This window comes from Vanellus vanellus (assembly GCF_965231255.1).
Source record: "Vanellus vanellus genome assembly, chromosome: 6".
Taxonomy (NCBI): Eukaryota; Metazoa; Chordata; class Aves; order Charadriiformes; family Charadriidae; genus Vanellus; species Vanellus vanellus.
Window position 1 is genome coordinate 45,128,223 of NC_138911.1, and position 121,896 is coordinate 45,250,118.

The following is a 121,896-nucleotide window of genomic DNA, read 5'->3' on the forward strand; positions in this document are numbered from 1 at the left end:
TACCCCCATGACTACCGGATAATCTTAATCTAAAATCATGACCTCACCCATAGTCCTTGTCTTTATTTTGGGGCTTTGAGTAACCTGGTCTAGTGGAAGGTGTCCCTGGCCGTGACAGGGATGTTGGAACTAGATGATCTTTAAGGTCCCTTCCAACTCAAACCATTTTATGATTCTATGATTTTGAGCACCAGCAGTGCCAAAGGTAAAATAGTCAATTACCAGAGTCTTGTGCTAAAACTGTGCTAATTCCTCATCAGCAGAATTTGAACCCTTCACTGCTCCAGCTTCCCAAAAGAGTAGGTATCTAGTTTTACTGCAACATGGTTTCATATTCATGATTTCTGACACAGTACCACATACATACCAAGGTCATGACTCTGTTTCACCATCCCCATTAGCAACATTAGCATCCTCGCCACATTATGATATCTGGACTTCAGGGAACTGCTTTGCCTCCCAACTCTCTTTCCTCTGGGGATTTTTTTTTTTTTTTTTTTGGTTGCTGCACCGGTTGGATGCAAGCTAGAAAAGAAGACTAGAAAACAAAACCAAAGTCGTTGTAGAGATTGCTAGAACCTGAAAGCTTGAAGGAACTGAACATCACTGCTCCCCAGCACTTAAAAACAGGGAACAAATGCTCCATTTGTGTGATTGCAGAGCAGCTACAAGCACACAGGTAGCAGACCAGGTGGCCTGAGCAACATGGGAGGGCAGATGGAGGCCTGCCAAGGCACTATGCAATGCAGGCAAACATTAGCATGCAATAATAAATCACAAGACGTAGTTAACAGCTGCTTCTAAGCAACACAGTATGGCATCAGTTACCACATTATGAGTGAATTGCCCAGTGCAGACAAGACTTTTTTATTCAAAACAATTCAGTAGAGGATAAATTCCATTGTGTAGAAAAGCCCTTAGACTAGAGGTAGCAAGCCAAAGCCGGACAACTCTGAATCTCACCCTGAAATTTTTAGTGGTTATTCTACAACCTTTTGACATTCAGCACATATTCTTTTTGAACTTTAGAGGTGGTAAAGAAATATCTTTTTTATGTCACAACCTGACAGCTGTGCAGGTACAAGGATGAGTCATAGAAACATTATTCCAAAATTTTAGGTTTCCATCTGAGTATCACAAGCTTGACCCTCCACAGCCTCACATACTGTAATCATTTACACGGGTATTCAACTAAATGCTACCGAATACTACTGAATACTCTCTTCCCATACAGATGTGAGTAACTGAATGGGCAGGAGGCAGAGAAGAATCAGACCCCTGTACACTTGAATGGCCTGTGTTAGAGAACACATTCAGAACTGTTTCTGCTTTCACAAGATATTTAGGATTTCATTTCATTTCAAGATCCATTCCATGAGAGCCTAAAATCTGAATGTAATTATTGATGCTGTACAGCCATCTAAAATTTAAGAACAACAGTGTTCCAAAGAGTAGGTGTCAGTCATTCTTTCACCTAAGCTCTTAAAGAAGCAGTAATTAACACCATGTTGGCCCATATAAATCCCAAAAGCATGTCTTGTAAGAACACCAGAACTTTTACTTCAGACCTTAAATTACCTTAAGAGACCTTAAAAGATAAACACCCCTTGCAGTGCTTATCTTTTAAACACAGGCTGCCCAGAACACAAGAGCAACACAGTAACTGCTGAAACCACAGGAACAGATGTATGCACATTTGCACCTTAACCTATTCTTCAGTAGTGGGACAAATTCAGTTCAGCTGTCGATTATGCAGCTGGCCAGATCACATTTAATACTTATTATTACATAACTAAGAATATGCACAGGAGAGAATAACTCTGAGACATATAAAGCATTCGATCTTAATGCTAATCCAGAAGGTGGGTGGGTTGCAAGCTAGTTCTGCACTAGCAGCAGAATGCAATATTTCTCTGCTTTTTTTTTTTTCTTCTTTTTCAGCTTCCATAACCTTAACTGTTTATTTCAATTTGCAGTTCTGACCCAAGCCATGTCCCCTAAGGTCACATGAAGTAAACTGCCAGGTAGGCAAAAAAGGACAGTCAGATTTTAGCCAAACATTTGCCTAATGAAGTGAGATTACCCAGAGTTGTGCTTTACATTATGCCTTTCAAACACAGAGTAGCTATTCCATGTAGAGACCCATCAGAAAGAGAACAGCTGCCTTCTGAAAAAACAGAGAAGCTTCCTCCAGCGTCTACTTATTACTAACAACCCTCAATTGCTGCTTCTTGACTGTCACTCAAAACCCTACATTTCTAGTATTTGGTTTTGGTTCTACTAAAAATTCAGTTCAAAGAGCTCTGGCTATCCCACAGACTACAATGTGGTGTAGGGATCTGAGCAAGCTTGAAGTGAGAAAGTCTGAGTATGAGAATCTGCCCCGATATGGCCACAGGATGCACAGCAGAGGATAATTTATCCTGCTTCCGAGAAAAGTAAATTACCCATGGTAAGCTGTGTGCTGCTGCAGCAAGATTTCTACTAATACCCAAGTTACCTCATTTAAAGCTAGGGTGGGCATCAAGAAACAATACTGAAAGCTGCAGTGTCTCAGACTCAGCTGCTTTTTCCTAGGATGGATTATATATCACCAGTATTTAATTGCCATAGGAAAACACAAAGGCAGAAGCAAGCTTCTATCATTGAGTATTCAAATCCTTAACAATTCTGTGGCATACTCAAGCCAGGTCACTCCAAGAACTCACATGCGATGAACTGAAATTCTGTTGTTGAGCTGTTAAATACAAAACAGTTGTTAAACATCAAAACTGCAAGCAGGCTTCAACACTGCTGTCCTCTTGGGGAAGAAAATAATGACACTACTTAATGAATTTACTTCATCTTTAAGGATTGAAATCTCCTTCTAAAGTCTTCCCGCCTCAATGTGACACTTAAAAAGTCAAAGGACTTTCACCAAACACTTTTTCAATTGCGTAGCCTTACGATCTTACATTCAGTAACTGAGGAAAGTAATATTCATGTAAATACATACATCCATATGCATATATTTATATCTATCACATACACACACATATAAAATGGAAGAGACTGCAGTTGCATCCATAAAGGGCAATTGCTGCAGAAGTCTGTGACAAATGCTGCAAATGGCATGAAGGCAACCATACTAAAAAGTGAGCAACTAGCTGCATATTGATGCCAGAATTCAAGAATACCTTTGTACAAAGGTGGGTTTTGTTTCATTTTGGTTTTTTTAGAAACACAAAGTTCTCTTGTCAGTGTGCTAAGATCTTGCAAGGTCTACTATGCATTAGAAAGGATATGTTCTCAAACACTAAACACCCACATTGCCAACTACAAGACATTTTTCAGAAGATAGTGTCATCCTCACTGAAGAAAATGCCAGTAACTTACATTTTGGGGACATTAATACTGTAAGACATTATGCAAGATACTGTAATATTTGCATCTGATATTGTTTGGAAGGTCTTCAGAAACTGAGTGGGATTTTCAGAAGTGAATACAGTTTGCTCAACTCTGCTCTCTCCAAATGAAATTAATTATACCACTGGCTTTATTCAAAGCAGAACTAAATGGATGTTAAGGCTTCTTGAAAATCCTTTAGAGCTTTTCTTGAATAAAAAATTTACCATAATTTTGACATTTGTTGCTGGCAATGTAGATTGTAAGAATCCCCACACTCATTTCATTACTTCATAGCCTGAAATACTCAGAAAAACAGACTCCTGTTTTTGCTGTTCTCATAGGGTAAGACAAATGTAGGCTTAATTTATTTTTCCACAAATGTTGCATCTCCACTGGTTTGATGACTGCAATAATCAGGTAAGAGTTAACCAAGGAGGTGTATCAGCTCGAGTTGCTTTTGGAGCGTTGGAGCAAAAAGCCACTAGATGAAGAGGGGCTGTAATGATGCAGCAAATGGAGGTTATAAGTTCTTTAATGCTTTCCTACAGCTTCTTCTTCAAGGAGATTAAAGGCATGGAGAAAAACTCCTGAACAGGAAGTCTTAGGCAGAAACTTTAAACAGAACTTGGAAACAGTTGAAAAGGCACAGCATGGAAAAGAGATAGTCTGCAGAGAAGCAGATTGTAACTGGGCAGCAAGGACCTGCCTAAGCTTGCAAAGAATAGCCAAATTTAGATAAGACTGTGTGTGTCTAAGAATTTGTTATTTTAATCTTTTTGCTTGCAAAAATCCTAGGGAAAAACAAATCATATGCTGCTCTGTGCAAGCAGTTCCCTGTGACTGTACACGGTGGTTCACGGCAGCTCCAGCAGCAGGAACTAGAGCTATTGCTCCAACCAGTCAAAAGCAGATCAAGCAGGTCAGGGACAAAGGGGGTCAGTCACAGAAACCCATCAAGAATAAAAGGCGTGCCTAGGCCTGATACTAACTGGACATACTCGGAGAAGAGAAGAAAGGTAGTTTTACCTGATCTGCTTTACTGCTTTACCGAAAGGCACGCCCACCATGGGAACCTTCATGGGGCAGCAGAGGTTAATTACATTTCATCTTTCTAATCTTTCATTTCATGCAGTATTTTACCTTTCGGATGATTCCTTATGAGAGTTCTCTTCCACAAAGTAAATCCCTCTTTTGCTCTTAAATGAAGGACCATTATTTCTAGTCAACCAGGATAATAGATTTTTCTTACTGTCTGTTCTTCACCTAGGCAATGGCCTGCCGTTACAGAAAGCTCCAACAGCAATGTTCTTTGTCCCTGTTTTGAAGCCACCAATATCCAGACCAAAAATAAACACAGTGGGACTGGAAACCAAAGCAACTATCCCACAGGTGGCACCTCCCTGGTGGAAGCTCCCATCACCCTACACTAAGCACTCCTTCCAGTTATGTAGCCGGCTGCTAGGGATGAAACACAAAATGATAGCCTTGGAAAGCTGGGGTCTCTTAGTCATTTGAAGTGTTTATGGTCACTACCTGGAATTTCACACAGCAGTGGAAGGCAACGAAGAACACTGAACCGTTTGCACTCTTGTCTCCCTTTCTGTCAATCACATGTTTGGATGGATAACTTGACAGTGCCAAGTATCTTTTTACAAGCAGGAGTTGTGCGTGTCGATCATTGGTGGGAATGAGGCAAGTTGTAATGTCTTCAGTTCAAGATCATTATCTTTGGAATATTTGAGAAGGGAATTCAGGCCAGTGAGTAACACAGCTAATGCAAGGCAGGCAAATCCAAGAGATGTTATGTCTTATTGCCATACCCATGCAACTGAATTAACAGAACTTGAGAGGGACTGAAAAACAGCTAGTAAAGACACAAACAAGGAAGATGTCCATAGTCCAAAGGACTAATTAAGGTCTTCTCTGGTTAACAAGAGAATGACATGAAGATAGGGAAATATACAAATATAGCATTTAAAGATATGTTATATATATTCATAGCACGAACAATTGCTTCTAGTGCATACTACTACATTAAAAAAAAAGGCAAAATATCATTGTATACTATAAGGAAACAACACCTTGGATTCATGCTGCTGGAACCTGTTGCTGCTGTGTGGTCACCAATGTATGAAATGTGACTTTTACTCTCTCCCATACTGTCTGTAGGAGTCCTCCCTGAGAGGACAAATAGCAGCTGGAGTCCTTGCAGTGCCGGAACTGGTCACTGGAACAAAGCAGTCAGCAAGGGACAAATCCCAGCAGGAGCCACCAGAAAAGAGGAATGCTTCATGCTGTGGTGTGGTCAGCCATGGCCTGCAAGCCACCTCCACTGGCAGTTACTGAAGCGCTGGTTGGTGGGAACGAAGGAAAACAGACCAGCAGCCTAAAGAACCCCCCTGGAGGGAGACAGGAAGGAATACTCTGCAGTTTTTCAAAAGCAGGTCTATTCCTATAATAGCAGGTGGACTGCAACAAAGAGGTATATGCCAATCTACAACATTTACCTTTTGCATTTTCCACAAATTGTTTGGGGTTTCTAAAAATTAGTTTATCAGTCTGGATTTCTTCCTGTATAAATATGAAAAGCTTAAGGGAAAGGAGAAGATGATCAGAATGTATTTATTTAAATGAATATGTAAGTAAGAAAAAATGCAAACTATTGCCTGAAATCCTTTTTCTTAAATTAAAAAAGCTCCCAAGATGTAAAACCATCTAACAATATTTTAATCTTAGCCTGGAAGGATAGTGCCCTCTGGTGATTAAAAATGTCCTGTTATTTGAAAGTATGAAGTTACTTTCTTGGGTTTTTTCTTACGACGCTTCTAAGCAGCTGCACCAGACTACTCAATTTCCAAAGCTGTTTTTGAAATATGCTTAATTAAGAAGCTTTTATTTGTAGCAAATATATCTGGTTATGCGTGATTGCAAAAATGTAACAAATTGACATTTTCTTACCTGATGCAAATAGCTGTTGATGGATTCTGCTGCTCTGCACATTCTCAGTATTCATTATGATTCATACAAACTTTATAGAAGCAAGAGTTACATACTTTATGGTTGTGCCTTTGAGAATAAACAGAGATCTAACATTCAGTCATTGACCGTCTCCAGTTCCCAATAAGTTCATCTAGTTAACCACAGGAAAGAAAATAAGGATAATATGTTCATATTTGATCCTATTTACAAAAAAATGATTCTACAACCATTATGTGTTCTACTGAAAATCGCTACTTCACTCAAGTACAAGTAAATAAGTAAATTTGAGTGGGGGAAAAAAAAAAGAAAAAAGAGTAAATATTCACAAATTGAGGAATCTTGCCCAAGAACTACTGAAAAAATGAACTGTGAAAAGGACCAAGATATTGATTATATTACCATGTCACAATACTAAGTGGTATTACTCAGAGATGCACCTCGTCAATAAGTATGTAGAATATAACAAAATATTGTGCAATTACCATATTCTTCATCTCACCTCATATCATAGTTTATTGTTCTCTAAAATATCTAGCTTGCTTCAAAGAATGCTGCTACAAGTCTACATCCCTGAGACTGGAAGAAAAAAAAAAGAGGGGGGTGAGGACATTGAGAGGTGAATTCCTTCAGACAGAGGGACAGATACCTTAACTAGAAGTAGACAGCATCAGAGGGTACGATAATGCGTATTTCTGACAAAAATCAACAGATGCAACAGAAACACTCATTTTACTCACCCATGACAAAGGAGTACAGGGGCCAAAAGGAAGACAGCAGCAGGGACCTGTCTCAGTTTCTCGCTGTAGAGGTCCCTGCAGTTACCTGCCATCCCCTGGATCGCTACATTTTATTTTCAAGTTATGGCAATATTAGAAAAACATTTGCTAACTGGGATATATTTAATATCTTTGCTAGGTTGCAGGGGGAAGTTTAGCAGAATCCTGGTTGAAATTTACATATTAGCCTTTTCTGCCAAGATGACAAGATTTTGTGGCCAGTTTTTGTTTTACTAGCAATCAACATATTTATAAATATTAACAAAACTTATGTAACCTTTTCCTAAGACTGAAGAGTAAAAATGTTAGCGAAAGAATGCACAAGGGGAAAGAAGCTAACGAGATTCTGCACACTGAGTTGGTATCTTCAGTTTATGAAGATATTGGAGGGGGAGACTAATTCGTAACATTGAGGCTCCCAGATCCTACTGCCACAGGAGCATCCACTGAGAACGCTGGTAAGGAAAACACCTTCTGAACTCCTTATACTAAGAAGCAGCAGCAGTTAAGACACAATTATGTGAATGCTGATGTGAACCTGCCTGCGCTCATGAGGAGGGAAGTTGAGAGATGGAGAAATCCCATAGTCTGTGCCAGATATGACATTTCTAATCACTAGCCATGTCTCACACTGAATTTTTCCAGGCATTCAAGACTGCAATTCCTTAGAGGTTTTTTTGTTAATGTTTTTCCATAGCTGTGTGCCCAGAACAAGAATCCTCCTCGAGGAGGAGATTAAAGTGGGCTAATTCTGCCTTGGAAAAGGGTGGAAGCGTGACAGTGAATAACAGGAAAGCCCTGGAGAGCTGAAGCACGCTGCCGTGGCAATTGGAGGAAGCATTATCCACCTTCCCACACGTTGCAGAAACAGCAGCAGCTGTCCTTAGACTGTTCAAAGGCTACACACTGCCTATACCAGATATTTTTGCTACCCCACACGGTCTAGTGACCCAGACAACTCCCTGTGCTTATACTATATCACTGCTGCTTTTTATGCAGCAGCATGCGTCATCTATGATAATAATAATGCAGTAAGTTGTCTAGAATGCCCCTAAAAACAGGGTACATTTAAGTAGTTTCCCTCACAGCAACACTTGAGAAATAAAGAACAGCAAATGACCATTGAAATGAAAGAAGGTTCAGTTTCATTTCTCTTTTCCAAGACAGGCCAATCCAAGATAGGCCTATCCAAATATCTGAGCAGAAGAACCTCACAGTATGTATCTGTACTACTGCCTTTTAACAGATCTATGTTTTACAACAGATTTCGTTTTGAGAATTTGAAGACAGGGATAGTAAGAAAGCTGATTTTATCTGAATCTACACTAGTGAACAAGTTTAAAGTAGCATTCATGTTCTATTTAGAGTTTATACAAAATTAAATTCTTATTAGTGAGTTAGATAGCTTTCTGTATACTGCCTTTCAACATTTAAGCAGTAATTATGTGGGGGAAGAGTACATTAAACGTAGTTTAAAAGTTGCAAATTAAGTTGCCAAGAGAAATGTTTTTGTTCTCCCCAGAGCAGAAAATTATTTAAGTGAAATTTGCTTGCGTTTAACTAGCACTTCTTAAAAGTGATCTTTGTGAAGCAAAACCTAGCTCTGCAAACTAGTCCACATTTCCCACTTAGATATTTGTACTTATTTTCTAACAAAAATAGTTGGGTCAGATGATTATAATGCTGAGCAGTCAGGATCATAATGTTAAAAGCTTTAGCTATGCATTTCAATTTTCTGTGAGCATTTGACATTATCAAAACCTGTCAATGTTAAAAATATCAAGTATAAATTACTGTCTTTCTCATTTATATAGCAGCAAGAGCAGGAAAGAAAAGTATTTGAAATTAAAATCAAATCAGCAAGATCATGTAATATGCTGCAGGGCTACCTTAAAGCTTTTCATGTTGCCCACCAGTTATTTTGCTCTAGAGGGAGTTGCTAGGTGCACTGTGCTTCTGAAACTATGACATTTGCTTGCATGTGCAGGTCTTCATTTTGGAATAGTTTGGGCAAGTGGAACAGCAGCCATTGCCAGCAGCAAGCTAGCTACTCCTAGGAAAAGCAACCATCTTCAACCTTCCTCCCCCATTCCCAGCAGTAGAAACAAACAAGCTCGGTGTGACTCATATCCTTGCTCCCCTTTCCACAGCAAGAGTTAGGGTTAGATCAAGCTTCAGCCTTCACATAAGACAATTCCATTTTGATATAGTTCTATAAAGTCATCCACTGACCAACTCCCTTCTCCAGTTTCCAATTATTCATTGGCCCTTGTATATGCTTAACAGTTAATAGTAGAAAAGCTATCAACTCAAAAAGAAGAGCAGCTCCCCAGAATTAAGACTTAAGAGTGAAAGAGAGAACAAAGCTCACGTACCTTCATCCCACAATGCAGACAACAAATGTAATCAAGTTATTAGAACTTCAAGTAGCATCACTGTATATTTTTTGAAGGAATTCCTTGAAATAAGGCTTTTATGGGGAAAAAAGAGTGCTGTCAGTAAATAGCTGAGGGTACCAATAAAGAATGTTTATATAGACAAGCTTCATTATATATGAACTAAGTTTTTGCAAGATTCAAAAAAAAAAAGAGCAGAGGAGTACAGTACTTGAAGCAGTCAAAGAAGTTTGCTTTGAAAGAGGTACATCACTGGCAGGGTTGCTTTTAGTTATTATTGTTTTATGTGTTGTATCATTATCATTATCATCATCATCATTATTATTATTCCACTCAGAATAACATATGAATGCCTTTCACCATCTTTAGGAATCCAAATCCACAGAAATAATGGGGAGAGTTGCCTCTGATTTCACCTATCATAAGAAATACGCCATGAGAAGTTGTAAGGTCTGCTTAAGTACTAAGCTTCCAATTTACAAGATAGAATAAAGTACAAAGGAGTCTGATAATACGTCAGTTGTCAGTTAAAACATGGAACTTCTAAAAATAGAGGGGGAAAAGATAATAACAGGTTGAAATATTTAAAAGACTGTAATGTATTTGTGTTCTTATATATTTTTATTATCTATCACTGATCCTACAAAACATATGTATGAAGGGGATATTGATTTTTTTTCCTCCCATTGAAATCCATTTATAGAATAGCTCCATTTCTTTTTATATTTGGTACACTATTTAATATTCTTAGTTCAACCCCTGTGATTTACTGTGCCTCAGCATATCAAAGATTTTAGTAATGTAGGACACACTCATTTGGACATTAATGAGACTATTCCTGGGAAAACTGAAGGTTGGAAAGTATCACAGAATTATAGTCTGTCTAATGTGTTGGTTTAAAAACTGTTACTAACTGCTACATAGTGTGACTCACTAGCAAAGCAGATCAACCAAGAACTTTCTTCTAAAATAGTTGTTTTGTTGATTTGAAGTGAGAGGATGGGATAGGAACTGCAGTCAAATTGTAACAAAATATTCCTCTGGGGTAGTCTCTAAAGGTGCTAATAATAATTCTGGAAGATCGAGAAGTTTTGAAATATTTATAAGCTCTACTTTTGAAAGCATAGCTGATGCCTCAAACTTTTAGCAGACTCTAAATAACACCTGTCAACTCAACGACAATAGAGCAGAAAATGCCACTGGTATAATACACAGTACTAGAGGTGGGCAGAACAGCCTCCAGAACACCACAGAGGAGAATCAAGTGAGCAAGATTTCTATCCTAAGCAGAAACTGCATGCATGAAGAGGACACCTAGAGATCTATGCCTAAAGTACAGCTAAATAAAAACAGTAAATAAGCAGGTTCCACAAGAAGGAGACATAATTGAGTGTAACTAATTTTTAGGTGCTCTCTGAATATTCTGGTAATTCCTTTCTGTTTTGTTTGACCTTTATGAGTTTTGTTTGGTTTGGTCTCCAAAGAGAACAAGTGTTGCAAGAACCAGCACTGCAAAGTCTCCCAAATGGTCCCAGAGGAGGGCATTACATTGTGTGGCCCAGAAGGAGAACAAGACACAGGATGGAGGACAGGAGTAAAGTAAGGAATTATATTAGATGAAATTGTCAGGGTACCCAACAACTCGGGACAGAGTTGGGACAGCATGATGCGGGAGCAGCAAAAGAAGTATGAACTACTTGGAAAGGAGGAAAAAAATTATTTTTAATTATAACTAATTAGTAACACAATTAACATTTTTCTCCACAAATGAAGAAGATGCTTGTCAGCAGCTTTTGGATTAACTTTCTTCTTTGTCACTACGAGACTTGTTTTCTTTTTCCAATGCCTAGCGTACAACTCACTTTAGCCCTCTGTTTCAATTTTCAAATCTGTAGAATCAAAAGGAGGAAATTTCACTTCCTCCATCACACAAAGTGTTGAAAGGCATTTAGATAGCGAATGTTATTAACCCAGTATGCTTAATCTGTAGATTACCACCAGCAATCTGTCCAATGCCTCACTACCTTGCACTGCGCCCTGGATCAGAACGACTGCGTACCATCATCATTCCAGTCTGGAGGTTTTCCATGCCAGTTTTGCGTGGTTGAGTAAACATGCTTGAGGGTAACAACATGTTCAGTTGTTGAGGTTTTATTAAACTTCACCTTGGTTTGCATATCTAGCATCAACATTAAGTCACTTATATCTATGTGGGTTTTTAAATATCATTGAAGATTATCAGCTCTTTATATTGGACAATTTTACTAAGTTTAGCTAGAGTGCTGTGCAGTTTGCATGTACTGCTATAACCATTGCTATAATACTACTCAACATTAGTTTCAAATATACTGTTTAAGGGATATCACATAAGCAAAACTAATTACTCATTATTTTACAGTAATACATGAATTTTATGTCAAATAAAGCAGAAAACATTAAACATTTTCAAAGGCTAAATAATGCCCCAAGCAATGCTGTAGAAAATATAACTATGAATAATTTAAATTTTAATTAATGTTTAATTATTTCTGCCAGTGAAACAGCAAGAAACTTATGCCAGCCTCTCTTTCTTCCCTGAAACTGTTTCATAATAGACTACCAATATTTACAGATTTGCTTGTCATAAAAAGAACATATGAGCACTGATTTAATTGCTGAGAGACAGTATGTTCACATATGCTCTGGACCAATTCTGAGCTGTTTTTCAACAGAGACTATTACCATCAGTTTTCCATAGCATCCACACACACAAAATACCAAAGTCTGCTCGACAAGGCCAATGGAAATTTTCTGCTACAAAGAGGCCTCACATTCACTTAAGCTCCCATAGTTTCTCTAACCAGCTCAGAGTTCATTTCTCTGTTCACATTTCTCCTTTGAACTCATCTGAAATGCCCCATAGGTAAGAGGAATAGAAATGCCACTGACAAGGCTGCAGCAGAACCTGGGTGGCTGCCAGGAAGCTCTCGCAGGAAGGGGAGAAGGCCACAGGCCAGCACAGTGTGAAGTTAATTGATAGCTCAGAAACACAGCTCTCGTCACAGACAGGGGAGCAGACAGGTTTCTACCTACCTCAGCAGACTGGAAATAGAAGAGAGGAAGGAAACAAAGCCTTCTACAACTATGTAGAAGGCTACAACAGCTCTCCTGCTGTCCTCTTTCAGCAGTCTGAGAAGTCAGGGATTTAAGTTCCCAAGTTAATCACAGCTGGGAAAAGAGCAACAGAAAAGCACATGAACAGCCACTATGAAGCACTGCATGTGTTGACACAAGAGAAACTGCTCCACGCTACCTAATGTGCCATCAGATTGTTTCTCCTGGATGTGTTAGATAATAATACACAGCATAAAAGCAAGAGAATGAGACTGAGCATCTTCACACATTAGATGAGCCACAATTTATTTTTTGATGAGGAAAAACAACTCTTAAGAAGTGTTACATATTTTCATTGATTATTTTTCATATCCCTTTCTCCTCTGCGAAAGCTAGCGAGAATTTTATTGCTTCCAATTCCATTCCTTCTTCAGCTTGACAACAGCTTTCACTACCAGATACTCTTTTTAAGATGTTATTTCTACTTTGCACTGCAAATGTCACTAAACAGAAGAAAACCTAAGTATGTTCTTGTAGACCTTACTTGTCTTTACAGCACTAATTGAGACTGTAGGCATAGAACCAGCAGAAAAACAGATTAATTTTATTGAAAAAAATGTTGCTATATTCTTGCAAATATCAGAACTCTCTCTCCATAAATGAATCTCAGTGGCTGTGCAGAAAGACACAGATTACCAAGAAAGTATCAGAAATGAGCTCTCTGCATGGAGATGTGCAAAGTCATTGCTCATCTCCTGCATTCATAGCTGCTCAGCAGACACCTAGCCTGGGGCACTAGGCTGCTATTCTTCAGCTGTAGGAAGCCTGTGCAGAGGCGACCTGCTACTGAAACAGCCAAAAAGCACATTTCAGACCTAGCCACACTAGTTCTGCCTGGTCACCTGTATTTGCTTGCTTCAATCCTGTCCCTCCCTCTTGCTACCCTGTATGCAGTTTGCTTCCTTACACCCTGTACACCAGCCCCAGCCCCCCCCCCCCCCATCAGACTTTGGCACAGAAGACCACTTACCTTGTGAGTAACATAGTTTTGTATTATGTGTTTTATGAATGAGCAAATACCCTCCCTCCACTTTCAGGAAATTAATTTGATGCTTTTGTGTCACAGCCTCCCTCTTGCTCTGTCATATCAGGATGGTCTGACCTCAGCAGCAGTATCTGGCTATGTCCAGGATTCAGGGGAACCAAGAAAGTATGCTATGATGCCCAGCCTTAGCAGCAACTACTCCTTGCCTCTGTGACAAGCAAAGGTACCTGCCTGTATTTGCTAAGACCTGATGCAAAACCCAGCTTCCTGAAGCTGTCAGAAGTATTAGAGTGCAGGTAGCTTTCCTTCCCTCCTTCCTGATTCCAAAGCCTGTTTTCCACCCCTCCCCAACAGCCTAGATCTGTAAAAAGAGCAAGCAGGGTCATTCAGTGGTTTGGGCACCCTTTGCTCTAGCAAGAGATGTTTCCCCATCTCTTCTCTAAAGAAAGGAGAGAGACCAGATGGATGTCCTCCCCAACCCATCTGCACTGCATGTCTGGGTGTAACAGTTCCAAGATGAAGGAGGTTCAAGTTTCTTCTCTCCCACCACCCACATGCTTTCCTGAAATGTAAATTTCCCCATGGATTTGGGCTCAAAGAATAGGGACATAGTGCAAATTTAGGTTTGTAAGCACAAAAGGTACAAACTTCCTAGCATATAGCTCAAGTTTTCAGGAAGTATTTGATTGATGCACACATAAAGGTACATGCAGATAGGCTTTGCGTATTTTCTAAGATATTTCTGCTGTTTCCTTACAGGATAAAGCACACAAGAATGCAGATCATTAAGAAATACACTACCTAGCTATAACGTCCTCCCATTCTGCTCACCTTAACCTGGAAGATGCAATGGCATCTGTGACAATAATATTTAGAAAGACAGAATTCCCTTCTCTTGCTAGATTTATGAACTAGGATGGGGTTTGCTTGTTTTTTTTTTTTTTTCCCTTCGATCTTCCTTCATTTTCTTTCACCTCAATTCATTAAGTGGAGGAGATTAACTGAATCACCAAGAGCCACCTCTGACCATTATCTTCCAGGAGGCAGAGTCTGTAAGAACACAGCAAGTTGAGTGATATCTTCTTGGTTCCCAAGCCAGAGATTGTGGCATTGTGTTTAATAGAATTTGAGAAATCTTTCTAATGTTAATTTGTACAATTCTTTTTGCCTGTCTTCATTTCCAGAGTCCTGTGGAAAATCTTGCTGAGATATCATATGTAAAAATTCTACTTCGCTGTTGTTCATTTAAACCAGCTGCTGGACAGTCCTTATACTCAGCAGTGGATGGTTATTGCTTATACATCTTCACAACATTCCGAATTTTATGTCCCTTTTCTGTATCTACCTCCTCTCTTTTCCACACTGAAGACCTCTATGCTGTTTAAACTTTTCTTATGAGAAGAGGGGATTTGAACTGTGTGGTGGATGAGATGCAGTTTTAGAAAACAGCATAATGATAACCTGAGATTTTCTGTTTGTGTATTTCCTAGCATTCCCTAGTACTTTTATTGTTATTATTGTTTTGATATCATGAAGCCCTGAACTTAGTTTTCATAGTATAGAGAACAGTGGTGCCAAGATCTTTCCTGGGTAATAACAGATAGCTGAAAGCTCCTGACCCATGCACAGAAAGCGATGATAACACAAAACCTGAGACTTTTGAGAGTCATCTTTCATCTGAGTGCTTTGAAAATTTTGTGTCATTGATAAGTTTTGCTACATCACTGCTCAGCTTCCAGGATTATATGTGAGCACAAAGAAATGATTATGTCCATGCACTGATCTTTCCTAGACTCTACTTGTATTCTCCTCTACATTGTTAAACATGTCTCTTTATTTCTCCCTTTTCCTTTCTTTGTTAATTTCTTTCTTTAAGGATCTTAAATAATCTAAAGTTACCATAGGACAAAAGGGAAAGTTTCCTCGCAGATTAAAATCTGGCTAAGAAACAGGCAAAGGAGTGGTGATGTTGGGACGGACACGACACTGAACATCAAGTTGCAGCAATCCAATTTCTTTATTTAACAAGCAGTGCTTTTTTATATCCTTTTACCCGGGTGCTTATCTATGCATATATTCTAGCATTCTACTTTTGCCCAATATGCTCTCACATCACACACCAGCCAGCTAATACAATTGTTGATCACAAGCTGTTCATGCTCTGGTCAAAGCCAGGATGTTTATCAACCCTTATCTTTTTACTTAGCTCTTCTCAGGACTCCCCAGTCTCTTCAAGGGTACACTGATATCTGCTCAAGGTCAGTGTTAAACCCGCATTCTGATCCCTCAGACCAGCCAAGGTTTCCCACAAAGGAGGACTGGAATAAATGGCTTGAGCCTTCTGTGGCAAGTAGCTGGATGTCTTCCAAGTATTGGGCTTTCAGCAGTTTGCTTTCTTAGTTCTAGCCCGTCCCTCAAAAGCTTGCCCAAACGCTTCAATCCACCCAAACCTTCTGCTATGCTTCCTTCCTTATTCTTTCTGTAAACTCTCTTTAAGTGCCTCATCTGTTAATTTTCTCTGATTTTTCTCCTAGCTGCTGACATTTTTCTACTCTTTTTGTCTTTTTCCTCTCCTCCTGGAATGCAGAGCAGTCATTTCCTTTGCATTTCCATTACCAGTCACAATGGAATAATCATCAAGACTTCAATTATCTCTACTGCCCTGCCTGAAGAGTACACACTAGCCATTGCTAGTCAGGGGGAAACATATTCACAGTACAGCAATTTCCGTAGCAACAACAACGTTCATAGGAGTACAGTTTCCTTTACTTTTATGTTTAAAAAAATTGTTTACTTCTACCTAACCCTATTATGTCATTCTCTGCCATTGATCTTTTTAGGAATCACTGGAGTGTAACAATAAGTAATTTGGAGTATCTGTTCAACTCAAAACTGAAAATCCTAAAAGAGACATGGAAAGAAAGTTGCCTTCTGTGGCACACTAACATTAAATTTCTGCTTCAAAGCAAAAAGGAATATAACAGAAAGGATAATTTGTAGCAGTCAATAATATTCAACCAGAACATATCAAGACCGCTATAAAGGTCTCAGGAAGCCCTGAAGCAGTTCATTAATAATACAATTTTTGGGTTGGAATAGAATAACAACATTTTACTTGGAATATTCTTCTCAAATTTGCAATTCATGAGACACTAAACACCTTGACTGACACCACACGCTTCTAATTCTTGTGTGTTTGTTCCCGTCTGGGTATTGCAGAGATGGTAACTTCTAGAAAATCTTGACTCAGGGTTTCCAACTGAAGGTCCTGTTTTCAATTCTAGGAGTCTGGACTAAAATTTTCTGTACCAAGTGTGTGCCTTGGAATAACATATAGAAATTTTTGGTTAAAACCATTCCTTCATTCTGAGAATGAACTAGTAAAGAAAAAGTAGTGCCCCATTTAACTTGAATGCTTTCCTCCCTTTTGCTGGAAAAAGTGCTAGCCAATGCTGTGAAGAAATAAATCTGTCCAGAAGATGTTCCTCTGGTTTACAGTTATACATTTTGCCATAATTTGCCAAGCACACAACTCTCATGCATCGGCATGTGCCATCTTCACAGAGCAAAATTCCATCTCTTTGAAGGAAGTAAACCTCTCGAAAATGGGAGACCTGTACTTTACATGCAGCTTGTATTCCAATTACTATGAGTTGTGGTGTCTAGCATGAAAAATAAGATAAAATAAACCTTCTTATGGCTGGTAACCAGGTTTTAGAAGGGTACATATGACCAGTTTGATTAAATCTGTTTTAAATTAAGAACTATGAATGATATAAGCAAGAGAAATAGAATTGAGAAAAATATGGAGATATGATGAAACAGGGGTACTGTCTTTGCTCAATTATACTGCCACTGGACCAGGCCAACAATTTGTGGATCAGGGATTTCCTATACCAGAGATGGTTTCTGTGCATTTTGTAACTCTACAGATTCATCTTCCAATAATTTGTCTCATATCTCCTTAAAAAACAATGTGTCCTTGAACGCCTCCATGTCCACATGAAAAATAACAGCTATTCCAGCAAGTTTTCCATTCTAGACACGTGTCCAAGACTCTGGATGCAGTTCAAAGTCTCCAGTACAGTAATGTATGATACATTTTCTTTTAATTGCTTGCAGTCTAGGAAAACACAAGGCCAGTATGTCAGCAGAACACTAAGACTGTAACACCAAAAAAAAACAGATCTCAAAAAATGCTAGGATTCATATTTTCAATGCAACAAAGTTCATTGCCTCCTACATCCACACATTGCTCTTTTAAATCTAAGTTCACTACAAATGATGAATCACAATAAATATGTTATGGTTGTGTCCACAGAATTTCTCTTTCTTTTTTTGTTTTTTAAGCAGAAACTGAAAAACACACACCAGATACTCTAAGTGTGCTCACAAAGAGATAAATTGGTTCTATGGTTAAAGTAGTTCAACTCCTGAAGCGTCTATCCCTGTGTCATGGTTTAACCCCAGCCAGCAACTAGGACCACACAGCCGCTCGCTCCCTCCCCCAACAGCGGAATCCGGAAAAGAATCAGAAGAGTAAAAGCAAGAAAAGCCATGGGTTGAGATAAAGACAGTTTAATAGGTAAAGCCAAAGCTGTGCACACAAGCAAAGCAAACCAAGGAATTCATTCACTACTTCTCATTGGCAGGCAAGCGTTCAGCTAACTCCAGGAAAGCAGGGCTCCATCACATGTAATGGTTACTTGGGAAGACAAAACGCCATCACTCCAAACATCCTCCCCTTCCTTCTTCTTCCCCCAGCCTTATATACTTAGCATGATGTCACGTGGTATGGAATATCCTTTAGGTCAGTTGGGGTCAGCTGTCCCGGCTGTGTCTCCTCCCAACTTTTTGTGCACTCCCAGCCTACTCACTGGCAGGGCGGCGTGAGTAGCAGAAAAGGTCTTGACTGCTTAGTGACAACCAAAAACATTAGTGTAATATCAACAGTATTCCCATTCCAAACCCAAAACATAGCACTATACCAGCTGCTAGTAAGAAAGTCAACTCCATCCCAGCTGAAACCCTGACACCCTGCCTCTGCCACAGATAATCCAGGCAAACCTTAAGCTGCTGAAGTCAAAGTACTCTGCCCCATTTTCTAAGTGCCTAATTTCAGACATATATATGGAAATTTTCAGAAGAACTGTGTGCTCCAAACTGAAGTTAATAGAATATGTGTTATCACATGTCATGCACATTAGGGAGCCTGAGGCAAAGTAAGTCCTGCGTGTCTCACGCTGGGTATCTCTGTTAACGGATATTAGATTGTGACCAAAATCTCCTATGAAAGTTTAAAAAAAGGAAAAAATCTAGAGTATTCACAACACTGAAGATTTTCCTGAAATTATTGATTGTCAACAGAAATAAAAATCTTGCTGCAGGTTTACATAAAAATTTTGTTTCATTTCTGGTTCATTGTGTATCACTCAGCTCCTTTGGAACTTCCATCCTGGGTGTTTGCCTAATCATACTGGCAACTCTTGAGTGAACAAATACTGTCCCTGGTGCAGTCTCACTTATCATGCACTGCAGGAAATTTACTGCTGCTACAAAATTGCCATAGACTTTGATGGAAACCAGAATAAGTGCATATAGGCTAGGATGTTCACATGTATTGAACATGGTAAGGATATACAGAATGGACTTTGATTATTTTTTTTCTAGAGGGCCTTTCAAATGGAAGGCTAAGAATTCACTGATGAATTCATTATTCCATTTACTGTAATAAACAGATGTTCTCTGTCTCACAAGAATTAGATCACTCCCTTTGTGGTGCTAAAAACTTTATCTTTAAAACCTTTTCTAGGTATGATATTATTTAACCTAGATGAAAATGCAAGAAAAGACTATTAAAATCACCCATTACACAAAAAAAATTTCAAGACCACTCCTTGCAGGAGAGAGAGATGGGGAAACACAATAAATAAGCTCTACAGTAGCCAAGCTAAAAGGAAAGCAGGTCAATATAATCAACCAAAGGCAAAAGACAGCATTTAGACTACAAGCAAATGTGTTAAGTCTAAAAGTTGTAGTACTTAGGAAGAATAGTGTGTCTAGCTAAGTACATAAAGGAAAAAAAAAAAAACACCACAGAATAAAGAAAAAGTAACTACATAATTTTAATTATTTTTTTTTCTTTTTTTATTTAGGATAAACACTTTGGCCATATGGAACATACAATGTCTCATATTACTATGAGAAAGCAGAAAGGGATAAAAAAAGTTAAAATTTAATTGCAAGACCTAGAAAAGTATATCCTTTCAGAGAATGAAAAATATCCTTTCAGATTAAGTAATTAGCTTTTCTTTACTTTTCTTTGGAACAAGTTTTGTGATGATTTTTCTTTAAACACATCAAAATAAACCTGGAATAACGTTTGCACTGTTGACTTTTGAAAGTACTCTGACAAAAGACATACTCATGTTAAAGACAGCAACAGAAATTTAATAGTCATTACACTTAGATTGAAGTCCTGATTGAAATACGTCACCCCTGGGCTCAATCTCCCTCAACTCCAGTTCATACATTCCTTTGCTTATCAGCAGGAAGTCCTGTGAATGTAGATATAATCAACTTCTATAAGAAAAATTAAAATTGATCCTTTCTATGCAAGAAGGCAGGAACCACCCCAACGAGCCTAAAAGACTGCTTTCTTTATTTAATCTGACTAGCACCAAGTGTGCCACGTGTAAGCACACAACAATAAATCCATTTAAACAACCACACTTTTAAGAGACTTCTGTCTCATATGATACAATATCACCATCAGTTGCTATGATAAAAAGTCTTTTTCCTTATTAACTTTTTCATGTATACCTCATTATTTCTTGATGCTGATTACTCAGTGAAAGAGTTGGATTCTATTTTAGGCTATGGAAAAGGTCACAGACAAAAGGGAACTTGAGTCTCTGTTTGCTATTTTAAAAGAAAACTACCACACTAGTGTTAATATTTGCTTTCACTTACAGCAGGTACGCTTTGGTTATCTGAATAGCAAATCATGGTGGGCAGTGTGAATGAAAAAGTACTGAGAAGTTATTGATCTCAGAAGAAGGATGTAGACATGTAATGATTGATTTTTTTCAACAGAAACTTCTGAAATATTTGGGGGTTTGTTGTTATTTTTAAAAGCTATTGAAAGACTTATCAGCTATCCACTGCAGAAAAGGGAAATGGCATTTTCTTGTACCCAGTATCCAGAGAAGTAAAATAAGTAATCAGAACATGCAAGTTAAAAGAAAAGGGTACTATAATAACTGAATCTGAATGCAAAGTATACAATGAGTATAAACAAACCATTTCTTTCAATAAAAAATTACATAGGCACAGGAAAAGAATGACTTCTGGGTTTGGTCAGCTGGTTGATTACTTTTGGTGGGGGGAGTGAAAACATTGTGAGCAGAATTTTGGCTGCAATTTCACAATTGGCCTTAATTCACCAGACAGTCATTTTTAAATGCAAATATTACCACTGCTTTCAGGAGACGGTGCCAAACCAGGTTTTCTGACAGATAATAAAGGTCAGGATTTGAGGTTTGCTGCCTGGACCCATTTATAACACTTACTATGACTGTTCAAATAACCAGTGCATTTTATATTGTGAAAAATGATTTGTTGAGAGGCAATATTTCACAGCTTGCAGAATTGTTTGTCATTTACATATGAGAGTTTGCACAGACTGTAGAGAGGGCTCAGGCAGGTCAGGATCTTCCAAATTAGGCACTAACAGACACAAGTGTTACTTATATCACCTTCTCTGCCTTGACACCTGTCTTAGTCACCAGAATTGAAGAGCACAATATATCCCTTCCATCACGAGACTATCTCTTCCCCCAAAACCACTCATTCTTTTCCCATCTTGCCCATCTCAGCTGCAAGTGGGAGCCAACAGAGAACTGAAGCACAGGAAGACCAAGACTTTCCCTGCCTCGTTACCTAACTTAACCACTGCAATGTGTACAACCTAAACTTGCTGAATGGTAGATGAGTGGTGAAGTTCAGGATAAGAACCACCACCCATACCTTCTACAGAAAGGCTATAAGCATAATGAAGAGTGTGCTGAAGGAATATTCAAAGGACCATACTAAAAAATGCTATTGTGCTCCAGCTAGCAGCAGAATGGCAGGAAATTGCTTCTTAGAAAAGTTGATACAGGATGGTATTTTCTCCCACACAGCTTTGATGCCCGTATGCCAGTGCTGTATATTTGACAGTAGCCTGCTTCAGCCTCTGCATCTGTGAGAGCCAGGGCATGACACAGTATTTAAGACAGCATTTCCTTAGTATTTTAAACTATTATCTAAGGTTTCATAGAAGCTATGGTATTAAAATATGATTCAGATAGTAATTAGTTCTTGTCCAGCCTAAGAATGCAGTTAAACTGAAGACACTTACATAAAAACGGAATCCTAATGCATATGAGATTCTGCCTTTGGATGCATTGCCTAAACACAGACATCCTGGAAATGATGCTTCACACATCCCAACACATCAGGAATGCTAAGCTTGTGAGGTCTAAAGATTGCAAGCCATGGTCTCCTGATGGGATTTATGTAGGTGCTATTTTGTTTTCTTTAAACTAAATTAACTTCTTTGTTGCTTTTTTAAACTTTTAAATATCTGTAAATGACAGCTTGGTTGAGCTGTTCACTGCAGATTGATTTATTCAGTCCAACTACTTTTCTTATGTTATATGAAAGGCTATTCACAAGTTCAATTTTACTGGATGATTGATCTAAAAATACACCTGCCTCTCATTTTACAAACTGAATGAACAGATAAACAACATAATTCACTTTCACAAAGGTTCTATCTTTAAGAAAATTGTACAGTTTGGTCCACAGAATCAGTAAATTAAGTTGTACTAAGTGATTAAAAAGCACATCAATTTTTTTGAACTGTGCAGAGACTGAGAACATAGAAGGCAGTTAACAAAAGTTTCAGACCAGAACTACCAACCAGGGAGCAACATGACATGGGGTGGTAGAGGAAAATTAGAGGAGGTCAGGGTTGTGTCAGAGGCTTCTTACAGTCACTCATTTGGTTAGAATAGTTTCTCTGTATTACTTATGAGTGCCTCTGATTTCACCTTGAACAGGGGACATTTTCTGTAACCTGCCCAGAATGCCTTTGCCCACAGGTTTGCACCCTGTTTCATTGCCTCATGGCTTCCCCCAGAAGCACATCAACAAAACGTATCCTACCCACTCAGCAGAGCACTCTGGGGAGCAGGGCATGGATGAGGAGAAAGCATCCATGCCCAGAGAGAGCAAATAAAGTGGTGGTCACCATGTCCTCTCGAACAGGAACTCAGAAGAAAACCAAAGTTTCTGTACTGCCCCTTACTTTCTCCATTCCTGTCAACATATATATTTTGAATTGGCTGCTTTCACAAGGCATCATTTTCACTATACTCATACTCATGTAGGCAAAATATGCAGGACAGAACCACAGAGAGGAAGAAGCAGCAAGTACAAAAGGAGAAACCTCTTCAAGCATTTGTCAGTGTCTTTGCTTCATTTACCATTATAACAATGAAAGAGTTCCTATTGAGCCAGTGTAAGCATCTCTGGTTTGAAACATTTCAGAATGATCTAGTAGGTCAGGGCTAAGAATAATCTATATCCGAGATCCATAGTACAATAGCTTATACAATTTTGCTTCTTTTAATAGCTCACAATACTTTTCATCATCTAACATTTTTCTTCAGCCTATGAATAGTTCCAAAACAAATTTCAGCTTCCTTAGTGTAGCACTGCTTTTGTTATTGCTTTCATTTCGATATTCTCCCTTGCAGTAAGATCCCATCACAAAGATTATATAGCCATTCGTATTTTCAGTAGGGATAAACAATCACTGAACAAATCCCAAACCATCTTACTGTCTTAGGGCTGAGCAAAGGAGTTTTCACATGTTTGCAAGACACAAGTTCTTGGCTTGGAATTACTGACCCTGAGAAAGTTCCTATCATGTCATCTTTTCCTGCTTACTAAATTCACTGTTCATTTCCAATCAACATGTTCCATATCAAACTAGTCACACTCGAGAGAGATTAATTCTACAGGCATGTGTTCAATCTCAGTAATTTCAATTACTTTCATGCATCGTAAACAACTTTGGCCTGTTCTTTATGTTACTGAAAAAAAGAAAAAAAATCTCAGAATTCCACTATCCTTCCAGGAGACAAAAAAAAAGTAAAAGAAGAAAAAAAAGAAAGAAAAAAAAATGCTGAAAAGTACCATTCCTGCCAGTTGCTAGAACATGATATTTCAGTCCTTCTTCTTGCTGACATTATGTGGACCACCCAGGTAAACATTTTGTAAAGGGTTAATGGTAAAGAAGTATCCCAGAAGCCTAAAATTTTATGTGTACAAGCTTCTCCGAGAATGACACATGAAATAGCACATGGAAAATGCAGGAGACAGACCTCTTATCTTTGACCACCTTCTGGTACAAATTACTGCTTACTGCAGTGTCAAAACATTGTCATTGTACCACCATAGGAAAGAAATAGTGTGGTGAATATATAAAGAACAATTTAAGCTTGTTTCTTCTACTAGCTGAAACGATTGCTTCCCTTACATATTTCAAAAAGAAATTATATAGGTTGCAGCAAAGGCAGCAGTTTCCTATGCACAAATCCTGAAACTGGTCAGAATCCCTATTTAATATTACAGTTGTATGTTCTGAGTCACAGGAAGCTCAGGTTCACAGGTTCAGGCTCACAGCTATTTATGAAGTTCAAAACAGAAGCCAAGTCTTCCCACTCTCAGCCCAGAGCTTGCCCTGCTAGTATAGTGTGTTCACAGGTGTGTACTGGAAAAAGGGTTCCAATCATGAGCACTGTCTGACTCAAGTAAGATACTTCGGACACCTGCAGTTTTGCTGAGCACCTCTTGCTTTCTCAACCAAGGTTCTTCAAAGAATCATAGAATCATTTAGTCTGGAAAAGACCTTAAGGTCATCAAGTCCAACTATAAACGTAACACTGCCAAGTCCACCACTAAAGCATGTCCTTAAGCACCACATCTACACATCTTAAATACCTCCAGGGATGGTGGCTCAACCACTTCCCTGGGCAGCCTGTTCCAGTGTTTGATAACCATTTGAGTGAAGATTTTTTTCTTAATATCCAACCTAAACATTCTCTGGTTCAGATCTGGAAGGGAGAATGGCAACATGACACAGCTAGCAGCAATAGTTTTACAAAGTGGTAAGAAAACTAAATGTATTAAATATGTGGTAAGTTAGAAAACTAAACATATTAAATACAAATCTAAAGAAGAACTAAGCTGATATTTTGATTATCCAATGGTGTGCAGACATAGGAAAAAAATAATCTTTAAAAACTGAGTTTTCGCCTCTAGGTTTATTCTGTATTTACAGTTTCCTTTAAAAAAGCTTCTTACAGGGGATGCTATTTATAAACTAGCATGAATATAAACAAGAGATTATTTAGGAGGCTCTATCATACTGCTGTAGTATTTTATCTTTCTAAACAATCTATCATAAATCATTCTTCAAAATGGAAGTCTTCCTCAGAGTAAAAGTAGTGACCAAGGATTACTGCTTATTTTCAAAGGCTGTTGGAAGGTCTGAACCTGAGGACAAAATCATGCAACCTGGTACCTGCATTGCAAGCCAGCTTTCCAGCCCCTTTTATGGCCTTCATCTTTCGGCACAGTCAATATATTTAGACATTCAAATTGTTGTTGCAGTGTAATTTGTATGTGTCGACTTTCTTGTTCTCTGTGACATTTGCTTTTCCTTTCCTTTATATATTCTTCCTCTGTCATCCTAAGGCCTCCTTTTCCACTGCTGTCTCTTTCACTGTGTCATTGTACCGGAGCACCCAGCCAAACCGGTTTCAGAGCACAGTAAGTGAGATGCAGGGAGTTGTCATCCGACAGCTTCATCTCCGCCTTGCCTTGTCTATGCAGAGATAACTTGGGGGGAGCTGCAAAACAGCTCAGCCCGGGGTTATCTCAAGATTGCATATAAGAACTGAAACCAAACGGCCCTTAGCAAACAAAATGCCCTGAGTAGCATCCCACCACTATTCCCGTGACTTTGAGCGCTAGACATCACAAATTGGCAACAGAGACTTAGCTATCACACCACCAGAGGTAAATATCCCAGAAAGTGTAATCCACTTAGGCATAATCCTGCACCCTCACAGAATCAGGAAATATAAACTGCAGGGTTTGGGGAGAAAAATGGGGAATCCTCCAATGATACAGCTGGCCTGTAGGAGATCCGTCCCCCGACTGTCCAGGACACTGTACAGCGTAACTCCCCAGGGATTGAGTGACCTTACCTGAGAGGGTAAGTGACTAAGAAACATATGTACGGTATATTGCGTGCTATTAAGTTTGTGATTGGTGCACTCTTTTAAGGTATTAATATCTAACGTGCTTGTGGTTTGTGTTGTTAATTGTCGGGATCATTTGTAGCTTGCAATAGTGTATCCCGCTAATTTCTTTTAAACTGCAATAGTGTAATCGCCATTGTACACATAGAACTTGCAATAGTGACATGTTGGACCTGTGAGTGAAGTCCAAATAAATTGTTAATTTGAACCTCTCAGTGAAGTCCTTTTTCCTGTTTCGTCACACCCATAAAAACACTTTTTTATGCGACTCATTGATTTTAATTTTTTCCAGGTAGGAACTGCATACTCCTATTTTATATAAGAAATTCACCACAAAACAGATTCCTGAACACATTTTCTGCTGATGGCACCAGATCCTCCTTTGTCCTAATTTCTTCTTTCAATATAGCTGAAAATTTGGCCCTTTATTCATATTTTCCTCTGAGATAATACATTTACATCAACATTTCATGATGTAGTTGACTTGAATTTTAGGTATCATTTGTTTAGGTTTGTCACAGTGGGTATCACAGCTTATTTCATGTCTGGAGAATGAAGTGACAGATCTGCTAGAAGTCAATAATGGTTTCTGTTTATGCCTCCAGAATAACAAGGGGAGATATTGAAATAGTAGAACTGCAAGCAAAGCAGTTTTTCTGAGCAAATACACACAATTATTTTAACCCATCCGATCCAAGCAGCTGATAAAAGCAGCAAAGATATATGGGTTGATTTTACTTAAGATAAGACATTCATAATGGAGTCTAGTATCTTTATTTACAAGGAACATACAAAATCCTGTTTCCTCGGTGTGGGAGGAATCAAAAGGAAACAAGAAGTCTTTTCTCACATCTTCAGCTTTTTTGCATTAGTCAATACGTAATCCTCAACATGGAAGCCCAAAATTTCTCTCAGAGTTTCTGAATTCTGTAGGTGTATTTTAAATTTTCTCCTTTCCTTTTTTAATCCATCTGATGCTTACCCACACTTTCTTACAACTCTACAGCAAAGTGCCAGTGCCTTCACCTATACAGTCCCACTTTCTGAATGGTCTTGACCATACCACAACTGAGCAGTGACACATAAGTTGGAACTTGCTTCTGTTTAATGAAAAATGGGGTTTTCCCACCATCCTAGGCAAGAGACAGCATTTGCACGCGCCAACTTCAACATCTTTTGCCCAAAACAAACAAACAGAAACCAACAACGATTTGGAGCTTCTACATTAGATTTACAAGTGAGGATAACAAAGCTCTTTAGACTTGGCATGCAACAGTGCAAGTACAGGAAGATAAATTCAGCTGCATCCTCTGCCAGTTACTCTAGCAACAAACTCGTGATTTAGCCATCATTAGTCCATCAGCATAGGAAAGCTAATATTGTCTTACTGCTTGCATTGCAGTAGTAGCATGGGCCATTAGTTGTCACCATGAAGTAATGGGAACATAGCTGCCACACATACTCACTGAAAGAACCATAAAAATATTTTGTAAGGTTGGCTAAAAGGACCATTTATGATCTTGATTCAAGGACTACAAGATTGATGTTTAGAAGTACGTGTTAGCCAAATGCAATATTCTAGAACCATAACCCAACTTTTTTAAAAAAATGCATATACTGTGTTTGGTACCACCAAGTTTCTTGCTGTTGTAAGCTATTAAAGACCTATGTAAAAAAATACCTTGAAGTCACTTGAAAAATATTTATGGTTTCCTGTATTATTGCAACCATTAGCAAAACACATGTAAATCCATTTATCAGCTCTAGAGCAGTAGTGGATGTTTTACTCATTAAACTGCAAGTCAAATATTTGCCAGTTGTTAAAGTACAGCTCCTTGACGTTCACCAATGCCATCTAGGACTCCCTAGTCCTCTTCTACCCAACCATTAGGTACTGAGAACACATAAGATCAAGTGTTTCCAATGTATGACCTGGAGTTTAGGGAAAACATATGACAACAGGCTAACCCTTAGGCTATTTGAGATAAGATTACTGGCAAGCACTCTTTCCACCTAAAAAAGCAGATTTAATTATTTTTTTAAGCAATGCTCCATTTAAGAAAAAATAGCTCACATGCAATCTGAGTGGGTTCGGGAGATATCAGTTCAAACCAATATCAAGTCAAAATACCCTGTTTCAATGATAAAATCTTACATTCAGTTTTCCTCCCAGTTATTAATCTTTTGGAAGAAAATCTAAATCAATTTCAGGGAGACCTGAGAACAGAATGATACTAGTTAGTATATCCTGTAGCTGTTCAACCTTGCAAACTAGTTCTTCCCTGAAAGGAAATCAGAATGACATGACTTGCCATAATGCAGCTAACTACTTGACAGATGAGTCATCATGTCATAAGAACGAAGTAGTCCAAGTCATGCATTTACTAATCTTTCCAGAGTTAGAGAAGCAACAAGACTGTGCAAGAAAAATCTGGAGGTAAAGTAACAAATCAAAACTCTCCTAGAATATTTGTTCCTTAAATACCGAACACTATCACATATATGACACAGTTTCAGAAGTCCTGTTGCTTTCAGTTCCCATTCCAATTTTGTGCAATTTATTGTAAACTTCTCTGGCTTACCACATATTTTTCATCATGGCCCTCTTTGTACAACTTTGGAAATATGCAGTCTCATTAGTTAGAGGTCATCAAGCTTTGTTCCCTCTTTCATATCTATACAAGTTTGGTTTTATTTTTTATTTTTTAAAAAACAACTATTTCTCCCCCAAGTGACAGAAAATTGATCTAAAATACAGGCACTCAAAAAAAAGTTGCAGGGAATCCAGACTAGAGAAATAATGATTCCCTAGTTACATAGTTTCTGACTTATTCAGCAGGATTTCCAAATTTTTCACAGGCCCCTGGGCAATGAAAGCTTATGTTATGAATTATGCTATGAATCTAAGGCATGATCTTACAGACTACTTACTTTCCTATTCGTCATACTGGAAAAAAATCTGGCCGCATACAGCTACAGTAATATTTCACCACCACACACACAAACACACAACCACAGCTAACTACTAACTGAAAGAAAAAGATTGGGAAGTCAAGTGGGATACAGACCAATTGTAGGTTGGCCTAAGCAGTCAGCCTTTTGGTACTCAGGCTAGGGAACAGACACGTTCCCGCCATGTTTTTAGAACGTTTCTCTCTTAGGTAACAAATACATCATGTTCATTGCCTATTTGAATTTCTACCTAGGAAATATTGGCAGTGAAATCAGAACTCACTTGTTCCCAAGAAGGTTGTATGAGAACTACTAGAAACCCTTCAGCTTATTAAACATTCTTGTACCAATAACTTCTTTTAACATCGGTTGTAAGCCAAAACCCTCAGAGTGCCTCATTGAGTTGCTTCTGCTTCATTGCACTTTTGTTTATAATACAAGGCTGTATTTTCAAGTTGCAACTGCGTCTAGAAACTCCATACAAACTAAAAGAAAACAAAGCAACACGGAACACTGATTTATTATTTTTTTCTTTCTTTTTAAAGTCACCAGATTTCATGGGGGAATAATTTAGAGAAAAACACTGCAATTTCATAGAAGTTCTAGAAAAGATGCAAAACAAGACTCAAAATAACACATTTCTGCTATGAAGCCTCCTATATATTTTGTAGTATTTGTGACTGAATTTCTACAGACCAAAAGCCAAATCACACCTGCGAGAAGATGACACTCCCATTAACAGTGCAGACCAAATTTTCCTGTCTCTTCCACTTCATATTTATTGATATTTTACCGAATCCCTTCTGGGTATGGCAAGTGTTTCTTTATAGAAAGAAATAAATACAAGCAGCACTCCCAAAAAATCTAATCAAAGCCTGTGTTACTCAACACAGGGTTATATTTTCAACAACCACACAGCATTTCTTCTGCAAGGTAGCAGACCTGCTTGCTACTTCATAGATGAGATAAAAGCCTTAGGAGTTGTGGATCATTTCTGATGGCCTATCTTTGCAAAGGACTTTGTGCAGGTCTCTTTCAGCAGCAGACTTAGAGAGTCCTAAAGAAACCCATAGGACAAGCTCTTGTGCAGGACTGCAGCCTGCCCCTAGTGTTTTGTTGTCACCCTGGCACAGTTCTGGCATACAGGAACTAGTGGTCCCCAGTACAATGCACAGACACAACTGGGAGCTGGCATATCTATGCCACTAGGTTTGGCTTCCTCCCATCCTCTAATCCTATCCCAAATAGCTTTGCACCCTAAAGCATACCTGCATGTCCTCGTACCAGTCCCAGGTTTTCATGCTACAAAGGCATGCATCATTTCAGAGGCTTGAACACAGCACTTTTGCCCTGGATTACATTTTAGTGGCAGAGAGGCTCTGCATGGGGCTTGCAAGAGATTTATGGCAAGTATGATATCATCCAAATACGTCTACACTGTGGTACTTGGCCTCAGCTCCCTAGGACAGTTCCTCGCTCCATTTCCCCTGCAACAGGCATAGGCTTAGATTTCTTCAGCCTTGCAACAGGAAGGCAAGCAAGTCAGTAAGATTTGCCCCTCTTTCAGAGATGCTGCCCTCATTCCCCACACCGGTTTTCACCTACACCAACATAGATGAAGGATGACAGATTGCATGTTCTGTTGTCACTCATATTTCCTCCTGTTTCATCTATGTTGTGAACTTCTTTGTCAGGTCTCAGGTGAACTTTGGCAGTTTTGCACTGACCAATGCAATTGCCTTTACTACTGTTATCATATCACAGAATGGTCGGGGTTGGAAGGGACCTCTGGAGATCATCTAGTCCAACCCCCCTGCCAGAGCAGGGTCACCTACAGCAAGTTACACAGGATGGCGTCCAGGTGGGTTTTGAATGTCTCCAGAGTGGGAGACTATACAACCTCTCTGGGCAGCCTGTTCCAGTGCTCTGCCACCCTCAAGGTAAAGAAGTTCTTCCTCATGTTAAGACGGAACTGCCTATATTCAAGTTTGTGCCTGTTACCTCTTGTTCTATCACTGGGCACCACTGAAAAAAGACCAGTCCCATCCTCCTGGCACCCACCCTTTAAGCATTTATAAGCATTAATAAGTTCCCCCCTCAGTCTTCTTTTCTCTAGACTAAAAAGACCCAAGTCCCTCAGTCTTTCCTCGTAAGAGAGATATTCTAATCCCCTAATCTTCTTCATAGCCTTTTGCTGGACCCTCTCCAGCAGTTCCCTGTCCCTTCTTGAACTGGGGAGCCCAGAACTAGACACAATACTCCAGATGCAGCCTCACCAGGGCAGAATAGAGGGGGAGGATGACCTCCCTCAACTTGCTGGCCACAATTCTTGATGCACCCCAGGATGCCATTAGTCTTCTTGGCCACCAGGGCACATTGCTGGCTCATGGTCATCCTGTTGTCCACCAGGACTCCCAGATCCCTTTCCACAGAGCTTGTCTCCAGGAGGTCAGCCCCCAACCTGTACTGATGCAGGGGGTTATTCCTCCCAAGATGCAGTACCCTACACTTGCCCTTGTTGAATTTCATAAGGTTCGTCTCCACCCAACTCTCCAGCCTGTCCACATCATGCTGAATGGTGGCACAGCCTTCCAGCGTGTCAGCCACTCCTCCCAGTTTTGTGTCATCAGCAAACTTGCTGATGGTACGCTCTATCCCTTCTTCCAGGACATTGATGAATATATTGAACAGGACTGGACCTAGTACTGATCCCTGAGGGACACCACTCATTACTGACCTCCAACTAGACTCTGCACCACTAACCACAATCCTCTGAGCTCTGTCTGCCAGCCACTGTTCAATCCACTGCACTGTCCATTCATCTAACCCACACTTCCTAAGCTTGCCTGTGAGGATGATGTGGGAGACAGCATCAAAAGCCTTGCTGGAGTCAAGGTAAACAACATCCACTGCCCTCCCCTCATCCATCCATCCAGTCACACTATCATAGAAGGCTATCAGATTAGTCAGACGTGACTTCCCCTTGGTGAATCCGTGTTGACTACTTCTGATAACCTTCTTTTCTTCCAGATGTTTTGAGATGACACACAGAACAAGCTGTTCCATCATCTTTCCAGGGATGGAGGTAAGGCTGACCGGCCTGTAGTTTCCTGGGCCATCCTTCTGGACCTTTTTGAAGACCAGAGTGACATTGGCTTTCCTCCAGTCCTCAGGCACCTCAGTTGTTCTCCAGGACCTTTCAAAGATGGTGGAGAGTGGCCCAGCAATGACCTCTGCCAACCTCAGCACTCTCGTGTGCATTCCATCAGGCCCCATGGACTTGTGGATATCCAGTTTACCTATCTGATCTCTAACTTGCTCCTCATCAACCAAGGGGAAGTCTTGCTTCCTCCAGACTTTCTCTGTTACCTGCAAAGTCTGGGACTCCCGAGGGCTGGCCCGAGCAGTGAGACTATTCATCCCCTAAAGGAACAAACACATATGTTTGTTTTGTTCTTTTCTCCTTCAATTGGGTTTTTAGCTGTTGAAGCACTCCTAAAACCACATATAACAAACTGAGTTAATTTACTAAAAGCCTTAAGGCACAATCTCAGTATACATAAGAAATCTGCCTATAAGAAAACAGATTCACCACCTGCAAAACACACAAAAACACTGCCAAAACAAAAGGATCTATTGCATCAAAGAAAAAACATAGTGAGCTCCAGTTACATGCTTCTACTGAGATTAAGCACAGCCACTGGCCAGCTGATACTTAAAATGCCAGCATGGAAAGTGCATGAAAGGTTAGACTACTTCCTCCTTTTAATAGGACTTTTAAATAGAAATGGTTTCCTTTTTCCTCCAACCAGTAGCTGAAAACTTTCTGTCCTAAAAAAAAAGGGGAGAAAAAAATCCCAAACACTCATAGAAAAGAAAACCTGCCATCCATCTTCAAAAAACATAAATAAAGCTTACAACTTAAAATTTAGCTAAAAACCATTTCAGTGTTAGCTTAGAAAAGAAGCCTCTGACATGCTCTGCTCCACCTAGCACCAGCTAATGATGTAAGGTTTCCTGGCTCCAGACAGCTATCTCTGACTGGTCACAGTGGAACTGGGGAAGATGTACTCACTCCACCTCTTATAGCACATCTGACTGAACCAGCCACAGCTTGGCATTACCGGGGCAATGACTAAATTTACACAAATGAATATTGATTTTATTCACTTTTTCACAACTCCACTCAAGGGCTTGTTTCCCTAGGTTCTGCCAAGTACACAGCTCTGCTTTCAACATTATATATAATATAATTATTATATATATATATTTCAACATTATATATATATATAAGTTTTATAACACTATGCCGTAATAATAGAGGTTCTTAACACTGATCACTGTAAAAAGGCAGAAAGAATAATGTGCTACTAAATGCCAGAAGGAGAGGAATAGGGATGCACAGAAAACATGAAACAACCCATTTTACTGGAAAGTGCAGAGGGCAGCTGGTAAGGGGAGCAAATGCCAAACCTGCCTTGCGCCTCAGAAACTCCACCTTCAGAGCTCCCCAGCAGCAGCACGGGCTCACCACTGCCGCGACAGGCAGAGCAGGTAAGCCTACATGGTTGCTGTTACACAGTGCGACACAAACACGCAATTACATTTCTACTAGTGCTTTGACAGAATAGACCTGCCTGCTTCCGACACAATCTGCACAGTGCACAGTCATTGTCAAATGCTTACACAACATTATCAGTCTAGTTACTAACAGAAAGGTCATTTCTGTTTAAGAAAGATAAAGCCAAAGCTGGGTTTTAAGCATAAGTGAAGGGGAACAAAGAAACAAATATACCTTTTCTCTTCCTAAAACCAAGCAGGAAAATAGCAGACGTTTGTAACAGCATGATTTATAGATCACTTTTCCTTGCTTTTCTCGGGGGAAGATCAGAAGTAGCCACAAATAGGTTTATAGACAGACTAACCCATTTAAATGTTAAATTGCAATCCAATCTGGCAAGAGCTAGAACATTAGTGTCTGGCTTTCCTATCTCTTGACACCCCACACAGCAAAATGTTTGAATTATAATAAAATTGCTTTTCTGCTGGTAATGGGGAAGGGAATTTGGGCGGGGATTTTTTCCTCTAACTCGACGCTAAGGTTTTCCATGGGCCTGGGCAGCCCTGAGGAATTAAGTTTTCAGCAATTTGGCTCTTCCCTTTCCTCAAAGATTTCCGCCATAATTTTTCTAATCAAAAAGACTTGGATCAGCAAGTTTCATCATTCACCTTGCTTTGCTTGGCAGTCAGACTCCAATTCAGAAAGCCTCCAGGAATTAAGGTAGGTGTGTCTGATCAAGAGATGCTTACAATGAATGGGAGACCATTCAAAAGGTCTCTTATGTGTGGTTCATAATATCTCATAATACTTGTTTTTCAGGTAGTTCATACCCTCAGTTGCTTCTATGGGTCAAACATTTTAAACAGGCCCAGTCCTCCGTAATGGACCAAAGCATGTGGCTTTGCAACAGGTGACAAAGCACAAAGCTCATCACTCCAAGAGAGTATACAGGATATTAGCAAAGAACATAGGGACATAAGTTACAACTCCCTGGATAAACTGTGGAACTTTGTGTCATTAAAACACTCCATTGCATCTACCTGAAGTCAATTATAAAAATATAACTTCAGGTTTTCTAGACAAGAAACATAAGTATTTCAGTGAAAGTGTCAATGAAAATTCCTTTACAACTCCTCCCTGTACTTCATTTAAAAATTCTCATCTAGCCAGTAGAGGTCACGGATGATAGACTGGATGCGTTACCTGGGAGGCTGCAGCTTTCAGCATTGGCTTTCTTACTCATCTGTGGTGAAGCCTAAAATGCAGATCTACACAAGACTAATATTTAGACCAGCAGTCATGAATCTTGGCAATGACATATGCAGATAAAAATTGTAAATTATAATGAATAACGAGTAGAGCATGTAAGCAAAAATACATGTCACTATGAAGCCAAGAACTTCAGCACATTCTTGAATAGTTTGCTTAAGCAGTTTTATCAGATGATCTTTGCTGCTGTTGAGGGATGTATTAAGCCAGCAATAAGTGGGTGCCCATTTAGATTTGATTAAGAACATGCTAACTGGCAGGCAGAAGATATACTCGTTCAACAAGTCTTAAAACACTCTCCAATTGCTTTTCCATCCCAACACCACCTGCATCAAGATGGGATAAGTAGTTTATTAAATATACCACGACCCTCATTTCCTTATCAGTTCTCATAGCGTTTCCTATTCAATTTTCCTCCTGTGGCTCTGAAAGTTTAAGCATTCCTCCCCACTGTCCTGCTCGCCATTTTGCCTGCTGTCACCTGTCTAACAGGAAATCTGTCACCCATGGAGATTATTCTGCTATCAAGTCCCTTACTGGCACTTCCCTCCTCCCCTAAAAACAATAACATATGGATATATTGCATCGATACTTTGCAGCTACCTTGAAAAATCACTCTTAAAGAGAGGTTATGCATAAAGGTAAATAAAAATGCTTTAGAGTATGGGTAATGTAGTTTCAAAAGTTTTATATGAATGGACAGAAAAATGAAACATTTCCATCTTCCTTTCCTTCAGTCCAGTTCAAGAGGTTTGTCTCTTCTTGTGCCAGCTACTTTAAAAGCTACTTTGAAGTTAAACCTGCACATAGAGACTATTTCCACTCTTTTTCCACTTCCCCCTCACTACTCACTGCTCCCACTTTACATAGCTGAGTGCAAACATCTCCCATCCTGGCAGGAAATAAAATCCGTAACTGTCCTGAAGGTTACTAAGCTAGAAATAAACTGTTTACACTTTGTGTGGTTATGTGAGTGAAATAAACATAGAATTCCATTTTCCATCTCAAAATGGCAAAACAGACATGCATGAAATTAGTGCTGCCTGGTTTTCATTGCTCTTAAGGGAAGCTACACAGTGGTAAACAAATACTCGGGGGTAAACATATTTCAAGTGACTGATGCCAAGTCACCATGAAAACTGTGATTATCTTTATTGCTTTGTAAACATATTTACTGTAACCACATGTCAAAGATGTTGAGAGAACTAATTCTAATAGAAGACGAGAGGGTAAGAATAAAAAGGTCTTTTTCCTTCTTAATGGGATGTACTGGAACTGAGGGGGTTGGCGGGGTGGCACAGGAAGAAACCAGTCATGCAGGTAAGCAGGGCCAACTGGCCTCCTTTGATGAGGTGAATAAGGAAGCACTAGTTTAAAAACTCAAGGTGAACAACAAAACATCTACAAATATGTTGAAGGTGCTGGTGGAGCTGCCAAGTCTGACCTCACCACCTGGAAGTCTTCCAGCTTCTGAATCAGTCCAGAGAGGTCTGCCCAGAAACTTCCTAAAGAGCAGTCAACCATCAAAACCACACACATACCAGTTATATCAAAGATAGCATAGCTGCTAGACTTGCTCTTTAGAAAGTTGTGTAATACTTTGTGTTTGTATTCATTGAAAACTGATGGAAAAACTATGTACCTTTTTTATTATTTAACCTTAATTTATTATTTAATTTTATTTATTGATTTTATTAAGTGGTATATTTATTTATACCACTCCCTTATATCTGAAATCAATTTATTAAAATAAAAGTCAACAGAATATTTATAAGCATCAGAAAACACTTCCAAGCATAAAAATAGTATTTCTATTTAATTCCTTGTGAATATGTCCTTAACCAATGCCAGACAAAACACACCATTGTGTTAGCCAAAAGGAAATTAATTGGAGAATTAAAATCCTTCCTATTACCAGAATGCAAGTCATTCCAATTTACATAGTTTGTAAATTAATTTACAGAGATACATCATCACTTACAACACCAATCTACTTGACAAAATAGCTTTGCTAGTGCTGAGCCTGTCACTGAGCCATCTCCCAACCACTGTAATTAGCTCCCAGTCAAACGTACTAGCTTCCATTCAACATCATCCTTTAGAAATGTATGACTCTGCATACTTTGTGACTAGAAGTACAGTCCCATTTCTAAGGATACAAAGAAGAGCTGATAGGAAGAGGGAAAAGAGTGAAAAGAACATTATTAAAGCAGTTCAGTCAATGTAGTAAACTTAAGACCTAATCTATTAGATCTCAGTCTGATCAGCACACAGGGAAGATCACTGACTTTTTTTCCTGCGGGAACTTGCAAGTGGGCAACTACTGTACAAGACACATCTTGTCTGGTAATATTCTTTTATTGCCATCATCTAAGAAAAAAAAGAGATCTCTCCATGTGAGGGAAGCTGTTCAGGCTACCAAAATGGTCAGAAATCTGTCATGCATAAGCTAACTAGAAGGAAAAAAAAACACAGTAAATTTTACAGGGACTTTGCTGAAGGCTGAAAGAGTTACAAGAGCAGAAATAATTTACTGTTATTTATTTTAACAAGATTGTCCCAGATCTAGATGCATTTTTATAATGGAAGTTTCATAATACTGCATTTACATGAAAATTTTACTCTGTCATTAATATTTCCTATCTTTGCTGCAGTTTATCATAGGATTAGCTAATAAACAGGTCTGCTTCACTCACTAAAGCTTTACACTGAAAACTTTACAGAACAGCTTATATGGCTGAGCTGTGGTCATGAATTATTTAGTGTTACTATTGTAAGCATATTCAGAACTTATTTGAATATATTGTCATAGCCTGAAATTTGGTGTAAGATTTGGGAGTCACACACAATTATCTATTCATATGCCATGTCACTGAAAACCCTTTGTGGTTGCTGAACAGTAATAAAAATGTTAAATAGCAAATGAACCAAGCCTAGGTAGGAAAAGAGCTGAGGCTGGTGAGCTTAAGAAAAGCAGGCTACATTTGAACACAGTAATTGCAGCTCTTCATTTTATCAGCATTAGTGAAACTCTTGCATAATAGACTGAGAACAGGTCTTCAGGAACACAGCAGCAACACATAGTGGTCCTGGAGGATTTGTTGGTATGAATAACACACATTTTACCTCATCTTACCTTCTGTCTGACACCTAGTGAAAGGGAGAGCCCAGGCTGAATCCCAGCATGTTAAGAAATTATAGGATTATTTTAACTAGCTCCAGAGGATGGCATTCCAGTTCAGGATCCTTGCCCACAGTGTACAATAACAAACCTGGACTGTCACCCATATCCTGGAAAAATAATCTGGAAAGATTAAGTTAGCGTGCTGAAAATCAAAAGATATTTGCATAGAAAATCTGTTACTCTTAGAGGTAATTTAAAACCCCATATGTTTGAAAAACCATTTCACGTCCACCGAGTCTGTTATTGTACAGCTGTATTTGTAATAAGTGTTTTTAAAGAAACAAAATGTTTTAACATTGGTGTGTTCTGGAAGCCAACTTTTTTATTTCATCCATTTTCTGTTCAAGGCCTTATGCTTCTCCAAGCATCAAAAAATCCCTCCAGAACTACTGAGTTATTTGGAACTATAATATTTTTTTCCTTATCAGAAATGCCTATACAGGTATGACACAATATTTTCAGGGTCTAAGAGGAGTTTGAAGATTTCACACATGCCCAGTGCCACACTATGAGACAGTTTAAAACATCATTTTATATATGGAGAACTCCTAAATCTAAGCAATCATTGCATAACTAAGCTTGTGAGACAGCTCACTGAAACAAGCCCAACAACACTGGGTAGGCAATGCACACACTGGGTCATTTTGCTACTGTAGTCAGGATGGCGGTCACCTGATCATAAATCAAATTGCAGGCAGATCAAAAGTTTCTTAAAACAAATTTGACAATACAACTAAAAAGAAAAAAAAAAGCTTAAAATAAGTGTAAAGTTTGAGGCCTGATACAGCTAAATTGTTATCACAAAATCTATTACTAGGACCTAGCAAAACTGAACTGGTTGGGCCACAGCACTTTTATGGCCTAGGCACAAGCTACAGACCTGTTTTGAGAGCAGACGAGCTAACTGCATACCTTTACTCAGTTTTTAATCAACACAGTGATGTCAATTGAGATACATCCCCAACTGCAGTGGACATACTCTAGACTGTACCATTTCAAGTAGTGGTGGAATTTAGTCCATTCACCAAACAAAGTCAGCAGGCAACCTTAGTTACTGTGGGTCTGAGGAGAGTAACGTAAAATATGTCAGTAGTAATCCTATGAAAGCATTGTATTTGAAGGGGAAGCCCTACAGAGAATGACATTCAGCTTTGGTTTTGTGCATTTGAAGATCATTACTGTATTGCCATACGTGTCAGGCCAGAGTATTGAAGTGTCACCCCTTCCCCTCAACATGTTGGGGAGCATCCACTTGGGATTAGAGCATCTTCCTCTTGACATTAAAACCTCCTCAACATGTTGGGGAGCATCCACTTGGGATTAGAGCATCTTCCTCTTGACATTAAAACCACAGTGCTGGGAAAAACAGAGTTTACTTCCCCAACAGTTTGGTTTGGTTTTACTTCTACAAGACACCACCACTGAGAGACCCAAAGAGACTGAGGAAGATTTCTCTCCTCTTGTCATGTCAAGCATACAGAGCATGCAGTCATAACAGGGATTCCTCAAGGAAGATTACTTGGGAGCAGTTGCCACTTAGTGCTGGCAATTTTTTCCTGGCCTGCTCTCATACACTATCCTGCCCTCAAGTCAGGGAATATCTGCAGTGGCACAGATAAAACCTTCCCCACAGCATATCACACCATACTGTACTCAGAGGAATTTCCCAAGGACTGGTCTGCACGACCAAGCCAGAGGCAACTTGCACAAAACATGTATGGTGGATTTCTAACCACAGCTGAGATATCGGACTCTTCATTAAATATAAAAGATTATCAGTTACCAAAAAAAAAAAAAAAGATTAGCAGTTACAGTTTAGCAAAAAATTACACTCTAATTAAACAATTTCTGTTTCTGTTGTCATCAGCGGCATCTGCTACTCGGTATTCTGCTCTTTGGTTGATAAGTAATATTGTTTCACTTCCACACCATTTTTACTCGCAGCCTTTTGAATCATATTTAAGAGCACTCCAGATTTTTTGAAAGCTCCATGAATTCCCAAAGGTCCTATTTCATCACAAGAGCCTCAGCAGCAGTAAGCATATAGAACGGACAGGTGCCTACAAATCTGGCACAGGAATCACAGTATAAGTCTAAGGTGCATTTATTGCTTTTGTAATAGGAGTTGGTCCCCAGAGCATATTCTAAGCATTTGGACCTGAACAATATACTACAAGGATCCCTGTTTGCCAGGATCTTGTGAAAAAATGAAGGGTTTTAAAGCATTCATTTTTTTCCATGTGTCTGTGATTCCATGTACCCCAGGCTAAAGATGTCTTCAAACAATAATAAGTAGGTGTCTAGATGGGATTCACTTGCGCACTTGAAAAGCACATTCAAAATAAAGCTATTTTTAGAAGTGTGTCAATTTCTAGAGAAAGATGCCTAGCTGAAGTTTCTACCTCAGAACTCTTAACTGGAAGATTTAGTGATGAAAAGTATTTCTGCATATAGACAACTTGTAGGCCAAGAAGAACATTCAAGAACATCCCTGTCAAATCCTGTTCCCAATAAATATATTTGAATTTACATGCTCATTTATAAGTTGGGGAATCAGCTCACATTAGTATCCAGTTGCCTCCACACCACTTTGTGCTTAAGGTAGAGAAGGAATTGGAGCTTCTTCCTCATACCTTTCCTGGTGAGCATGCAAGATTTGAGACTCTCTGTAGAGTAGAGTGTCCTCCTGAGTGGAGCGAATGCCAATGACACTTCAGTTAAAGTGTTGAAAGTTTCCAACATAAACTTGAATCAATATTATTTGAAATTAAAACCTGTGCCCATTTCCAGACACTCACTGGTATTTTACCAGCAGATGTCAAATGGGAGATACAATACAATCAGGAACATGCAGAGTGACACCTGAACCCACCTAAGTTCACCTAAATGTTGCAATGAAGAAGCAGCAATATTGTCTTCAGCACAGGCTGTGTATGCCTGTGCTTTTCTTACCACTCACTTAAACAACACAGATCCAAGATGTACATCTCCAGTGACTTAAATTGATCTGTATGGAAGTTCTATTGTAAAAACATGATAAAATAAGAAACACAAGATTTTAATGAGTGAGAAAAAAAGCCACAGCTCAGGAGAATTCTTTCCTTTTGACCAGAACATACTACCTATCCCTGAAAACATAGAGTGAATTAAATAGCATCAACAACAAAAAAAATGCTTAACTGGATATCAGGATACAGTGGTTCACTGAGTCAAAACCTTTTGGTAAGAAAAACATGCCCTTTTTTTTGTTCAGTGGTTACAAGGCATCAGGTCCATACTCAGATCCCTTTAAAGGCCTGCAGAATGAGAGGGACTGTAACACAGGAACGCATCACTGACCATCTCATGCTACAGACGGTTAGTTTCAAGAACCTTTTGTAGCTCAGTTCATTATTGAAGCTAGGTTTGATTCACTGTGAGAGTTGATGGCCTTTTTCAGAGCACAGTCCACATAGGATCAAAAAGTCTCACCTGAAGAAAGAGAAGCAGGAACTACTCCCTGTATGTATTCATCGGTTTGCAGGACAAGGAAGCAGACTGCCTTTGCAGAGGATATCAACATCATCAAAAACCAACATTTTTAATACAGCAAACACCAGTTGTTTGCTCCCTCTTAAAGAAGGGAGACAATCCCTTCCCCAGGCAATTAGACCTCTAGGCTTTCTCAGCCTCGGATGGCACTTATAATATGGTTATATGTATAGATTGTAAGACACTATGGAATTCATTAATAAGTTGTGCCACAAAGATATTGTGAGAGGAAACATCCACACTGGGTGTTAAAAAAGTCAATACTGCTGACAATTTGAGGTGCAAGGGCTGTTTAAATCTTGCTTGAAGAAGATTTCAGCTGGGATAAAACTTCCAAAAACCTTCGAAACAGAAAAGGAAGGGAAGGGAGAGGGGAGGTTGGGGAGTGCAGGAGGGACAAGAATTTCCCTAACCACCAAAGTCCAGATTTGCAGTTTGGACATCAGAGGCTCAACCTGACATTTCAGCCTGTTCTTTGAGAAGTTTGCTTGAAGTGCAACAAGACTGAAAAAGGTTCACCAATGCTAACTGGGCTGTACACTGGCATGAGCAAAGAAGCGCAAGTCTGAGTCTGTCCCCAAAGAATCTTCTGTGCCTCTATCAGTGCCACAATTGGGGACAGTTACCCCATACACCCCACACGGTGAGTTTATCCCCTAATTTGGGCTATTTCCTGAACTCACATATATATCAACAAACTCAAGAGCTGCAGAGCAATTGTAACTTAGGGTATATAGAATACATTAAAACAATGGCCCTTGTTGGCATTAAAGAGCACTAGACTGTGAAGAGTAGCAGCAGTTTAGAAGTTTAAAAAAGCCAGACAAACTCTAGCATCCAAGACATTTTAAGCCAACATCTGTTCTCTGCCCACTCACTCCATCTTCAAACTTTGTAGCTAATAAAGTGCCTTTCATCTCAGCCCCTTCTGAGGTATCCCACAATCATGAAGTTACAAAACAAGAAGACATCTAATACGATTAGTTGCAAACGTTAAAATAGTTTCCTGATTCTGAGCACTGAAGCTGTTTAAACTGGCAAGCCTCCCAGCTTGCCTGGATAGATGAAGGATTTTGACTCACATTTCCCATATATTCATGCGTATTTCCCCAAGTTCACAGGCAGTTTTGTTCTCTAGCTACCTCAGCCTCACTCCTTGTTGCAGTACTTCAGTTGTGAAACCATAGCTTTTGTTGTCTTTGATTCTGGAGGGGGAAAAAAATCCATTGTACTCAAATTCTGCAGAGCCTTATGAATTTTTTCCACCTTCCTGCATGTCTACAACATGTGTATTGGACCAACGGTTGCGGGATTTTTGTAACTTTCAAGTAGCATCTAAGGTAAATAATGAGAAAAAAGTGTATTTTCCCACATTGATGCTAAAAAGAGAGCATTGGTTGATCTTGTCTTGGGATGCCTCTTCAACAACAGCAGCAAGAAGATTTTGCACTAGCTCTACTTGATTTGATAGACTACTGGAATTCTTAGTGGCAAAATATAAATTGAAAGGGCTTGATATATAGCAACAGATTAGTATAGGAGATCCAGGCTCATGGTGATCTGAGCTGCAGCGTTACATAAGACTTTCCATGGTGCTACATGGCATAACAACAACATTGACAGTGAGGTAGGGTTTAGGGTACACTTGGTCAGATGAAATTGCAGATCAACCTGCTTACGAGCAATGGTATTTCAAGCACAGCTATGGTGCACATAGCATCCACAGCTAAAGGCTCTGTAGCAACCACAAAGCTAAAGGCTCAGTGCTCACTTTAATTTTGCCAGCTGTGTTCTTTAATGACACACGAAATCTTCAAATTCAACATAAGATCACATCAGTGTAAAGAGGCAGTATGTACTTAAAGATTTATTTTTTTTAATGTATGAGAAGCTGACAACATATCAATTTGCAAACAGTAGTAATAACATCCACAGTCCAAGAAGAAACAATGGAACAACTATTTGAAAATAGAAAGTAGAGCCTACATCTACTGATTTTGTATCTTCAAGCTTCCTCACTTCAGATAATTGACTTGATGTACCAATAGCTTTTCATCTTGTGTAAGCTGTGCCTGACCGTTGACAAACGCTTAACCTCCCGAATCCAGTAGGATTTGTAGTACTTCACTACTTCCGTAAATAGATCTCTTAGCATGTTTCCAAAAATGCCCAAAGAAACCCACTATATATTACCATCATTATTATTATTATTCAAAGCTCTCTTTATTTGACAAGCTACCTCTCCTTTCCAGTTCCTCCACGCAAGCTGATTGCTTGAAGCTTCTTATCACATTTTGCTATTTGCTAAAAGCCCCTCCATGCATTTTAAATGGATAGAAGTTGAAAGAGGTGCTGTCTCTTACCCTTAGTAGTTAATTGGATGCCCTCAGGGAGTCTAAAACACAGATTTTAAAGGAGGATAAATGTGCCTGAGCTGCCAGAGATGGTCTGAGCAGACATACAGCAAGACTCTGACTACAGCATTTGAAATTACACCACAAGTAGCTACTACATTCTTTTGACTCATTGTGCAAAGGTGCAAGGAGAAGCCACTACAGTTAGTTCTCTTATATTCCTGAAGTGGTCAGCTACTCAAGAAAGCCAAAGTCAACTTCACTGTTCAATCTCCAAGTAATGAAAGAGGATTTGGGGTCATTGCATCTCTTGCTAATGTCAGCAAGCACAAGATTTTGCTCTTTACTTCGCTGTCTTTTTGTTGTCTGTTTTTAGCATCACACCTATTACCAAGGGTATCTTTTTCCAGAAAGCTTTTAAACAACTAACTTTGTGCAAATAGATTACAAACCCCTTTAGTTAGTTCATACGAACAGGCCATTTGTTTGAGGTAATACTAACACAGTAACTAAGTTATCACATCATCAAAAAGAAAAGTGTCACTGTCTAGTTTACAATCTTTTTTAATATCCTATAAAAAAAATCCTGATAAAAACATACACATTGAAAATTATAATGGTGAGAATATTACTTTTGTATTCTTATAAGTCATTTACTATCATTTTAAAAGTACTATGAAAGACAACCTAGCTGTATAGCTACCACCTTGCTTTTTTACATTTCATTTATGGTAACTTTCACAATTTTTTTATTTCATGACTTAATGGAAAAGTGTCTATGACAGGTTCTTTCAGCTTAGTATACTCAGTCAATAGTCTCTGAATAAATTAGGCACAAATCATTACTAACAGAGGATCAAAGCAACACATTTATGAACTATCTTGAAAGTTGCTTATTAAACTGTTAATAAAGATTCAGTCTGAGAAGTCACCATGAAAAATACTTGTGTAATGTGACTAAGAAAATTAAATCACAGGTTTATACACCTACCTTATGTTTATAAATGATGTAATCTTTCTTAAAAAATTTTATGTGAAGAGACCTATTTGTTTTGTTTCAGACTAAGAATCTCAGTTATCCACCTATATTTTTATCCAGTTGTGCCATGAGACTGATCACCTCAGGATATTACAGCCTGTGAACTACAGCCATTAGTAGAGGCTCTTGCCCAGTGCATGCTGAAAGTATTGAAACCCAAAGGCCTCACTGCAGGTAGCATCCACTCTCACCTTCCATTAACTGCAAAAGAACCCAGCATATCCTTGAGAAGTTAGTATCCTGAAGGCTTTCAGTGGCAGACATTGTGATCTGAAGAAAGATTTTAAAATATTTTCCTTCCCTAACCATTATTTAAAGATGAGATTATAAATCTATCCTAATCTGAAAATAAAGTGGCATAGCAAGAGCCATATTCCCCAGAAACAATGTATCTGCAGAATAGTCATACTGAAACTGAACATAGCCAGAAAATCAGTAGTGACCCAGAATTAAACTGAGGCACTGAACTTTTTACGCTACAGGGGAATGAGTTTCCATATCAGTATGTCAAACTGGACTGCTTGCAACCTTTCAACTGGGTCACAGGAGCATAAAGACAGAACAATTCTCTTGAGGTGCCAGACTAACATTCACGAGATGAGAACACCATGTATGGTGATGCTGTGACTTGACATAGACTCCTAGTTAAGCCTGTTAACCTCTTAGTATCACTATCTATAAAAGAAGTATAGCACTTCCTAGAGTCAGAAGAAAGTTCCAAAATTTTAATCAATTTTTGTAATACCTTCAAATGTTGACATTTTCTTTATTTTCTGTTCACTGTCCACCTAGATCATAACTGGAAGCTGTAGCCTGACTACTTCTTTTGGCTGGGTTTTGAACCACTGAGACAGCTCAGGAGTCTCCTCTTTGTCTTTCTACTGTCATTTAGTGACTAAGACAGAAATTCCCAAAGCACTATAACTAAGTGGCATTTGCAAGTGAAAACAGAACAGCAAACACAGAAGTACTGAACCATAACAGCACCTAATCTCCTATTTTAGGTGTCTATTCTCCCAGTTCTTTCACTAATCTTACAGTTCTGTAACTTCGTTTAACTCAGAAGAATTCCTCAGGTGAAAATGGTGACAGTGCAATCTAGTACTTGGTCTCTTGCAAATAGTTGTTTCTGTGAGCATTCAGCTATGTAGAGAGAAGTAGAAACTACTCAGAAAACAAATGTAATTTTTCCTAATATCTCTACCCTTTCACAATTTTATTAAACTTCACCTAAATTTACAGCTTTTGCTGTCCAAGCACGGGATTACTGCATTACAAAAATGACTGGGCTACTGCCATTTTGCATAATGTAGTGGGAAAAATGAAATGTAAATTAAGCCTTTATATAATCAGCTTTTGTCCTAATCAAATTTAGGGTGGTTTTTTTTTCCTTATGCAACAGCTTTTATTACACAAAATAACAGTGCAATAACAGTGACACATTTAAAAAAGGTTTGTGATGGGTTTTAGCACATGTATTTACTGGGGGGGAGGGAAGAGAAGATTAATGCAACACAGAGACCAACATTGTAAGCCCTAGTGATCTCTTGTTTAAGCATATAAAATACTTCTACCTACAAGCAGGTAAAGGAATTGATTTAATAAATATATCATACACATTTTAAAGATTTAGACCGTTTCAACTCATAGTGGTAAAACAACAACAAAAAATCCATCCCTTGAGCAGTTATTCCAGTGTGAGAGTGCTTTACAACATTCTACAACTTGAATCTGGACAGAAAAACCCATTTCATTAAAAAAAGAAAAACAGCACAAGGACACCACTTTTGAAGTTAACATTTACTCCTTACTAGAGCAAAAACTGGGTCATTAGAGCATTAAGAGATCCCCAATGACAATATAGTACCCTTGGTTATTCAGCTAGTCTTAATTAAAGGATTGGTGTAGCTCCCTAAATCAGAAACTCTACTCAAAGTTTATCCTTCAACAAAGAACATTCACTAGCACTTTCTCCTGAAATATTTCTGACCAACTTGTGACTACACAACCAACAAACTGCAGGGCTGTAGTCCTTTAACCATTTCAGTAAAGCACTGTACCACAACAACAAATAAATATCTACATTACGCCCAGAGATTACAATGTCAATCTACCAAGATATTCAGCATCTACAAGCCAAGAGTTCTCAAGGTAACACCCTTTGGCCTGTTAGGAAATAACAACTCAAACTCATATAAACTTTTTCCAGCTCTTCCTGGAAAAAACAGTTCCACATCTTGTCAGATCACAAAAACAAGTCTGCTGCCTGCTTTGCCCAACACAAATTTGCAGAATTTTGCTGAAAATTTACCTGCACAGTGCTGCCCAACAAAGCTGACAATGTCTCCAAGGGTTCTCCAGCTACTGCTGCCTCTGGTGCTCACACACCTGGAAAAACAAAGGGAATAATGCATCACTGCATGGACCATGTGGCCCCAATCAATTCAACTGCTTGAAGGAAGAAAGGTAATCAAGGAGCAAATTACCAGTTGCCCTGACCCATCTGTATGTGAGACCTTGTGGGTTTTCAGTTACTTCTATCTTCTACCATGAAAGAGTGTGGAGGCAACATAACATCATTTACCTTTATTACTTTTTTTACCACCTCTATTTCCAGTTCATAGCCTGCTTAGAGCAGTAGCTCTAGGCAGGCAAGAGGTCTGTAACCCTAGAAGCTTTTATCTGTTTTTTATATGTTTTGTCCCATTTATTTCAAAAGCATCTTAATTCCTGTCTTTAATGACTGGTGAGAACCTTAGATAATGGCAATTCAGACCTCCATTGGATGACTCTGCTTTTTATTTAATTTAAAGAAAAGTCAGGTCAGGCCATGTTCCCAAAGCCATATACTCAATACACAAGGAAATAGATGGTTTTGACTTTAATCAGCATTGCACTTCAAACACACTGTCACCTAATCCCCTTTGAGGATGCAGTCACACTGAATAAGGGAGCCACACTGAATGAAGAGCAATGCTGCATGAAAACCTGCTGTACTGCTTCAGGCCACAGTTGTGAGGTATTTTAGACTAGTACAAAAACTACAAAGAAGTTAGACTACCAGTACTTTAGAAAGCATGAAATTCTCTCCAAATTGCTTCCTTCCTTCTCGGGTTATAGGATAACATCCAACGCTGCCCTTATTTCCAGCAAATAACAAATCGAGTGCTCTTTTCTGAGCTCTGCAATAAAAAAATCGCAGTGAAGAGCGGAGTGGGGTTCTGCCCAGTGCTCAGGTGAGTAATGGTGGCGGCAGCATAAGAGCGGGACCGTACACAGACCTTGCAGATGGGCTTTCTATCCTCTCCCTCGCTGTGAAGCCACAGGGCAGCTTCAAATAAAACCTTCTCTCAGGTCTTGCCAGTACATTTAGGGGAGTCTGCATTCACCAGAAATGCACAGCCATCCCATGTTTCCTCACGCGTTGGGCGTCCCTCGTGTCACCACACCTGCGGCACCTGAAGCCCAGGCAGACTCTTTCTTTGGTGACTGCACGCTCGGGAGAAAATGGCCCCTCCAGCACCTCATCAGTGAGGAGCCCTGTATCTGGAGAGGGACCTGGCATTTAGCCCCTGTCACAGCACCACAAATAGCTTTCCAACAGGGAGGGGCATCTTTGCATTTGCAGTATCCACCCGTGGAGCCCAAGACTCGGCCTCACAGCAGGAGCAGGACTCAGCACACACCGGACACAGGGTGTGCTGCAGGACTGGGATTTCCTGCATTTCCTGAGAGACTGAAGAAGCCAAATACCTCCGTTTCTGCCAGGATGCCCCCAAAAAACGCTTCTTCCACCTGAAACTGAAGGTAGAGGAGCCTCACAGGAGGTCTGTGGCCAGGCCACACGTGGGGCAGGCGGCAGCAGTGGCTGGCCTGGGGTGGAGCATGGGGGATGGGGCACGAGTGAGGGGGACGAAGGCCAGAGGGCAACCACTGCAGGGCCAGTGCCTCAGAAGGCAGCTGCCCACAGGGATGTTGGTGCACAAAGGCCCAAGCTGGGAGACCAAACACAGCGGCCACGATGGCAGCAAGCTGGTTGCAGCAACCACGGCCTGATCCTGGTGAACAAAAATCCTCTAACGGCTCCACTGCCCACTCAACCTAGCAGGCAGGCCAGTAGCAAATGGCAGGGTTTCTAAAATTCACAATCTTTTTCTTTTTTTTTTTTGTTAAAAACACACTAAATCTCCAGTTGTCTGTCACTGAATTTGCCCTTATTTGATGCAGAAAAGTTCTTGCAATTGCCTTGAAAATTCCATTCACCATAAGCTTGCAGAAGGCAAGCCTTCTCTGACAAATGAAGCTTTACTAGGGAACAACAACATATAAAGAGCTTGATTTCAAACTGAGCTCTTGATGCAATACGATAAACAGAAATGAGGTATTATACAAAGCAAATGTCTTACTGCCTGTTCCCACGGCTTTGTTGGTTGTTCACAGTTCACTCCCTCTAACAGATGTTTCATGCTGTACGTCAAGCCTAAGCCCCTACATCCACAGTCACAGCTCATGAAATTAGCTAATTCAATCACACAGCGAGAACTGCTGCTTCACGACTGCAGGAACTTCTGCTGTCTAACCTTTGTGTGCAATCGCTGCTTGGGAAGTGAAATTGAATCCTACCCTCACCGAAGTCATCATTGGATGATGCTGTAGTAGAAGGTACTTTTACATTGCCTGGTTTGGGGTTTTTTTATTGCATCATTTTCTCTGTTTTGAATGATCCCTTAAAAAAAAAACAAGCAAGCAACTTTCCCATCTATTTCCTGTCACCCCAGAGCAAAGAGTCAACATATTCTTACTACTAGTAATGAATCTGAAAATTAATTCGGTGGTCACAAGTTACCACTACCACCTTCTTCATACTGATTTTTTTCACTGCAGAGCCCACTTTCTCCATTACTCTTATGGTATGGAACAAGTCTTGCGTTCACACTACTCAGCAGACAGAGTTCCCAGTTAGTGTACCTCAAGTATTTTGTTCAAAGAGAAAAGCATAGTTTTATCAAAAGCTGAGCCCACCAAAAGTCATGCCCATATGCAACATGCATAGAAATACTACAAGTATGCATGAGTGATCTGAATAAAGTCTAAAAATAATAAAAAGATAGATGTCCTAACAAAATACCTCTAGTTCTAGTTAAAGGCTGGCCTGATTTTGTATACAACCAGGAATTTCAATAGAAGGCCCAATTGGCAAAGCAAGGAGCTGTTCATTAATTAAATGCAAAAAGAAAACATACAAGGAGCAGAAACAAGGACAGTTAACAAGGGAGGAGCATGAAATCATTGCTTAAGGATGGTATCAGGCAAGACAGAGCCCAGTTGAAGCTCAAGCTGCTGAGGGGCATAAAGGGTAAGAGCAAAACAATTCTGTAAGCATGCTTGTAGCAAACAGATTCAGAGGAAATGTGAAGTCGTGGTTGAATGGGGGAGACAACCTGGTGGCAGACAATCTAGTGAAGGTTGAAATACTCTATGATTTTTTTGCCTCAGTCTTCAAAAAGTTCCCTGACCTCCATGCACACCTGCACAGTGCAAAGGAGGAAACACAAAAGTAGGAGAGTTAAGGACTATTTAGAGAAACTGGGTGTATTCATGTCTACTGGGATAGATGGGACCCACAGAAGGATAGTGAAAAAGCTGGATGATGTGACTGTGAAGCTACATCACCTTCAGAACATGTGATGATCCAGGGAGGTCCATGGAAAGGGGCTAAATATTATAGTAGTCTTTAAGAAGGGTGCAGTGGAAGGTCTGAGCAACTAAATGCTGGTCAGCTTCAACTCAGCCCCTAGAAAGACCGTGCAGCCCATCTCCTTAGGATCCATTTCCAAACAAACGAAGGGCAAGAAAGGTATGAGGAAAACTGTGGATTTACAAAGGGCAGATCAGCCCTGACCAATCTGATTGCTTTCTCTAATGAAATGACTTGCTGTGTGAGCAGGCACACATGAGAAGGGAGGAGCTACGAGAGGGAGGAGCAGTGAATATGATGTACAGCCCTCAGTGACTCCACACATCAAAGCCACCAGTTTTATAGTTCTGAAAACTTCTCCCACAATGCCTACTAGTCACAAGTACCTTTCCTCAGCTGCAAAGACACATGTGGCTGCTCCAGCCTTCCAAGATCATTTTCTTCTCTTTCCTGACACTTGGACCTCCTAGCTCACATTTGCACATTTCAGCTGTTTCGCTGTTTCACATCATGGGACTTCTCCCAGCTGAGTGTTCTGCAGAGCTGCTTAACTCGTTGGTACAACACCCAGGACAGTGATTAGGTGTGATGATCCTCTTGTTCTGTGAACTAATAATCCCTTGCATATTCTGGGGGAGGTTCCCAATTCGTAAGTGAACCTGGATTTATCAGAAGTGTTTATTCAACACAAAAAATCCTAACTTAACAAGCTCTCTTCCAGACATTTTATACAGCCAAGATAATTGTCTTCTTACATTAGTTCCAGTTGGGTGAATGTTTTGGGAGGTCTTTGTCCAGCCACATAGATACAACATATCTTATTTCCTTTAGTCAACCACACCCTGCTTTTCTCTTTTCACAGATTAAAAAAAAAAAAAAAATGCATGCAAATCAGTACCTGTGTATTTAGTTTCTGCTTATTTTGTATTCTTTTTCGAAGACGAGGATCAAAAGATGATCATTCTGCTGTATTCCCTATGTTCATATTTTGCCTTACTAGTTCATCTTTTTAAAAGAAGATGCTTTGTTACACTTAGGGGAGTTTCAGCTTATTCCATTAAAACATTTTAAATCCGTTCTTTGTAGCTCTTCTTTCTACATTATTTCTTAAAACATCAAAAATGTTTATGACCGGTTGTTTACTTTAGAGGGTTGTCATTATTTTTATCATAAAAGTTTATACTTAAAAAAGAAAGAAATAAAATATTGCTGTGTTTTTCTAAGTGAAGGTGAATTTAACTCAAATTCTACACTGATTGGGCCCACATTTATACGGATGTAAAAGAGGAATAATCAAAGACGTCTGATTACACCAGTAACTAGCATAATTGGAACAAGAATCAGGCCAGAAGCCTTATGCATCTACTGCCCTCTCGAGGTTTGTCAAAGGTATTAAATTAAAATACTCCACTCACTGGGAAGCTATGAATCCATGCCACTATTTTCTCTGTAGCTGGCCTGCTCCTGCAATCCTACAAAAACACGGAATTGCAGCCAAAACATGGCAGGACTTGTCTGTTAGCATTAAGTACTGATATTCGTCTCAGAAGATAACATCTTCCTCTAACCAAAGCTCTGATCCTACAGGGGATTAGCATGCACGTTCGATCCACACACCGCAAAGTAACCACTTATTCCATTGGGATCGAATTTGCAAAAGCAAATTATTCCATTTCTCTGTGAGACTGGAGGCAGAAGCTGTAAAAGTATTCTCTGCTGCTTGTAAGGACATAGGAACTGTCAATCGCAATGGGCAACACAGTATTTCAAATAATACATATTTTAAATATATATTTCTATTAGCAAATAAGACTGTTGTGTCTAAGATTAACATGTTGCAGAAATCTGACTAAAACAGATGTCCTATTTATTCTGTTCAACTTAATTCCAAGTTATTTCAAGATCTGCTTAGAGCGGCATTACGTCATATATTACCAAATATATCATCTCAAAAAATAAATCCAGACTTATTTATACACATTACTTAACTAAGACAAAGGATATTTTTCATTCAGATGCAACTGGCCTACTATAAGGACCTGTCACTTCATGGATTTCAGATACTCAGACACAAGGAACAATTTAATTTTTTGTTTAATCTGCATTCAGTCTACTGATTAAGATGGATCTAGCCTCGGAAACTGTTCTGACCACATTATCTTTTCAATTAAAATCACCTCTCCGAAAAAAAGTCTGCATGTTTATACATGTAGTTTTGCACAGTGCCACAAAGACAGAGGCTGACACGGGGAGCAGAGAGCTCTCAGTCCATCTCCTGCAGCTTATGGGACAATTTCCATTTGGACTACAATTATGCTGGATAACAAGTAGGCTGTGCAAGGACCTGTCTTTAAATTTGTACATTTTCAACTCCTTTTTAAGTCAAAAAGAGCCATCTAGACAAGGTCCTGGGCAACCAGCTCTAGGTGGCCCTGCTTGAACAGGGGGGTTGGACAAGATGACCTCCAGAAGACCCTTCCAACCTCAACCTTGCTGTGATTCTGTGAAAAGTGACATATACAATAATGGGATTCGCTATCTTGCAGTCTTGGTAGATCACCTGCAATTACCCAATCCGTCTCATTTTCTACAGCTATCTATCAAGGTTGTATTCTTGCTTTCTCAAGGAAAATTCATTCATACCCCTTAGCCAGAAAGAGGTTATTAGGTTATTAAGTCACTTAAACAATTACTTCAGTCTGGGAGGTGCAGCCATCAGTTCGTGTATCTGTGCTCAAAAGCATTCTGTCAACGTGCGACTAACACATCTGCGAAGTACAAAGTAAAGCAATTTCAGTTATTCCCAAAGGAAAGGAAGTAACAGCAGAACATTTATGCACTAAAATTTCAACAGAACCATCTTTTTTCGTTTTAGTCACCCAAATTATAAAAATAGCGATCATAGTGTACTTGTCTCAATTTACCTTTGATGGGCCAAAAATCAGAAAATGGGATTGAGTAAAGATCCGTTTGCCATGACCGTACTGGACAACCTGTTCTGCAAAGGCTGCGGCAGCCTGCTCCTCCAACCATCCACTGCACAACTTTGCTTCTGGGGCATTTTTGCCTTCCTTGGAAATAGCCACTAACCACCACTTGCTCTAGGATGCCAAACAGGTGCTTATAATCAAATGAAAGCTCCAGGGTGTCTTGCTAGTCTTGCTTTGGGGTTGAGTTACCTTCCTGTTTGGAAGCTGGTAAGGATTTTTCTGCTCCGATTAGGTTGGCAGGGACTACCAAGTTACTGCATTTCACGTGGCCAACTTCCTCCTGTCACCTGGGCATTTCACTTAAAACACTTAGCTACTGCAGAGAACCCCAGACATTGTCATATGCTTTTTATCTTTGCTGCTTTTTTTCTCCCATGACACAGCGCAAATTTCATGTTGCATTTTTGTGAGAAAAGTATTAGTTCTGCAATAGGTGCTAAAATATCTTTGGTGGCTGACACCTCATTCACAGAGGAAACAGCTCAAAGTAGACCCGCCTGAGCAAAGTGTCTGTTACACAAGTACAGTTGGGGAGGATTAGCTCTGATGGCAATCTCTCCTTCCAGACCTGTCTTTACTCCAGTGAAAAAACACTCTATCTTCTGCAAACAGTTTTAGCTTCAAAGAGTCTGTGATAAAATCTTCATTTTCTAAAGGACAAAATATACATTCTGTTAAGGTCTGTAACAAGTTAGCTCTCCAATTTTCTGCTTTTACAGGGACAAAAGTGGAATACAGTTCCATTGTTTGGTTCAGTGGCATCATTTAAAGTGTGCCATCTCCATTTACCTCCTCCCACTGCAGGGGAGCAGGAGCAAGTCCGAAATGAGAAGGTCTGTCCTCTCATGCTGCAGCGCTGATCATGCCACAGTGCTAGATCCATCTGGGCTATTCTTCCCCTCAGTGCAGCGTGTAAATACCTGGAGCGGGAGGACAGATTACAGCAACTTGTATAGGAGGGTCACATTTTGATCCTAACTAGACTGGCGGCATTGCTTGAAACCACGAGCTCCTCAGCAACTAATAGTCCCAGCTTGGCCCTCTGCCTGCCGGCCCGGCTGGCTGTCAGTGCCCCTCTTTACAGCCTGCCTTCCACTTCTGCTCTTGGACAAACAGGTCAGCAGCTGGGCTTCCATGCAGACAGCACCTATGGTAACAAGAAGAGATCCGAGAGGCTCATTCACTGCTCTTTTAGCTGTTTCATGGCACATCAAAAAGATGCAGCAAGTAGTATTTCGCCCACCTATAAGCCCCGTAAGTTTTCTGGAAAAATTCAGTACAAGTCCTTCTAAAAAGCAGTGCTAACATAAATATACTTGCTCCAGGATGAATAAAGATCAGCAGTGCTCCAAAGCACTTACAAGTCTACTCGATTAGCCAGGTGTGACATGTCTGCAGATTAGGATAGCTCAGTTTAAGCTGTTCACGTTTCAATTAGTAATTCGAGTCGCCCTGTAATGCTGACTTCTCTAGCAGGAAAAATAAAAAATCCCTCTCCCATGAGAGCACTCTCTTCGGGTTATACCAGGATAGGGTCCTACAAAGTCCATACCAATTCAGAGCCAAACTTCAAACATGTCTGTGCTACTACAGAAAACAGTGAAATATGTCCCAGCCCCCAGTATGCAGCTGAAAAGGAACTCCCTGTTGAATCAGAAGAAAATAAAAATTACAGTAGAAATGTAATCTCCTCTTCTTTGGTACTTTACTAATTATATTGGCTACTTCATAACAATCTAGTATCACACAGACTTTTCTGGGTCTACACCTAGCTTCAATTTTTCACACGTGGCTATGCTCCCTTGCTAAACTGTTATTAATATCCCTTTAAAAGCAACACAGTTCCATGTGCTATCTATAGAGTACAAACTGTGACCCATGAGTCACTGCCGTCTCTCCTGAGGTTGAAAGGTCGGCAACCACACAGAGGTGAGTTCTAACCAAGAAGGAAGTGCCCAGTCAGGCACCTCAGAGGCTATCCCTACATTATTTCCACCTCACCTCAACAAGCATTATTGATTCCAAATTACCCTGATAGCATAATTTATATGCATGCTTTGAAAGTGGCTAATTCCCTGAGTAGTTGGCTGTTCCAAATATTCGGGAAAAGAGAAAATTACAGGGCTGCCATGCCTGGACTTCGTGAGACGCGGGTTCTTTTTCTAATAAGGTACATTGGTCTTTGGGCACATTGGTCTTTGGTCTTTTCTCTAGCCAGAGAAACACCCCCTGAATGTGCACAGTTCCATTAAGCTGACCGTAGACCATGACACAACACATGCATTTCTGCCCGAAAAGGGCAAAGGACAGCCTATTGCTCGTTCCACACACATTAGCTTCCAAGCAAACTCACACCCCACTTCATGGCAAGTGTACCACACAGCGGGATACTTTCAGGCAGGTGTAGAATAGGATGGAAAGAAACACGCGATGGACAATCTGCAGGTGTTGGGGACAGCCTCCATTGTTTAAGTGTGCAATGATTATTTTGCTTCATTTTTGCCAAAAATCAATTTATGGACGTTAATTTAATTGTTTGTCTTTTAACGTCGCAGTCCTTTCTTCAGACAAAAGCTTACACTATTAGGCACAATCTGTTATCTTAAAACAAGATTTTACATTAAATTCAGAGCAGAGCAACAGCTTCATTAATTTTTCCATCTGTTCTGTTCAGGCTTGTTGGCTTTCATGTAACATTTAACTTTTGTATGAACCCAAAATGCCAAAAGCTAAACTGAGTTCAATTCTATTGTGCTTCACCATCTCACAGGGGGATAATATAGTTGTTGGCCTCAGATTTGGCAGAAGAACAGGATGGGCTCCTGGTCACAGGAAAAGAGGGAATATTGGGAAATGCTATTTTCCAAACACACCACTGAGTGCTGGAGGCAGCCACGGGACCACTCGTCGACGTCATAGTCTCACAGCCCAAGCTATGAGGTTTTAGGAATTTGACAGTATTTGTATTTCTAGGCAAATCCGCACGCCTTTAAGCAATTTAACTTCAACTTTTGCTTGAGCTTGTTAAATCTGTGTCTAAACCTGGTACCCTGTGAGTTATCCCATCCAAGCAGCAGACAACAGTCTAAAGCTAACAATCCACTACCTTTTCCCAAGCAAGAGGAAAGCAAATTATTGACAGTTGGTATAAATTAAAAAAAAAAAAAAAAAAAAAACCAACAACAACAAAAAAAACAGAAAAGATGAAATAAATAGAGTAGCTAAAAAAATCCTGAAGTCTCCAAACAAGGAAAACCTGAAGCTGTAATATAACATGGATTCAATTACTGTGAAGTATTTCCAAAGGTTCTGAATGCACCAACTGTGCCACTCCCAGACCTGTGAAGTGGGGGGAGAGGAGAGGCCAAGCCACGGCACTTACCACAGCAGCTCACAGCCAGCACAAAACCAAAGGGCAGAGGCTTGCTGTCCTCGCCAGTGAAAGAGCAGAGCGCTGCCAGAGGATGTTCCAGCCTTCTTTCCAGAATACTGACATTTCTGTGGGGATGGCAAGGAGTCTGGGTTTGAGGTTCAATCAGAAACACTTAGAGCTTTGAGGTTTTGATCTCTATAAATATGGAAACGTCATCCACGTTCTGGATGATGGTTTCTATTGCTCTAAATGGCTCATTACAAATAGATCTTATACACAGTTTCCTGAATGGAGGGCAGCTCTCATGCTTACAAAGTCCAGCAAACTTTTACCTAATCTTTAATGTGCTAGCAGTAAGAGCTCTGTGCTGTGGGCTGGTCTAAACACATGAATGGCACGTGAACATAACAAATGGATCTTAAGTACAGGACTTAAGGCAACAAAAAGAGAAGAAAAATTCAGATGCTTGTGTAGCACAGACCTCCTGAAAAGCTGTCCAGAGAAAAAGGCAGCAGGCTCGAAATAAGCGCCTTGGAGACCAGGCACTATGCAAGAACTGCCTATCACAATGGGCTTTTCTATATGATGTCCAAATACGGGCAACAGGAACATCTAAGAACATGAACGGCTGTTACATTGCTACGAGCCTCCATCTGATTTCATGATCCTGGCAAAGCATTAACTTGATTCACACATGTTGTGCTCTGAGACAAATGTACTTCCCAGATGGCAATGCCTCAGGCACATACGTGTCCAGTGAGGAAGTTCATATCAAAAACAGATTTTGTACTGTTCTAAAACTCACAGCCTGCCTGACAAAGCAGACAAAGCAGCAACCAACTGCTTGCTCCCCTACCTCTGACTGCTCATGGATAATTTTCAGTCTTCGACTTCCCAGTCCTTAACAGAACAGTCAGCAACTGTTTTATCCCTTGTCCTGCAGAAAGCTACTTCTTCCAAGTCTAAGGCCTTGTGTTTTCCACAAGGAGACTTGACCAACTCTTCCTCTGATTTCCGTGTCCAGCCAAAACCAAATATTTAAAGAAATCATTGCAAAGCCTGTTATCATAGTTAAATAGGTCAACCCTCATGGTAAGACAGATGCGTGTCATGTATATTGCAGAGATCAGTAGCATCTCTTCACCAAGACACCTAGTAATACAGACGCTAGCAAGGACAGCAGAGAGCAGCAATTTATCTTTTTTAAACCACTTTCTCCTGTAGCGCAACCCTATAACATCGTATTTTGATTTTAAATATTGATCAATTCTCAGACATACCAAATGCTTACTTCCCCTGGTGTACGTAGCTCATCTGACCTATGTAAATGGACAAGAGGTATTAGATCAAGTAGATGAATGAGACATTAACAAGTTGCCGGGTCTGGATGGCCTTTACCCAGGAGTTCCGACAGAAGTGAAACATCGAAGGACAGAGGTGCCAGTGATGTGTGTAACGATCATTACAGACAGACACTGTGCCAGGTAACTGGCAGACTGCTGCCCATGTCACTCTCATCCACAAAAAGGGCTGTTGGGGGAATCCTGCAAGTTAGAGACTGATGAGTCTGGGAAGATGGCAGTGGCTATAAAAAAGAGCAAGACTTACAAGCCTGTGGGTAGACATGGGGTTTTGGGAGTGAGTCACCATGCTTCCTATGAAGGAAAATCCTGTCTCACTAACCTCAGAGTCTTTGGAAGAGGTGAACAAGCAGGAGGATAAAGGTAATACATCAGACACATTTGCATTTTCAAAAAGTCTTTGACATTCTTAAATACTTGAAGTTACAAAAGGAGCTAATGTTGCCACATGTGATGGTGTGTTCCCCTCTCGCTCCCCAACCTGACCTTTACCTCCCATAATCCCGCTCAAGCAATAACCACCAGTGGCAGTGGTAATGGATGCCTTGGGTCTTGATGGCCACATCCAGCTCAAAGTGGATTTGGGGGAGACAGATAACAACGCAATAGCCACAGGATAATTTGAGCAATGCACCCACCTAACAACAGTGCTGGTGAATGTCCCACTCAAGCCAAATCTGGGAGAAACTAACATCTGTTGTCAGTATGGAAAGATGACTTATCCCAAAAATAGCAAACAGCCCAAGTGCCTTCTGAGCTCTCCTGCACAGCAGCAGGCTGCATACCAGGATGTCCCCTTGAGTAGGGATGCCTCTTCAGGTTACGTCTGTCGCAGAGATTCCTTGCTGCAACAGATCCTCAGTAAGAGACTAATAGCTTACTAAACTTCGTAAGCTTCACTTCGATTGTATCTTAGATTCATTGTGCACATATACACCTTTAGACATAAACCGTTGACCGAGTCCGGGACTAGAATTGGATCCAGCCACACCTGAACTTCTCTGAGCAGGAGTTTAGAAAGCAATGGGGTCCTCTCTGAACCTCGTGACTCAGCAGGAGTGTCTCCCCAACACATCTGACTTACCCTGTCCTCTATGCAGTAAATAACCAAGTGCACCTTGCCATCAAATCCTGCTGAACCACTGCCGAATTTACTATCAAACTTGTTATTGATATAAAACAGCTATTAAACACATATTGCTGCTTCTCTCTTATGAGTGAAGGGCATCACTCCATCTGCAATGCCAAGAGAATGGATAAAAACCTATTACAGGTGAAAGCTGGCTGAAGGGTAGGAGGGAAAGCACAAAAAAATCCATCCATTATCAAGACTTGGTGATAAATTGATTTATTCGTCGAACGGTATTTAACTGCCAAATAAACTGGACATATGTAGTGTTACGAGAAATTTTTTTAAGCTATTTATTAGCTAAAACAAACAGTCAAGAGGGCTACTGAATTTTTATCTCCTAAACTGCCAGCTGTGTTAACAATTCAGTATCTCTGGAAGTTAAACAAGTCTGATACCAATTATGACATGAATAGAAGTGGTGAAGTTATTCTAAATTTTACCATTACTACCTTAATTTCCACATTTCATTTTGAGCACAATAAACACAAAAAGTGAGAGAAAAACATGTATTTTATTTGTATTGAGGCAAAAGGAGCTCATCTTGTTTACATCAAAGAAATGGAGAGCAACTGTTTTAATCAAGATTTTGAGAATTTACAGAAAACAAAAAACCACTCATGTTTATCACATCAGTATATGATCAAATTTCCTATGTCAAAACTCTCTCTCTCTTCAACTTGGCACAACGTTTTATTGCCCATTTCACATCTTTACTTTTCAAAATGTTGTATAGCCTATGTAAACATCTGGTTTATGTGTAAACTTTAACAAGTAAATGGGAAAGCCTACTAATTTATCCACCACAAAAAAAATCAAGTATAAACTAAATATCAAATTAATTACATCATATTCTACATAACACTGTTTCAACACGAGCTAAAGCCTGTTGAATTCATAACAAAAAGGATGCAGAAACAAAAAGCAGATGTGCAGTGTCATGCATTAGTGTAATAACATTATAAGGCAATAAAAAAAAAGTATTTTTTTTTTTTAAAAGTATACACGCCAAGACAAAAATCAAGGCTGTGCTCTTAGTCAGTTCATTTTGGTAGTGTAGTATTTCCTAGCTCAAGCTAAAAGTGTCAACTTTTGAGCATATTCCTCTGTTACTGTGTTTGATAATAGACACTTGTGTCAAAAATGCAACATTTGGATTTAAATTTTGTGCAATAACAGATTTTTAATTTTTCAGTTCAGATTCTTTATGTGGAAATAAAGAAAAACTTTGTTCCCAAAGAATCAAGTAGGGTAAGTGGGAAGAAATAATTGAAATTAAATACGCCTAAAATGAACAATACATAAACAGTAATATCTATCTCTGCAGGAAAGAAAAGTTCGGCAGCCTAAGTCAAAAGACTGAGTTAATACTATTTTTATCCACTTTTTGTTGTTGCTTTGTTCACTTTGTGCTCAAATTGAGTAAGCAAAGGTAGTCATATGGCAGTCTCGAAAGCCCGACATCACCAAAGATTTCCTTTATTGTTCACCATGCCTTTGTAGTGCAGTGCAGAATCAACCTCAACCATTTAAAAAGGAAAGTGAAATCACATCTCAAAGTTGTTACAAATGATCTCAAAGTAATTGTAGTATCACAGTAATCAAAATGACTCTTCTTTTTCCTCTAATTATAACTTAATTTAATCTACTACCTGTAATTTTTGAAAACTGCAGTTCACATTTGCTGATAACAAAAGCTTTTCTTTGAAAACAACACTGCTTTACATCTAGTCAGGCAGCTTGTGCATATCAGAGCATTCTGTCAAGAGAGACATGGAAAAGGGTAAAGGAGAAAAAGCTGAAATATGGCTACAGCTTATCTGTGCCTTTAATGCACTGTAGAATTTCAGGCAGCACTAGAGACAGCAAGTTTCTTCAGATGATCCATAAATACTTGCAAGCTGACATCATCAGTAAGAATGGGTGCTCCAGACTCCTATAAAATAAATGCAAACAAGAAGCACTGATTATACTCATTGTGAAGAAAAAGCATTTTGAGGCACAATATGTTCCATTAAACAAACACTTTATAAATTTAGAAAGACCTTAGCAGCTTACCATTGCTGAAATCCTCCAACAAAAAAACAGCAGACTGTACATTTACATAAATTTTCATATGTTTACATAAATTCGGGCACAAACCACACTCTTCCATATTAACGCACCCAGCAGTGAGCTGCAGTATAGCAAGATATTTACATCAACTATACAAAACTCAAGAGTTTTTGAGAGCTGCCAAATACTAATTTACAAATAATTAAAAGTAAATAAAACTGTCACGCTGGTTCCTGTATCACTCCTATCTCAGTGGAGCTGACAAAGGTGAGAGAAACAGAAACATGCAAGTGGCACAACTACAAATCAGTATCTATCACTGGAGCTTCGACATATCAAAATGGCAAAAGGAGGAAACAAATCCATTAAGGGTCTGATTTGACACCGAGAGAAGGTGAGCTAGCTTTCTCAAGGCAAGCTGAGCCAATTCTCTCCTACAGCTCTGTGCCACCTCAGAGAAACACCAAAAACAACATCTGAAGGTCATGCCACTGCAAAATCAGATCACAAAGATTAAAAAAACCTTTTTAAGTGTATTTCTGCAATTTGCTTTTTGACCTCAGAAGTAATTTTCAGAAATCCAAGAAGTTCAAAATGGTCATTTTTTAATTACTATTTTTAAACAAATTTAGAGTCTAAATGAAACAGCAGTTGGCAACTCTGCAAATGTTACATAGTAACTCTCACAAGCCCTTTGAAACCAATCTGCCATTACTTCCGTTTACAGATGTAGGAAGAATTCCTATAAATCTCAACAATTCAACCTTTTAAAGTACTAAGCTCCCATATTTCCAAATGAAATCAGAGCTGTGTGAACTCTTACAATATCTCCAAAACACAGTCATGAAAGTCTTAAGGAGGATGCTTAGAACTGGTGACCCTTTTTGAGAACTGGCCAAAACCAGTTCTCAGTTAATGATGAAGGGACAAATCCAGGAGCAGTAGGAGTTCTTAGATCACTACAAAAAACTTGATGCAACACACGGCCACTCTCAGAGAAGCCTGAGCTCTCTTATTTAAGAAGCCACAAGGGAATTACAAGAACTTTAATTCCAGGGCAGGATATGATTTGCCAACTTGTGTCTTACGCATGGAAGGACAGCACATCATCCTCTAGTAAATAAACTATCAAAGGAACTGATAGACTCCCTAAGAAAAGAGATCCCTCATGATGTCTGCTACTGGTAATCCAGGGTAATTAAAACCAATACACCGACTCGATTTGTGAAGCTGAACACCTCATCCAACGCATACACACAGGCAGCTGCTGTCACCACTGCTACCACCAAGAGCAGTAGCTTTACTCTGAAGACTGGGAACCCTACACTCTAGTAGGTAAAGTAGCAGAGTATTTTATTTGCTGGGGAATAAAGTGAAAACCAGCAAGGTCACAATGTACAAGTCTGAAAAGTACTTGAGAACTAGCTTTGATTTTTCACAGACCACCTTAAGTTTTGTCTTCTGTTCATTCAAAATTTTGATCTAAGGCATAAAATGAGAATTTAAATTTAATTAACAGTGATTTGGTGACAGCTAGCTGGGCATTTGGTAAGATTCGTGCCACTGACCTCTTTTTTCATTTCAAATCGTAAATTCCCCATAGTTACCAAGACAAAAAGATTTAAAAAAAAAAAGATTAAAATAAAGGCATTCTCAAGTAAGCGTCATATCCAATGTAATCTGAAATTTTCAACTGCATCTTCAAAGACTAACCAACATAATAGAGCTGCATGAAAAGTTTACCATTATATGGTATAGAAAACATTTTCAGAAAATAAGGCACCCACTTGCTAAAGTTTAAAAAAATCTTTACTTATACTAAAAAGCAGACTAGTCAATTCATCAGCTCCTGAAACATGGTTTTCGTGGTGTATGGGTGCCCTCTTCAGGTCAATGTGGACTAACAAATTTTTCTGTAGACTTTCAGTTATGCACAAAATAAAATTACGTAAAACAATCCAGGAAGCTCATGCGAAAAACAAGAGCAAAACCAGTTCAGTTTAAAATTTTCTCCCAACAGTTACATTTTTCATTTCATAATTTGTACTTGGTTCAACTTTGTTCACAAAAATGCCTGCAAACACACGAGAGTATTATGTTGAGCACACACACTGCAATGCCACTGGGGAAATTAACACTTATTTTCTTATGTTACCCTAGAACTGAATTCTTTTCACCATTAAAAGGGAAAGCTGTCTTTTCTAAGATGTATCAGAGAGTCTCACTTGTCCAGCACAAGCAATTTTCTTAGAGATCAGTTCAAGAATTGTTTTGCTTTTGCATTTACATTTGGAATACTGTTTCATTTGTTCACTAATTAAATAAGAGGAAACAGTTGTCCTGTACTGTTGGAAACGCCAAAATTTCTCAAATGTCCAGGTAATGTTTAGATAAAAACGAAACCTTTCAAACTACAGGATTTTTGTGTATGTTGTGGAGAAAACATGATGAAGAGGCATACTGACAGATTGCCAGCTAGGTTATTGACTTTAGAGGCAAGAGAGCTGTGTTCAAATTGTGCTGTCCATGACTCAGAACAAAGTTTTCAAGTATTTTCACTCTGGATCTCAGTGCTCTTCCTTGCCAGAAGTTTCATTAGAACCAATATGCCTGTGTGAAAACGTACCTTGATACAACTTAACCGACAAAAATCACTGCCATAAAAGTGCTTACAGAGCTCTCTCACTCATGACTTGAACACTGGATGCCCTTTAGCAAAGTACTCTAAAAGTGCAGTTAAAGTGTAGCTTCAACTGTCTCATGTAATTACATTTTCATGAAAAAAAATGACAGTCCACTAGCATTTACCCACAGCAGTGTTTCTCTTCCCACTATAAAAGCTGTAGACAGGAAATTATCCATGACCCAGCAATGTGCCCTTGTTGCCAAAAAGGCCAATGGAATCCTGGGCTGCATAGGGAAGAGTGTGGCCAGTAGGTCGAAGGAGGTCATTCTCCCCCTCTACTCTGCACTGGTGAGGCCACAACTGGAATACTGTGTCCAGTTTTGGGCTCCTCAGTTCAAGAGGGACAGGGAACTGCTGGAGCGAGTCCAGCAAAGGGCAACTAAGATGATTAAGAGATTGGAGCATCTCCCTTATGAGGAAAGGCTGAGGGAGCTGGGACTCTCTAGCCTGGAGAAGAGAAGGCTGAGGGGAGACCTTATTAATACTTATAGGTATCTAAAGGGTGGGTTGCAGGAGGATGGAGCCAGGCTCTTTTCAATGGTTCCCAGTGACAGGACAAGGGGCAATGGGCACAAGTTAAAACATAGGAAGTTCCATTCAAATACATGGAAAAAACTTTACGGTGCGGGTGACAGAGCACTGGCACAGGCTGCCCAGGGAGGTTGTGGAGTGCCCTTCTCTGGAGATTTTCAAGACCCGCCTGGATGCAGTGCTGAGTAATGTGCTCTAGGCAATCCTGCTTTAGCAGGGGCGTTGGACTAGATGATCTCTAGAGGTCCCTTCCAACTCTGAAACTCCGTGATTCCATGAATTTGGAAGGAGAACACGGAACTGCGATGCAATGTTCAAGAATACAAGCTGCTCCATAAAGTTTAACTTTTGAACTCTTACGTAACTTCCTTCCTAAAGGCAGGATTTGAAAAGCTGATTCCTGGTCACCTGGGCCACAAAAATTCTGGAAAACAGCAGGATACTGGTACTGATGTACTTTTCAGTTCTTGCTTATCGCTAACTTCAAAATTTATCTCCCCTACTGCCAAAAGGTCCCATAGTTTTTATGTGTGGTAAGCGCTCTCATTCAGAGGAACTTGAAGGTATCTGTCTAAGAAAGATGGCTAGACATGAAAGCAACCTAACAGAAGCTTAAACCAGATCATTTTTGTCTGAAGAAATGAAATCCATTTTTCTTAACTTTTGCAATTTTGGTGGCACCTAGGCCAAAACTGCATTTCTTTTTCAGTTTAAAAACTCGGCATTGTTACTAATATGTACACAATCTGTCACTTGACTTCCGAAATAGAGAAAAAGAACATAAAATCATGCATACAAGTTTCATCAGCAGATTCACACTTACCTGTCCCCATGCATACATATTGTTATGAGTCTGAGAGGGATTTACTTTTGAAAGCAGGAAACGAGCCTTTAGAAAACAAAACACAGGCAATAAATTAATCTTCTTGAATAGAATTTTCCTGTACTCAGAAAAAATTACATGCATATGAAATATACCATTTCTATTATTTGGAGATAAAAACATGCACAGGTACCTATTCAGAAGAGCAAGTAGCACCTCCATAAATAAAGCCTCTGCCTGGATTCTATAGCTATAACACAGAACTGCTAACAACTCTTCAATGCAGCAGAAAGTAAGCTTTTGTCTTTTTCTAAGCACTAACAAAGCAAATATTAATACTTTATTGATACTCACACATTTAAAAGAATACTTCTGGTATTGGTCCAGAGACCCTGACAAGTACTATCTTTTTTGTCTTAAACACCTCACGCAAGCAGTCTGAGAATCCAAGTCAGTACAGTAAAAACAGTAATAAAGAATAGGATTCACAAATTAGGCCAAAGGTACTATTAAACATCTGGCTCTGTAAAAGCCTTAAAAAAAAAAAAAAATCAAAAATTTCACTTGCAACTTACATACATTTTAGCACAGAAATGCATGTTTACTACAAAAAAAAAAAAAAAAAAAAATCTCGTGACGTTACTAATGCATCCCTTTCTAGATTATATATTTTACCATACCTGGCTTCCTCCATGCTCTGTATCAATGTATCTGGGCATTGGAAATCTGGAATGGAGAATTTCTTGGGCATCATCTATTGGAGCTTGTAGCAAGTGATGAAAGTTTTCATACTCCGGCATATCTTGATATCCTGATTTACGCCACTGAGCTATGGTCTGGGGATAGGAGGAAGAAAGAAGTTTAGAACTGATTCACCCATCTTTCTTAGAGGATACACAGGGCTTTGCAGAGGACAATGTGACATTGCTGGCCTCTTTTCTATTACTCACCCCTTTCTGCCCTACAGTATGCAAGTTAATTTTTAAAAGCCAAGATGTGCAAGTAACATGCCACTTAGATTTATTTTTTTCATAACTCTAAGAATTTGTGGTCCTTCTGCATTTCCTTTTTTTGTCATCCTTTGTATGCTAAATGTTTCGTTCATGAGGTCAAGGATACTATTTAAAGTTCTCTAATATGCACGTCTATAACACTTATGAAATATTTACACTGATCTTTACATTTCAGGGCCTGTAGCGCAGCCTCCTCACCTCCTAGCATCGAAGCTGGCTGCTCAAGGTCAGCTCACTGATACGGGCTATTGTTAGGAAAGAGGTGGAGGGAGTCTCAGTAGGTGTCCCCTCATCCTTTGCGTGGCAGCTGTTCTAAGCTGAGGCTCATTCCTGGCTCCTGCCTGAGCTCCACTGCAGCTGTGCCTGAACCTGGCCATGTATCCACTCGTCTGGACCCCCACCCACGGACTTGGCTACCCGGCTAGAACTCAGACTCGCCTCATCCCCGTTGACTTGTGCGATCATCTGGACGGGAGGGTGAACCTGGATACTGTCTGTAACCTTCTCTGGTTGCCTTGCTCAGGTAGTGTGGGGCCAGGTCCTCACTGGTGAGGCCTCTGCCTGCCTTCCAATCATGCGTTAAAGTTTAGTAATTATTTTAAACAGTGCAGCTATGAGGACATGATACAGAACAGTATTTCTCAAACTCTCAGCTGGGAACCATTTACAGCTGCAAAGCAGGAGAAAGCAGCAGCTCAATTCCTCCAAGGCAGCAGAGCACTAGCAAGTCACAAGCATTTATATTTACATTACTAGCAAACGTCTATCTACTCAACTGCCAGGAGCAGTTTCATTCCTCCAGGACAGTGCAGATTAAGAGTGACTACAAAACTCGGTGTTCTGACTCCCTATCCCTGAAGAACTAACTTAGAGGTCTAAAATAAATGAGTAAAAAGCACTCACAAGTTGGAAAAATACCGATCTAAAACAAATAATCTGCATGTTGAAGCTTATTCATCTTAAACCCATCATAACAAACAGCACCGAAACATCAAGTAACGTCAGGTATCTGTGTATAGGCATGTTAGGTTACCAAACTACAAACATGAGTTAGGAGTCGCGTATCAGCCATACAGGTAAGGGGGCAAGCACTGGAGTGCTTTAGAACCAGGGCTTGACTTTCATAATGTAGCACTCCTACAGAAAAAAAGAGTATTTATGTAAGAAATGACAAATCTTACCTCTCCATGATAAATAAGGATCTGGAAAAAGGTGTCCATAAGGAGAATGCGATCTGGTAAAATGCTGCTGCTATCCAGAAGAACAGGCTAAGGTTTAAAAATAAATAAAAAATTACCAACTGATGCAGAATTGAGCAATCAGATGGCATTACCAGCTTTTTGAATCCATCACTAAATCTTAGGAACTTTTTCAATCACTTACTAAAGCTCCATATTTACTCGTTTTCATGTTATACATCTGTGACCCACACAATCTCATTCTAAAGTTATCCAGCCTGACTCTGAATACATAACTTCATGAAAGTAATAAAAATTGTATTCAAGAGCTGAAATCTCTTTCATTATTATGCACTTTTCTAGTCTTTCAAGTACCTCTTTATTTACATATACAATGCCATTAACTTGAATGATATTTCAGTGTATAAAGATTCAGTAGTTATTAAAGTATAAGAATTGGGGGTGGTGGGTTGTTTGGGTTTTTTTAGTCTTGTCCTTGCAGCTACTATTACTGTGCATATATATCCACCAATACTGTGTACAGTAAATACTCAGGATTTATGAAAACTAATGCAATACTTACGGTTTTAATTCACCTTTTTAAGGGCAGTGACACTATACTGGCACTATATGATTTAATTGAATCAGTACCATATGATTTAATTGGACCAATCTTATTAGTGGTACCAAAAATATTAACTATTCCAAGAACCAAAAAAAAAAATGTATTATTCATTCCACACTGAGGTGTCAGCTCCCGCTTGATCGTGCTTCACCCATGCACGCATCACCCATGTGACTAATTGTTATTCATACATGGGAGAATGATTCTACACCTGTGACCAGCTCTTCACAAACCACCTCATTACATTAATTTAAACTCCAATATCAAAAGTCTTTTTTTTTAATCACCATGACATAGTCTAAGAAAAAAAAAAAAAAAACAACACTAACAAAAGTTAGAATTCCAACCTGCCAAGATCCTTGCCTACTATTTTTGTTTTCACTGTCTTACCATTTCCTCACTCTCTCTTATCTATCAGACTACTTTTGTTGTCTCCTGTCTTACGCTTCTTTCACAAGGCTCTTGGAACATCATGGTTTTATTTCAGGTTTATATAGAATATGCCATGATAAGGTCAGCTGTAAGGTTCTGGACCAAATAATGGTAAACACATCAAAATAGAAGATTTGCATGAAGGTGTTAAGATAGAGGGGAATTTTGTACATTTCAAAAACACCCCAACTTTTCTTTCAAACTCTACAGAAGAAGTAGATTTTGAAATAAAAACATTTTTGTTGTTTACATTCTGGCACCACAAAAACAAAAGCAAAACTCCTATAGCTCTCAAAAACTAACAAAAAAATTACCACTCTTCAGTTTAAAACATCATCTCTTCACAAACTGACATTTGTTCTCAAGACGGTGCTACATCAGAATTCTGATATGCATTGTTCATAGTATGTTCTAGATTAAGTTAATATTATTTCTCATGCAATAAATTTTAAAACAACACATTTTATAACATGTAACCATGAGGACAACAATCATCTCTCTCTCAAAACCTACTATTTTAACCTACTATTATGTCATACATAATGATACCTCTGGAGGTCCATTGAAAGAGTAGGCATAAAGAATTGGCTGAACCATGATAAGCGACTGCGTTAGATCTTGACGCATGAAATGATGGCGATAGTATGAGCTCTCATCTGGGCTGTTATTAAAAACTTGTAAGAAAGGAGATCTTCTCAAGTGAAACATAAACTGCAAAACAAAAACCATTCATTTGAACTCTTACAGATAAAAAGGAGAGTTGTACAAGGAGAGAAATGTTTTCCACAAACTACAGGAGAAAATGCCACAACAAAATTGAGTTCCAAGTCCTTTAATTTCTAACTTGTACATGCACCTTTGCCAGTTTTTATATACTCTCATGAGTAAGACGGAGATTAGAATGGATAAACCTACAAATCAGCTCTGAATTTAGAGAAAAGTTTAATATTTCTTCTTCTCCAGTACTAACTGATAAATAGTATGAGTGAATATTGCCAAACCCTTCCTTTAACTCTAAGTTCTACTGTTCCTGTGAGGGAGGCTGCTGTGCTTGAACACACAAGGTAAGTTACAGCACACGAACAGAAAAAAGAACATTAACCACAGCAAAGCTGAACTTCATCAGTAAAATGGAAAAAGCAATTCCTTTCATTGCTGAATCACTCTCTCCACAACACTTAATACCTTTGGATAGATTGGTAGGTAACTCAAACAGAAATATCATGGAAGTCTATGAAGAGTCCAAAAGCAACATATCAGAGTGGAAGAATTTATCAGAATGGATTATTAGCAAATAACCTATTCAAAGTTTAATATAGTCAAGCTCAAGTTCAACAGTGAAGCGTTTCTTTTCAGGTCAGTATGATAAGTCTTACAGGAAAGAAACAACAAAGCAAAACTATATCTTTTCTCATGTTTTCTGAATTTCTTCATTAAAACTGCCCTTAAAAAAAAACACTATCATTATCTGAATTACAAAATCAGGTAATATGAGGGCTCTGTTATAGGAGAAACAAAACATACACACCATTAGAGGAAGTTTAGCTGCAAGGACAGAGGGCAAAAAGTGACACAGCAGCACAGACAACAGAAGTGATTTGCCTAATGTCATGTGTCAGACAGGAGCTGGGAGTCTTTTCATTCTGGTATCCAGTGTAATGCCATATTTCACTCTGTGCTACAGTGCCTCTTCCCTCACTACGCATTCTCTCTTTATCCCTTACAGACACTCCTTCCTTCTACTCACCTGTGGGTAAAGTGAAAAGGTTTCTGAAAATCTGAAAGAGCTTGGATCATCCTTGTGATATTCTCCAAATTTCTGGCACTGGAATAAAAGAAAAAAATATCTAAATCAAGAAACGTACTTGTTTGGTCACTGTACATTCATTTGTTTTAACAGACACATGATCTGAGGTGCTTACAGCTTTGTAAGCAGAGAACTAGCAAAAACACTGATGTAATTTCTTTTCTTAGCATGCAGTGATTTCTTTGCGTATCACGCTACAATGGCTTTTTGTTTTTTTCCACTAAAACCACTAAGCAGAGTTAGATGATTAAACAGTACTGGAGAACATGTTTAAAATTAAATTATTAATAACTACTTACAAGTAAGAAGTAAAAACAAACAGAAAACTGAACTTTTCAAAATAAAGAAATTCCATTTAGTTTTCTGGATACTTTGACTTTTTTTTTTTGCTAAAAATATTTAATCTACAATATCATTACAGGCAGCAGAAAGTAGAGAAAGCTTTGATTTCTGCTAATCTCATGCTAGAATTTCTCTTAATTGCTGGCAATTACCAACTGCTGAGGACTGAGGAAACAAACGAACTAAAAACGTACCTGCTCTTTTTTTCCATTTAAAATAGAAAATCTTAGTTAATTCTGCATGCCCCACTTGTGGAAATTAAACATTCAGTTCATTTTTTGTTTTGTTTTATTTTTAAAGAAACAATCACTGAACACTAGTCATTTTGGAATGATATGTCTGGAGACAAGAAATCAGTCTGATTCTTTCAATATAGTCCTTTTTACCAGTCGTATAAGTTGTCTGTCGAGCCACCTAAGCACATCAGGCCCCTCTTCTGTCTCTGCCCTATACACTGCCAATCTAGCCATGAGAATCGCAGCAGCTTCCTGGTCAAAAGATGCAGCAATGTTTTGAATCTGCGTCTGTGCATCTGCCCAGCTGCAAAAGAAAAATACAAGTATTTTCTTTCACTGCAATGCAAAGATGTCCAACCTCAAAATAGCCCTTCAAAACAAAGGCAAAGAAAGCAATGTTAGCAGTTGAACAAACTCAGGCTGGAGCTTCAGAAAATCTACTGGGTATAAATGAGCAGTCTCTCAGTTAACTATTCGTTGATTAGAAGTGTCCCTTATTTGTACAGGTGCCATGCAACCAGTGAAAGGAATTATAATGCCACTTATAAAATAGTTGTTATATTAAAAATATATTAATTATGAAAGGTAAGTTACAGAAAACACTGTCCATGAAACTAATCACACATTCCCGCACTAGCAGTTTTTTTCTGCACCTTGTTTGCTCTTTTCAATTTACAAGGTGAACTATTAATCTGTCCTTTTACCAGTCGCCAAGATTTTACTAATATAACTAAAGTTAGTTAACAAGATACTCATATCAACAGTAAGGGCAATGGTTTTTTTTTGATAAACTGAATCTTCCATCTAATTAACCAATCAATAGTTTCCTTCAGCTTAAAGGAAATGTCGCTGGACACAGAAAAATGCATAATATTAAACATCACTTTCTGAAATTGTGACGTAAATTGAATCAAAGGAAGCTGCAGGTAAAGGTTAAACATTGAAGAACAAGTATTTACACCCCCCTGAACTGCAGCCAGCACTCTCAACTTAAGTTATGAAGTGCCATTCCCTAAGCCTGACCATCTCCTCAGTTTAGGCCATAAAATTTCACTCAAAGCTTCCTCTTGTTCTAAAATCACTTGGGTTACTTCAAAGCATTCCCATAACGTCATTACGCAGCCACTGCAACCTCTCAGAGACGGAGCAGCCCACAGAACAAGAGAGGCAACTGTCTCAAAAGGTATGATTGTGCCTTTACCACCTGTGGCACTGCATATCCCAGAATAACAGACTGGTTAAAAATATCTAACAATTAAAAGGCAAATAGCTACCCTGCTTTTTCAAACACATTTCATCACAAGTAAACATACTTTCTGGCAACTGTGGTCACTCTGATACGTCTCTGTCCACTGGAATGCTGGTACTGAGTCACAAACTGGATTGCACCACGTCCTCCTTGAGGAATGGGAGCATTGTGCTAAGTACAGGAGGAAAACAAAATTAAATGGAGGCGAATCTCAAGATTTTACAATATAATTTCAAAATGTGTAAACAAATTACTAGAAAATTATAAAGTTCTTAGCAATAGGCAGCTCGAGTTATATAAATGCATTGTCTGGTGCTTTTATGACGTTAAGTCCCTTTACTAAACATGGCTAAGAAACCCGGAGACTGTTAAGGGATGTTAGGAGCAGTTGCTGCCTCCACCAGATACCCTTGAAGCAAACAATGCTCTCTCCTTCCACATACCCTTACAGAGACAATATTTCCAAAGGGGCTGTGCTACAATTGCCCATTTAATTAGATTCTACTTGAACTTCACGTGATTCACTAGAATTACACGCAACAGAACCAATACTACTCTAAAATGTTGACTAATTAAATCCCAGAAAGCACCACTGAAATGTAAAGATTGGCATCCTGCTGTAAATTGAAATTTCAAAACTCTGGTCAGTAGAAATACAGGTTTATATGCTGCTAACAAGGTATGTAATCGCAAAAGAGAAAGACAGTTGAAATCAACTATTACACACCATGACCAGGCCAGTTTTAGAGCTAGTAATAAAATGAGACCAAAATAAATATGCAAGAAGTAAAATGAAAAATGGCTAAGGTAAGTTCAAGTTTTCAAACCTTTGCATGGTTATAAAGTATGCAATACAGCATATTAAATATATAGAAACTACAGTCAACTCACATAGTACCTGAGCTTCAAATATTTGGTAGAAGGGAAAGTACTAGAAGGAAGTAACACATTTGCTTGTCATGTTTTTATCCTCTTTCCTAGTATGCCTCAGGGAGCCAGGAAACCAGGCTATATGCCCCTGAGGTGTTGCAATGAAGCCAATCTTTACTTGCAAACACTGATCAATTAAAGCATAAAATAAAATGTTAACATTATGGAGTAATTACCTTGTAACTAAAACACCAGAAAATACTGAAAAGCACTTTTAAATATATAAATTACAGTATTTTCATATATTGCAACTGAAATACATTTTAATAAGTAGCACTGAAAAGAAAAATTGGATTTAGATTATGAACTCTATTCAAAAATTTATAGAGCTGTCTGGTTCTTATTATCATATTCAAGAAGAAGATGAGCTCATCATTCAGCTGTTAGTGTCCATCTCTAAACTGGCAACACAAAATGGCAACATCATTTGTATCCCTGCTATCGTGCTTGAGGGAACCACACAAATGCATTGGCTTCAGCAGTCACATAAAATAAACTTACTGTGTTTAGTAGACAAATATTTATTACCTGGTTGACCACCTCAAAGTACAGTGCAAGTGTTGTAGTAGGATTAAGTCCACAAATCTTCCACTGACAAGTACCTCCTGTTCCAATCTCCTGTATAAAGATTTTATAATACTTTTACAAACCAGAGGTATTGCTTTCCTTTGTGAAGTACGACATCTGGCCAATATAGGTAACTGTTCACGACTACTCTGTCACAAGTTTTCTCCCTGCTCACTCTGTCAGATTCTCAAACACTCTTGCAAAACAACTGCAGTGTTGGATGCAGAAATAAAAAAAAAAAAAAACAAACAAAAAGGAAATGGCTGCAAAAGACTAAAACATTAGAAAGACAAGGAGATGGCATTAGAAAAATGGAAAAAGCAAACCAGAAACAGGAAAAAGTACGAGACTTTGTTTAAACAGTTCCAATAGAAGAGGTCAGAAACACACATAAGCGTGAAATGGAACAGCACACCAGTAAGACTTCAAGTAGACAGCTTACACAGTATATAGTTACGTAGTCTCTAATAACTAACCAGGTAACTGTATATAGATAGTGACATATTTCAAGCGACAATTCCTTTTTGTCATCCAAACAACATAAATACCCAGTGAAACCAATTAAAATAACTAGTCAACCATAATGAACCCAGTGAAACCAAACAAAACAATGAAGGAAAAACACGCTGGCAATACTGTCACTGTGCTTGTGTTCACTGTTAAAAGCATTATGGCTAGATTAGCTGTCCGGTTACCACTTGCAACGAGCTGCATGCATCTACCTTTTATTCACGTTTTACATCAAAAATTTTAATTCAGACCATTTCAATGAAAAGGGTTTTGGAATAGAAATTAATCAGGATATAATTGCAAGGCAAGAGACAAATTCACAATAAAATTTTCTATTACCTTCTATGATTAAAATACATATCTTAAATAAGGTGATGTACTCTTAAAACCCCCGAAACCAGTTACATGTTATCATAATATATGCAATCATTCAGGTGAGGAAATAAGAAAACCTGTACCAGACCACTAAGTAGTAAAATGCTGATTATATTGAGACTTTTAGTTCACAAAGATGCAATCATAACTATAAGGAAAATTTAGGCATGAAAAATGCTTGATTAAAACAAGCCATTTGTTAGCACTTTTTTTTTTGTCATACTGGAAAGTGCTCTATTACGCAGACTGTTAGGAACAAGAGTGAGACTTTTCAAATGTAAGACATTTTGGTCACTTGTAGGAATTGTTTTTGATTAGTAATCAAATGCAAAATTAAACTGTAATAATAATCTTTGATAAGAAAGTAAGTGATGATTTAAGTCTGATGTAAATTTAAAGGAGTTATTTCAGAAGTCTGTAATAGTTGGATATTCTAATCAATTAATTAAACATGCATTTGGTGAAACGGCTATACAAAGGGGAAGATGGGGTCAAGACAAAATGGGATGTTCTCATGGTCTTGTGTCCTCCTGTCCTCTCAGTGTTTCTAAACAAAGTATTTTCATGGTTCTCTGTTCAGATAAACAGACATAGCTCCGAGTTTAACAATAAAGCATGCTAAGTCACCTTCTTGCTTTCTGCTTTGCCAGCATATAACTTCTCTAATAATTTTTAAGCAACCACCCAGCAAACAAACCTAACCAAGCAACAATAGATCTGCATGGTCTAATACAACTTGAGTCTAATCTAGCAGTGAACAGGAGCTTATCCAAAAAACAGCCCTTATGTGTGTTTAATTTAAAATTGGTAGAAAAGTAAACACTCTCTATTCCATTTATGGAAAAATTCCAGCCTCTCTTCAAATTCAGAAATCCTAAATCCTGTTTTTTTCATTCATTTTCAGCAAAGTTAACTTACATTTTCTGAGACACAAGGTCCTTTAGAGTTGAGAGAGACACAGGGTCCAATTGCTCCAGAAATCTTTACTTCTCTTGAAGTCTTCATATTTAGAAGAAAGACAAATTAATATGCCACACTAAGAAGAACTCAGTCTTATTTTATCATTAGTTAATGAAAACCTTAATTCAAATCAGGCTCTTGATACCTTTAGGAAAGGTTATACATATAATAATGCTTGATTCATTCAGAGAAACTTTTCATGTGCTTGCTTTCTACACTTAATTACAAATATTTGCTGTACCAATTATGTTCATGCTGTTGTTTCAGATGTACTAAATTAAAACACGAAAAGTCACTGTTATTTATAAACATGGGAGCCTAGAAAGTATACTGCATAATGTCTATTTTCTAGCAAAGTAATTAAAATATTCTCTAAATGAGATTAAAACTGACTGGTAAGATAAATTCAGTGCGGGGTATGTACAGGTTTATACTCCCTATCTCCTAAACATATTTAGCTAAAAGCAATATTAAGTTATTTACATTCTTCCAATGTCATTTTGAAGTTATTTGTACATTCCTCTAGAACTGGGGCTCCCTTTTCCTATTTTCCAGGATCCTCCAACAAAATTCACAAGAACATGAACGTGAAAAAAAGAGGGTTCAATTATTTGTCCTGGTAGTATAAACTTAAACAGAATTTTAGTAAACAAGAAAATAGCCCCATATTCTTCTACAAGGCAGGACTGTAATACTTTGCAAGAAACATCATGGAAGACCAGACCTGAACCTACAGCCCATTTGGTTCTAAGTTTGCCACAAGAGTGGAGGTGAAAATGAACATTGTTTAAGTGCCAGAGTGGATTCTGATAAGGACGGAAAACAAAAGGAAACCTGTTGTGGACTGTGGAGAGAACCTGGACCTAAAACCAAGAAACACTCACTACTGATACCAAAAACTATGCATACAACATCGTGAATTTCTACCAGAGACATTAATTTTAGTTCAGTCTCTTTTTTAACTGTCACTGAATGCAGGGTAAGGAATTAACATTATACCTAACTTAAATTTACATAATCACAAAACTGTAAGAATACAGCTAGGCAGTAACAGCTATGTCCAAGCCAACCTTGAACACAACTGCTTAGCATGTTCCCAAAAATTCCTTAAAGGGCAGAGATTCTGCAGGTCTTTGCCATCCTATTCCAGTGTTTTGCTAACATGTTGCATTTTTTCTTACCTTTATTTCTAATGTGCCACCAAATCCCATTTTAAATTGTCCTTGCATATCTTTTGTGAATACTCTCTGAAAGGTTTGTTTGAATAAAGATGTATTGAAAGAGTCTCCCATTACCATGTAGCCTCTAGACAACAACAACAAAAAGAACAAAGAAAACTCTCAAGTTAAAACAGCTTACTTATTATGCAATAATTTAGCACATGGGATTTATACAGCTTATTTCTATTAAAGGCTAAAACTAGTAACAGTTCATGGTGAGGCACATTTTTGACTTCTTAAAATGGACTATCATTAAATTCATGTTTTGCTACAACATTACGGATGAATCTTGTAAGTGAGCTTCTTTCCCAGTCAGCATCTTAAGGTCACTGTGATTATAATGTATAACAAAATCTTTCACTGGGAAAATATTATACTGGACTTCAACACCACAAATGTCTCAGAACCATGTCAAGCAAAGTCAGGTAACTACTTCTCATATTCAGTATTCCAAACCTACTACCATGCTGGTTTATTTTGAGTAGTTGACTCGTTATTTCAGGCTTAAATCTGTGCTCAAGAAGCACGATTTGTTTTTATGCTTAGCAATATTCTGTAGATGTAACTGCAACAGTTGCCACTTATCATGAATTCATTACTGCATTTAGGAAATAGTAATGGGAGATATTATTGTTATTCATCCATAAATATTAATTAAAGCATATTACTAAAATATGTTAATAGGTCAAACATTACACCTGAAAGAAATTATATAAGTTTTCAGGTGGATACTTGAAGACAGAAGACGATAAAGACAGGCAGAATCAGAAATCCCTCCCTGTATGTATAATGTAACCAAAAAGAAAATAGGAACATCTGTAAGAGAAATGGATAAACTATACACTAAGGCTAGTTTTGCTGGAAGAGCAGAAACAGGGTAAGGTGAGTCACAAGAGCGAAGAGAAAGAGCAAAATCACACTGTAGTATACAGAAAGATACAACTTGATTTAATGCAGGAAAGGGATAGGAATCAAACGTGCTTATAAATAAACTTAAAGATCCTTAAAATGCTTATAAATAAACTTTAAGATCCTAAGCAGTGGAAACTCCCATGCTAAGGCTATACAAACACACCTCTGAAAAGAAGCAACCCAGCAGTGACTCGCATGGCCAAGCTGGCCTGAAACTCAGCAGCCGCATCTCTCATCCTTCTCTGTACGCCTAGATATGTAGCATGTGCTCAGGATCCTCTAACATATAAAGGTGTTGACGGACAACTAAGAAGGCCCGCTACCCACAGATACACCAGTTACTAAACTGATAAGCAAAGATGCTTCATTTCATTTTACCTGCAGTTGGTAGTGCTACAGCTAACAACAAGAAGCAAGAAAAAAAATGAGGTTGGCAAAAGAATCCAGACCGAATACAGAATTCTAACCTACAAATCAAATGGTAGGTAAAGCAGGTGGCTATACAAGCAAAGATGAAATATTGTATGTGTAGAAGAGACTTTCAGAAAGAGAAAGAAAAATAACAGACAGTCTTTGAAAAAAAAATATGGAGGATTTACAAAATTAATGAGGTACTAACACACAAGCAAGAGTCAAAAGTTATCCCAGGCTATAGATCTGCATAAGAGGAAGGGTGAGGGTGTCATCAACAATGACAGAGAATAGGGGAGCAATTTCATGAGAAAGACTAGAACTTGCTTTGACCCTGATAAAATGAACTGATGGCAAGACAAGCTGGAGGGAATACAAGATCATGCCTGAAATGTACAACTGGACAGAGGGAGCAAAAATCAGGAGCAACAGATGTACCTGATAGTCACCTACAACAGCAGTTGAAACTATGAACAATAATATATAGAAGAAGGGCACAAACAAGACAGAAGGAATAACAGAGGGTTTTGTACCCCTCTGGAGAGGACGAAAAAGGAGGATGACAGGTCCTTATCTACTGAAACCTGCAGCTTACATATACACACACTGAAAAATAGCAAGAGTACATAGGATAAATTGCCTGTTTAAGAGACATTAATGTTATTTAAGCCACGAGCAGATCATATTAAAAATAAAAAACAACAGTGAATCCCCTTCTGATTAAACCCACAGTTACGGAGACAAATTTGGAAGAGGCTGAGAAATTCTGAAATTCTGGTACAAATGCAACCATCACAGTGGTTTTGTAGGGTTTTGGGGGTTTGTTGTTTTTGCCTTTTTTTTTTTTAAAGTAGCGTAATGTTTTTTGTAAGTTCTTCCTGTTAAACAATTTTTAAAAAGAAAAGAAGAAAACCCTGCACCTTCATATACTACTTAAAAATGAATAGGCACATACCCAGTGTAGTTGGGACAACACTTCATCTCCAGAAGACCAGTCTGATCCAACGCACATGCATATATGTCAATAACATGACCATTTGTCGCAGCCCGATTAGCCAGGGCTTCAAAATGCTAAATCAAAGATGAGAAAACAGTTCATAGCAATTTATGACGTGAACTCTCCTCATCTTCATATTAAATCCTAAACTCCCAAAATTTTTCTAACACATTATCAGACTTTATTCACATCATATTCTAAAACAAGCTAAAAGAATATTTTTTCCTGAAGTTAAAATTAAAACTGGAATTTTCAACACCTGTAGGTTTTTTCTGACCAGCTGAGAACCTGACTCACACTAAACAGACCAATGGTTGCTATGTAAACTAGAAAATTATCTCCTCTTTTAAATTTTGCATTAAGTATTAGATCCAACACACAGAATTGAATTTGTCTACAGCGACAGGCACCTGAAATTGAGATAATTATTTAAGGTCCCATTATTATCAGTTAAGATGAATTCAACAGGTTTTGGAGGCAGTTCACCTGCCCAAATGTACATTTAGGATGAAACGAACTATGCCTAAACCCTACTGCCTAACCTTCCCCCAACTACAAAGACAGTTTTGAGCAGCCATCTTGGAAGCAGACACCCTTAGTCTAGATATATCATTTAATCACAGGAATCTTCTCAGACTTAAACCAGGGAAACACTACAAAGCACTTTGGCTAGCTTTGCATTCAAGTCCTAACTCAATACACTGAAATTTCCAAAGAAATTCCTGAAGCCATACCGCTATTCTGAGACAGGTAAACAAAACCACACTATTCCCACCCCCTTACACATTTGCTACTACGAACAGTACTTTACAGTGCCAGGCAATGTAAATGTTTACTTACTGGTAAGATACCTAAAATATCACTCATGATCATCTCTTACCTTAGTACCCTTTTTAACATATTTAGCATTGTCCTTTTCAATGTCATGCCATGATCTTATAGGTAATTTCAATTCATCCCCTACAACCATGCCAGGTCCTTGTGTAGCTGGTCCCCCAATGAACATCATTATACGTGCACCAGTATTAGGAAAAGTGCACTGCAGGAAATAAAAGACAAATAAAACCATCAGGTTTTTCTACAAATTGAAGACAAGAAATAGCTATGCAGGTATTTATCACATCGATAGGATTCTAACAATAATTGTACTTTTTCCCTCTGAAAACTTATTTCCACTGTTAATTCAAATTTTGCCTCATATAAAATGTGTAACACCTACAATTACTCTATGTATGTCAGGAACGATATCCATCCGAATCACCATACAAATTTAATATGCATCAATTACTAAGGTTTTTACACATTGATTGTGGCAGCTTTTTCTGCAACAAAATGATCTATTTACATATTAGCACAACTGTAGTTAAAGCTATTACCTCGAGGAGCCCTACAGCTATAGAAAGAGCCACTCCAGAAGAACGCAAGGGTCGTTTTCCTTGTGGAACGGGCCAAGGATCCCGTTGCAGTTCACCCAAAAGATCAGTAAGATTCATATCAATTTTCTGCACTGGTTGCAAAAATCTGTAAACAAATTAGATTTTTATTTAACAATCTGAATCTAATTTTATCAGTTGCTCACGAGAAATATATTAGACATATCTTAGCAATTTCAAATTCTAGATTCTAGTCTGGATTCAGAGCAGTATCTGTCTCACCAAGATCACACGGTTTGGGATTACTACATACACAGCACACTCAGCTTAAGAAGTTCAGCAAAGCTCTAGTAAAACAAAAACTTGTTAACTTAGAGATAGCACCACTACCCAGAAAAAACTCTACCTAGTCAAAAGAACACAGCAGATGATGACAGATGAATCTCAAAAAGAAACCCAAGTTTCACTACTTCAGTGAAAATCAAAGATCAGAAGAGGCATTAACGTATAAATTTTCCACGCTCTCCACTGTAGGCCATCTATAAATGCAGAAGGCAGAGACTACAAAACTGTGTTTCTTTTTTATCATTTCATCAATTTCTTCTATGTCACAGTGGGATACACAGGAGAACCAACCATCAACCCACAATTTCCAAACAAGAGACAGAAGGGGAGGGGGAGAGTAGTGGAACAGGGAGAAAAAGGGAAGGCAAAACTGGATATCCACATAAAAAAGGGGCGCTAAAGCAGCCATTAACATTTTCCAGCGTACCAACCAACAGAAGCATCATCATTTACATATCTATAATGTGTCTACATAATGTTGTCTGAAAACATTTCCAAAGCATTATCCAGATGATTTTACTATCACCCATTAACTTTCTTCCCAGTACAAACCGTAGGAAAGAAACAGGCTATAACCATTAGTCTCCCAGTAAATTTATGCCTGATCAAAAGGTTCCACTGTCAATTGTTTTCATTGTCATAAAAAATTAAGTTTTCCAGTAAATCAGTGTAGTCAAGGTATACTTTTTAAACATTTTAAGTACTTTACCTGTTAGAAGGTGGTGGCTGCTGCACTTGAGGACCCCGACCGACTTGTGAAACAGCTACTTTTGTAAGCCCTAGCATTTCCTGTAGTCAAATACACAAGATTTTATTACAAAATTTGTTTAGAGACTATTTGAATTTCTTCATCACCCTGATGATTTTTGCTCACTTTTGTGCATTACCTGCAGCTGTTTTGCAGATAGGTCCTTTGTTCCTCTGAAGACATAACTTTTGGAAATTCCTTCACAGCCAAGCTCATGAACTTGCACCATTCGGCCAAAGGTAATGAGACCTACTAACGCAGTTGGTGGCAGGAGACTAAGTGACATTTGCATGGATTCCTTCAGAGCTTGCAAGTCTTCATCTTCCATGCACGTATCCACAACATAAAGAAATATCAAAGGCATCTGAGGACCACGCTTTAAGAAACACAAATATAATCACATGAAAAACAAATCTTGCAATATTTACAGGATCAAAAATAAAAAATAAAGAACATTTTACAAAAGTTTTAATCATACCAATAATGTCAATGTTCCATCTAACTTACCTCCCTCTCAAGTAGTAATCCGTATCTGGGGCTAAACAGGAATGAGACCCCTACCATAATGAACTCTGCACAAAAATGAAATGCTTACTACAGAAGAAAAACAAATCCTTTCAGGATGTCGTGAAAGTTTTGAAGCATGTGTCAATTATATAAATCTTTTAATATATAACGAGGTTTTATTGCTCCAAGTGAATGCAATAGTCAAAGCTATTCACCATTATAAAATATTCCAACCTGATAACACGCTGCAGCATTTCACCCCATAATTTTACTCTAGAGATCATCAGTTCTTTTTATTCTTTCTAAACTAAATTTTCTGTACTGTGAGCAAAAATCCCCTTCACTTTGCATTACAAGAGTTGGTAAGGAGAGATTGTGTTCAGTCTTCACTCTCCAGTTTCCGTTATGTGAATACCTTGCTGAAGTCTTACAAATTTTAATCCCCAAAAATGGAATTTAGAGATTACAAATTTGCAATTGCAGATGTTTGCAATTTTGGGTTGTAGGTCCATTTTTTATTTCTATTCAAGTAACTTCTATCCTAAAAAAGGATGAATATTAAAATTCAAACACCAGAACTGAATATGTATTGGCTGTTTTCTCTAGACCAGCTATCCCTAAAACTAACTCACAATCATTCAATTACAAACTTAAACTCAAATGATTAATGACAGATGAATCAACAGTCAGCCAAATCTGAACTGAAATCGTTTAAGCAAGCAACAGCAGTAAGTGGACCCCAGCACAAACACATTAAATTCCTGGTAAAGAAACAGATGTAACAAAAATATTGCCTTTAGAAGAGACCTCTCTTTTTTCTTTCTTTTTAAAAACAACAACAACAACAAAAAAATTCTTGTTAGCCATCTTTGTGTTCTTACAAAAAGTTATGTTTTCCATTTCCAATTGTTTATATACATGTTCAATCTACTAAAAAGCACATATAGACTCACAGTCATTAAAATGCAGCGAAGAAATAAAATTGAAATTATTTCTGTATACTGCAAGGTTATAGGTGTTAAAGATTTTATTTAATGATTTTACCTGTACTACATATTCAATGCTGGAGAATTGAGGTAAAAGTTCGGCTGGCTGATTCATTTCAGATATGCCGGCATACGTAGGAGGAAACTGCAAATAAAAAACACAGAAATTAAGTATAAACAAAAGATTATAACTTTAACAAAACGAAACCATACGTATGGACTACCTTCCTCTGCAGCAGATGCTCACTATTGCTGTCATGAAAAAAATCTCAATGCAACCTCTGAAGATACAGCTGCACACTCATGCTCTTGCTGTCAATTTCAGTTCAAAACTACAACTTTAAAAATGCAGATTTTCACTTTTACCTTATAAAAAAGATTTTCTGTCTCCTGAATGTTTCATTTTCTTACCTGATTTCTCTGATAACAAAAGTTGCAAGCCCAGAGTTTTGCTCGATAATCCACTTGGCTATAAAAATACAATAAGACAAGTTTATATATAGCATGAACAATTATTTTCCCACCACTGGCCCTAGAATAAGTTTCTTTTAATTTTTAAAAAAAAACATTGACTTTGAAAAAGCTTCCTCCTAATATACTGTCTTCTAAATACCCATGTTAAAAATTCAAAATAAGTGTAGTCTTACACAGATACATCAGGCAAATTACTGTCTTTAGAGAGGAAGAATGGTCTTCAAGGAAAAGCAGCTAATGAAAAATTTAAGAATACAGACTCAGCACCTTTATTAGAGACTTTCTGCATGGTTTTAAGCAAATCATTTTAACTCTCCCTATCTTTGCGTTTTTCTCCTTTCTCAGGTTATACCTATTAGATGTCAGTCTGGGACTATCCTGAATATACATTATGCCCTAAAAAAAAACAGGTTCTAACTTAACAACTCACTCTCTAGTGAAAATAACATTTCCTTCAATTGATGAGCCTACCTCCTTTTATCGACATTTTTATTAGTATTCATATAGTTAGAACAGAAAAATCCAACTTGTACCTTCATGCCACACAGATGTCTTACAAAGCCCTACTCACATCTTAAGGGAAAGTAAACTTTACATGTTTTCAACGTACATTCCTTGCTATCACATCTTCTCCTGTCTACAAGGACAAAAGTCTTTCTAAAATATAGTTAAATCTTTGGATAAATCCCAGCATGCTGTAAACACAACACAGCTCTACTGAGATCAAATGACCTATACCAATTTCAGGGGCTGCAGACTATCTAGCCTGATACACTATGCCACACAGGCTTCAAAAGGTCCCCCCAAACTGAGTCTCTAATCACACCTTGTAAAAAAAATTAAAATCCAGTCATGATTTGCATGCATGAGACAGGAAAAATGTACACAGTTCACTGTAATGTCAGGGATCTGTCTGACCCTTTACGGCTTTGTCTTTCCATTATTTTTCTTCCAGCCCTCAATAAACGATAATGCTTCTGAAAAGGTTAGCTTCCACCAAGTCTGACTGCCAGTATAATCAGCCACTGCATCTGTTTAACACTGAAACACAATTTTGCATCTGCTTTGAAATCATCTTTTCTCCCAAGCAGGGACAAGTTGTTCACAAAACTGAGTGAGTTCTACAGGATCCTTGACATCATGTCTAGTCTCTCACTATCTTTCCTGTGCCTATCAAACCTTAGAAATGGTTCCATTTCTTTTCCATACTAACGTGATTGGAAATGACATATGAAACACTTCCTCTGCTTCCAACCTAAACTTATCCATGAGTAGCTCACGATTGTTTGTTTGTCCTTGTGCCAATATCACCCTTTAGCTTAAACAACTTTCACCCTCTCTCATGCCTACTTCTGATGTATCTATCTATCTACCCACCTATCAATCACATCTTTCAGTTTCCGTTTTGGTAAACTAAACCAGCTAACCTGCTTTGATTTACAAATGGACTAAGGTCAGTAATAAATATAGTTTATTTTACTTAGAAATTAAACTATACCAGGGCCCAGTAGTTAAAAAGATATAGCATAGTAACTTCTTACCCTAGTTATTTTCTAGAGGCAAAATGCAGGAGTATACTAACTCACAAGGTGTGTAGTTCCAGAAAAATAACATACCTAATCATTAATTAAGTACGTTGTAAAGACTAGTTAAACGGAAGTTATGTTTTAAGTATATATGTTACATATGAAAGTCTATGTGCAGAAACTTGTAAGATCTAGAAGTCTGAGCTGTATACTCATGTGAGAAGTACTTGAAATTCCACACACCAGATCTTTTGCAGTTTCACTGGCACTATCCTAAAGATTGTATGGAAAAACATTGGCATAACATATGTATTAGGTTTACCATAAAGGATTCAGAACAGCTCGACATGTGGTCCTGCTGCACAGAACTGGCTCATACTGAATAGGAGGCAAGTCTGGCCGTTCTTTCAGTGGCGTGAAGAGGGCAGCCACTGGGACTACCATTCTTGTGGCTTCAAGACGACTTGAAGGCCAAACATTCCAGCTGAATCTAACTCCATCTCTGTCCTCATTCTGCTGGATAAATTCCAGGAAGGTTGTCATGGTCAACTTCTCTGTTTATCACTATAATAAAGAGAGAACCATTAGCAGAACCTTGAAGGGCAAACATTTTTAACCACAAAATATTAAATGTACTTAATGACAGTCACACATTCAAATACTGTAACTGAGTTACAATCAATAAACACTGAGTAGAGCTTCTAAAATCCTAAAAGCAACGCACACAATTACAAGGTGAAACAGAAAGAAATTTAAGACTCCTAGGATGCAGCAACCTCTTCAAAATAACAAATATTCAACATGGTGCAAGTTAAATACATAGTGTTAAAACAGTCAATCTTTTGATCACTTCTTGACTCAAGCAACAAACTTGGGCAAGAAATGCTGTAATAAAGCATTAAGTCTAGGGTAGGTCAGAGTAGACATGCAGCACAATAACACACTACAAAAAAATACATGCTGCTTTAAGGCCTTTCACTAATGCACTTAATTATTCATTCTGCTCATCATTCAAGAATTCTTGCAAACTGTTTAATCCTCCAATTTCTTTAAGAATCAAATAGCAAAAAGTATTTCTAAGTGTAATCGGTTTATGTTTTCTGCTGTGTCAAATTTTGTAAGAATTTTGTAGCCACGATTAACCATTTTCAGTAACTCATCATGTTGTCTATATGCAAATACCAAGGAATAACACCACTATGTTCCACAAGAGTACATTCCTACAGCAATGCTAGGAAATAACTTTAAGAGATACATGTGTCGTATTCCACTACATTATATATCAAGATGCATCTTTCAACAATTGTTTAAACTCAAATTTACCATTTGGGCACTGACCTAAAGCTTTCAAAATCTTCAATTACTCACAAGCAGGAGGAGCACTGGGGAAAAGAGACACACCTGAAAAGCTCAACAGGAGCCTTGTGAACATCTGGGAAAGACAGCAAGAAGTGCCCACCCCACACACCCCCCCCCCCCAAAAAAAAAACCAACTCAGCTATATCTACACTGTCCCCAAATACCTGCTGTATGCTTCCTAATACATTTTATAATACATAATTTATATAGGTTTTTACAGCAATTAGGATATCTAAATTCCCACTGCCTCATAATTAAGAACTTACTGTAAAAGTCTAATTGAATTACCTAAGAGGTAGCCTGGGAAAATATTCCTAGGTCTCATTTTAGACTATACTAAGTTAATGGACAGCTTTAGACATACAGGGATCCCCCTGAATTGAGATTTAAATCAGCAATTCTCACAAACACCCTGATGACCCTCTAGCCCAGCAATTACACATGCTACCAAAAACTCCTGGAAAACTCTCCACTTCTAAAGACCTAGCTCTCCGTACTAAAATTATAATGACATTGCACCTTTAGTTTATATGATAGTTAAAAACTTCTCAAGTTTTTAATTACAATTTAACCTAATAGTTTCATTCTAATGCTGACTTCTAACAAAACAGACTAACAACATCCATAAACAAAGAGAAGCCCCACATTTCACAGTCAATACCATGAGGAAATAATCAACTGTCAGCATGTGATGAAAGCTACAAAAAGCCATCTAAAAATTGTTCCTATAAAACACAGACTGACAGGAGGAGAACTTAACTCTATAGAGTACTCTACTCCTAAGTTTTCCACAGGTGCAATCACTATCACTTATCTCCACATTGTAATAGAAATACTATGATAATTAGTCTGCCAACATGTTAATGGGCATGCTATCTACGTGTCATGGCAATTGCAACACAGGAAGCCACATGGGACTTTGGGCAAAAGAGCACTTCCACCATTGCTTTTACTCAAGTTGTTGCAAGGCCATCGGGCTGAACAAGGCCATTGGGCAGCGAACAAAAACGAGCAAATGCAAGGAGAGAGAATATCTGAAAATCATAATTAGTACAGAGAAATCAGAGGCAGGAGACAATTCAGCTAAGAGAGGAAAGAACAGACTGGTATCTGAAAAGGATCTAGAATTTAAGACATTTCTCTCCTAACACATCAAAATCCATGTGTTTTGTGCAAAAGGTGAAGGAACATTATCCCTGAAAAATGGGGTATTGACACAACCACCTGCATGAGGCAACAATCTCAGTTATAACCACAAATGGAATAATCGCTCCTTTTAAAGTTATCTCCTCAGAAAACACAGAAAAGAGCAACTTAAAGGCCATTTCAGCCATTCCATAGGCATCTGCTACGAAGTCCACCAATGCCATCTCCACATACTGCAACATGAACTCCCACTTTCTGTACTGGACTTCAAAGTCTTTTCTCCACATTTTACTTTAGTTACACTTGAGATGGTTTTACATGGATATTATTTTTACTGCTCAGTTACTGCTCCACAAAGACCAATGTACAAACACCAGTGTGCAGTGACTACTGAAGTGCATATACATACATAAAAGGTTTGTTGGATTTATTGAGTTAAATACTGTTCCTTTCTATTGAGGTATGTATTTCCTATTCAGGAGGCAGAACCTGCTAATAATCAAATTTCCCTCCATCTTTTCTTACACCCTTTCATTTGTTTCCAAGAGCCAGTAATGCTTACATTTTTCATTATACATCAAATGTGAAACTCGTGGCCTGACAAGTTACATTCAGTTTCAATAGCTCTGTCATAGCTATCCAGGCACATTTTCTGGGATAGGTGTGAAGATGTATTATGTTGGACCAGAACAGGAAACCCTGCTGACCTACAGACTACGTACCGAACTTCATACACCTGAATGCCACAAAATACATATTGCCCACCTCAGAAAACCACAGGGAAGTGTTTTCCAGAACAGCTGAACAGCAACAGCTCCCATGTTGGGGCGTCACTGCTTTAGCTTTGCTGCAGGACAGGACACCCAGACCCAGACAAGACCAGCAGTCCTTCCTGTCTTGCTTCCTCCCTCCCGCTGCTGAGGCCGAATGTACATTGCATCCCTGCACAAGGGCAATCTCGCACTGTGTCACTCAAAGAAGCCACAACTGAAGTGCAGAGTCACAGGCCAACTACAACTAACTATGAGGGCTTGATTCTCAGGTAAATAATAGTATTTATGTAATTACTCTGACTAGATGCAAGAGTACAGTTAGAACTTTCTAACCATTACATTTATCAAAAATGTTTGATATACCATTCAGAAAGCTGTCCTATAGCTGAATAAGCAGTTTTGAAACACATTACTTTGAAATGCTTCTAGAAACAACTGCAAACAGTCATGATAGTTTCTTCAAAACAGATTATTTTAAACACCCTTCCTTCATCTTAGCACCTTTTAAACATTTATACACCACATGTAAATGTGTCCCAATACAGAAGATCACCAATATCCACTAATCCTTGGAAGCAAACCCAAACAAAATCAAAACATTTCTCTCTGCAATGTTTTAAGAGTTCCACCACAGAAAGATCAGAGTCCCTCATGTGACTATGAATTTAGATACCACTAAATTAGTACAGTCCACTGTGCACTTTTCTTCCAACAAACCTATTCTTTCCATTTATTATGCACTAATAATCCGGTAAAATAAAAGAAATTAATACTAAGTCTTTAATTTTGCTTTTATGCCAAAATCAGAATTTCAGATGCAAATCTATTTCAGTTCCAAGGAGGAACTCAAATATACGAGGAAATTGACTTAGTACTTACCCAAAGCAACTGCAAGTTGTCAAACTACCAACCTAAGAATCTCATTTTCACTACTCAAACACAGCCATCCTCCAAACCTGCTCTCCCACTTTTGTCCACTAAGGGCTTTTTTTTTCTTCTTTTTAAACAACCAGTGTATGTAATAACCCACCCAAATTAAAAAGCACATAACCAACAGCAGCAGGGCCTGCTTAAGCACAATTTTGGCGTAGCTATACCTCTACGGCAAGGCACCCCCGGCAGCGGCACAACGAGGCGGGTACAGAAGAGCTGCGGCCGCACTTTACACCGGGCGCAGCGGCGGCCGCGCAAAGGCCGTGCCCCGCCGGCCCTACCCGAGGACGGGGCTCCCGGTGGCTGCTCGCACCGCCCCAGCCGGCCTCCCCCCACCCCCCCGCGGCGCCCGGGGTGGACGCTCCGCTCCTCCGGGGCCCCGGGAGGCGGCGGGCAGCGCTGACCCGCCGCCGGCGGTACCCCCGGGCCCCTGAGGGCCAGCCGTGGGATGCCCCGAGAGCAGCTTCAGGGCCGCCCGGGGTCCCCCCTCACCGCCACGGCGGGCGGCGTGAGGGGAGGCAGGGAGCGCCCCACCACGCTCGCTCCCGGCCCAGCAGCCGGGCAGGGGCCCACCACCGGGGTATCCCCCGTACCGGCGAGCGGGGGGGGTGGGGGAGCGGAGCTGCCGCCACGGCACCCGGCCACGGACTCTCCTCCCCGCGGTACACCCCTTCCCCGAGCTGGCCGTCGTCTCCGGCCTCCGGCCCCCCGCCCTGCCCGCTCACCCCGCGTCCCGGCCGCCGCCGCCGCCTCTCCGGCTTCTGCCCCGCCTGCACGCAGCCGCCCCGGCGCTGCCGACGCAGCCAACATGGCTGATGGGAGAGTCCCCGCCACGTCAAGGGGCAGAGAGCGGCGGCCGGGGGGCGGGCTGAGCTCCGCGGCTTCCACCCCCCCACCCCCCCCGTGCCCGCCGTTACCGGAGCCGCTCTCACTCCCGGCTGTGGATGTCGGGCTCCGCCGCGGCTCGGTTCGCTGCCCGCCGGGGCTGGTTTCGGGGGAGCCGTCGGGACCGAGCCAAGCGGGCTCCCGCGAGTGCCGGAGTTCTCCCCGCTGCCGCCCGTCTGCCACCGCGTGTGTTCGCGACAGCTTTTTAACCTGGAAGGTGGTTCCCGTGTTTCTTCGGCCAGCCTGGGGAAAAAGAGATCGGAATTATATTCCTGGGGGGGTTTAGCCTGAGACAATACTTTATGTCACGTTTATAAATACTTAGAAATATAATACGTTTATGTGCTATCTGCACAATAACTTTCCCTGTACATATTTTTTTTTCTTCACTTTTTTTGTTAGTGGGGTTATCTTGCCCCCCACCCCGAAGTTATAGAGACGTGTAGGTTTCAGGGCACTTCAGAACTTCACTTTTACACAAGCCTGGCACAGTAACTTCTGTCTTTCCTGAGATATCTCAGTACAACCAATGCAGACGTGGGGGAGGACTGAAAAACATTCTGCTGACTACCGTGTCCTCCTTCACCGCAACTCTGAAAACATGCTATGCCCACCAACCAAATAGAAATGACTAAAACATCCTTATCCTCTTTTTCTTATATGTCAAATGTAATTATGATAGAACTTCTATGCCATTGCTACCTCCGTTATTGTTTGCCGGTCCTCTTCAGCCTAAAAACATGAGCAGGTAAACAACAGCAGAACTTAAAGGGAGGCATTTTAAATTTCCACGTCCACAAATCTCACTGCCAGTTGTGGGAGTATTAAGCAGGAGCTTGCCAAGGACATGTAACCAGCTCAGTTTGAAAAGAAAAAAAAAATCTAAACAAACCCACAACAGGGCAAAAATCAAACAGATGCACAGAAAGCAACTCGACTGTTATAATTTCAAAACAACTCACACAATCTGTGCAACATTTTCAGAAAGTTACACTGAAGAGATAAGTCCCAAAGTCAGAACTGTGGGATGAACTCTATAGACAACAAAAGAGGTAACTGACAGTTAAAGACACTTAAAGGGGAAGAAGGAAGAACAGGAAAGTACACTATTCTGAAAGTTCACTGCAAATAAAAGGTATACAGTATTTTTAATCAGTCCTTAGCAGAACTAAATGTCATTACATAATGGCTCAATCCAATGGTCTAAACATCAAGAAATGTCTTCCAGCTGTTACAACGGTGCAAACCACTGAGAAAAGCAAGAAGCAAAAAAAAAAACAATAGAATGGCAAATAGGACCCTAACATGCTGTATACTCATTACAAGAAAATACTTCATTATCTCCCAGTATTAGAATGTACAGTGAAAGCATTTCTTTTTTCTTAATGCAGAATTTTTAGTTTATGTGTTAGATTTCTTTTTTTTAGTCAGCAGTGCATATCCACTGATGGCAACTCACCCTTTCTTTTGAAAAATACTCTTCCATAATGCCTAGGCAGTTGAGGAGAAAGAATATTAATTTCCAGCTTCTTTTTCCTCTTCCTCCACTGAGTCATATTTGCTAGCCACTGCATTGACATTGTTGGTAAAACCTGTTAGGAACAATTTTATTTTATTATGGAAGAATACCTGTAATAATTAAAAATATGTTACTTCATTTAAAAAGTATCAGTGGAAAGTTCCAGAAAAAGTAATCTAAAAATAGAAAGTATACTTCAAGTATATCTGTATCTGTGGATTCTCTTGTCCATAGCTCTTGACTTCTCGACAAATAGAAAAAATAAGTTCTGAATATTACCAAAGTATTAAGAGAACTTTCTACAGCTGGACTCACCAAAGTTTTTGTCTTGACCATTGGTCAGCCTTTTCAGAGATATCACTGTAGTTTTAGCTAAGCAGGTTTTATTTCTCGTAGTGACTGCAGTTGTTGCATCCTCAACTAGGACGTTAGATCCGGGTTTCAGAATTAAAACTCCTTGTTACACGTAGGTGGCTTTGGAAACACCTTAAAGCAAACAAAAGTCAGTGGAGAGGAGGAGTTTGGGTAGATGTTTGTTCAGAACTGCTAAAACACAGCCTTGCAGGAAAAAAAAAAAGCATTGCTTTTTTTGAACTTATGTCAGAAGTATTTAGAGCTACTCTGATCTACTAGATGGACTATGGGTAGCACTAAACTGATTTTTCGAGGCAGCAGAACTAATAGGAAAAATAATATACAGATTGATGTTTTGCGTAACAGGAATTTCATGATACACAATGTAAACGATTCTGCTTTTTATCTGAACTGAGAAGCAACCCCACTTTCTGCTCATGCTACCTTGCTTTTGATTTGTCATGTGTGTACTCCCGTGTAATAGTATTTAGATAAACCCATACAGCAACAAAATAAAAACTTGGGCAGCGACCCTGCCAGAATGAGCACTGTTTACATTTATAGCAAGTAACTGATTTCAACCATAGATCTCAAAGCATTTCAAGGAAGGGATGAGTATTATTATTACTGGACGTCCGCAGGTAGAATACAAACTACTACTGGATGAGTTTTAAAGAACTACTTGTAAAAACTGTGGTGTAATGGCACAGGGCCTAATAAAACGGGTTATTGAAGGTTTAACCCGATTCACCGCAGCAATAGGCCTGGTTTGATGGGCAGAAAATTGGCACAACCACTCCCCACACTGCTCTTTGGCCGAACGTCCTTTTTACTCCCCTCGCTGGTTTTCGGGGCAGCCGAAGCCCCGGGAGGCGGCCCCACCTCGGGGTCGGCTGCTTCCCGGCCCCGCAGCCCCACGCACACGGCGCCTTCACGCCATCGCTTCCACGACAGGCCGCAAAGGACCGACAGGCGGACGGGAGACCCCGCCGTGCCTATAACGGCATCGCTCCCAGGATGATCCCACCGCTGACCCCGAGCGCCCCGGGACGAGGCTCGCCGCTGCCGGGCAGGCCGAGGGCACTGCGTAGCGATACCCCCGAGGGCCCGGCGCGTCCCCGTCGCCGCGCTCGCGAGAGCAGCCCGCGCCTCGCGCCGCCTGCCAGCGCGCCTGCGCGGCGGCCCCAGCGACGCCCTGTGCCGTCGGGCGGCCTCCGCCGCCGGGGGGGGCGGCACGGCCATGGAGCCGGGTGTGGAGGAGCTGATGCCGCGGCTGCTGCCCGTGGACGACTGTGACTTGGCCGAGGACTTCGACCCCACGGTGCCTCCCAGGACGCCCCAGGAGTATCTGAAGCGCGTCCAGTGAGTGGCGGGGCGGAAGGGGCCGAGCTGCCGCGGGTCGGGGCGGCCGACCGGGCCCGCCGCCGGTGCTGCCCGGGCCGAGCTTGGCGCTGGGGTGGGCGAAGGCGGCTGTGCCGCGCTACCGCTGCCCTGCCAGCCGCGGGCAGCAGAGAGAGCCGTTTGCCCGGTGCTCCCGGTGCGGTGGGATCCCGTCCGGCACCGCGGGCTGCTGCCGCTTCTCCCGGGCTGCGTGACGGCCGCGGTGCGCTGCCCGCGCCCGGGCAGGCTGGCGGCTCCGCGGCCGGCGGCGCCGGTGCTGCTCGGTTTACCACAGAAAGGGGTAGGTTCGGCTCGGGGCCGTCCCGAGGCCGCGCTGCGGGAAGCGCTGCCCCCGCTCGGGCCCGTTCGGGTGTAAGCGAGCCCCGCGGAGGGCAGAGCAGCCCTGTAGACAGGGAAAATTATTGATCCGTAACGCTCAAGTCGAACCTTCTGTAAGAATTGCCGGTATAGCCAGTATTGGACATACCTTGAGATTTCTGCAGGTGCAGTGTTTCAGAGGCATCCGGCATATGACCACCTGTTACAGAAAGGAAAAAAAAAAATGTACCCGTTTGATCTTATTTTATAGGATTGAAGCAGCTCGATGCCCAGATGTGGTCGTGGCACAAATAGACCCCAAAAAATTGAGAAAGAAGCAGACAGTAAACATTTCAGTAAGTTTGAGAGCTTTTACATGTTTTGTTTGGAGAGAAAAATATTAAGGGGAAAGATGTTAGTATCATAATTGTACTAATTTTGGAGAGTGCTTAGCAGAATCCAGCACTGCTGGATTTTAAAAGCATCCACAGAATTAAATTAAATGTCTGGGTTTGAAGAAACACCCGTGCAACTGCTGGCTAACAGCTGTTTTTATAATTGATGTAAACTGATAATATCCATACTATTTGATACACAACAGTCTGTTTTACTGTCTGAGGAAATCAAATGTTGCGTTAAATTTTACAAATATTTAACCATAAAACCTGCATGAACTTCAGAAGAAAGATGTCTCCATACCTATAGATATATATCTAGAGTAAGGGTAGTAAGTACAGCTAAGCTTTACTAAATTCTAGCACCACTTCTTTCCTTTCTGGTGGAGTATTTTATCGGAGTTTTTCTTTACTGCCCAAGCAAATTTTTCTGTTGTCACATTGCCCTGCCAGCTTGGTTTTAAATATACTTTCAAATAGTTGAAGAGACCAAGTTTGCCTTTCTCTAGTGAAAACTGTAATGTGGAATTTCACTATTAGATTGCTCAAGAAAAGTTTCTAGTACTGATATATGGCCATGTAACTTCTGTGTGACGATTCTTCTTTTGTCTCACCTCTTTGTAGTGGCATTCTTAAACATTTGCAGAAAGATACTTTTTTTTTAAATAACTCTTTCATGCAAATCTTTAAAAAGGTTATATCTACTTAACTGTCAGAGTTAATTTCCTAAAAGGTGTTTTTGTGGTCTTCTGTCTTCCTCAACTTGTTATCTTGGCAAGTCCAATGCTTAAGATTCATAGCATTTGTCCAAGATAAGGAAACAGCATCCGACTTCTTATAAACAAGGAAATTAAGGCAAAACAATTGCTAAAAAGGCCATAAATAATTCTTTTACAATGTATTTTGAATACTTAGTTTTCCTTCTTATCTGCATATGAGAAGAGTCAAACAGAAGAAACTTTGTCTAAACCAGCTGTTAAGTCAGTCATGGATGTGACTTACCTTTCTTAAATGAAGATTTAAAGGATATTGTTCACCTGATAGTAAACACTTACTGATTCTGTTAAGGATTCTTCTTATAAAGCTTTCTTTACATTATAATTATTGCCAGTGTTTTCTTAGATTTCTGGATGTCAGCCTGCTCCTGAAGGATACTCTCCAACATTGAAGTGGCAGCAGCAGCAAGTGGCCAATTTCTCAGCCGTTCGTCAGGTACAAAATGGTGTGTGTGAGGGGACTTGCACTGTCTGTGCTTTACAGGGAACAACATTGTATCTAGTATAGAAGTGTTATGACTTTATGGTAGGACAGATATTTGTAGGCAAATGTTTTAAATTCTTGAAAAAAGAATTGAGTATATACTGTGGGACTTTTAAACCTCTGATAAAACTCGAGAGAGTCATGTTTAAAAAAACATCCTCCTTCAACTTCAGCAAAAATATCTGTCGGTGTTTAGATTAAATGATATAGAGCAGCTGAGGGAAGACAAAAATCCCTCTGGTGTTACGCAGTTATATTAAAACCTAGTGCTAGCAGGAATGTTCTGCAGAGCTCAACATTAACTGGAAAACAAGTGGATTCTAACCCACCAGGAGTTTCCTGTGTATAGAACACGCTGTCCATTTAGGGTACTGTTGACAGTGGTGGTACGCATTATGAGGAGAAATAACTTGCTTGGTAAAACGTATTGTAAGGTTGTAGCGTTAGCACAGACTTAAATCCTTCCTACTGCATTTGTGCCCTGCTCTTAAATACAAGAACAAAACTGGAGAACTGAGCAGGCTCTATATCCACAGTTCAAACAGGGTGAAATGCAAAACATAATAAAGATGTAGGTAGAGATCATTTATGACTCCAGTGCTGCAGAAGGCACGTTTACAGTGTGTTAATATTTCGTTGTAGGAAGACCTCAAGTAACTACAGTATAACCAATGGCACCGAAGCTGCTGTAGCACTCAACTTTGCAGGAGCTCATTTACCCTGCTTGTTCAGGGAGGTAAATCAGTGAAGGTGGAGACGTGTACTGCTGCATCTACATTGTAAACATTAACTGAGCTAGCCCCTGTTTCTACAATGCATACTGTGTATTAGGCGTAATGGAAGGCTTTAGGAGCACTAAGGAAACTGACATCTAAAGGCATAGTCACTGTACAGATTTCTTTTATACACAAATCAATCGTCCTCTCATCTATGCCAGAATTAACACTGTGAAGTATGAAAATATCCTAAAAAATATTTAAGAGAAATAAGAGCATCAGAAGTCATATTTTTCAAACACTGTGCATCAGTTAATGTTACTTGCAGTGGTTTTAGTGGTCATTTTTACTGCTACAATGACAATTGGATTGGGGGGAAAAATTCTTCTGTTACAAAAAGTTTACACCTCTGTACAGGAAACTGTCAAGCATGCCAATTTGTCTTCCAGGGCATCCCTGTCAGGTAAAAGAAATACACTGGGAAAACACGCTTGCCTTCTTTCTAACAGTTTGGAGACTTCTGATACACATACAGACCACTGTTGGAAATTGGATATTGGCTTTGTGTGTGCTTTTGGACTAAATCAATTTTTTTTTTTTTTCTGAAGCTTGTTATACTGAGAGAAGTTTAGAAGACTATTAAAGCTTACTACCTCAACTTTATGTAGTGGACTTTAAAATTCCTTCAGCTTCAACATTACTTCCAAAAACCCTGCATGAGCAACTTGGTTACATTTAATATTGAGGCATGGGAAATACTTCGCTGTACTGAACATCATGAAAGACACTTTTTACATATTTTAAGAGTAATGAACAGCAATTATGGCTAGGATAAAATAACTGCAGTGTTAAACTTTGATTTGGCTTTGTTTTAATTACTCAGAGCCTGAACAAGCACAGAAATCACTGGCGGTCACAACATTTGGACAGCAATGTTACTATGGTGAGTAGAATTCATAAGTGCTGTGGGTTTTTTTCCAGTCATTAAATCTGTGGTTAATGTTGCTTTACAGTTTAGTGCAACAACTTGTGAATACTATCAAGTCTTTTTTTCAGTGTCTTCAAGATAGCAATATTTCCGTTTTATTTTTATTTACTTCAGCCAAAATCAGAGGATGAAGAAGGGTGGAAGAAGTTTTGCCTGGGTGAAAGAGTATACTCAGAAATAGATGCACTATCTGATAATGAAAATCTAGGAATTGATTACATAAAGGTGAGCATAGGACCTCAATTTAATTTTTAGCTGCTATTTTCAAGAATAACTGCAAGAAACAATCCTACTGTTTATTACCACTTTGTGCTAAATAGAAAGTAGGCTCTCTGGTGAGCCCAGAAAGTCCCGTTTCTTCCAAGTGAAAATTGAGTGAAGCAGAGAACGAGTCTATCCCTTCAGTCTAAAAGTTGAAGAGTTGCTTCATCTGTTATCAGCTAAAGCACGCTACGCTTTGTTGCTCACTGAACTGAATAGAAAGCTTTCTGCATAGTCTGCTTTAGTGTTTTGTTGAATGGTGATATGTTTCCTCTCCTCATACATGCTATCCTACAAACATCCCCTTCATTGCAAAACTTTAACAAATAACAGTGAAAGCAAGGTTCTTTGATACCAAATTTGACTGGACCTTATCTTGATCTTGCTTATTTTCTTTAATACATTTCAGAGCTCAGAACAGACTTTCAAATCACTACAGATGTCTGAGCATCACATTCAAATGTTAGTACGTCCTAAATTAGAACAAAAATGTTTATGATAATGCCTGCATTTTCCAACTTGATTTTTTTCAGGTGGGCTTTCCCCCTTTGCTAAGTATTGTAAGCAGAATGAATCAGGTAGGCCTACCTCTTAGAATCACATAGTGACATTGCATAAATCATTATTTCTCATATTCTGTCTTGCAGAAGACTTGTCTATTTTTCTGTGCTAGAGCAGGCAATTGTTTATTACAACTGCTATTCATTGTACACTTACAAGGAAAACACGTAATCATTATCTCACCTTCAGCTACAAACAACTTTACTTGTGAACATCTACCATGACTAGTTTTAAGAGTATTTTGTCCTTGTAATTTCTCTACAGAACATCTAATGTTTAAATTTTTGCTGAATGCCCCATTACATGCTTGACAGTGTTTTAAGATTTCTCATTTAGTGTTCTAAGTGCAGTCCTTCAACTTCATTGTGAGCACTTACGTACACTGCAAGGCCAGAAGAACCACACTTACCTCTCCTTTACTACTGTGTTTCCCACTAGTCACCTTTATACAGAACCAGCCAGTCAGCATGATGCCTCTTTCCTCATCTGTAGCTACTTATCTATAACTTATTGTTAACACAGAAAATTACTTCATTATATAAAGTTATTTCCAGGAACTGGTGCTTTAATACTTACTTTACCCTTATATGTAACTTCAACCTAGAATAAATGCTGTGTAGTATCACAGTGGAGTAGAAATACATAATGTGTATATTTTTTAAAAATTGCATTGCTTTTTATATAATATAATCCTTTGGGTAGAAGGACAGCAAAACAAAATATTGCAGGTATTGTATTGTCTCTTTCTGTTCCTCTTTTGAAGGCAACAGTAACCAGTGTTTTAGAATACCTGATAAGCTGGTTTGGAGAGAAAAAATTTACTCCAGAACTGGTAATTTTTAATTTATTCTACTTGCACATTAAACAAGGGATAAATCGTTCATACTTTTCTATGAAATTATTTTAGTTGCTAAAGAGTTCTCTAGATGCATGTATCACACTCAGTTACTTTCAAAACTTTCTTGATTAGATATTAAAATGAGTATTCACAGAACTTTTTGGAAGGCTAATTACAAAACATAACAGATACAGATCTGTCAAGTACTATCAAAACCCCCTCCCCTTTTCATTGCTTCTCACACTAACTTGAACCACAAGGTTAGAGGAGTGTCGGCGCTGGGGAGAGACAAGGGTCAGACTGCAGCAGCAGTTGGTTCTGACCAGTTTAAACTGTCAGGGTGCCGCACGCTGTATTTACCAACAGCTCCGTTTGTTAGGAAATGCATGAGAGTGTGCTGGCAAAGACATATTTAATCTTTCTAAGCGCAGCACAGACCAGAAAGCTTACCTGCGTTAGCGTTATGACAAATCAAACTCGCACAAAACTTAAAGGAAATGCTGATAATTAAAACTTTCTTATTTGAATCCATACAGGGTAGATGGCTTTATGCACTGTTGGCATGCCTTGAAAAACCTTTGCTACCTGAAGCTCACTCCCTTATTCGACAGCTGGCAAGACGGTGCTCAGAAGTCAGAGTACTAGAGGTAAGATTTAATGTAACATTGCTGAACTTAAAAAATCATCCTCCTGATAATTTGCTTAGTTCTTGAAGTCTTGGTAAGTAATTTTTCATGTCCTAAGTTTGCTTGAGAATAAGGGGAAGAGTACAAACATGTAACATGGCATGTAACAGCTTTTTTATTTGACACACACAACAAAAGAACTGTTATAATATTTATTTCTCTTTTTAGGAGAACAAGAACGAAGAACAGATATCAGCTCTGAACTTGATAATCTGCTTAGTTAGCAGGTAATGCAACTTACATACCTAAAACAGTAAAGTATGGCCACAATGAATGTATGATTACTCTTGTCCTAACCTAGATTCTTTTAACATGGAAGTCAATTAAAGTACCCTGGGCCTACCTATCAAATGTACTTAGCTAAAAGGACTTAAGATAAACTTAAGAGTGAAGTGACAGATGAGCCCCATGAACTGCAAAGCTATAACTATGATAGAAAGACTAAAAGACCTAGAAAGCAAGGGTTCTAACAACTCAGAGCAAAGCACAGGGCATGCTGCATTAGAGGTTTCTTACCGTATTCCACTTCTCTCCACTAGGTACTTCGATCAACGTGACCTGGCTGACGAGCCTTCCTAGACTGTTATGAGACTATAAAGTATTTTGTGTTGCCATAGTACAAACAGCATTATGAGAGTTAACAACAAGACACTGCACTGCTCAGACCTGAACTATACAACCCCTTCAGAACACCTTCACAATAATGCATTTCGGACAGCTATGGATAACTTAAGATGAGGTTTAGCATGAGATTGTCAACAACTCCAGTATCATCATCACCATCATTGCAAAATGGTCAATGAAGTGTCTGGCATCATCTCTCAAGCCACTGTCTCTGTAAACTACGCTCTTGGTTAGAAATTTCTACCATGTGAGTAATCTTGTGGACACTGCCATTAGGTGAAGTCTGAGGTTACATTACAAATGATTGTTCCTTATCTAACACCCACTTATTGAGGGCTTTTTTAATAAAAGCATTTTAAAGAGTGTTCTTAAACATTATGGGTTCTCTCATTCTTCATACTATTTTAACAGCAGCCTTATTATAGAAATCTACACAGCTAGAACTGAATGTGTTTTTTTTCCAAGCTTTGGTTCATGAGCTTAAGCACTACTAAGCAGTTCAACTATAGCCAGTAAGTTACTGAAAGAATTATTTTAGTAAAACATAAATGTAACTACTTCCTGAGTAGTAGTACTATCTTTTAGTAAACAGTTGCAGAAACCAGTGAAAATTACGCAGCTGTACTCAATGCTTAATAGAAGCATTTATTAAACAGAATGAACAAATTTATTTTCTGTATGGTATCTTGACAAATAGATTAGCTTGCGTATTTATATATTTAACGTGGAGTGCTTCGCCAAGAGTATCAGCATCTACTTGGTACATACATGACTCCCTCTGGTTCTAATTATCTTCAACAATTAAAAATCCATGTTAAAGGAACTATGAATTCTGCTGAGAGCAGCAAATTGATAGAGTATTAACTGACATCTGGTTTCTGTATATTGCAGAATTTAAGACCCTCCTCTTGCTATTAAAATTAATCATTAACCACAACCAGTTATTGATAAACTTTTAATATGTCTTTGAATGATTGACACTTTTGCATCTGGAATGTGAAAAATCAAAGTAAATTACAGTAACTACTGGATTTTTAATTCTGGAGATGCAAGTAACAATGATTCTGTATATGTTGATACTGAACGTCTACCACGCTGCAGATGCCTAAAGTGTGATGACACTGAAGCATCCATCTATTAGACATACAGTGCAAGTTATTTCTAGTCTCTTTAGTAACATTTTCAGCATGTTGAAAGCAGGATGAGTGGGCAACTGAAGAACCCATGAAATGCAAGAATACTGGTTAGCTAATTCTCTAGCCCTACAACTTCAAACAAATCTGAGTTACAAAGGTGAATGACCACCGCAACCCTACTGTAAACTACCACTATAAGAACCCAGTGTTTTCAATCAGTTGAACAGCTGATCCCCACCAAGTAACATACTACTGTAGTTACTCTCATCTTTGCTAGTTCTATAACCAGTGGGACAGTGTCCTGCTAGTTTGAGTTCTGCTCTAGATGTTTCCTAGAACTGTCAAGTTACTCAGCTACTACCAATCTGAACTAGCATTCACAGTGCTGAAAAGATCAGAATTTGGCCACATCTTAAGATCAAGTACAATAACCTGGTTATCACATTTCTAAGCTATAGCTTGCCAGCCTGTAACAGCTATGTAGAAAAGGCTTGATCCACTACAAACTTCAGACCTTCCCTAGAGCCTAGGGAAGAACAGCTTTCACTGTTCTTGCCCACCATGCAACTGGAGGACGTACACTTCTCCCAAAGGAGGTAGTTATAACAATCAAAAGTGCTATTTTAACATGTCGGCTTTTCTAGTTAGCCTGTTATTTACTGGTCTCAAAGAAACAATCGCTATCACAAGGCATTCTCACACTTCTGAACAAATACCATAAGTTTCTATCATGATTCATTTGAAAGTGTAAGGCCTGAACCTGCCAACAGAAAGGTCTTACAGTCAAATTCATTAAAAGTTTTAACAAGGTGTTTTCATGCTTACCTACAGCAAGATATGTTTTGTTATGCAAATCTTGTTACAAGCAGTATCTAGCAAACCCAAATGTCCTCAAGAGCCTTGGTGATGTCTTTATAGCTTCTTGCAGGCCTAATCATCTTCCTGCACACACTCATTACAGAAGTGAGTTGTAGCTAGCAATTAAAAACAGTTATGTTAATATTGAGCATATGCAAACAAGCTAAAACAAATTTTCTTCTTTGGCTGAAATAGATGACCTTAGCCGTAAAATTATTCTGACACACAAAAAAGCTGCTAATTTTAGGGAGGGAGGAGAAACTGTTTAACTATACAGAAGTAAGTTCTCTTTTCTGCTGCCCCGTATCATTCCTACAAATGAACTAAGCCACCACTGAACACCATTAATGAAGGCTGTTGGTTCATGTGCCAATGGCTTCCTCAGAATAATACAAAAAAAATTTCTGCCTCAGTTCAGAGTGAGCAGGGAAAGGCAGCAGTTGGGTATTCATGTTAGGTGACACAAAACACATTAGTTTCTTATTCAAATTTAGTCTTGGTCAGACTTTTACTCTGCTCTCAAAATATGCCTCTGGTCTTCCATATGTGAAGTTTTGGTAACTGAAATATTTTGCTGAAAACTTTTGGCTAGACAGTTTTTACCGTGTGGCCATTAACACCTTGGCATAGAATGAACTTCATACCAAGATGCAAGAATAGTGTTATTTTGATGAACATTTATTATGGATTTTGGAATTGTGCTGCACACTGCTATAATTTACAAGCTATATACAAAGCTGAACCAAGATACTGAATCCACAGACAAAGGATTAAGGTAGATACCCAGATCTGAATGTGTTCTACATCTTCTGTATCATCACCTGAAATTTACCTGCAAAGAAGAAGCAAAGTCAGAGCAAAGTATCACCATTAGAGTTATTTTGTCCAAGTAATTATTTTCTTGTAATCATTTTGTTAAAAGAAATAGTAAGGAACATTTCAATCTTACAGTTTAATTGTGAACAATGTAGCCATTATTTAAATTTAACTCAACTCCAGCTGAAGAGCTTTTTCTTTCTTTTCTTTTTTTCAAGTTGATCCATGTCCCACATCACAACAGTCTTGTCAGCTAAATTTAAAATTCGTGCAAAGTCTGTGGAAATTTTTAAATCTATTGAAATTTTTAAATTTAAGCAGCTTGGGTGGCTACAATGGACTTCACTTACTAACTTTCTTAATGACTTCTGCAGAGAAAGAGCATGTATCTAGCTGCTTTTATCTTCACTTGTTCAAACAGCCTTCTGGACATACGTCCTTATGCATTTGATGCTTCCAAACGTAAATACAACTTTTTAGTTTTGCTTTCCACTCAGTACCACGGAGGTTCTCCCTCCGTCAGTATTTTCTAAACATTAAAGTATTTAGTGATGAGCCGTATCCTGAAGTTCATACTGACTCCTATGGCCCAGCAGTGTTAAACTAATCCCACCTTGATTAACACTTATACAATGATGAAGTCAGTAAGGACAGTTAACAAGCGAGGTAATAATTGAATAACTCTGAGAACTACTTACATGCAGGCATTGATGAAACTTCAGCTGTTACAATACTCTTTATTCCCAAATTCGATAGGCCTCCTCTGATTAGTCCACAGGTAAAAGCTAAATACTAAATATAAAGTTGCACTTTAAATAAGTGTCAAGGGTGAAGCTTGTTACTAAATATTGAAACTAAGTACTCAAGAACAAGACTTAACACTTGGACAATATGGAGGTTTTGTTACTACACTTGAGACACTTTGTCATGTCTCTAATAGATGAAAGCTCCAATATTTGGTACAGCAGAGCTCACAATACAGATTTCTCTTCTTAGAGGCACTATCTTGAGTCACTTGTTTCTATTTCCATTAAACCTGTAGGAACTTAATATACTTAAAAAAATTATTCCCAAGACTTGGCTGAAATTAGCAACTGGTATTGAAGTCAATGAAGGAGAAACACTTCAAGACAGCATTCTTGCACAGGCTGCATCTTAGAATATAAGGGCCTGCAGATATTCAGAATACACATTGCAAAACAGAAGAAACACCTCACCAAAGACCAAAAAAAGTCCCAAGAACAGCAGGCTGCAACTGTGATAACTAAAGAGATAAAGAATTCAGAAACCACAAAATGGAACTGAATGCCCCATTTCTTACATCCACCTGAACCAAAGTGCTTTATAACAGCTTCTGCAAAGGCACCGATTTTACTTACCTTATTTCCCTAACTCAGCATCTACAATCAAAACTATTTTTAATTGGCAGAAGATCTTTCTGAATGTTCATATAATCTCAGAAGCTTGTTCTAGGTAACAAACACCATCTTCTAAATGTGCTTTGGAAATTTTAAAAAAGCTTCTGAAAGCACGTGCTTTCCAAAGAGAAAGAAGGAATTTGTGTGATAGTGGCAGATCGTGGCAGACCAGGTCCTACCATCAAGCAACTCAAACATGACAACAGCAAGTTTCACAATGACTATGACTGTTTCTTGAATCATAAATCAAATCCACTGTTCCAAAATAAGGTGAGTTTCTAAAAAGCATAGGTCTTGGAGACTAAACTTTAGCTGCCCTTTCGAAGAGTCTGTATCCATTCAATTGCAAAACTTAAAGTTGTGATTAATAGATCAAGATAATTCAAATCAAACTGGTAGATCCCAAGGATAAAACTGAAGGGTACCTTTGGTGCATGTTCTAAATACTGCTTTCCTGCAGACATTTGTGTCAAGAGACGAAATTTATTGTCTTGAAGGACATAAATACCCTGTTTAAAAAAAGAAGGTTTTTTAGTTGAATGTGCAGTAACATGTAATCAACATTTTATGTGAAGGGATTTGATTTGTAGATACAGTACAAATTTCTCAGGTTGAAAAATGACACCTTAGATTAAGGCATATGTCATTTAAGTTTAAACTGTATTATTTACTTACATGAACTATCAAAACAAAAGAGAAGATATTATTTGTGAGTTTAAAACAAAACCCCTAGATAATAATATGATCAGTTAACCCTAAAAAAAGTTTATTTACATTCTTCTAGGAAGAGTCATTCCAGTGCTCAGAAACAATAGTCACATATTAGAAGTCACATGTCACAATAGTCACATGTTAATATACCAAATGCATGCTGAGTTTTTACATTCAAATCTTAATCTTCATTTGGTATGCAATCCATTATTCTGAAATTCAGTGAGAATTATCTTCTTGAATAGTGAGTGATACAGGCAACAAGACCCAGCAGATGATCAAATTAAAAGTCTAGTGTTTTCCACATTACAATTTTGTGCCACAATATGCATTTTAATAAATTAAGTATGAACACAGTATAGCTTAATCTACACCTGTCATTTTGATTTCTTTGCTAATGACTGTGCTACTTTGGAACTTCATAGCCCTTGAAATTCAATTAAGGCTCCATATACAATTGAGATCTAAGCTCAATACTGCAGCTTTCTCTGAATTCAAAAACAAATTTATAAGGTAATTATTAATTGTTGTTATTACTTGATAAACAGCTCACTGAAAAACAAAACCTATTTTATTTGTCTCAAATTCCGTACAATCTTGTACAAATTCTCTTGTTCCTACTCTGATACAACAGGAAAATGGCCATAAGAAAACCAAGTCATTCAAAAGGAAAAAAAGTTTTTACTCTAGTAAAATGGCTCCTTACATTATTTTGATCTTGCTTTAAGAACTGTGGCTGTTTATATAGGAAAGGACGTAGATACAACATAATGTCACCAACGTGCAAGTTTTTCAGCTGCTTCTTATAAAAGTATGTTCAGTAGAGTACAACCAAGGGTCTCAACTGCTAAAAACTGTAAAAAGTCTTCAAAATAACAAAAATACTTCAAGGCAGCCATTCTAGTTAAATAGATATTAAGACAGCAATATCAATTTCTCACACTAATTTTCTACTAAAATTTATTGGAAGATACATAAAAAAGTTCCTTTTTAAGTGTTAATCAACTGTAACCATTACTGTCCTGTCAGTTTCCAACTCTGCAACAGCACATATGAAATTCAAAGCATTTAGTCTTTTCAAACAGGGTGGCAACAAAGACATCACAAGCAATTATTAAATTGTATTCTGAAGCTACATGCTAACATGAACCTTAAAATTCTGCTTTTTGAACAAAACAAATAAAGAACATTTTGTGTTTATCATGTAATTAATTCTAGACCATGAGAACCAAAAAATGCACTAGTAGCTCACAAGTAGTCAAATCTTATTCTACAGCATTAGTACCTGATGATTAGTCCTTAGGTTATCTATTTGTTTTTTGAATACAGTTGTCCAAAAATCCTTGCAAATGAACTTCATAATATCTAATTCATCCTTGAACCTGGCAGTATCTTTTGTAAACCTAAGAGATAAGCGAGAAAGATATCAGTAATGAAGGTACACATAACTTGAGCGATTAAACAGAAAAAGAAAATACAAAGAAATGGTACTATGCAACATTATTTTTGAGGCTGTTAGAGAAATTAGTTTTCCAACCATTGTACAGTATCATTCTAGTATCACTCTGTGTTCATCAACTAGTTTAACTTAAGAGCAACACAGTGTTAATACCTGCAATGTGACAGCAGAATAAATGGTTTTAATTATATGATTATTAAAGACAGCTGAAGTATAGAATGATACAAAGCACTCCATCAGTTTTATCTTCACCTAAATGCCTAAAGAGAAGATAAACAAAAAGCTCACACCTACGCTACTGCTTGGAAGGAGCCCTTCAAATATGCAAACCAGCACTAACACATAGGAACAAGCATGTAAAACTTGTTCCAGTTTCCCAAATAGGGACGTCTTTCTCTTGTTTATTTCAGAATTCTCTCCTTTTATCCTCCTTGAGGGTCTTTATCTGGCACTAAAGCACCACTTTGTTAAACGAAAGCAGGACTTCAGAAGCTCAAGAGTCTCCACACGACCTCAGAACGAGGGTGCTGAACTTCAATGTGCAGCAAGTCACCGTGCACCCCCACAGGGCCTGGGGAAACAAGGAGGAAATGCACTCTGTCGCGAAGTTCCAAGGACTGAGAGTGCTTTAGAAAAACGAAACAGAGTAACCAATCATAATTTTATGTTTAAGAAAGAAAACAGAAAGAGAAGAACATCATTAAACGTACCAGAAGTACGAAATATGCAAAAGTAGGTCTACAAAAGGTGCAATTGAAAAGGATTGTAAGTATTAAAAGTAACCCTATACGCTGACTCCGTTTTCCTGATGGCACGCTCTGGGAAAATGCAGCCTCCCAAACTGTCCTGCGGCATTCGAACACAGGTCCCCGCAAGAACGAGATCCCAAACGAGAGGGCGCCCGAACGTTTAGTAAGAGGGAGCCATCCGCAGCATAACCCTCTCTCCCCCAAAAGCAGCGAGCAGCTTCCCACCGAGCGGGCGAACGCTGCCGGCCCCAGCAAGCCGGGCGGGAGGGGGCGTGGGCCCTGCCCGGGCAGCCGCTGCGGGGAACCTCCTCCCCCCCTCGAGGAGGAGCAACTCCAGCCGGGCCCCCCGGGAGCGGGCAGAGATAGGGTCGCTGCGAGGGGCCGAGGCTGCAGCAGCGGCGGGGACTCACCTCTCGATCAGCCCCTGCCCGACGCGGAAGCCCATGCTCTCCAGCTTGGTGGTGCAGCGCCCGTTCTCCTGCAAGACACAAGGCGCCGCCGCTTTACCCCCGCCGCTAACCGGACGCCCCCCCCCTCACACCCCTCCCCCCAGGGCGGCCCTGGCCCCACTCACCCCTTCGCCCTGCTCGGCAGCGCGGTACAGCCCCGCCACCATCTCGTTGTGCAGCAGCAGGAAGAGCGCCTCGTCCGCCATCTCCGCGCCGCAGCGGGGCTCACCCCCGCCGCCGCCTCGCCCTCAACCCCCCGCCCGGCACCGGGGCCCCGCCGCCGCCGCGCCGCCCCTTCCGGCCCCTGTCAGTCTCTGATGCTGCCGGCCGAGGCGGAACGGCCCGGCAGCGGCGGCCTGACTGGTTCTACTCGCCGGGGAACCGCTCGCCGTTCCCGCCCCGCCGCCACCGCCCGGGGAAAGGCCTCCCGCGGGCCGAAGCCTCTCCTGAGGCGGCCCTTTTACGTTCGCGCTGCCTCCGGCGGTGGCGCCAACTGGGGCTGCGCAAGCGAGTGCGGTGAAGGAGGGGGCTGAGGGAGTGGGTGTCGAACACGTTTCTTCCCTGCAGAGCTGCTGGGAGTTGAATTGGGATGGGGGGGTAGGGGGAGGGAGGGATCGTAGGTCTTTTATTGCCTTCAGAAGGTCAGCGGTTCATTCGCTCATACTTCCTACCGCTGTAGCACGGCAGCGGGGGCTACGCGCCTGGGGAAATGGTGGGGTGGTGGAGGGGTCACCCCCGCCTCTCCACAGGACCGGCACCGGGTGCGAGCCGCAGTTAAACACCTTGCCACCCACCCCCCCCCAGCGTCACGAATAACGTCCCGTAACGGAATTTTACAGCCGCCAAACGGACAGCCAGCTGGCGGAGCCCACGCCACGCAGCTTCGGGGCATAGCCGGGAGATGTGAGGGCGGGCGCCCTCTCCCCCCCCCGAGCGGCGCGCCAGCCCCCAGTAACGCCCCCGCCTATTGGCTCGCCTGGCGCGGCGGCCTCTGTAGCGGAGCGCTGATTGGCCCCCGCCCCAGCCGCCCGCGTGAGGGCTCATCGGCCCCCCCAGAAAGTGGGGAAGTAGTATCCGTCCCGGGTGGGTGGGGATAAACGTTCCCGAAGTGGCTTTCTGATTGGGCTGCGGGAAAATGACGCATTAAGTTCTCATTAGCTCTGAAGGATGTCAATCCTTTGGTGATTGGCAGAGCTTGGCAGGCAGAGGCTTCCGCTAACTGGTGGGTCGGGATGCCAGTCCGCCTGTGGGCCCTGTGATTGGTGAGCGCCTTCGGTGAGCCTTCCCCGTGGGGCGTGCCCTTTCCTCTCGTGCCCGATTATTGGCGGTTGGAAGGGGCCGCTGAGGGGTTATTGGCTGTGTCGTCCCGGCCCGCGGCCTGCCGGAGTGGTGGGCGGGGTCCTCTTACACCCCAGCCCCCCCTCGTTACCCAGCGGTGCCTTGCGCTGGGCCCCGGCTAGGCCGCGCTGCGGGCGGGATGGCGGTGGCGGTGCGCGCGCTGCAGGAGCAGCTGGAGAAGGCCAAGGAGAGCCTCAAGCACGTGGACGAGAACATCCGCAAGCTCACGGGCCGGGACCCCAACGATGTGAGGTGCGGCGGGAGCGAACGGCGCGGCGGGGGGGAGGGGAGCGGAGCGTGAAGAGCGGTGAGGCCGTGGGGAGGTGTGAGGGGAGCTCCCGTGCGCCGCGCTGCTGTCATGGGGGAGAATGCGTGAGGGGCCGCCGCCTCCGCGCCCTTCCCCGGTCCCGCTGGTGTGTTGGCGGCGTCTGCACGTCGTGGCGGGGGTGGGGACACAACCGTGGGGTGCGTGAGGGAATGGTCGTGGCGGCGGGCAGCGCATCTCGGGGAGCGGCTGGGCCCCGGGGAGGCTCCCTGCAGCGGCTCGGGGCGGGGGGCCGGGGTAAGTACCGCTAACGGCGCCCGCTGTCTCTTGCAGGCCCCCTCAAAACAGACTGTTAGCCATCACAGGCCCTGGTGGAGGTAGAGGGCGTGGGAGCTTATTGCTGAGGTAAGGAGCTCCAGAGGCAGGCGGTGGGGGGGTTTCTTCCACCCTTTACTCTGGCATTGGTTTGCTGTCCTGACTCTGGGGTGTTTTATATTTCTCGTCTGACCCTCCGTTGCTCGCTGTACTGCTGTTTCAGCAAGCAGGCACCAAAGCTGGCCTACAGAGCATTTGGGGTTTTCGCCCCCAAATATCACTGCCTGAAACTCAAAGTACTTTCTCATTCTGAATGATAAGAAGTTTAAACTGGTGGTTTTCACTAATCCTGTCAGCTGTTAGCCTGAAAAATAAGGAGAAGCATCAAAGTTAAGGGAGGTGTTATGTGGTATCTGGGACCTTGTCTCTGAAATCATTCAAAATCAGTCTCTCTAATTAATAAACTGGTAGCTGTTCCAGGAAGAACAGAAAGAGTTGAAGTCGACAGAAATATAAGACACATGTAGGTAAAACCACTAGCGTTTTGTTGTGGGTTTTCCTTTTTTTTTCTTTTTTTCCTCCCCAAGTAGAATGAAAAGGCCAATTAGTGGACTTTTTTTTTTGCATTTCAATATTAAACTGCTGGTTAAAGCTTAATACATCATAAAAACTATTGCAAATATGAACACTTGAACATAATGGGGCTCCTTGATTTAGTGTAGCTACTCAATTAAATAAGTGGAGAAATTCAAGTTTAAATTAGTTGGTCCACAAGCAGCATGTTTAAACACTTTATTGCAGTAGTAACAATAAATGGTGATGGAGCTAAAGAAAACTTATTGTTACATCATAACCACAAAGCCCAAATACAGTTTGATTGTGGAGGTTTAAGGAGGACCTGGGGTTAGCTTAACTTGTTCTAAGATCACAAGTGTCTTCTTTTTAGGCGTGGATTCTCGGATAGCGGAGGAGGACCCCCAGCCAAACAGAGGGATCTTGAAGGGGCAGCCAGTAGGTGGGTGCAAAAACTGATGGAGAAAGCTTGCTTTATCAGAATGAGAATTTATAGCAGTAAATTTAAAATGCTTAGATTCAATAACTGTTAATAACTGATGACTTTCACTGTCTTCTTCAGAGGTTACATATTCAAGACTTGTTGAAAATATATTTGGATGATAGCGATTGATGGTAGTGAAATCTTTTTTTATACCTTATAGCAATATAAAGATTATAGCAATAATATAAAGATATAGCGATACAAAGATTCTTGGAATTTTTCTGGTTTACTTGGTGTAAAGTCTGCTATATTATATTCTGCTCAGCAGCAGATTTGTTTTACAGGAGACACAATTGAATTATGACTGAGATCTCCGGTTCAATAAATTGAATGTCTAGAGTGTGACAATAGACTCAGATTTTGAGCTTTCACATTTGAATGCAGATCCATCAGACGTGACTGATTATAGTGAGCTTCATTCTGTGGGCACTTAACGTGCGATGGTAGTTCTTGACTAAAGCAAGGCTTGCCTTTGAATTTCTGAGTTAACAAAAAGTGAATACTGTGAAATGGCTTTACTAGTAGTACCACAAAGCTGAGAGTGAAAGCTGAAAATAACTTATTTCATGCTCTGTCTAGTTGTTCTTTGTTAAAGCCTCAGTTCATCCAAGTTCTCAGGTCTTAAGTCCTCTGCCCCTCCTCACCTGTTTTCTTGGTATTTGGCTTAAATAGCATTTCTCATTTGAAAAACCATACCAACCTTTATATCTTGCATTTAAATCTGTCTCATGATCCCATTATACCAGTAGCCATTTTAGAGATTCTGGAAAAATGATAAATGCAAACACTAAAAACGAGAAATAAATTCCAAAGGTATTCTAAAAAGTCAAATATGGTAATAATGTGGGGTTTTCTGTTTTACTTTACTGTTCAAACTGTTCTAAAACTTACTGTTTTCTCTCACTGATTTTTACCAACAGTAGGTTCTGTCTGTAAAATGCTACTTACTGGTCATTGGAACAGTGGGGAGAGTTTTACTGGAAGCATTGGGTCTTCTGACTAGATATGCAGAATTGTATTTTTTTCTCATGTTAGAACAAACGCTGTCCTACATATATGTTCTCTAGTGACCACTAATGCGTTTTCTTCCTCAGGCTGGGTGGAGAACGTCGGACAAGAAGAGAATCACGCCAAGACAGCGATGCAGAAGATGATGATATTAAAAAGGTAATACATGATAAATAGAGCTGTGCAGGAAGAAACTTACTTATCTGGGACATGAACAAAGTAGTTTGTTTTTCTTTGTTGTAGCCAGCGTTGCCATCTTCTGTTGTGGCTACCTCCAAAGAGCGAACACGTCGAGACCTTATACAAGATCAAAATATGGATGAGAAAGGGAAACAAAGGTATGCAGAAATCTCTTTTGAAGCACTAATGCAGTACTTCTGAGTGCTAGGATAGGAAGTAGCTTTAGACTTAACAAGTATTATACAGATGCTATTATGTATCAAAGATGATGTCAAAGAGATACTATAATGGTATAAAACTGATTTTTTTAAAATACTCTCGAAATACTTCACAGCAGTAACAACCATCGTTCACTTAACTGACAGGAGTTCTGTTTCTCAGGCCACCTACAGGAATAGATTTGGTAGTGCTATTGTAACTGCTAGTCTGAGAAAGACAGAAATATATATAGCTTCATTGGCTACTTAACTTTTTGGACTGTTACAACTTCTTGGTTGAAAGAGGCTTTTGGGTGCAGGTTTTCCCCTTTTTTCTTTTAATGCAGTAGTTCCATCACATGTTTCTTTTCTCTTATTACTTTCAGACTCATTATTGTGCATACAGTCAGACCTTCCTTTTGCCTGCTTCTTTTTAGATTCTTTCTATGTTTATCTCCTTTTTCTTATATTTTATTTGGGTCAGGGTAGTTCATAAAAATTCTTGCTGAAATGCAGTTCTATCGGGAAGAGGTGTTGGAAAAGCAAATTTACAGCTGTGTTTAACCTCTCGGACTCCATCCACTTCAGTCTGCAGCTCACCTGGTGCAGTAATAACCCATACCTCAAATAAACAGAAGAAGGATAGCTGGAATGAGGAACTACAGAGAGCTTTTCTGATAAGGGCTGCACATCATTTAGTACAGAAAAGACGCTTTGCTTGCTTTTACAGTTACAGCACCACCAACAGACTGCTGTTGCTTCCATCACCAGTTTCCAACTGCTTTCCTCGCAGAAAGACTTCCAAAATTCTTAGTGGACTTCCTAAAGCTTCAGGCACTAAAAGTTTGTTTCCTTAGAATTGTAGTTTTACCATTTTGCGCTTCAGTAGTCTTCTGGGGAGATGAGAAAACCAGTATTGATCTCTGTGACTTGTAGTGGAAAGAGGCTCTTTAAGAGAACAGCATCCATTGAATTCTTGATTTTTCTCAGTGTCTTCTAGGGTGTCATTCATATACAAATACACTTTGAGTAATCTCTAGCTCTCTATTCTTTATTTGTTCCTATTCCTACTGTTTAATATACAAGTACCTTTACCTTTCCATGTCATGTTTGTTCCACTGTAATAGAGCGATATTGAGTGAAGAGAGTAGCATTTCCTTTCTCTCTTAATTGGGTAAAAGTTCAAGGCGATTAAGAAAGTCTGCCTCTTGCTGTAAAGGCTTAATTTGGGATTAAATGGAAAGAAAGAAAAGGTGGTGAAATTCAAGAAATTAGTTCTTGTTCAGAAGAAAGGAATTCCTTGAAGAATTTTAGTTATTTAAGTTTTCTCAAACAACACTTAATTGGATGAGAGCAATTCTGGTTTCATCCCACAGTGCAGCATCTCGTTGTAGAAGATAATTGCTAGGCAAACTGTGACAGATAAGCTTTCACTACCCTGTGGCTCCATTTCTCCTTAATCCTCTGAGCCGAGCGGGGAAGGTATGTTTTTCAGAAAGCCCAATGACCTTCCAGTTCCTTACTGATAACTCACACTGTATTTACTCAACCTTTTCTTCAGTACTGTCTGCTTTTGTTTTTTGGTTGTGGTTTTTTTTTTTTTTTTTATTTCCTTAGTGTCATTATTTCCAGATGTAAAATGTGAGACTCCAGTTTTCCAAGTGCTATATTATGGCTAAGAGCTGTGTCTTAATCTTAAAATATGATATGTCACTGTAACTTATATCCTTGGCTGTTGGCGCAGTCAGTGTGTGTTCTATTGCTTATGGCCTTGAGTAATACTGAGCCTTTAAAAATAAACATCTCTGAGGTGGGAAGTTTCCCTGATTGTTTATGCAAATAAAAATCTTGGTTCTTGAACTGAATCTCAAAACTTCTTCTTGTTTTTATTCAGGAATCGACGTATATTTGGCTTGTTGATGGGCACTCTTCAAAAATTTAAGCAGGAGTCCACGGTTGCTACTGAGAGGGTACTTATTTTTACTTCTATCAGATTGTAACTAATAAAGCAAAATTGTGTGGTTAAGCTGCTTCAAATAGGAATGAAAATTCCCCATAGTGTAGGTTGCAGGTGCAACAAATTGGTAAGTGTTGAATGGAGGTTTTTGTTTGTTTTATTTTAGTGAAATTGGGGTGGGAGGCAGGAAAGGGTGTCTAACAATTCTGTGACTTCACTATTTCTGACCATTGCAAAAGTGAAAAGACAATGTATTATTGTTTTTTTAATTGCTGTATATTTTTAAAACATGTAAAACACAAAATAGGTTATCCTTTTTCTTGTTTACATTATTGGGATAATTTCAAAGGAAATGGAATTTAATCAGGTAACTATTTAATAGGTCATAGGCTACTTCTGTAAATAATGGCAATTCGGTATTGCTGAAGCAATGCCAACCCTGATGTGTTCCAGATGTTTAAATTATAACCAAGTATACAGAAATGTGTGGTTGTATTATGCTGTTTGACTACAAGTGGCTTCCCTCTCCGCGTACACATATCAAGAATACCTGTTTTTAATAAATGGATGTGTGATTGTACTGAAGTGAAGGCTTTGCATAATTTAGCGGTAGTTTAAAAAAACTTGTGTATAGGATAGTGGTAACATTATTCCTAGTATGCCATTTTAAATTGTGGAGGGTATGGTATTTGTTTACTGTTGCCCTAAATGGGTTATTCAGTTAATACTGACAACCTTTATATTAAAAACAGTGTTTGAAAGTTCTGCTTTCAGCAGTCCAGTGGAAGCAGATACAACTTCAAACTTAAAGCCTTTTCTGTGTAGCGTTAGCGTAGCTGGCTTGCAGTGTTGGTATTGATTTCAGATTCAGTATTTGGATATCCTGCTGTTTTATCTAACTTGTTGTGTAGCATGTGAGAAAGGACCAAAGTTCTCTGTTGCCTGCTTGCCTTTAGAACAAGAAACTATTGATTAGGATGGTCTAGAAACATGGAGTCCTTTTCTAATTTATAGTAGTATGTGTTTGCATAAAAAGACTTTGAGGAGTTACTGCTTTTTGCAACGTTTTCCTGAGAATTTGTGTAGGCATTGTTCTCTTCATACATAAAAACTTACTAAAAATCAAAGCAGAGGCCTGAGGAGTTTTATGGCACAGCTTTTTTTTTTTTTTTTTTTTTTTTTTTGTCCAGGCAGTAAATTCTATTTTTTTTTTTTAATTAAACAACTGTTGTACAATCTAAGCATATGGTTGTCTAGGACACACAAACAAAGCATTCCTGGTTTACAGTAATATATCTAATTAGCAATGAATATGCTGGAAGTTTTCACACTGTAATTTGTTTTGTTGGTCACAAACACCAATCTGCAGCCCTTCATTTGTCTGTGGGGGCATTTACTTTTTCTCTCCAAGTAGAATACCTGAAATCCATTTGTTTTTTATTTTTTTCTGCCATTGTGGAAACAAAACAAGTTGAAGCTTTTATTGAAAATTCAAATCCAAATTGAATGATAAAAAAGCAGGCAGAAATCCACAGGGGCCCATAATTTTATAGCTAACCCACAAAAAATCAGATGCCAGCAAGCAATGGCACTCTTTTCTTCCATTACCTGTAATTAGGGAATATTTCTTAATGTGTTTTTAAGAATGCCTTTAATGGTGTAAATAATTCAAAATTTTAATTGGACCAAACTAGAACACTTTCTTGATTTAGAAAAAATGTATAAGATACTTCTTTATTTACCTTAGCAAAAGAGACGACAAGAAATTGAGCAAAAACTTGAAGTGCAGGCAGAAGAAGAAAGAAAGCAAGTTGAAAATGAAAGGCGAGAACTGTTCGAAGAAAGACGTGCTAAACAGACAGAGCTGCGGTTACTGGAGCAAAAGGTTGAGCTTGCTCAGTTGGTGAGTTTTAGTTTTGCTCCTAATCTTTGTCTTGTTTAAACTATTCTTGTGTAACTTAGGGTTATTTTTTTTTTTTTCATTTCTCAGCAAGAAGAATGGAATGAACATAACGCTAAAATAATTAAATACATAAGAACAAAGACAAAACCCCACTTATTCTACATACCTGGCAGAATGTGTCCTGCTACGCAGAAGTTGATGGAAGAGTCACAGAAAAAGATGAATGGTAAGTGGTCTTTGTGATACAAAGTCCCTTGTTGTTCCCTCCCTTTGATGTTTGCTATACAAATTTCTTTTAAGTCCTGCTTAAATACATGAATTTAATGGTTAGGACAAACGAAGTTTGTGCACGTGTGTTCATCATAAGTGAACATTACTCTTTCAGTGACTTATTTTTATGTTGGATGTGCTTTGATTCTCTTACAAGAAGTCAAAAGAGGTGTATGAATAATCTCAGAGGTATGTGTTTAAAACATAGTCCTTTATATTAGCTTGAGTACCCAGATGTATGCCAGTGCAGCAACTTAGTTTTTGAAAAGGCAGATTCTGTGGATTGAAGGCCCAAGGAAATGCAGGTTTTTACAAAGGATTTGAGAAGCGTTTTCTTAAGCACAGCACTAGAACTTTATGATGACTTTTTTTTTTACCTTAATGTGTGTTCATTTCTGTTTCACAGGATGACTATATTTTTCTTTTGGAAAACAATTTAAAATACTGCGGTCAATGGTAGTCCTACAGTTCTTTTTTATTAAACTGAGAATGTATTGGTTGTGGTTTTTGTTTTTTTTTTCTTAAGGAGCTTTCCTTCATTGTGTGGGGTTTGGGGGTAAGAGAAGCTAGCTCACCTGTCTGAATAGCTTACATTATTTAAGCTTTCTTAATACCTAACCAGCTTTTTGCTGATTCTTACTGTCTTTTGTTTACCTTAGGAAGTGTAACCTTGTTAATATATAAATACCAGGAAATTAAGGTATTATTTTGATATACTGTTGGTTGGATTGATTTTAATTAAGTCAAAACCTTTTGTTAGCTTAGATTTAGGGCTTTACTATTCTGATACTCAGCTGAGCTGACTATCCCCTTTGCTTTGTTTTCTTGAGGTAACTAGCAGTCCTTTTCACGATGCATGAATGGCTTGCTACTTCAGAATGAATAAGGATGCAGTATTTACAAGTTAAAACAATATGATAACTCATTAGCTCATAGTTAAGGGGAAAATAGACTTCAGTGTCTGTAGATTATCTGAAACTATTATTTGTGCATTTATTCCCTAGCACTCTTTGAAAGCAGGCGAAATGAATTTGCAGAGCAGATTAACAAAATGGAGGCCAGGCCCAGAAGACAATCTGTGAAGGAAAAAGAACATCAGGAGGTGCAGAATGAAGAAAAGAAGGAAGAACAGAACAAGGAGCAGGAAGAGGGTAAGGTGGCTCAGCAGGTGGAAGAGTTGGAGACAGGTAATCAGCACAATGATGTAGAAATGGAGGAGGTAGGGGAGGAAAAGGGAAAAATAGGTTCAGGGCATAGCGATGCAGAGAAAGAACAGGAAGAGGATGAACAGAAACATGAAATGGAGATTAAAGTAGAAGAGACTACTGAGGTGAGGGAGAATGACAAGCAACAGGATGGTCAGCATGAAGAGGTCACAGTTGTAAAAGAGGAAAGTGAAAACATTCAGCCAGTGGATAATGAGCAGGAGGTGGCTGAAATGAATGAGGCAGATAGTGTAGAACCTGTAGAAAATGAAAATGGCAGAGAAGTGGAACCAGAAACAGAGTGTGATGCTCAGCCAGAAAAAGTGTGTAATGTTCCTTCTCCTGAGAAGGAGGAGGGTATTAAAGCAGAAATTGAAGCTGAACCTGAAGAAAAACAGGAGAAGGCACCTGAAGCTCAGCCAGAACCTGTGGCTGAGGCTTCATCTCAGTTACAGTCTGTGCCACTGCCACAGTCACCTCAGTTGTCTCAGGCCACTCAGGATACAGAGCCCCAAGCAGACAAGGATGAAAATGCTGTGGTGTCTGTAAAGGTGGTTGAGGGACAGACAGAGCAAAGTCAGACACCGAGTGTAGAAATTAAGAGTAAGACTAGGAGTAGAAGCAGGGGTAGGGCAGGGAACAAAACTGGGAAGAGTCATAGCCGTAGCAGCAGCAGCAGTAGTACCAGTAGTACTTCAAGCAGTACTAGTAGTGGAAGTAGTTCCAGCACTGGCAGCAGTAGCAGTCGGAGTACTTCCACCAGCAGCAGCACTACAAGTGGAAGTACTAGCAGGGACAGTAGCAGCAGTAGCTCTAGCAGTAGTGAAAGTCGGAGTCGAAGCCGAGGAAGAGGGCATAACAGAGATAGAAAACGCAGAAGGAGCACGGAGAGGAAGCGAAGGGATCCTTCAGGAGTAGATAGAAGTCACAAGTCCTCAAAAGGTGGGAGTAGAGATACCAAAAGCTCAAAGGAGAAAAGTTCAAGATCTGACAGAAAGAGGTCTATATCAGAAAGTAGTCGGTCAGGCAAGAGAACTTCACGGAGTGAAAGAGACCGTAAATCAGACAGGAAAGACAAAAGGCGTTAACAGAAGAGACCAAGCTTCCTTAGCCTAATCTTTGCAGCGGAAGATTATTTGAGTGAAAGGATTCGTTGTAAGGAGGAGGAGAAGGCTGCCTTAAGAATTGCATGCTGTAAAAAATCTTTTGGAAAAATGCAGACTGTTTACCAGGCATTCTTGTACTTTTTACATAATTTTGTAAAAGGTTAACTTACCAAAATTATGTGAAGTTCCTGAAAATGTAAAAATAAAAGATTAACACTCCTTTGCATCTTTTTTTAAATATCCTGTACTCATTAAGATCCTCTGTATATTTTAATAGGTAAACCTTTAAGTAGGTGTGATCGTTTCTTCTGTATCATACACTTTTTTTTTGTAGAAATAAATGTGTGTTTTAAATACATTGTTTGAGATGTCCTGTTGACAATTAAATTCCCCTTTTAGAACATATGTAGGGAGGCAATGTTGCAGGAAACGTAAAATTTTGCTTTTCCCCTCTATTCCTTGCAAGAATGGGAATTGTAAGACCCAGTAAAGGGAGTACTCTCTCCAGTGCTGGGTAGGAAGGGAAAGTAATTGATTTGGATCTATACCTTTTGTTTTCTTCTGTAATCACAAGCTCTTACTCAATTCTGTCTTCCAGTTTTATAAAACTTTTTCCTATCTGTAGCCAAGCAGTGATTAAATGGGAATGTTAACACTGGCCAAGATAGCTCAAGTCAGTCTGGAATACTGCTCTTACCTGCCTTCTTCAGGTGCTTTGGTAGTATTTACATCTATGTTCTGGAGACAGTTAATCTGTTTAATGGTGTTGCTTTGATGGCCAGTGGAGGAAAGACTTCAGATTGCTTCTCAACCAGGATTCTTTTTATTTTAGTTGCAGACTAATCTTTGATCCCTTCATACCACTAGGAATAATTACATTGCAGTGTTGGAGTTACCTGGGACTACCTAATACTAATGTTGTGTGCGTGCAAGAATGCTTTCTGAATGTATTTAATACAACTTAAGGTGGTATGGTGTTATCTATGAAGGTGAATACTGGTTTTATATAATTTTGTATGGAAAACAATAACATCTGTCGCTCTGTTCTGTACATGTGCAAATAAATGTGGCTTTGTAGACTACTCAATGCCTATGATGTTTTCTATAACACAGGTGTATTGCCTTAGTCTTGCTACATTTAAAGCATGAATCAATTCCAGGTCACTGTACCTAAGAAGCTCTGTATCCAAAATTGTTCCTGTAGGCTTTAATTAATGCCTGTTAACTGAATATGAAACACTGCTATAATCTGCCTTGTCTTGGCAGGAAGAGAATTCTTGTATCTGCTATGCTATATTGCAGACCAGGAAGTCCTAGAAAGATTTCAGAATGGAAGTTACGTGTAAGCTTATTTTAGTGTATGAAATGCCATATATACTCCATTTTTCTGGAACATGGAGTGGACTTTTGCAGAGCTCTAGTTTTGGAGGGCGTCAATTTTCAGATTTTTCATCTGAACTCAGAGTAGTGGCAGACTTGTGTCCTGAAGTGCTGAACTTCCTGGCTTAAAGAAATGTGTCTAGCAAGGGATGAAGGTGCCTGTTCTTTTAGTACAAATAGACGTAGAGGGAAAGCTCCTCCCGCTTCCCCCTTCTCAATAAGTTCAATACTTTATTGTGATTCTCCAGTCCACTTGCTGCTTCAATATCCTATCTGCCTCTGCTTCTCCACAACTGAGATTCGTTTTTAGTTCTTGCCAGGAGTCTCCAACTATATTTCCTTCCCTTCAGAGGAATGTGGTGGTTTACTGTGCCTTTTTTGTTGGGTGGTTTTTTTGTTTTAAGAACAAGCAAAAGTTCAAATGCCTTATTGAAAATGTTAAACACAGCAGTTTACCACGAGGAACAAAATTTTATACTGACTAGTTGAGTAAATGTTACTGTTTCGCATGTTTCAACTAACTTCACATTTCAAATTGTCTTTGGAAGCCATTTTAATTTTGTCATTTTTTTTTTCCCCTAACATTGAGTATTTTTAAGGTTTCTTATTTTGAGCTTAATTGAGTGATTCAGCTGTAGTGTATTTACTGTACAGGTTTTAACGGCCGATATTGTAGTCGTTATGCAAAGCTAGAGAAGTAGGTTGCTAATCAGAAGCCACTTGTTTCTGAAGAGCGTGTTAACAGCATTTATAAAAACAATATGGTGGGTCCTGGTAAGTAGCTAGGGATTGGATTGATTACATTGTTTCGGGTTATATTACAGGCAGCAATGTATTTCTGACAAGGTGAAAATACAGGAGTTTTGTTGAGTATGAAGTTGGTGATGTATTTGATACTTTAATGTTTGTTAGAGGAAACTTGCTGCCATGGTTAAACTGCTGTTAATTAATAGTTAGCCTTGCTAAATCTCAGCAGCTCGATGCAACATAAATATCAGTGTGTGGTAACATCGTAAGAATGAAGTTTTCTAAAAGCTAGATATTCCAACTGATATTCCAGTATAAGATAGTATACTATTAACACAATATTGCATAAAAAACTGTGTCTTCATAAAGCAGTAGTATTTTTAGTAATTGTTATGTTTGCTCTCAAGGTCTCATCCTCTGACCCTGAGACAATTTCAGAGCTGTGAATAGGGCTGAGACCATGGGTGCAATTTCCTTCCTCTGTTCTTAGTCTGCTCTTTCAAATAGCTGACAACTACAAGACTGAATTTGATGCAACAGTTCGGGGTTTCTGAGAATTAAATGCAGATAGCATAGGGGTAGGAAACAATTAAAACATTTTCTTATTTCCCTTCCCCATAGTGGTGAATAGAGATCAAAGGAAAAATACCTTGTTCTCTTTTCACTCAAGTAATGTGGGAAAAGGAATGATCGAAAAGGGGAAAAATTAAGAATGAAGTTGAGATGCTTTATGTGAGTGGGCAACATACCATGTATGCTGTGTGCCTGTCTTGTGAAGCGCTTCCATCAGATGGTCCCTTCTAGCTTTAAGTGTAACTTTAGAAGGTGGTTGGGGTTTGGGGGTGTGTGTGTTTTTGTTTGTTTTTTTTTTTTTTTTTTAAAAAAAAAAAAAGCTTTTATACTATGTGCTGACTCTATACCATTTACCTGTATTTTCCTTAGTCCTGATGCACAGATAAACTGGAAGTCCCCAAGAATGTGTTTTTTCCATGACACTCTACTCGGAGTCCTTGTCAGAGTAGATTTTACCCAGATTGTTCATTAATTATAAGATGATTTTGTAA

General features: G+C 39.4%; 4 protein-coding genes and 1 long non-coding RNA gene across 9 annotated transcripts; 2 read left to right on the forward strand and 3 right to left on the reverse strand.

Annotated features, from left to right (window-relative positions):
* Positions 1–59,989: 59,989 nt before the first annotated feature.
* Positions 59,990–90,467, reverse strand: SEC23A (SEC23 homolog A, COPII coat complex component). Of its 3 annotated transcripts, XR_014269301.1 has the most exons (21): positions 90,249–90,313; positions 85,635–85,876; positions 83,724–83,781; positions 83,371–83,457; positions 81,959–82,195; positions 81,781–81,860; positions 80,730–80,874; positions 80,234–80,392; positions 79,312–79,427; positions 76,995–77,118; positions 75,772–75,852; positions 73,930–74,019; positions 72,536–72,642; positions 71,373–71,526; positions 70,585–70,662; positions 69,387–69,548; positions 67,784–67,870; positions 66,270–66,425; positions 65,590–65,655; positions 61,268–61,430; positions 59,990–60,243 (listed from the first exon to the last, which is right to left on the reverse strand). XR_014269301.1 is itself a non-coding variant. In XM_082484985.1 (20 exons), exons 2-20 carry the CDS (start codon positions 85,853–85,855, stop codon positions 61,341–61,343), a joined length of 2,298 nt encoding a protein of 765 aa, XP_082341111.1. In that variant the 5' UTR covers positions 85,856–85,876; positions 90,441–90,467; the 3' UTR covers positions 59,990–61,340. The 3 variants fall into 3 exon arrangements, 2 of the variants coding, with proteins under 2 accessions (XP_082341111.1, XP_082341110.1); XM_082484985.1 differs by lacking the exon at positions 90,249–90,313 and adding an exon at positions 90,441–90,467 and having other exon boundaries at positions 59,990–61,430; XM_082484984.1 differs by having other exon boundaries at positions 59,990–61,430.
* Positions 90,468–90,587: 120 nt separating this feature from the next.
* On the reverse strand, positions 90,588–92,368 carry LOC309673041. The gene is made up of 3 exons (XR_014269282.1): positions 92,243–92,368; positions 91,868–92,000; positions 90,588–90,651 (listed from the first exon to the last, which is right to left on the reverse strand). It is a non-coding gene; the product is annotated as an uncharacterized lncRNA (long non-coding RNA).
* Positions 92,369–93,470: 1,102 nt separating this feature from the next.
* Positions 93,471–101,958, forward strand: GEMIN2 (gem nuclear organelle associated protein 2). Of its 3 annotated transcripts, none has more exons than XM_082485827.1 (10): positions 93,471–93,643; positions 94,251–94,335; positions 95,497–95,586; positions 97,234–97,293; positions 97,453–97,563; positions 98,133–98,177; positions 98,924–98,992; positions 99,535–99,645; positions 99,853–99,911; positions 100,224–101,958. In XM_082485827.1, the coding sequence occupies exons 1-10, from the start codon at positions 93,522–93,524 to the stop codon at positions 100,261–100,263; spliced, it is 792 nt and encodes a 263-aa protein (XP_082341953.1). In that variant the 5' UTR covers positions 93,471–93,521; the 3' UTR covers positions 100,264–101,958. The 3 variants fall into 3 exon arrangements, with proteins under 3 accessions (XP_082341953.1, XP_082341952.1, XP_082341954.1); XM_082485826.1 differs by having other exon boundaries at positions 98,133–98,176; positions 98,920–98,992; XM_082485828.1 differs by lacking the exon at positions 98,133–98,177.
* Positions 101,959–102,993: 1,035 nt separating this feature from the next.
* Positions 102,994–108,146, reverse strand: TRAPPC6B (trafficking protein particle complex subunit 6B). The gene is made up of 6 exons (XM_082484840.1): positions 108,030–108,146; positions 107,866–107,933; positions 106,533–106,650; positions 104,962–105,045; positions 103,817–103,910; positions 102,994–103,134 (listed from the first exon to the last, which is right to left on the reverse strand). Exons 1-6 carry the CDS (start codon positions 108,108–108,110, stop codon positions 103,103–103,105), a joined length of 477 nt encoding a protein of 158 aa, XP_082340966.1. The 5' UTR covers positions 108,111–108,146; the 3' UTR covers positions 102,994–103,102.
* Positions 108,147–109,340: 1,194 nt separating this feature from the next.
* PNN (pinin, desmosome associated protein) lies at positions 109,341–119,787 on the forward strand. The gene is made up of 9 exons (XM_082485653.1): positions 109,341–109,494; positions 109,841–109,912; positions 110,769–110,837; positions 111,974–112,046; positions 112,131–112,225; positions 114,159–114,234; positions 115,969–116,124; positions 116,212–116,350; positions 117,399–119,787. Exons 1-9 carry the CDS (start codon positions 109,382–109,384, stop codon positions 118,685–118,687), a joined length of 2,082 nt encoding a protein of 693 aa, XP_082341779.1. The 5' UTR covers positions 109,341–109,381; the 3' UTR covers positions 118,688–119,787.
* The last annotated feature ends 2,109 nt before the right edge of the window (positions 119,788–121,896 follow it).

Bases quoted from the DNA above. Each gene is read 5' to 3' on its own strand.
- SEC23A (XM_082484985.1), bottom strand. From the start codon at position 85,855: ATGACAACCTTCCTGGAATTTATCCAGCAGAATGAGGACAGAGATGGA. The intron at 83,458-83,723 runs GTAAGAAAATGA...TTTTATTTGCAG, and splicing joins TTTGTTATCAGAGAAATCAG to TTTCCTCCTACGTATGCCGG. The intron at 77,119-79,311 runs GTATGTGCCTAT...GTTGTTGTCTAG, and splicing joins TGTTGTCCCAACTACACTGG to AGGCTACATGGTAATGGGAG.
- GEMIN2 (XM_082485826.1), top strand. From the start codon at position 93,522: ATGGAGCCGGGTGTGGAGGAGCTGATGCCGCGGCTGCTGCCCGTGGAC. The intron at 95,587-97,233 runs GTACAAAATGGT...TTAATTACTCAG, and splicing joins ATTTCTCAGCCGTTCGTCAG to AGCCTGAACAAGCACAGAAA. The intron at 98,177-98,919 runs GGTAGGCCTACC...TGTTCCTCTTTT, and splicing joins ATTGTAAGCAGAATGAATCA to GAAGGCAACAGTAACCAGTG.
- TRAPPC6B (XM_082484840.1), bottom strand. From the start codon at position 108,110: ATGGCGGACGAGGCGCTCTTCCTGCTGCTGCACAACGAGATGGTGGCG. The intron at 103,911-104,961 runs GTACCCTTCAGT...CTTTATATTTAG, and splicing joins ATTTAGAACATGCACCAAAG to TATTTAGCTTTTACCTGTGG. The intron at 103,135-103,816 runs GTAAGTAGTTCT...TCTTCTTTGCAG, and splicing joins AGTTTCATCAATGCCTGCAT to GTAAATTTCAGGTGATGATA.
- PNN (XM_082485653.1), top strand. From the start codon at position 109,382: ATGGCGGTGGCGGTGCGCGCGCTGCAGGAGCAGCTGGAGAAGGCCAAG. The intron at 109,913-110,768 runs GTAAGGAGCTCC...TCTTCTTTTTAG, and splicing joins CGTGGGAGCTTATTGCTGAG to GCGTGGATTCTCGGATAGCG. The intron at 116,125-116,211 runs GTGAGTTTTAGT...TTCATTTCTCAG, and splicing joins AGGTTGAGCTTGCTCAGTTG to CAAGAAGAATGGAATGAACA.